The 144,179-nt window shown below is 29.6% G+C and overlaps 8 protein-coding genes and 1 long non-coding RNA gene across 17 annotated transcripts in view; 5 read left to right on the forward strand and 4 right to left on the reverse strand.

Annotated features, from left to right (window-relative positions):
- Positions 1–7,133: 7,133 nt before the first annotated feature.
- On the forward strand, positions 7,134–19,170 carry LOC108320993 (uncharacterized). Its single transcript, XM_052880623.1, has 7 exons — positions 7,134–7,341; positions 15,371–15,465; positions 15,740–15,832; positions 17,571–17,832; positions 18,374–18,461; positions 18,831–18,897; positions 19,004–19,170. Exons 1-7 carry the CDS (start codon positions 7,134–7,136, stop codon positions 19,055–19,057), a joined length of 867 nt encoding a protein of 288 aa, XP_052736583.1. The 3' UTR covers positions 19,058–19,170.
- An 11,437-nt stretch (positions 19,171–30,607) lies between these two features.
- Positions 30,608–33,441, reverse strand: LOC128197933 (uncharacterized). Its single transcript, XR_008250676.1, has 3 exons — positions 33,158–33,441; positions 32,938–33,011; positions 30,608–30,816 (listed from the first exon to the last, which is right to left on the reverse strand). It is a non-coding gene; the product is annotated as an uncharacterized LOC128197933 (long non-coding RNA).
- Positions 33,442–48,532: 15,091 nt separating this feature from the next.
- On the forward strand, positions 48,533–52,267 carry LOC108320995 (EIN3-binding F-box protein 1). The gene is made up of 2 exons (XM_017552609.2): positions 48,533–48,972; positions 49,583–52,267. The coding sequence occupies exons 1-2, from the start codon at positions 48,948–48,950 to the stop codon at positions 51,487–51,489; spliced, it is 1,932 nt and encodes a 643-aa protein (XP_017408098.1). The 5' UTR covers positions 48,533–48,947; the 3' UTR covers positions 51,490–52,267.
- A 4,916-nt stretch (positions 52,268–57,183) lies between these two features.
- Positions 57,184–62,796, reverse strand: LOC108320999 (protein WVD2-like 5). Of its 6 annotated transcripts, none has more exons than XM_052880130.1 (10): positions 62,376–62,790; positions 61,073–61,350; positions 60,740–60,994; positions 60,528–60,568; positions 60,365–60,433; positions 60,138–60,237; positions 59,963–60,034; positions 59,770–59,880; positions 57,629–58,165; positions 57,184–57,424 (listed from the first exon to the last, which is right to left on the reverse strand). In XM_052880130.1, exons 2-9 carry the CDS (start codon positions 61,337–61,339, stop codon positions 57,641–57,643), a joined length of 1,440 nt encoding a protein of 479 aa, XP_052736090.1. In that variant the 5' UTR covers positions 61,340–61,350; positions 62,376–62,790; the 3' UTR covers positions 57,184–57,424; positions 57,629–57,640. The 6 variants fall into 6 exon arrangements, with proteins under 6 accessions (XP_052736090.1, XP_052736091.1, XP_017408103.1 ...); XM_052880131.1 differs by adding an exon at positions 61,637–61,677 and having other exon boundaries at positions 57,184–58,165; positions 59,785–59,880; XM_017552614.2 differs by adding an exon at positions 61,637–61,677 and having other exon boundaries at positions 57,184–58,165.
- A 27,983-nt stretch (positions 62,797–90,779) lies between these two features.
- LOC108323207 (G-type lectin S-receptor-like serine/threonine-protein kinase SD2-5) lies at positions 90,780–94,110 on the reverse strand. The gene has a single exon (XM_017555577.2). It carries the CDS (start codon positions 93,416–93,418, stop codon positions 90,989–90,991), a length of 2,430 nt encoding a protein of 809 aa, XP_017411066.1. The 5' UTR covers positions 93,419–94,110; the 3' UTR covers positions 90,780–90,988.
- Positions 94,111–109,720: 15,610 nt separating this feature from the next.
- LOC108323209 (uncharacterized) lies at positions 109,721–113,431 on the forward strand. 2 transcript variants are annotated; one of them, XM_017555580.2, is made up of 4 exons: positions 109,721–110,121; positions 110,324–110,509; positions 110,914–111,321; positions 111,796–111,934. In XM_017555580.2, the coding sequence occupies exons 1-3, from the start codon at positions 109,780–109,782 to the stop codon at positions 111,235–111,237; spliced, it is 852 nt and encodes a 283-aa protein (XP_017411069.2). In that variant the 5' UTR covers positions 109,721–109,779; the 3' UTR covers positions 111,238–111,321; positions 111,796–111,934. The 2 variants fall into 2 exon arrangements, with proteins under 2 accessions (XP_017411069.2, XP_052737040.1); XM_052881080.1 differs by lacking the exons at positions 109,721–110,121; positions 110,324–110,509 and having other exon boundaries at positions 111,182–111,321; positions 111,796–113,431.
- A 1,689-nt stretch (positions 113,432–115,120) lies between these two features.
- On the forward strand, positions 115,121–127,820 carry LOC108323212 (UDP-N-acetylglucosamine transporter UGNT1). 2 transcript variants are annotated; one of them, XM_017555584.2, is made up of 10 exons: positions 115,131–115,516; positions 115,604–115,680; positions 117,692–117,853; positions 117,948–118,081; positions 119,487–119,617; positions 119,729–119,773; positions 119,874–119,971; positions 120,598–120,705; positions 127,239–127,295; positions 127,389–127,820. In XM_017555584.2, the coding sequence occupies exons 1-10, from the start codon at positions 115,360–115,362 to the stop codon at positions 127,461–127,463; spliced, it is 1,044 nt and encodes a 347-aa protein (XP_017411073.1). In that variant the 5' UTR covers positions 115,131–115,359; the 3' UTR covers positions 127,464–127,820. The 2 variants fall into 2 exon arrangements, with proteins under 2 accessions (XP_052736115.1, XP_017411073.1); XM_052880155.1 differs by having other exon boundaries at positions 115,121–115,680.
- Positions 127,821–132,432: 4,612 nt separating this feature from the next.
- LOC108323208 (uncharacterized) lies at positions 132,433–135,815 on the forward strand. 2 transcript variants are annotated; one of them, XM_017555579.2, is made up of 5 exons: positions 132,433–132,930; positions 133,009–133,108; positions 133,649–133,748; positions 134,422–134,510; positions 135,042–135,815. In XM_017555579.2, exons 1-5 carry the CDS (start codon positions 132,747–132,749, stop codon positions 135,364–135,366), a joined length of 798 nt encoding a protein of 265 aa, XP_017411068.1. In that variant the 5' UTR covers positions 132,433–132,746; the 3' UTR covers positions 135,367–135,815. The 2 variants fall into 2 exon arrangements, with proteins under 2 accessions (XP_017411068.1, XP_017411067.1); XM_017555578.2 differs by having other exon boundaries at positions 132,437–132,930; positions 135,036–135,815.
- A 7,366-nt stretch (positions 135,816–143,181) lies between these two features.
- The window catches only part of LOC128197817 (uncharacterized), a 5,651-nt gene continuing 4,653 nt past the window's right edge, over positions 143,182–144,179 (reverse strand). The window contains exon 4 of the mRNA XM_052880624.1: positions 143,182–143,494. Within this exon, the coding sequence (XP_052736584.1) occupies positions 143,465–143,494 (30 nt within the window). The 3' untranslated portion in view covers positions 143,182–143,464. The remainder of the gene's footprint in view (positions 143,495–144,179) is intronic.

Consider the following 144,179-nt stretch of genomic DNA (forward strand, 5'->3'; position numbering starts at 1 on the left):
CAAACATGTGTACCTTGTACGTCACGACATAATTATCAGACAATTAGAACTAACAATAAAAATTTCAAGATAAGAAAGAAAAGTAAAGGAGAAAGAAATAGAACTAATAAAGATGGATACCAAACACGAATTGTTTAGATTGAAAAGGTCAAAACGTGGCAATGCAAATTTAGGTAACAACTACTCATGTTTTCTTCTGTCTGTAACAGATTTTCTCACGTCTTTTGACTGACTGACCTGTGACTCATAAAGAATTATTATTTTTAAATATTAATTAAATTATAATTAATATTTAATAATTAATTTATGGAATTAACTTATGTAATCTTTTAAAATATAATAAATTTTAGTTGACAAAAATACTATAATATATTATAGATTTTAAATTATAAGATTAAGAACATTTAAATAATTTCTGATTTTTTTATTTTAAATTAAAAATAAAAGTTATTAAAATAATTATATATTTAAAATATGTATTTCTTTTTATAAATATAGATATTTTTGTGAACTAAAATTTAGTACACATCACATAAGTTAGCAAACCTCTTTATTTATAAGTGATAATCAAATTTTGTATTTACTATTCTTCTATAAAAAGAAAATATAAAAATTACTATAATTATTAAAATAAAAAATATTATTAATTTTTTTAATAAAATTCATAAAATAATTATAAAATAAATAAATTTTATAATAGATAGTTTTATTTATTAAGTAGCTAATTGAGTTTAAAAGGAAGTTATAAAATCTAAAGAAATTAACTACTAAATGAGATAAATTGAAAAGGGTAATATATTATATACACTAAAATGGTGATGATAATAAAATTATAAATGGAAGTCCTCTTTATTAATAATTAGCGTAAATACAGAAATCGTCGTGATTGTGTGTACGTATTTTGAAATATTTTATTATTGTAATTTTTTAAATTCAATTAATTTATTTATAAACGATAAAATTATATGTAAAAAATGTTAAAAATAATAAATGATAATTATTTTTAGTTAGAAAAATTGTTAAGTTCAAAAACAGTGAATGGAAAAACAGTTTAATTTAAAAGAAACATTCACTTAAAATATAATATTGATAAAATAATTATTTAAAAGGTAAAATTGAAAAACAAATATGAAAAAAAAATCATCTTTATATATAAATATAGATTAACATTAAATTATTCATTAAATTATTAACATTACAAAAATTTAAAAATTATATTTTAGTTTAACATTTTCTTCACTAATTAATTATTAATTATAATTGAGTTTTGAAGAAGAATTTATATCTTTATCCATAGTTATATACAATTCTTAATATTTACATTATTTTAAAAATTTAGTTACACTTCTTTAAATTTTATATGAACTAAATATTATCAATACATAATATAATATATTATACATATTTAAAAAATGTACATACACAAACATGGTGACTTATGACATGTTTTAGATATCTAAAAAAATACAGATACAACGCATGTGTTTTCGTAGTATATAAGGAAAACTCGTAAATTCATTCATCTTTAGATTTTGAAAAGATAATATTGCATTATAAATATAAATTAATTCAAAATTTATTAGTAGTGATTGAATTCATTTTTAAATCTGGAACAGAAATAACCAATGGTGATGATTAAGTTGAAGAAATACGTTTGTGAAGAGCCGACATTGACAATTTTTGAGAAAATAAATCTGATATATAAATTATGTGTTTTATTAATATGTGAACAGAAGTATTAACTACCATTAGAAAAAAAGAAGCCAATAATAAATAATGAACTGACCCCAGTTACACGTTAACTGTTAATTGGTTGACCAAGACTTGGTATGGGTCGTCGTTGACTTTTTGCTTACAAAATCTATGCATAACTTTTGTCCTTTACTTGTGAGATGCAAAGGCCTTTTTTTACAAAACGGGTTTTTCACACACTCTAACTATCCATCTTTCGTGCAACATAGTGTATGCACACTTATTATGTAAGACAAAATCTTACAAACACTTTTCTTCTTTCGTGTTAAAATGCTACCATTAGAATGAAACACAAATGAAAAATAATTTATACTAATTGTTTAATTAAATATATTTATGTAAATAATTACAAGTTTTTTTTAATCAGGAATAACTAATATATAAATAAAAGAAGGTTTAATAATTCAAATAATTTATATTTTATGTGACTTTTCTCAAATAAGTTTCTCATTTTTCTTTTGTCTAGGTCTCTATTTTTGAAAAGTGGAATAATTAGGTCTTTACCGTTAGTTTCGTACTAACATCGTTAAACAGGGTGTTACGTGTCAGCTCGTGTTTTTTTATACATATTTTTAATTATTATTTAAAAATGATAGTGTGATGTGGCACAAAGAGTACCATGTGTCACTATCAGGCCACATTTCATTGCATTTGTCTCAATTTTATGCATATATTTTGTTTTGTCTCAATTTGGTCCCTATATTTTTATTTTGTCTCAATTTAGTTCTACTTATTTTAAAAATTAAATTTTTTTATTCCTCTCCAAATTCAAACCAAATTTAATGTGTATATAAATCTTTACAATTTTTTTTATACAAATTGATATTTTATATTAGAAAAATAAAAAAAATTACGAATTAACATATGATACATTTTTATTTATGTAGTACTAACAAAAATAACTTCATTGCATTAAAGTTTTCAAAACAAAAACTAAATTGAGACAAATAAAAATAAAGAAACTAATTTAAAATTCTTCTACAAAATTAAACAACAAATAAAATCATTTAACCTAAATAATATGAATGAACAAATTATAAAAGTTAACATTTCAATAATAAATGTTTGTGTGAAAGTGATATACACAAAAATAGTATCAATACTTCCTCAACAATTAAGAAAAAGGTTCTAGAGTTAAATATTAAGGCATGAAATACATCACCACTAAAAATTCATTTAACAGAAACATATTTAAAGACAAATATTTAGAAAACGTAAATACCTGTTATTTCATTTAGTTAAATCTTGTAAAATTATTCGTACATCAACTTTCTCGAAATCTTTCGAGCAAAAAAACTATATTTAATTTAATCTTTTAATCATTTAACTTTTAAGGTAAAACTATATTTCATATATCAACAATGTAAAAGCTTAAACAGTCAATTTTGTTAAAAATATTTGTATATATTTATATACAAATTATATTGGTTTAAACTTTCGGATTGTTCTCGTATTTGTTGAAGAATCTCAAGTAGGTCCTCGTTTTTTAAACTGTCAAAATTGGGTCCATATATTTGTAAAATTGAGCCAATTGGGTCCAAATATTTTTAAAATTGAGCGAATTGGATCCTCTCCGTTAAGTTTTCACAAACGGCGTTAAATAGATGCTGAGTTGTATTTTTTTTAAATGGTGTGACATTGTGTATTAAATTGAATGGGTTATGGGTTGTAGAATCAATAATTCCACGTGGGAAAGTAAATTCTTACCATCGGAAATTTTGATTCACAAAAAAAAAGGTCTCCCACCCATTAACTTTGTCTTCTCCATAAAAACCCTAGTTGTCGTTAGCCATGCGCCGCCACCATCCTCGTCAGAACCACCACCGTGCTACACGACCATCAACATCGTTAAGCCACAACCTTCCACTATCAACCTCGCCGGATCCACCATCTTCTTCTGACCCAACCAGAAAACGCGCCACCAAAAATAGAACCCACCAGGGAACCTTCTTCTCCATCTTCGTCAACCTGCAAACTCAAACCAAAGCCAGAAAAACCTTAAATCCCAAGTCGCGCCTCAATGATCGCTACGCGAAGCCTCCATCGTCTTCCTCGCGAGAACGTGAAACCACGAACCACTAATTCGCCTTCATCGTACAGATCGCGCAAAAGCCTCGCGCCTCCATCAACAATTCACAACATCGCAACCTGCAAACCCAAAAGAAAAATCGCCTTCACACCTTCTTCATTGATCCAACCTGCAAATAAGAAATTACAGAACCAGACAAAAGGAAAACCCTTGAATCGTGAGTCCACTGTAAGACCCATAAAAAATATATATATATTTCTAATAGTAATTTTTAGCATTTTATTAGTAATAATAATTTTAATGGATAGAAAAATGTAAATTTTTGGATATAAAATTATAGTAATTCTAGAGGGAGAGCTTCAAAATTTTGATAACTTATTTAGGATTTTTTTTAGAAAAGTGAATAGTGAATAGTGAATAGTAAATAGTAAATAGTGAATAGTGAATGGTTAAAAAAAAATATTAAAATAAATTGTGGAAGAGAACACTCCACGTAGAATTAATCATTCAGAGATAAGAATGGTGAATAAAAAAATAATTTTTGAATAGTAAAAATGAATAGTAAAAGTGAATAGTAAAAATGAATAGTAAAAGTGAATAGTAAAAATGAATAGTAAAAATGAATAGTAAAATTTTTGGCTATAAATAGCCAAGGGGGGAGGCTGAAGATTTACACCAAAATTCTAGAGAAATTGTGAGAGAAGAGAGTTGGAGGAAATTCTAGTTGAAGAGGGGAAATTCTGGAAGTTTCCGGAGAACGGTTTGAGAAGAGGAAACTAAGTTTGGAATAGAGGTAAGGGGAGCTAACTTTGAGTAATTCCTTTTATATTATCTTGAGTCTTGAATATGCTATATTTTGCTTTTGTTTGATCTTAAATCTTGAATATGGAATATTTTGTTTATGTATGATCTTGAATTTAAATGAGAGTATGCTTTTGTGTTGATATCCGAGTGTGATAGTTGTAAATTGTGATGTTGAATATGTTATGCCATTTGTATGTTATTAGTTGTTTATTTTTGTAATTTGGAAGGATTAGAAATTGTCTAACCGGCTCTGCCAGATTCAATTTCTTGTTTCTCCAAACATTTTATTGTTTTCCTTATTTATTTTTATTGTAGTTTGGAAGGATTAGAAATTATCTAACCGGCTCTGCCAGATTCAATTTCTTGATTCCCCAAATTTTTTTATTTCTTTCCTTACTTATTTTATTACATTTTTGGAAGGATTAGAAGTTGTCTAACCGGCTCTGCCAGATTCAACTTCTCATTTCCCCAGACATGTATTGTTATTGTTATTTAATTATATCGTATTGTTGGATGGATTAGAAGTTGTCTAACCGGCTCTGCCAGATTCAACTTCTTATTTCCCCAAACATGTATTGTTCTTGTTATTTAATTATATTGTATTGTTGGATGGATTAGAAGTTGTCTAACCGGCTTTGCCAGATTCAACTTCTTGTTTCCCCATAAAATTTTATACTAAGATTATTTTTATGATTGTCAAATATTGTATTCTTCTATGACCATTTATAGTAATATTTTATTATTGTTAATTATTTATAATTATCTTGTATGAATTCTATTATGGATGTTTATTGTGATGAATTTATTGAATGAGTTTGTTGGCTGAAATTGATCTTGTTGGAAGGTTTGGAGAAAGGGTTTTGTAATAACTTGTATATGGGTATTAAATATACAGATACTGTTTGAGGTTGTTGTGAGAGGAAGTAAAATATTAAAATTAGGTATTTTAGATTTAGAGCATAAGAGAACAAGGTAGATAAATTAAATAAATAAATTGTAAATTATTAAGGGCCTCCCTTTGTTGGTAGGATAGAGGAACCTTAAAAACCTGAGTTGGCACATCCCTGATCATAGAGCAGCCCTGGCCTGGTCCAGTCAGTTGTGACTAGTCATATGTGCTGGCGTCGAAGGTGAGTTTGATGCGTTCAGACATCTGGGTCCTCTCCGGTGACCAATTGGGGTAAAGAAAGATCTCTAATAGGATGAAAATAAAATAAAATAAGTTAATTGTAGATGCATAACGTTATTATGGTAAAAACTTCATATATATTTTATTTGTTATTACATTGAGCCCAGACTTTATTATGTAGTTCCTAAGATATGTTGATATATTTTTGTTGATCCATAATCTTTGTTTGGTGAAAATATGTTGAGTTATACTCGTTATGGGCAAAATGAGTTTATAATATGAAGCATGATATTTGGCAATATGTTTAATTTATTGATACCAAAACGGGTTATTATGAATTCATGATTAAAGAATGAACATGATTGAGTTAGGTGGATAAGAGGGTATGAATTGTTGGTTTTATGAAATGTTGGGGTGGATATGAGAAATTCATTACTTATGAAATGATGTTACTACCGGGAGTAGTATGATCGAGTTATACCATGAGAGTTTGGTATGAACAAAGTAACATTGAGGTTTATAGAAGCAGGCAAAGAGGGGTCTGACCATAAGGCTTCAGAAAGTAAGACATAGTATATAAGTGAGGCTTAAGGAAGCAGGCAGAGAGCGGTCTGACCATAAGACTTCATGAGTAAGCATGGTACACTTGTAAGATTTATGGGAATGAGGAAGATGATTTTGATAATGATGAATTAATGACATCGGAATAATGATATTTTATCAATTGCAAAAATACATGATTATAATATCTTTATTACAAGTTTAATGATTTTATGATATGGTTGGCTTACCCTTATTTGTTTGTACTATGATCATATAACTCATGTTATATGTGATTAGATAATGTTGCAGATGCGGTTGAAAAAGCTTAGAGATGAGAGAGATGCGGGGAAAAACTTTCAGGAATTTTTGTAAAAAGAATAAATTTGTATTGGGAAGATTATGTTGTGTAAAACTTATAAGTTGAAATTTCAATGGTGAAGACTATATTGTTTAAAGTTTGTATGTTTGGTATTGTACTTTGGAGTAATTGAAATAAAGTTTGATTGTTTATATGAGATATTAAATTAATTTAGTATCTACTATCAGTAATACCCTTTAAAATATTTGGGTGTTACATCCACCGCGGGAGCTTTAGCCGCAAATCGAACCTGCAAATAAACCCTAAAATCCAAAATCGCGAACTTCAAATCAACACCACCACTTCGCGTCTCAAGAGCCACCATGAAAAATCATCACCAATCTTCGAACCTGCTAAGCAGTCCCACTACTCAAATTTCAAAATCCCAAGACTTTACTCATAAAAAAACAAATAGGTTTTTTTATTCTATTCGAGAAGGTTTAAAAATTTGAATTTCGAATTCGGCATTGACATGAGAGTGAGTTCGAGAAGAAGGGTTTTTGAGTGCATGATTTGCAATGTCGGGCCCACCTAGAGTCCGATCCATGAATTTCACGGTTGCCAACCCCGACTCGCGTCCAGTGCTCGTCCCGGCAAGCAATAAAGTTCAACCCGCAGTCGATGGACGCAAGCCGATGAAGAAATTGATGCCAGAGACAGAGAAGAAGTTGGAATACATCTCCGCTTCTCCTCCGTTTATTTTGCGCCAACATGAGCGTCACCAGGGTGTGCTAAAAAACCTGTCTTCGATGAACGGTGGTCAAGCGGCGCGTCGTCAAGCGGGAAGGTGGCTTGTCGGGTTAGTGTGCAGTTGAAGAAAAAGCGCAGTGTGGTCCCAAGACCATAAAGAATTTACTTTTCGACGTGGAATATTTGATTCTATAACACATAACCCATTCAATTTAATACACAATGTCACACAATTTAAAAAAGAATACAGCTCAACATCTGTTTAATGCCGTCCGTGAAAACTTAACGGAGAGGACCCAATTGGCTTAAGTTTACAAATATTTGGACCAAATTGGCTCAATTTTACAAAGATATGGACCCAATTTTGACAGTTTAAAAAATGAGAACCCACTTGAGATTCTCCAACAAATACGAGAACGATTCAAGAATTTAAACTAATTATATTTTGTTTGAATATAGAAAGAAAAAAATTGTTTAATTTAAAAAAAAATTAAGCCTATATTTAGAAAAAAATAAAAATATGAAAACCAAATTAAAACAAAATAAAAATAAAAAAACAATTATTTACGGATTGATACGTAAATAATTATCTATGGATAAATTCATAAGTAACGTTTGCTACAACTAATTTACTTAAGAATTTTTGTTCATAGGCAGTACTCTATTACCTACTGATTTTATAAGTTACTTACGGATTTTTGTTATAGGTAATGAACACAATAAAATTCTACGGTCATGTATACTTCGAATCATAACCACCGAGATTATCTTTCAAATTTTATTGTTTTTATATTCATACCACACGTACCAAATTGATTAAAATGTTCTAAAGTTCGGTTATATTGTGTTGTTTTTACTCTTGTCCAAGATAAGATTTCAAGCAAGGTTAGATGCTGTATATTCAAAAAATAGATGTTGAATTGATTGTTGAGTTACACCACACAAGACGCATAAATTACGCATAAATTACAAGATAGTTGCACCTTTTTTTACCTAATTATTTTTTTGGACTATGCAAATCAAACCCACTTGTCAAACAAAGTGTAAAGCACTAGGAATTACTTTAATTCCCAAATTGTTATAAAAAAGATAAATTTGTTTCCCATTGCAATTATTTTGTATGATGGTTTATGAGATTTCTTTATAATCAATTAACCTGATTTAATTTTCATCTCTAACCATTTTCTTCTCCGTATAAATTTCCATTTTCACATCTTATTATTCCAATTGCTCATCTTTGAGACCAAAACTTGCTTAACCATTGAATATTTTTCGTGCCAAAATTTTATTTTTGCTCTTTTCCTAATATCCATGTTATATTATTGTCAAACCAATCTCGGTATTGTCCTCATTTTTTTATTTTCTTTAAATCTCTCCACCACACTAAATCATTTTTTGTTATAGATTTTCCGTTGCAAAGCATCATTTCCATTTTCTTAAGAGTGCCTCGTTAAATAATTATACGTCTTTTAATCATCGGTCTCTTATATAGTTTTTTGTTTGCAAATGTTTATTCATTTTATCCATACTATTTCTGACCTTATGTCAGGACCATTAAATTCTCCAACATAGTGGAAACCATGTGTTCGTAAAAGGGAAAATGAAACTCAGGAAGTGGAAGACAGGTGGCTGCAGGAGAGTGAACCAATCGGTTTGTACAGGGGTATATAAGCTGAAATTTTAAAATTTGGTGCCACTTTCTGCATGCACCATTCTTCTCCAAACTGTTGAACCTCATTTTCCCCTCCTTCTCTCTAGATTCCTCCATCTTCTCTCTAAGAATTCTCATCTTTTTTTTCTTCCGATCACCATTCAGGCAACGTCTGAGCTCTCTTAGTGTCAAGGACTTTCATTTAGACCGATCAAGTTGCGGTTTTGAAGTGGTAAGTCCAATCTCGTCGTCTTTTATGGTCCATTCATTCCTGTCACATGCAAAGTACTGTTTGGTCTTGCATGTGTTCATCAAACTCTTCTCTCAATCTATTTTCCATCTTTGATTCCATGGTTGGTTCTTCTGCACCAATCAGAATCTTGTAGGAAGTCGTAGGAGTTACTTGGGGGTATAGTCAATATTGTAAAAGCTTAACATTCTCTAGGTTTCGAGGTAAGGGAAGCTTATTTAATTTAATTATGATTTTTTTTTTGTTTTGAATGTTGGCTTGGATGTTTGATGTTCTGTATATATATATATATATATATATATATATATATATATATATATATATATATATATATATATATATATATATATATATATATATATATATATATATATATATATATATATATATATATATATATTTGGTTGAGATGAATTATAAACGTTGTGGTATGATTGTCTTTATGTGAATGACAGTTATACATGGTGAAAACTGGGTATGAATAGAGTCTGAGTTTCAATCTGCAGTATTCCGTAATTGTTCCCGAAAGTCAGTCTTGATCGTTCGGTTTTCCTTTGAGCATTCGGTCTAAACTGGATTCTTTTTTTGTAGAGAATTTCAGTTAATGACCGATCGATTTTTCTCTTAGTATACTGGTAAATAAGCGTTCGGTCTAAGTATAGTTTCCTCTTTATGCTTCCTAATAAGTTTAGTTAATGTATTCTATAATACTTAAAGTCGTAGATGTTATATTTATCCTTCATTGAAAATAAGTGTTGTGTAATTATATATACTCCTTCATTTTTTATATAAGTTCAGTAGGGCTCGATCTTGAACCAAGCGCTCGGTCTCAGTAGTACTCGATTTTGAACCAAGCGCTCGGTCTCAATAATGCTCGGTATTAAACCAAGCTCTCGGTCTCGTTGTAATATTCAATTATGTACTTGTATTTGAAACTAAGAGTGTTAGTCTTAAGCTCGTAGTGTTCGGTCCTAGCTCTTAGGTTTCGGTCAAAAGCTTTTAGTATTAGTTCAGGTCTAAATAAAGGTGTTCTATAGAATTCCCTAAATTCTTGAGTCTTATCTAGTATGAACTGTTCGGTCCTCTTTTGTGGTTAAGTGAAAGACCACTCGGTCTTACACTAAGTGTTAAGTTGTTAGTTTAAAAAGTAGTCTCCTATTCGGTCATGTTTCTAAGGTTGATGTTATATCTTCCATTTATGTTCTAAGATGGGATCTAGTTTAATTGTTCGGTATACTGTATTGATGATGAAATATTATGGTATTTAAAGTGACATATGAATGGAATAGTATGGATATGAAAGAGTATTCCAGGGAGGAATATCTCATGATTGTTTATTGAATGGTAAAGTATGAATGTGGTTATGCTTAGCTGGCGTTTATCCTGATATTCTGTGATTACTCATTCTCAAGTAGAGAGGAGTAAATCATGTGTGAGAATGGCAGGAGGTCCTAGTCCATAAGGTGAACTTTGGCGGAACGGACTAACCTCGGGTGACAGCTATTGAGGGCATCCCAGCTATTACATCACCCGGGTGCGAAAATGTCGTAGCTACACAGAATTCGTACAGTCCGGACAGTCAGAGTAAAGTGGTCGGTCATTACATGCATTGATGTATGATTTTGGTTGGAAATGTATGATTGGTTGTTGTATGATTGACTTGTTGATTTGTATCAGATTTATGTGAAATATATGTTTTACTGAATTAATTAAATTACATAAGCTTACCCTATTTCCTGTCTTGTCTATCCGTTCGATCGTCATTCTTGTTGCAATGATCATCCTGTGGATGTGAGCAGAAGAGGACGAGTGTTTGCTGGAAGAAGCTTTGGAAGAAGCACAGGAAGTTAAGGCTGAACCTTAAGATCGTTTGGCAATTAGACATGTTCATTTTGTATAACCGTTCGGTATAAGCATAGTTTTGGAAACCGTTCGGTCTAGTTCTTCTTTATGTAAAGTTTTAAATTCTATGGTATTTTTGTAACGCCGTTCGGCTATATTCGTACTCCTTCTTTTGCAGAACTGAACTGTAATATTATTAATATGTGATTATTCTATGATATGGTTTTACACTGTATTTTTAGAATGTTACACCTTATCCCTATAAAAATTTTCTATAAATATTTAAGATTTCTATAATCACTAGTTTTGGTGCTTTGAAAAAAGAAAAGTGGGAGTGCTGTGATTACATATTACACCTTGGTAGTCTTTTCTAGATTTTAAGAATAATATTTAATAATTGAATAAATATTTCTCTTAAAAGTGAGAGAATCCTAAATTATGTTCCGAATTTTGTTGTTGCTAACTTTCTTTTCATAAACTTCATTTTGATCAAGCCTGAATTTTCATATTGTGATTTCAAAAGTGTAAGAAAAACATCACGTTATTACAAAACATACAAGGAGATTATTTTGTTTACAACAATTCATATAGTTAGAATTTAGGGTTTGGGAATCCACCTTCTTTACTTTAACTTGTATGAAAGGAAGATGTGAAAAGAAGAAAAATTGGTAACATGAACTTTTTCCTAATGGAAACAAGTGAAATAAAGATAGAGTAAGAAACTCGATTTAAGTCCATTCCCATACCAAATAACGAGAAAAAGGTAAAAAGGCTAAAAGATTTAAGATGGAGAAGATGAAAAATACTCTCTCTCTCATTTTCTCTTAAAGTGTCCGTGACTTTTAAGTGAGAAATGAGAGAAAAAAATTGACTTTGTTATTTATTTAGTCATACAAGTTTATAAAATAAATATGCACTAGTCTTGTAAAGTGAAGAAAAAAAATTCAAATAATCTATTTTTTTTTCATTAAATGACCCTTAGATTGGTGATAGAAATGGAGTGACAGTTTTGCTTCTCAAATGGCAAATTTTAAATCAATGAATAACAATGGTTGAGAGAAATGGTCTTGGCTCATTTCTTTTCATGGTTAAGATTAAATATAAAAGAGTTTAGGGTGATGCTAACTGAAGTTTAAGTTTCAATTAAAATTAATTATGTACATTAAAAATTATTAATAATGAAAAATATTTAAATAATAAATTTTAAATATTGATTAAAATATTTCTTAAATAAATATTAATTTCACAATTAGAATGTTTAATTTAGCACTTTAAATAAGTAAATTAAAAATTTGTAAGAAAATCTAGTTAAATTCATACGTATAAGTAAATTAATTAAATTTACATCTAAAATTAAGAAAACAGATTATATATTTTAGCAAGCTTATAATTATCATTGAAATTTAATAATGTTACAAAAAGTAAAAGAAAAAACAAGATAATTTACAATGCACTGGATACATATACAATGAAATAAATGTATGTCTATTACGTAATAATTTGATTATAATAATGTTTAATATTATATATTTACAAATTATATTATTAATCAAATAAATCTTATTATTAATATTATTTTGTTGAATTATCATATATATATAATAAATTTTTATTTTTTATATTATTTGATATTATTTATTTTTACAAGAAATTTTATAGGACTCGAAATCTTATAAATACATTATAATGTTGATTAGACTAAATATATTTTAAAGATGCCACACGTTATATTCCAGCTAAATATCCAAATTGGTATAATATTAAATCTTTTAAAACAATATAATTTTTAAATAATTATGTATTAAGAATATAATTTATAATTTAATGAATAATATTTTGTTTTACATTATATTATATTTATCCTCTGTAATTAATCTATATATATATATATATATATATATATATATAATTCTAATAAAATAATATTAAACATATTTTTTAGTTTTCGTTTTTTAAAATTTTAATTGATAATGAAATTCTATTGTATAGGACACAAGGAAGGAAAAATAATTAACACATGTGGTTCATTACATGTGATGGAGTGTTGATTCTCGCCTTGAAGTCTTAACTAGAGAGATTAATTTACTTCAAGATGAATTTGTTAAGTTTCAAGCAACAACAATATAAAAATACATAAAAGTACCAAGGCTAATTTGATTTGACATTTGAAGATTTATATCACAAATTTTTGATAAAACAATTTTATTAAGTAATTTTTATAAGGATAAAATTATAAACTTTCTAAAAATACAATCATTCAAGTATTCAATAATATCTAATACCATTAAGTTAGAAAGAAAATATTCAAATCAATCTTTTATTCTTATAATAATTTTCTATTAATATAAGATCATATAGAAAAATTAGACCGTCTATCCATCCAAGTATCCAAGTTTTAAAGTTTAACAATAAATATTAAACGAATATCCTTTTAGAAAGAGAAGTGTCTGCTTAACCTATAATATCTAAGCATTTACTCAAATAAGATAAAAACCTAAAACTTTACATAAAAAGCAACGCAAATCGTCCAAATGCTAATATAAATTTTTTTCAAAATAAGAACATCGACAACAATGTTTTTTTGAAGTCTATATCATCTAACACAATTATTTGCAAGAAACGTATGATAAAAAAAAAGAAAAAACTACATGAAAGTTTTAGAGATAATATACTTAAGGATTTTATACACATAAAGAGATGAAAAGAAAAATATGTGATGAAGAATCCGTTTTACGAATACAAAACTCTCTAATTGAAATATCTTTTCTTAAAAATCATAATAACACTAAAGCTTAAATGTTTTACATAAAAAAGATAGTGTTGTAAACGAAAGTATTTCATAAAGAATATTCTCTAATGAAAAGTTATGTTGAATATCTTTTAACAAATTCTAAAACCATAATGCATCGTTTAACTAACATTTGAGTGATGAACCATTCCTTGAAGAGTCTTATGTGTTTGCACGATTCTCCAATTCTAGAATTCATAAGTAGTGCTATTAGTATTATTTGAGAATATGACATAATATTTGAAAAATTATCTTCTAAAAGAAATTGTCATGGACTTCTCTCTCTCTCGATACCACAAGTTTAAAGTTGTTCTCACTGTTTTTATTTTTATTTTTAAAAGATTGTTTTGTCATGTCAAATATTATCTAGTTCATTAAAGAAGAAATTAATCTTGTTTGTGATAATGTAATTATTTAAACTTTAGAGTTTAGTGTAATTATTGTTAGTTCAATAAATTTTTACAGGATGAGACTTAGATATCTAATTTCCATGTTATGTTATAATTATCAATAATGATATGACTAAAATATATTTGTAATAAAATGAAAAAAGAAATTGTCACTTGTGATGAATGAATTAACGTGTAAAATAATGCTTTTTTAAATAAAAGTTGGCAATGATAGGATTTTAGGAGGAGATAAGAAAACCTAATTGCACTATCTCACTTAGCAAATCAATTTCATTCATTAGAGAAAACAGAACCCATGCTCCCCTACGCAAACACAACTTACTCAAAACAAACGATTATCTTCACATTCTTTTACCCAACCAATTTTATTGCTAAGAGAAATAAACTTACAACCCAATTTCTAAAAAATCTAACATTAGGATTTTAATAAGAATTTATAAAATAAAAAAATAAAAATTGATATATACTGTTATAATTCTTTTATTGGATTCATTAATCACGGCCTTTGACAAAGTTAAAATTGTTTATTCAAAATAGGTTATGTCAAAGCTTTATAAAAATTCACCTAAATTTATAAGAGAACTCATATTTGAAAAATTCAAATATAGATCGAAAGTTTATAGAAAAAAAAATATAAAAATTTAGTAAATTATAAGAGAAAAAACACTAAAAAGTACTTAATTTTAATATTTTAGATTGAAAGGAGTTTCATGTTTTTCCTGAGCAACTCGTTTCATTAATGATGAATTTCTTTAATCTATCTTCATTAAAAAAAATCAACAATTCATATTTATTTCTCTATACTTACATATTTCTTTAATCTCAGTGTTTAACTTCTATTAATCTTCTTGGGAGCTGAGGTGGAGAACGAAGGTTGAAAAATGGCCTAGAAAAGATGATTGAAATTTTGTGATGAGAGTATTGTAAATGGGTATAAAAAATAGTGATTAAAGCTTTAAGATGGAAAAATTGGTAGAGATAGGTGATAAAAAAAGTGGAAATAATCTCCATAAAGACTTTTGGAAGATAAAATTGAAAAAAAAAATGAGCTTTTTCATAAATGAAATTTAATTTCTGAAAACTTTCTCATTAATTTTAATGTATATATTTTTTTCTGGGAAAAGGTTTTTCATCATATCATACCTCTAATGAAGAAGGAGGATTAGAACAATCAAAATGTGACAGCAAGATTCATTCGATTGTGTTTCTGACCAAAAGGGTGAGAATATCATGTTTTAGGTTCACTTACAATTTCTCAGCAACCAAACATGCTCCTCTTTCATTATTTTCAAGAACAAAACATCTCGAATATTTGCTAGCTTTTATGTCTCCCCTCCTTTCTTTTCTTTTACTAAAGTCTAAGAAATTCTCTACTTTTTTTTTTATTTAATGCTATTAATCTGCATGCAGCACTGAATTCTCCCCTCCAAGAATTCACATTTTTTATGTGCAAAATCTTCTCTTCATTGACTTGTGCAAATGCAACTGTGTAGGTACGTTCCACCTTTGGTCTTTGGCGTCCATGGGGTGTGTTCTTTACTGTCTTTGTTGTTTGTCTTGGTTTGGCAGCTGAGAGAAAAAAAAAGGTACTGAATTTTCAACTTTTAATGTCACTTCTACTGCCCCACTTATTACTTAATCTGTAAGAAAATAACTTTTTCAATGTGTTATTTATAACTGTATGATTTTGTTTCACCAAGTGAGTTTTTGAGGTTTTGTCTAACTATGAGTGAAAATGGGTGTGAAAGATCCAAAGTCACTGGTTGCCTTGATCAAGGTGATATTGATTTTTTTTTTTTGTGGCTAATTTCTAGAAAATTGAAATTTTTATTGCTTTGCATCTTTCAATCTTTCTGGGTATGTTAAGGTTCTTCTCTGTAATGTGTAATACTTTTTTAATCACGTTTTGGAATCTTTGCTTGCACTTGCTTAGTTTTTAAGCAAGCATAAGATATGCAACAAGGTAGCCTGATGGGGCTTTTTGTTGTTTGTCATTCTTTCTTTGGATTCTTTGGAAGTTTGTATAAGATACATACAATTTACTTCTATTATAGAGTTTCATCACAGAAATGTGTTCTAGGGGTTGCTTTCAAGCACCGTTGGTTAGATGCGTTGTGAATAAACCCTCATGTTCATTGTTTTGTGGTGCTTGGTTTCGTGTTCTTGTGCTTTCTTTCATGGATAAGTTCAAGCTCAAATGCAAGGGGATTTTCTCTGTAAGAGAGACTTATTTTATGCTTATTTCTATTTTAGGAATTGGTGTTTTTCCTATTTGCTTCCATTGATATCTTGTCAAAATAGTTACTACACATAGATTTGCACTTCCATAGTGATAACATATATCTGTAGCAGTGAGCCTTGTAGCTGTTCTAGGCACAGGGTTGTTTCAATTTTTTCTTGTTCATATGTAAATTCAGGTCATTGAAAATTCAATTGACAGGAAAAAGGATAGACTATATATAGTACTGGTTTGAACTTGATAGCTACATTTAAGTTCTGAGAGCATTTCTCCATAATCTCTCATTTTACAAATAATCATGTACTTTTGTTGTGTAAGACATTGATCGTAAACAAATACACCTAAAAGTTAGTCATATGAGGAAGTTCATATCTGTAATGTGCTTATGATATGAGAAATTCTCTAATACAAATACCAAATGAAATAAAGATAATTAGCAAGTGAACAAAATACGGTTAAGAAGTGAATTTTAAACCTAATTCAATCCTACAAAACCTGTTTGTAAGGTGAGATTTATATCCATTTATATAATGTAAACTAGTCGTTATTTTTAATCGATGTGGGATCTCCAATACATCCTCCTCACACCGAAGCATATACATCTCGAGTGTGGAACTAGACATTAATGGATAGTCTAATAGCTGTCTGATCACGGGTGGAATAATAGACCCAACAAATATCAAATTTCGCTTGAATAAACTTTAATCCATGACTTTGATACTATGTTGAGAAGTGAATTTTAAGCCTAACTCAGTTTTACAAAACCGGTTTGTAAGGTGAGGTTTATACCCACTTATATACTATAAATTTGTCTTATCTCTTGTAGATGTGGAATCTCCAACTACAAAGAGTGTAGACTATTATGTCTCTCTTGATTTGCCATTTATTGTATTGTTCAGGTATGGTGATAAGTTCTATAAACCGAGTGGCACATTCATGCTAGGTTGTGTTGATTAACTAGTGTTATAATTGGTACCAGCAATTTTTCTATATCATTAACACCATCTTTTAATTAAAGCTGGTAGGTTGAATGTTACTAATAGTTGGTGTTGATCATGCTTATGGTTTAACCTGTTCTATAACAGAACATAGGTTGTTTTGGATGCTGCAAAAAAACTCCAGAGATTACTTCAATGGATGAAGCTTCTAAAGGACTAAGAGGTCAAGAACAACCAGTGACTAGAATGGAAGGATCAGATGGCTTCTGGAGCAGCAGCACTTTTGAATTAGACCCCAGTGAAGCTCACTCGCAGAGAAGCATGTCATCAATCGGAATATCAAATAATCCTTCTGATCCTCAAAGTATTGGAGGCAGTCAAAGTGGTCCTCCTGAATTTGTCAACCATGGCAAGTTTGCTATTATATATGTTCATCATCTGTTGGTTCTCTGCTATGGAAACAGTCTTGCTTAATCGTTAATAGAGTTACTCAGGACTTATGTCTTTTCTAACGTTTTAATATTGAGAAATGCTAACTGCATACTTCTATAAAATTTATTGAAAATATAAAATTGTATACCTTTCACATCTTGTTTAATGAGTCTAGCTAATGACTTTGTAATTTTTTAGGAATTTTAACCGATAGTAGAGACTGTGTAAGAAAGAGTTTATTCGAAAATGTGTTGCTAGAATTTCTCTTCAATATTTTCACAAATGCTTGCATCAAACACCTTGAACATCAAGTAACAGTTAAAATTCAACTTCCTGGTATGCAATAACTGAATGTCTTGTTGTAAATTTAATTTCTTTAATCTTGATGGTAAATTTAGTTATGTAAAACTACTGTTTCTGGAACATAAAATTAAATCTAGTTTTCAGGATTTTGGTTTATCTGTATGCATAATTCTTTGTTTTCATTCATCTCTGACAGAAAAGTTTGATCCATGCAGGGCTTCTTCTCTGGAACCAGATAAGGCAACAATGGGTAGGAAAGAAAGGGTCTGAGAGTATCACAGAAATTCAAGAACCAAGAATAAGGTAAACAAATATCTGCATTCTACGGTGAAATCTCAAGTGCTGAGTTAAAATATGTACTCCCTTTTTCTTTCATGAATGCATATAAATTTCTGCACTGAAGAGAGGCAATAGATAATTTTCTGAGTTACAGCAGTACTCTTGCTAATCTCTTATGTAGCATTCATTTATAAGTTATTCTTTATAGCCAAAACATACATGCAGTTTCTTAAGTGCTTTTAGTGGTGCAATCTGATACAAATTATAATTTTACTTTGATAGCTTATGCTGCTCACCTTTGTCATAACTTTTATTATGCAAATATTAGAGTTGAACATCAATGTCTTTTTGAGGTGTTTGTAAACCTCCTTATTCTGAGCTTATGTTCCACAGTTCCAATGCAACCTATGACACCTTACTTGGGAGCAACAAGCCCTTTCCCCAACGCATTCCTTTGAGAGTATGATTTTCTGAACCTTGTTCTTCATCTACTGATATTTTAGTAAGAAAAATACAACCCTTTTCTTGAACATATCACTGATTGTTTATACTATATCTTGTGATAGGAAATGGTTGACTTTCTTGTTGATGTTTGGGATCAAGAGGGTTTGTATGACTGACCAAACAAAAATGTAAGTTTTTGTTTTTCCAAGGATTTTGGAGGAGAGGTTATGTGGAATTTGTTTGTTGTTACAATAGCTGTGAATGGAATAACTTCAAAATTTTCGCTTTCTGTTCTTTTCTTATTCCAAATCCATTTCATTAGTTCATTTGTGTAACTCTTCATTATTGATTTTTTGGTGGAAAGATTCATAGACAAATTATCAGCTGCAAAGGGATCATTTCAAGCTTATGCTGTTGCAAGTTTCTCTGATATGTGTTCTCACTAGCCATTATTATAGAAATTTGTTTGTCCCATGATAAACAATTTGCATGGCAAAAATGTTTTACAAGGACTAAATATTTTATAATTTATTTTAGAAACAAAATTATAAAAAAATTATAAGCTTTTAAGTTTTTAAGAATATTATGCAAAAAAATTTCTTGACTATGCTTTATGGTTATATAATTCACTTTTTATTTTTATAATAACAGTTGCTCAATGGAGATATCTAATGGATGTCTTTGGAATATGTTATCCAAACATGTCTTAATCTTTTCCCATTCACTTTTAAAAGAAAATGTCATTGTCACAGTTTATATGTTTCAAAATATATTTTAAGTATAGTTGTGTTAAACAAATATTCATTCTGTGCATGATTCACTGAAGATAAAAGAAAAAAAGTTAAAAATAAAAACGTACATTAAAAATGACATATCAAGAAGCAAATTGCAACATGAAATGAAATATTAGAATGAGAGTTTTATTTCACGCGTATCCCAATAGTTTAGCTTTTGTCTTATTATTAGCTTGTTCATACTCCCTTTCAAGCTGAAAATTGAATAAAACATTGAGGGGTGTGCAAAGAAATTGAGGGGTGTGAAACGAAATTGAGGGGTGTGAAAAGAAATTGAGCGGTGCAGGAAGTAAAAGCTATCAAAAATCCATATTCAATTAATAATTTTGAGTAGTTATTCTGAAATTTTCATTTCAACGACACCAACCTACTTGACAAAACAAACAAATCATCAAGACTTTTTCGAATTTACTGAACAATCTATTCCTTTTGCGAAGCATTCATTCTTCCAACACACCTTTAAAAATATATATATACAACAAAAAATTATTCTGCCATTGTGCTCATGGTCAAACTACAAGAACTAAAACAAATTACTATTTATAATTTATTAATGTTTCAAGGTTGCTAAGTAAAAGGTTGTTGGAAGACCATATCATTGAAAACCCAATTGAAAGCAAGAACCGTTGAAAATGTCAGCAAGAATTAGTGAGAATTAAAGAAAAATAGATATGTATGTGATGTATTTTCTATTTCTTCCATTGTTGTAACTTGGAAAAGTTGAAAATATATACCCTAATATTGCCCTTTCATGTATCTCTAGTAAGGGTAATCACGTCAATGACACGCTAATAAGACAACTTATGTTAAAAATAATGAACAAGCTGCAACACAACAATCATTTGATTAATTAGAAAAGAAATCGAAGTATATTCGGAAAGAATTTTGTTTATTTTAACGGAGAGAAAAAAATTAACTTACTACTTCGTAGAATTTGTTTTCTAATAACTTCTCAATAATTTGATTTTCAATCTTTACATAGGTTGATTTTAATTTGAAAAAAAAAACTTATATCTTTTTCTGATACTGCTTATGAATAAACTTTTTTTTGACATATACATAAATTAATGCAAACTTTATTCTTTTATATATTTTTCCTTTTTTTTCAAATATTTATGATGAATGAGTTCATGTCCTTGTATTATTCACCACTAGAAAATAAATAAATTTTTAAATGGATAAAATTGTCAACAATCATCAAAATTTATTGGTAAATAAAAATTATTATTAATATTTAAAAATTGACTAGTAAAATGTCTAACAATAAAATTTTTGAACGAATACGAAAGTAATTTGATGGTAAATATTTATTGATAATTATTAATGGATTTTAGTTGTTCATAACTATTTGTTAGTAAATATCGTGATTTAATTTTTCTCTTCTTTCTCCTCCCCTTCTTCTTCTTTTTTATATTTTTTTTTTCTTCCTCCTCCTCCTTCTCCTCTTATTATTTCTTTATTATTATTATTGATATTGTCTTTGCTTCCATCATTGTTATTGTTGCCTATACAATTGTCGTTGTTGTTGTCACCTTCTTTTTTTTCTCCTCCTTCTCTCATTTATCTTTATTTATCTCTTTATCTTCCACCTATCTTAATTAATTCATAACATATTTGTTACACTTGACAGAAAAATTAACATACATTCTATCGATAAATTTATTGACAGAATTATCAACAAATTTTAAAAGATAAAATTGTTATTGAATTTACAAACAAATTTCTAAAAAAATTATCAAAGATTTATCAACAGATTTACAAAATTTCATTTACCAACTATTTTTTTTAAATCATTACCAATAGATTCATCAATAAATTAAAAAAATTAATGACAAATTTCAACAAATTTTAAAAGAATTTGTTATCAATAAATTTATTGATAAATTTTTAAAAAATTTAATAATCAATTGATTTACTAACGAATTTTATAACATCTAAAACGAAAGTTTTATTATTCATTTTATTGATAGAATTTATCAACCTAAATATTTATCGATAATAAATATAAAAAATTACTAATGAATTTTATTAAATAAATGTTATTAATGAACCCATTAATGAAAAAATATTCATTAGTTAAAATTTTAAAATTCGTTCTTTATTAGTATATATTTTTAATAAAATTCTATAAACAATTTAATATTTTATTACAGTGATTTCAGAAGTTATAAAAAATATAGCATTACTACAGTGTTATTATATAGTCATCCATCGTCTTTTGTATTAGGTAAAATAATTATAATTATTATTAATATAGCAACGTGGAGTTTGGGTCATGAGGAAAATGATGGAAATGACGTTAATGTTGGGATAAGAACGGGTAATGTTGGTTCCCTTCTAAGGCAGCAAGAGTCAAACGCGTTAAGAGAAAAGTAAGACAAAATAAATTGTGGCAAGTGGCACATCACTTATCTCAAATAAGGTGTGAATGAATGAAAATTGAAGAAATGTATGGCCTCCAAATTGGACCATATAATACAGACTACGATACGTGCAATTTTCCAAAATATATTACTCCATAGATAGGGTTCTTCTAACTATGCAGCATAAATCATGGTGAATCTTATGCATATTACATAAACAATAAGTAAGAAATGAATTTCAAATTTAATTCAATCTTACGAAATTATCTTGTAAGGTGAGATTTATATCAATTCGACAGTGGTAGTTATGATACCAGGTTATGAAATAGATTTTAAGTTTGACTTAATCCCAATAAATCAATTTGTAAAATGAGATTTACAATCATAAATTAGTGTTATCTCTAGTCGATGTGAGACTTTCAATAATAATTATTAGTTTTAATTCATATATGTTTCGGGTGTAAACATGTTATGCCAATTCTTAGATTGTTTGTTCTATTTCGCTCATCTCTCTTGTCCTTTAGGTCTCTAAATATTCTCTTTTGTCCATAACCGTTCAAATGTTAACGTACTTCGATGCTAAAGTAAATAAATGACCTATTGATAGTATTAATGCAATGGTGCATTTGTTCTCAAAGTCAAACTGTCAGACCTCGTAAATTTCAATCCAAAAACCCCTCTTGTCAGTCATTTAAAACGCACCCAAATCCTTTGTGCGGACGCCAGGTGTCAATCACCGAAATTTCTGAAATCAGATAGTGGAAGGCAGGTGTCGGCAGGAGAGCGGACGCTCGTTTGGACGTGGGAAGAAAATGATTGTTTCTGAAACTTCCGTCCCACTCTCCTCTGCATGCACCCTCCTTCCCAAACTTTGAACTTTCATTTTCTCCCCCTTCTCACTAGAAACCCTACCTTCTCTCTAAGAAAACTCACCCTTCTTCTTCTCCGATCATCATTCAGGCACCGTAGAAGCATCACCGGCGTCCTGAGCTTTATTTTAAATCGAACAAATTCTGAATTCTGAAACTGGTAAGTTTCTCATCTCTAGCTGTTCGTTCGTATGAAAATACAAGCCAAGCTCTGGTTGCATGTTGTCTTCTTGTCTAAACAAATTTTGGGTTTCTGTTTATGTTTTAGTTTGAGGAGTTTGGTTGAGCATTGAGGGTAGAAGGAATCGTAGTTTTTGCAAACTGAGTTTAAGTCGGAAGGACGTACGTTCACACTAGAGGTAAGGGAAGCTTATTTAATTTAATTTGATTTGTTTGCTGTTGAACTGTCTTAATGTTCGTTTAGTTTATTGAATGCGTTTGATGCATGATGGTTGAAATGATTGTATGGAATGAATGTTCGTTTATTGGATGAGATGAAATGAAATATGAATGGATTAGGTTATAATGTATGAAATATATGAAACTTATATGATATGTGCTGTATGAGATATGAAAATTGATTATGATAGGAATTTTATAAAGTTCTGAAGTTATAAGTTAAGAAAAATGAGTTTGAATGTAAAAGATTCTGTATATGAGATATCACTATGATAAAGTACGTTCGTCACTGAATGGTCATTGACCGTTCGGTTTTCCTAGTAGACCTAATTGAAACAGAATTCTTTCATTTGGAGAGAATCCTAGTGTAGGACGAGCGCCTTCGTGTGGTAATACTATGCTTGAACGTTCGGCCAAGCATAGTAGGGCCTGAATCTAATGTGATAAACCTAATATATGTATATGTACTTGTATATTCTCGTTGTTCGTAAACACCACTTCAATAGTAACTTAATATAATTATCAACCCTTTTATTTTAAGTTTTTTAGTGCTCGGTCTTACACCTAGCGCTCGTAAGGAGTAGTGCTCGGTCTTATACCAAGCGCTCGTACCCCTTTCTTGTATAATCAATCTTGATGAAATAGCGTTCGTCCAAATTTTCAGTAACATATTCTTACCATGCTCGGTTACTGACTGGCATTCAGTTTCTGTATATGAATGATTTTAAATATGGTCATTTAACGTTCTGACGTGTCTACCTTCATTGGATCCGGCCTTGAGCCCCTGTACTTAAATTATTGCTTGAGTATGGGTTTGAATTCACGAGAGTCAGTTCATTTAACTGATTCACTATGTAAATAGCGTTCGTCATATATGGTATATTATTGTACTCGAGATATTCTCAAATCTAAAAGTAAATCTCTTGGTCTTATTTCATTCTGGAACGAGAGATTTTATCGGTCTCGTTTCCATCGTTCGTTCTCGTTATGAAGAGGGCGGAACGTTCGTTATTTTATATGTTTAGAAAGGATGATGAAAATGACACATAAGTGAAAGGTTATAAAGGATGAAGAATATATGAGATGAATGTAAGATTATGGATTTGAACGAGCGTTCCGGGGAGGAACGACTCTTGGATGAATATTGGAATTGGTAAAGTATGAATTTGGAAATGCTTAGCTGGCGGTTCATCCTGATGTTCCGTGAGTACTCGTCCTCACGTAGAGGAGGGTAGATCATGTGTGGGAACGGCAGGAGGTCCTAGTCCTTAGGGGTACTTTGGACGAAACGGACTAACCTCGGGTGGCAGCTGATGAGAATTCCAATTACTACATCACCCGGGTGCACGAACGTCGTAGCTACACAGAATTCATACAGTCCGGACGGTCAGTCTAGTAGTAGGCACTGTTTGTATAAGTATGTTGAAATGTACTTGATGTGTTTGAATTGATAAACGTATGTTATTTTCTTGAATTAAATTACATAAGCTTACCCTGCGTTTTCCTTGTGTTGTCTTGTTGTACGTCCGTCTTGTTTTGCAATGATCATCCGTGTGGATGTGAGCAGATGGAAGCGCGCTACTTGAAGAGGCGCTGGAAGAATAAGTTTTGGAAGACGCGAACCTCATAGAAGTGGAAGTAAAGGCCGAACAGTAGGACGTTCGGTTGTAGTTAGTAGTTTAGCATGAAGTGATCGTTCGGTCACTTCCTTTCCCTTTTGTTATTTGACCGATCGGTAATTTGACTTTTGTAAGCCGTTCGGTCATGTTTCCCTTGAATCTTGTACAATTTACTTTTGGCAAAGCTATGTAAGGCCGTTCGGCCAAAACCGTGCCCTTGTTTAGTATAAGACTGAATTGATATATTATTAAATGTAATTAATTCTATTATATGGTTTTTACTGTATTTTTGGGATGTTACACAAACCTTAGAATTGTATTTATAGTAGTTAGGGTTAAATATGTTTTTGGTCCCTTAACTTTCAGCGAAAATTGGAATTAGTCCCTCTTCAAAACTTTGGACTAATTTAGTCCCCAAACTTTAGAAATGTGTGAATTTAGTCCTTTTAACCAAATTTTGTTAACTTTATTTGATGTTTCAAACGCATTTATCAGTAAACATTGAAGCAAAAATGTGTCAAACGGGATAAACAACTCATATGCTATCATGAAACGCACTTAAAACATCAAATAAACCTAACAAAATTTAGTTAAAAGGACTAAATTCACACATTTTTAAAGTTTGGGGACTAAATTAGGCCAAAGTTTTAAAGAGGGACTAATTCCAATTTTCGCTGAAAGTTAAGGGACCAAAAACATATTTAACCCTAGTAGTTATTATGGGTTTTTACCTTTTTACTAGCTTAATCATGACCCACATACATTGATCAACATTAGCACATTGATTTATGATTATCATTTGTGTTAATCTGACCTTCATTTTTTAATAGGTCGGTTTTACCATTTGGTCTGGCTGTCGGTCAAAGGATAGTCAACCAAGGATAATCGATCATCGAGGTGATCGGTCCAAGAGTAGTAAGCCAAATGTGATTGACCAAGAGTAGTCAACCAAATGTGATTGACCAAGAGTAGTCAACCAAATGTGATTAGTCAAGAGTAGTCAGAGATGGGTGGTTAGTCATGGATGGTCAATCAATAATATGATCGGTCTTGAAGTTAGACAATTTGATTGATAGTTGAGTTTTTTGGATTGAAAGAACAAACCTACAATATAATATTTAATCTTTTAATTTACAAATAGCATGTATATAAGTTATATTTTTTTGTTATAAGATTTAATCTATATTGTATATGAATTTTGTTTATATAATATTGTAATTATAACTTATATAATGACTTTTTTGAATTCATATAAAATTATCATCAGTTTTAATTATTCCATTGAAGTAGTACTTATTTGAACATGTGTGAGGTATATGTAATAACAATAAGGTATTGAAGTGCATATTAGGCTTTATTAGGGTAGAGTTGTGACCAAAGTTATGGGAAAATTCTAAATATTTTAAATGTCTTATAATATTTTTAGGAAACCTGTTTTATTATTTGAAAGATATTTTGATAATGTATTTTTAGATTTTTAAATAACCTTTTCTTTGTTCATTGATTTTGCATTGGTGGAGTAGGTGGTGGATGATATAAATTTGGTGAGAATTGATCTGTAATTCATAAGTTACGCCAAGTTCAAAAAGAATTTATCTGCAATTCATCTACCATAGATCCTTTTTTCTGAGGTAACTTAAAAGAATGGGTTAACTTAAGTAAGTGGTTGTTTTGTGTTCTTTTACTTTAAACTTTAATGGTGGTTGAGTAAATGTAACGGTGAAAAAGTCCCATCGTGCTTCTTCAATAATCCAATCCAAATGACTTGGACCACTACCATCTTAAAGTCAAATTAAAAAAAGTAAAAAAAAAATGTTTTTTTATTCTTATCGCCTTTTTCTTCTTCATAAACACTTTAAAATAAATAGGAAAATAAAACTAAACCAAACTTTTCCATATAAAAGAAATTTCGAGTTCAAACGCATCTCTAATCAACTATCACAATTGATCTTTCAATCAAAACAATTATGAAATAATTACAAAGTTTATAAGAAGACGTTATTAAAAAATGTAATTAAATCGTTGTAATAATTTGTATTCACTTCGGGAAGCTTCTCATGTGAGACAAGCTTCATATGAAGCTACCTCTAAACTTTTTGAAGTCAACAATGTCTTTAAGGTTTTGAAATAACATGTGTTAGTAATGGTTTTAGTTTTTATAACCGATAGAACGATCCTTTATATTAAAAAATACTTAGATACAAGCTTTCATTTAAGATGAAAATGTTATTAAGATTTTCAATGGTGAAGATCAAATATCAATAATATCATGGTGAAAATCAAATATTAAGATGTAAAGTTCTAATGAAAGTTATATAGTAATTATTAGAAAGTGATATGTAGTTAGATTTCGTTCTTTATAAATATGAGGTTTATTGAAATAAAAATCACTTACATAAATACTAAATCAGAGTGATATCCATAATTGTAAGATGTTCTGATCACAAGTTTATTGAAATAACACAGTAAAAATTAATCATTGTATGTGAAGTGTAATGTACATATGCAACATTATCTCGATCACCCAATCCAAAATTATGTCAACATACATTTGTTTGGATAACACGATATCATGTCGATCAAGATATAATAACAATAGTAACTATGACTAAATTAAGATAATGACTAAAACGTATATTAGCATGACATTAGACAAATTAATTAAGATAATTATCCACATGAACCAAACTCATCTAGATAAAAGCCCAATAAACACATATAAACAACACATAATACAAGGTAAATTAATTGTGTTCATTATTAAGCATTGATTACCATATAACACATTGTACTGACCTGACTTAAGCATCATAGTATCTTCTGAAAATTAACCTCTTGTCGTTCTTGAAGAAACTTGAACCTAAGACATCTCGGCTTGAAGGTGTAAAGTTGAAGTACGTTTGAAAATTTCTTCATAGAGGTCTTTGCAGGATATATTCAATTTTGTAAAAACATGAAATATGTATGTTTTCAAACTCAGAACTTCGTCATAACTTAATTCTTAAAAGACACCTCAAAAGATTCAATGGAGAAATATGTATTTAAATTTTTCTTTACATTTACTTATAAATGATATAGAATTATTAAGTATACTGAAATACTAGACAAAATATATTTACACACGATAAAGTTATTTCTCAAAAATTAAGCCTAAAAATAAAGGATTTGTAATTTATTGTTAAAAAAAGTTTAATATCCTCAAAAGTTGGAAGAAATTAATAAACCTACTACCATATCCGGTCAACTTACCAAATCACATGTGTACTATGTGTACAATAACTCAGCAAAGGCTTTACCACACTTAATTAATCGTGTTCTTGAAGCAATTATCGTGCGGGAACAAATATTATATACTTAATTAAAGTTGCATGTCTCCATGTTTCCGAGGCTATAAAGCAGAGAATAATCAATAAAAAAATTGATTCGAATACATAAACATTGGCATGGAGAATAAAAATGTAGATTGAGAAACATGCATGATGATGATTCGTCATAGATATACAACATAGTCAAAACACAACAATCCACAAACTTCCAAAATTTGGCTGAGTTGGCATACAACATATGAAACATAAGAAAAGTATATTGAATCCTTGTTCCTAGTTGTAAGGCTGCAAAAAACAACCTAAAACCATGAATTGAACCAAGAATTATGAATGTATATTGTAAGTTAACACAAGTGGATGACATGCATGCTTCTAGGAAAAGGGAATATCTTTTTCTCCATACGTTAATCATCATCATTAATCCAAATACAATGCATGTTTAGGGGTAAGAGAAAAGCATTATTGATAATTATAGAAAGCCTTGGTCATGGTCAAAAGTAGTTGGATTCATAGCCTTTCTATTCAAACAAAACAAAAGATGGTCACAATCTTTAGCAACCAATATCAAATTGCAAAAAATAAAAAATAATTAACACTTGCAATATTATTACATCACCTTCTTTTGCTAGGATACCACAATTCATCCCACGTTCTTCATACACAACTATACATTTAATTAATATAAACACAGCCAAAATTCATTGGATATATAAAAGCTTGCATATTTTATCAATCTATCGTGAAGATTGTTGTAAGTTGGCATTTTAGTTATTGCCAATCCTATTTACATATTCTCTAGTACATTTTTTTTTCTTATCAAATTTAGAAACGGATATTTTTTTATGATTATGCTAAGAGTCAAATTACACTCTTGTTAATGGAAAGATTCATGTGTTGCAATATATCTTTAGGTTAAACTTTTCATTTTCTTTTACGCGTTAGAGTGTATGACACTTATATATAATTTGTAAGGCCTAATAGGTTTCTTTTTTAATAAATAAACTAAATGAATATTAAATACGAAACCTATAAATGGGTTATTATATATGTTCATTCTTTATTTTCATTGAAAAATTTAGTTAATTTGAACTCTTTTAAGATTATAAAATAATCAAGGTTTTGTAATGTCCAAATACATAACTAATAAGGTAACAATGATGGAAATTATAGCTGATCAAATACATAACTAATAATGTCTAAATACATTACTAATAAGGTAAAAAGATGAAAATTCTTGATCAAATAGATAGTATTTCATCTTTTACTAAGGATTTTATATATTTTTCTTCTTCTTTGTAAATAGGCAATATTACTAATATATAAGTGTCAAAATTTTTATATAGATGTATAAATATTTTTGAAGATGTCAAATAAATAACGTATATTAAAATTTAAAAAACTAATTTAAATTATATATTAATTTATATAAATATAAAACAAAATTAAATAAGAAGGTCCGCCTTTTGTAAGATGAGTAATTGATAATAGTTTATTCAATTAGATAGTGTATACATGTGTTAAGGATATACGTATACACATATAAATATAAAATATGATTTCTGGGTGTATATATTTATGTGTATGTGATATTTTAAGTGAAATAAAAAAAAAAAACTAGGTTTCTTTAAATTTTATAATACAGCAAAATATAAGTCGATTATCAAAAGTCACATATTAAATTCTATTCCATCTTTTTTATTTTTCTTGTAAAAATAAGATTGAGAGTAGGGATTTAAACACAGTAAGAGTAAATTGGGAAGCAAAATTATTTATTAAAATTAAAATCAATAATAACCATAATAGATTAATCTATAAACTCAAATAACCAAACAATTTGAAAATTATAGTTCTCTAAATGGTATTCAAGTTTGAGTAATCTATCGATTTAATCAATCGAATAAACTAATTTATAGAAATTAAATTTCAATATCATTTAATCTAATTCATTCAATTATCAAGTTAAAATTCAATATTTTTTAATTTGAATTATAATTTCACAAATGCAAATTAATATCATAAAGATCAAAACCGAAATTAGGAAAGAGAATAACAAACTCAAATTAATGAATATGTGGTTCGAAACTTAATTAATTAGTGTTGTTTGATGTTGATTTGGCCAATTATGTTTACATATATGATTCAAATAGTAGGTAAATGTGAGATAAGCTAAAAATACAAAATTAAAATATTTATTACAAATGAATCCAATTTATTATTAATAAAAGAATATAAACTAAAATTTTAAAATAAAACAAATGAAAAGTACAATTAATGTATGATAAAACTATAAATATGTGTTATCAGTATGTAGGCTGTAACATCCCAATTATATAGGAATTATATAATATAAGACGTCATCAAGTATAATACGATAAAGCAGTTAGGACAAGTGATTAGGGTAATAGGATTACATTTATCCTTCCAAAAGAGCTAGGAAATTAAAACTTGAATTACAAAAGAGTAGAGTATTTCAAAAGAATAGAAGTAGGTAAATCTATAAGCTCCTAGGCTACTCAACAGCATTGGCACCCTCTAGCTCCTACTCCACAGATGCCTCATCTCCCTCTACTCACATCCAAGTGGATGATCATCGCAAAAGAAAACACAGACAAAGAAGGCACAAACACAAACAAGCAAGGGTAAGCTAGTTATATAAAAATCATACAACCCATATCAATTTAACATTTATATAAGCATGTAACAATCAAGTATTTCAAGCATGCAAGGATCATAACACAATACAAACTAGGACCGAATGCATTATCCTGATACCAATGACCGACCACGTGATTTGACCATCCGGACTAGTATGAAATGTCAAGTTCCAGGGGTTTGTGCACCTGGGTGATGTAGTAATTGGAAAACCATCAGCTACCACCTGAGGTTAGTCCGTTATAACTCACCCAAGAACCTATGGGCTAGGACCTCCTGCTATTTTCACCACATGACTCATCACTCTCTACTTGAGCATGGATGATCATTAGAATGTCAGGATAAACCCCATAAGGACACTCCGCCCATTCATACGATCAATCACAACAACCATAGGGCACCACCATGTAACCTCCCTTGAGGATCATGGAATTACGTCCATCAACCATACTTATAACCAACCGTGACCCATATGAAACCATATACATATAACCTTTCACTTTTACATTGCATACAAACATATACATAATCTCAACAATGTACATTAACTCAATCATCACAAGTTATAAAAGTAATAGCTCCATAAATTTAATCTAAATTTCTCAATACCAAAATCTTTATAATTTATTTCCAATGCCTAAACTCCTATATATGTTATAATAATATTAAGTGACGTAATACCCTTCAAACATTTATAAAACACCAAAAATTAATTTAATATTACGTATATATAATATGTATATATATAGCCACTGCATGCACCAATTTACATATATAATATAATATATAATATGTTACGTATATAATATGTTACATATATTTAATATAGGCTTAATACCCTATTTTGTCCCAAGTTTCGCTCGCAAATGTCAAATTAGTCCATCCTTTAAAAAATGCGTCAATTACGTCCTCACTTAATAAAATTTGCATCAATGAAATCCCTTCCGTTAAATCCGTACAAACGGCGTTAATTATTTTGCATCAAGATAATTAACGCCGTTTGTACGGATTTAACGGAAGGGATTTAATTGATGCAAATTTTATTAAGTGAGGACGTAATTGACGCATTTTTTAAAGGATGGACTAATTTGATATTTTCGAGCGAAACTGGGGACAAAATAGGGTATTAAGCCTTTAATATATATACTATGTTACATATATAATATATATATATATATATATATATATTAATAATATAATATATTATGATACGTATTACCTCCGAATAACTTACCATGCTCCCTTAATTATGAAAGGGCCTGTTAAATTATTCATTACCATAGAATGTTTGCTCCCAACCTCCCCTCACTACCCAATTGGTTACCAGAGAGGGTTCAGATGGCACATATAACTTGTCACAACTGACTGGACCAGGCCAGGACTGCTCTATGATCAGAGATGTGTCAACTCAAGTTTTTAAGTCCCCTCTATCCTACCAACAAGGAAAGACTCTCAACCAGTTTTAATTAATTAATTTAAGTTACCTAAACTAGTTTGTTGTGCTTTAAACCTCAAACGCCCAATTTTTATATTTTACCCCCATCTCACAGTACTCTGAAATAATACTCATGCATCCAAGTACTACCCAAACAATGTTAATTAAAGTCTCACCCAAAGCCTTTCCAAAACATCATCAATCACAGTCAATAACTCATTCAAAAACAATTAGATTCATCAAACAATGCACAGGAAATAAATCACAGGTTCCCCTTTACGCAATCAAGCTCATACCAAGATCAATTACATAAGACAGCAACAAACAGTCCCAACAGTGCATCCATTTATCAATTAACATGCATATATTTTATAAAATAAATTTACACAAAATAATTAGCTCCCCTTACATCAAACAGTTCCAATTATAGCAATCAGTTCATCAAACATTCCACAAGCCATCAATCACAGTTTTATAATTTCAACAACACCCAATATTTCTTAATCGTAACAGAAAATTCCAAACAACATGCCAATCAAATTATCATACATACAAAGCATATAATATTAAATCAAATAAACATAACCAGCTCCCCTTACCTTAAAGTTGAGCAGTCTAGCACACAACACAACTTTCAACAGTATCCTACCCCGGGAAGAACTTAAGCAGTGCCCTACAACCATCACATTGGTGATGAGAACAACCCTTAGAGCTCAAACTTGACAGGAATTGGAAAGAGGACAGTTCTAATTGCACAAAAGCAGTAGAACCATAAGCCCTAGATTTCGAAAATAGCGGAGAAAAGAGGAAGCCACTTACCGGCTGAAGAACGTAAAACCAATCGGATGGTTTTGAAGCTCTCTACGAGACGGTCGCTAGGGTACCACCTAACAGAACATGCAATGGCTAAATCAGTGTGGAGGCTAGAGAGAAGGCAGAAAAGAATTTGGGAAAAGGGGTTTTAGAGAGAGAAAGGAGAATTGGCAAATGAACTTCAGCTTTTTCTTTTTAGGAGAGCCCCCTTACCAAGGTCATGAGCCCAAATTGCTAAAGGTCTGGCTGCCACAATTAAGGCCCAATAACCCTGGGTCCAAATTTTTAGGTCCTTACATAGGCTATGGAATTAATGTAATAATGATAAAGTGCATGTTATTTGATTTCATTACTAATATGGGAGTATTTATATATAGCATGAGGGATGAAACATGAGATTGTATGTTTTTTTTTAAATTTGTTAATGAATTATGCTCTTTGATGAGATATCACTAAAACGGTATCATGCTTACATACACCGTTTATCATTGCTCAAGTGGTGGTATGAATGTTCAAGCCAAAGATGGTAGCTAAATGATACGCTCTTGTGTGAGATGATACAATCCTATCCATGAAAAAGTTAAGTAATTTAAAATTTGAATTCTCAAAATACATAACTGAAAATAAATCAAAGAAGAATGTAAAATAAGACATAGATAGAGACATTACAATCTAGTAGATTGATAAGTCAACGAAGATTCGTCGCAAAAATTGTTCTCTTTGATAAAATCCCAAGTTAAATACTCCAAAATATAATAGAATGATAATTCAAGGAATATTTGCCATAAAGAAATTAATATTTGATAATAATCAAAGTTCTAATCTAAGAACCAAGAGAATCATCTCTTAATGAAAAGTCAATTTTCATATAATGAAGGTGTCTTCAAATGTATTTAGTGGCACCTATATATAAGCACAAATGTTTAAGCAACCTAAAACACCTTAAGGTTGTGTTCACTTTAGAGGATGGATTTGTGGGAGAGGGAGTGAATGAATTTAAAAAGATTTGAGAGTAAATTGATTGTTTTTTTTAAGGAATTTGGAAGTGAGTGAGAATGAATTTGGAAGTAAAATTTGTGAAAATTAGTGTAGAAGTTGACCGATGTGACACATAAAAAAATATGATTTAATTGGTATAAATTGAAAATTACCAAAATACCCTTAGTAGTAAAAATAATATAAAATGATAATTGTTAATATTATATATAATTGTAAAAGTTATTATAAGGAGAGAAAAAATAAAAAAATATTTTTTACCATGAAAATATATTGTATTATTATTATATGTATTATTATTATTATTATTATTATGTTTATTATTATTATTATTGTTTATTATTATTATTAATTTTATTATTAATATTATGTTTATTATGTAGCATCATTTGTCTTCAACCCCTTTCATCTTGAATCTTCGTAGATGGAACCAGCAACACGGTTACAAATACAATTATATAAGAGCAGCAATACGGTTACAAATGCAATTATATAAGGGCAACATGGACATTTCATATAAATATTCTCAAATTTGCGCATATAAGTGAAGATTGAAAATGTGATTTATCCCGCAATTATTCGCTTTCCATCCCTCAATCAATCCTTTAAAATGAACATAAAATAAATTAACAATTTGTCTTCGCCAATCAACATTAACAATAATTTCCTTTGAAACAAACACAACCTAAAAGAAATCCCAAAGACATTGGGTCCAAAATAACTTGAAAATTTAAAAACAGACTCGACTCGTCACCCAACATATTCACTCACTCGACGACAATTACAAATAGTTAAAATTAAAAGAAAAATAAAAATATTTTTAATTGCATAAAACTATTTTATAATTGTGCTCCAAGACAAGATCTACATGTTCTTTAATTCCAAGCTTCAATGATTATATTGGAATAAGAAATAGTCATTTATCATACCCTCCTTTTTTAAGATAATTTGTCCTTAAATTCGTGCCACTCGGAGATTTTTGAGATTGTCTTCTATCATATTATTCTTCTTGAATATAATTTATCCTCAAATTCGTACCACTTGAAATTTTCTTTTCCTTAAGATTGGTAATGGTAAAAGTAGCCCATCCCTTCTTAAACTTATCCTTATCCTTTCATAAGGTGAATGATTTCTTGTAGGAGCTCCTTCTCTTGAGTTTTTTTTTCCTCTAGACCTGATCAATTTGTCATTATCTTTCCCTTCTTGGAGAGAATTCAACCATAATTTCTAGAAGATCTTACACACAAACACAAACATAAATCAAATAGATAAATCTAAAATATTTCAAAATAGAAGTTCTACTAAAATGAGATTTGGATCTTGAAAGAAACAAATATTTTATTATTAAAGGGTTGGAGGTATGCCTCCAGGGTCAAATATCCACATGAAAAAACATCAAATAATTCTAAAGTAATGATGTTATCATCAAAGAAAAATAAAAGAATATAGTCCAAACAAAAAACCAAAATACATGTATGACTTTTACTACCGATAGGTTGCTTAAAGATGGAAAAACAAGCTAATGCATATGCATATATTTCCAAGCTTATGTCTAAACTAAAATAATGACTTTAACTATCCAACGTAATTGACAAACAAGCCAACAGAGTATTAAACACAAGTTCATTAAGTTCCAAGTTTGTGTCTTCCTTTTTTTTATCCTTTCTTCCTTCCATTGTTGATATCATTGTTCTTTAATAAACAAATCTTTGCTAGGAAACAAAACAAAAAGAGGAAAGTTAGTGCTTTCAATGACAAATCAAGATACTATCTTTTTTTTCCTTTTCTTTTTCTCTCTTTCTGTTACTTGTTTTACTCTCTAGTTTTTTCTCTCTTTTCTTTCTCTTCTATCTCTTTCTTTTCTTTCTCTTATCTTTATATTATTTCTCTTATTTCTTTTGCTTCCTTCTCTCGTGCTCTCTTTAGCTTCCATTCTTGTATTTCTCTTTTCAAGACATGTAATTCTTGAGGTCTTCATTGGTCATGGAAGTTGCATTTTAATTAGGATATTGATGAGTTTCATGACCATGGCCTTCACATTTAGTGTATCTTAGAGTACTTGTTTGGGTCTTTGGCAATGATTTGTTTCCATGTTTATGCTTTCTTCTAAGCTCACATATTTTTCCACTTTTTGTGACATGATTTCATTGACATCCTCCATCAAGCCCACACAAACACTCGGTGTATCTCTTCCTGCCAATCTCTTGTTACTTTCAAATCCTCTAACTAAATGATCCTTGTGAGGAGTAAGATAGGTTAAACCATATGTAAAACCACTCCTAGAAGAGTGCTTCTGTTGAAACATGTTGCATTTCCCAGTATTGCTAGATCCTGCAAGAAAGGTTAGTAAAACAAAAAAAATAATAAAATATTCAAAAACATAACACTCTTGTAAGTGTTTCACTAAAAAATTCACTCGTACATCACACTCATAAGTTTTTTTTTTCAAAGTACTCTCTTACCTTTTTCAAGTCAAATTCCTTTTAGCGTTTGACAAAGAACTCTAGTAACTGAAGTAAAGAGTGACAAATCAATGTAAAAAACTTTGCAATATCTAAATCCTGACTCAAGAAGTTAGAGGTAAAAACAAAACTTTAAGAAAATTTAAAAGACAGAAAAACAATAAAGTTAGAAAGAAATAAGACTACAAAAAATAGTTAATTAAACAACACAAAGACTCTAATAAAAATACTAATTTCAAATCAATAGATCAATAAACCACAAACAAAAATTGCAACAAAAAATTGTGTTGAACTCTTCAACTTATTTTTTTTCTTGGATCCTTACTTTTTATTTTTCTTTTCTTTCAATATATATTTGTTTCCTTTTTACTTATATCCACTATGCTTTCTTTTCTTTTCAATTTTGTAGTCTAACACACAAACAAGAAAATTAAACAGATTTCATTTTTTAAATATCAAAACTCATGCAAAATCAAAGTAAATTATTAATTGGAACTGCAAGTAACAAAAAAAAATCAAATAATTTCCACTTACCAACTGTAGAAATACACAATTATGAACGAAGAACATGAAAAATTAAAAAATCAACAAAATTGAATAAAACCCCTAAGGTTTTATTCTTTAGAAAATTTTATGGATGATAAACCAAACAAAATTTCAGGCATAAATCACTAACATTAATTTTTTATTTTTGGGTTTTCTTTATATGATAGTAAAATAAGATAAAAGTGGAATCAAACCAGAAACTTTACTCTAGATACTCGATGAAACAATTTGGATATAAATGATAAGCTTTGGTAATAGATGATATGATCCTATCCATGAAAGAGTACGGTCATCCTGAATTTCAATTCTCAAAAGACACAAACAAAAATTAAATTAAAAAAATGTGAAATAAGACAAATATTGAGATGCCACAATATAGTATATTGATAAGTTAATGAAGATTTGCCACGAAGATTATTATCTTTGATAAGAATAAGAGTTTTAATCCAAGAACTAAGATAACCTTCTCTAAATGAAAAATCAATTTTAATATAATGATCATCTAAGGTGTTTACAAATGTATTTAGTACCCATATATATATATATATATCTTTAGAGCATTAACTTTAAGTTACAAATTAATTATAATTTTTGTTAGATTATTTTATATAGTAATAATTTATAATTTTCAAATTATTATCTAATTTAGTTAATATAATAAATAATTACTTTTTATTTGTAAATTTAGCTATTATTTAATAATTTTAGGGTAAGAAGAATAAACAATGTAATAGAAGGTGTAATTTAATTTAATTGTATATTGTGTACTAGATAACTTCACTTTTCAAAATAACACATAAAAAAGTTACTCATTGTGTATTCAGTTTATTATAATTTCTCAAAATATTTAAAAAATAATAATTATATTAGTTTGTGTTAGTGCATGGATCCATTATTGAAACTTGAACCAAATGAAAAAACAAAACAAGTGGGTACTCTTCAGTACTCCAGTTAAATCACTCTGGCTTTAGCTTTGTGCCACCTCACACACATGTTTATGTGCAACTTTACGTTTCCGACAAGGAATTTTCAAATATAAAAAAGAATAATGGATATAGTTTAAATATATGATACGATCTAACATAAAATAATAAATTTTACAAAAATATCAAATACGGCATTAATTATAATATGACATATAAATTATATTGAAATTACCATTTATGAAAAAAATTAAATAACTCAAAAATATATATTAACAAAAATATATGATTAATCTGATTAAATAATGTATTATTATTATCATGCTAATATATCATAAATATTATAGGTTTTTATTTTATTATTATTTTTTGTTTTATAACATATTTTATATAGTTTAGAAACTTTATAATATTCGTGGTATTTTTTTTAAGGAGTTCAATCACATTATCATACTAATGGTTATGTTCTTATAAATATTAAAATTCTCTTATTAATTTGAATGTCAAAAATCTTTTATATGTGACCAAAGAGAAAATTGATTCTAGCCATCATTTAAATATTGTCATATGTCCAAAGATCCAGACTCTCAATCCTAATAACAACAATAATCAATGACAAAAATAATATTTAAAAAATTATTATGATATTTATACATATTTTAATTTGATAAAATTAATATATATATATATATATATATATATATATATATATATATATATATATAATGCAATTAAATATACATACATGTTTATGAAATCTTCACACAAATTTGTGTACACCATAAGTTCTTCAAAAAAAGTTAACATCGTAGTTAGGGTTATTTAAGGATTTGAGTTTGTTTCTCATCATTCCAAGTAGTAAATACTTATATAACACTCCACAACTCATGCACTCAATAACTCAATTATACCACAAAGTTTACAAAAACACAATGGAAACTCTTTTTTATATTTTTATCAAACAATTGATTTGCAACAATAAATTTAACATAAATTATTTACAATTATCAAAATTACATTTCATCCAATTCATATTCATACATTCATAAACATTTCAATTTCATATTTAAGTCAAAATCAACTCACCAACATACTCAAATCTTATTCCTAGAGCCTTTGAGCTTATGATCACTCATCAAGTTTCAATCCCTTGAATCCAACAAGTGAAATCATGCATTTATATCAAGAGTTTAAGATTACTAATGAACCAAGTTTTATTCCTATCCACTAAGCATTCAATTTCAAGTCTAAATTCTAAATCGACACCTCAAGCATCACAAATCAAGCATGAGAACAATCCATGTCAAGCATTGAACATGGAAATCAAAAACTAACTTGAATTGAAAAAACACACACACACACACACACACATATATATATATATATACATATATATATATATATATACATATATATATATATACATATATATATATATATATATATATATATATATATATATATATATATATATTAACACAATTTTACATAAAAGTTTAGTGTCTTACATCTAATCTCAACAAATTGAAATAGCTTACCAAGTAGAGAACCTAGGGTTTAAAAATTAAAGAGATAAAGAAGAAATCGAAATCATAAAGAAGATGAATGTCTTTTCCCAAGGCACCTAGCAACTACTTCAAGCTTTAATTACACTTCTCCTTCACATTTCTACTTCTAATATGCAGTCCATCTTCCCCTTCAACCCTAAAAGAGGGAAAACCATCACGAATGAAGGAGGAAACCCAAGGAGGAGATGTAGAGCTTCCCAACACTCCGAACAACCTTAAAAAATCTCTCCTAAGCACTCTAGGTGATTTTATATTGTGTAAAACAGAAATCCTCGCGAAATGATGATTAAATATCCACTTTCACGTATCAAGCCCAACGGATTCGCCCAACGACTTCATTCTAGCCTAGTAAAGCCTAAAAATTGATGTTGTCTAACTTTTAAATCGTTGTGCAAGCCATATTATGGCCAACGAATCGAATACTACAAGTTTGGGTTGTCATTTCCACCCAATGACCAACTAGCTCGCCCAACACTCAACCTGGAGCCTATTGGTGGTTTTTTGGTTGTTTAGGGTGATCCGTGACAATATAACCCTACAAGTGAATTTTTTTCTTCATGTTTGTAGCTTAGGTGCGATTCTTGTCCCCGAAGTAGGTATTTGTCTAAAAGTCATTCTTTATTGACTAATCATGCTTCCTTGTTGTTTTCCTCCACCACAATTCCTTCATATTGACTTATTTTATACACTAAAAATAGATATTAGAGGTAAACAAGCATAAAACAACTAAAATACAAAACAATTCAAAAACAAGATAAACTTGAGGGTTAAAAAAGATAAAATTTATTGAGAAGTTGATTTTATTCACAAAACCTAACAATAATAAAAGGTAGAAAATAGCGTTATCTTTGGTCACTGGATTTTGGTTTCTATGTAGTGATTATGGTTGATTGAGAAATTGTTGCTTGAACTTGAATATTGTTATAAGTGTTTGTTTAGCATGTTTTGAATTGGATACTTGTTATCTCTCTTTGACAAATGTACCAAATCTTGTAAGTAGTAACTGGTAAGATCATATATTATTTCCTAAGAGACTCATGCAATACCAAATAATCGTACAATTAATGACTAATCTAGAAACAATATTTCCACAATTTGAGTTTTGTGCAATAAATTAAATTTGTGCATAAACAAGTAAAAGTGAAATTTGGTAGTTAAAAACACTTTTATATTATGGAAAAGACGAAAAATGATATGAAATACTATTATTGGGGTTAGATTTCATTGACTTCACTCCCATACATATAAAAGCTCACATAGTCTCCATTAATATACTAATGTTAATCCACAAGTCTACTTAAACTTAATCACTTAATAGAAGTCTACTCAAAACCTCAATCCCTTAATAGAATGATCCTAGGTTTCCTTATTCAGAGTTAATCCCTTGAACCCTTAATAATCGAACCCACATTATGAACTAGGGTTTATGACAACCAATTGGTCAAACTCCATTCCTAGACACAAGCTTCATTAGGTATATCTTGTTTCATTTGTAGGTTTCAAAATATATTTTCCAACACCTAATGAACCAAGTATCAAGTTGTGGATGATCAAACCAAGAAGACATTAAGCAAGGAAACTCAAATATTAGCTTTTAATGGAAGAGACACACACACACACACACACATATATATATATATATATATATATATATATATATATATATATATTTCAAAACATTCAAAGATACATAAGAGTTTAGTGGTACCACCAACAAAATGGCTTTAGCTCTCCATTGTCATGGAGAGCCCATGACTACAAAATGGAAGATGGAGATACAAAAAGGAAGAAGAGATTGCTCCCACAAGCCCTAACAAACCTCTAAGATCTCCAAAGAGTGAAAAATTGTGTCTTCAACCACCAAATCGGTTTCCCTTGAGCAAGAAAGAAGAAATAAGGCAAATTTTTCGACATCAGCATAATTGGCGCCCAACGCAAGTGTTCTATCGTTGAATGCTCACTTTTACGAGTTGAATAACACCCATCACAGTCTTTCTGGCGCTTAGTGCTGATTTTTAAAACTGAATGGTGTTTAACACCATCTTCCTAGTGCTCAATAGAGGATGCACGACTAACGGGTATTGGCTCTATAATGTTGGCACTCAACAGAAAAGAGGTGGCGCTCAACGCTAGATGAACTTCATGATTTCCCATTTTTTTGTTCTTTTTGGTTTTTTGGGTTGCCACTTCTTTGGTTTTAGGCAAAAACTTCATGTCATTGAAATAGACACAAAAAAAAAAGGAGATTAGTGGTATAATTAGATTAATGTAACCCAAAATAAAATTATTTACAAAAGCAAGATAAAATTAAAGATTACAAGGTAAACAGTTAAAGAAAAGTTGATTTTTTTAATGAAATATGACTAAAATAATGGTAAAAATTAACATTATTAATACACTTGTTGATATGTTGATCTAATGATTAGATTATGCATGATAGACATAAAGTTTCATTCTCTTACTCTTTTTCCTCCTCATCTTCGTTATCTTTTTCTTTTCACCCATCTTCCCTTAATAAACTAAGATTAATGATTTAATAATAAGTAGACAAAGAAGATTTCTATTATGATAAAAATGATAATTTTTTTCTATTACCTTAATTTTTAACCTTTTATATGCCATTTTTTTTCTTATGTATATTTATCAACAATTTTATTAAAAATATGAATATTTAAGATATATTCAAATTGAAAAAAAAATCACAAATTAAAATTAGTTTATACAAAAAGTAAATTGTAAGATTTTACTAATATGTTTGTGGGGGAGTTTATATCAAGTAGATATTGAAAAAAAATGAGTAATATATAAAGATTCATAAATTCATTCATAGTTGAGTTAAAAGTGATATTAAGATCTTTTATATATAAAATGTGTTATACTTGAGACATATTGGATCTACAAATCTCAAATCAGATATATGTATTCTTCTAGATATGTTGAATCAAGAAAGCAAACAATGCAAAAAATTATATTTCATATAATATCACTACATTGTTTTGAAATGATGTATAAACTTATTTCACCCATGAATTATTTTATTATTGTATATTGTCCAATAGATGTTTGAAGTTGTGAAGAGAAAGCACTATATATGGTTATGATGAGTATAGTTTGATGAAAAATGTTTGTGGGGAGAATAGTGAGATGAGTCTTGTTTTGACCTAAATAGGGATGCATATATAGATATAGTTGGGTGGCTCGTGGGAAGATTGAAAAGACTTGAAGGAAGAAGAGAGAGGGCATGAACTTGGATGAATAAATTGGCAAATGAGTTTGATTGAAATGAATGATGTTTGTGGTGGTGGGTTGGGTTTGTCTCTTTGTCTCGTGGTAACGCATAAAAGGAGTTGGCTGCGTCCCAAGTTGGGTATCAAACATTGTGGTTCAAATTCAAAGGGATGTTAACGTTGGTGGGGATACATACACACATCAAACATCATTGCAGGTTCATGAACTGCTTTTTTTCTTCATTTTTTCTCAAACACTTTTCATCAACATCACATTTTTTCCTCATAATTTCACCCACCTTTTTTCAATTCTTACAACTATCACCCACACTCACCCCTCATGCTCCACAACAACTTATCATCAACACTTTCCTTCAATTCCTTCAATCAAATTCATTACTGCTTTTATTTACCAATAGTTAGGGTTTGCTTTCTAGGGTTTGCTTTCTAGGGTTTTCTTTCTAGGGTTTTCTTTAGTCTTCTATTCACTCCTTATTTATGTTATCATTCACTTGAAAATTCAAATGCACACTAGTATGATCATAAACATTGAAACACTTATGTAGATCATTTCCTTCAGGAAAAATTAATATTTAGTTTAAAAAAATTATATGTTAGAACAAATGGTAAAGAATCATACAAGATTTCATAAATTTAAATATGTTTTTAGCTCTTTTAAAAAATTACTAAAGTTTTACCTTCAATCATATATTTTTTTTACCTTTAAATTGTGTGAATTTTATCATTAGTGCATAATATATATTTAAATTATGATATTTATTAATTATCTAAGATAAATAGATAACATTTATATTACAAATGTTGAGATTTTTTTGAGATGTGATATTGATAATTATGCGTTGCTTTGACTTTTAATTTATTAGATAAATAATTAATTAAAATATTTAATTTTAATTTTAGAGGATTAAAGATATAAAAAATGTTATTGAAATAAAAATCGGAAGTCATTCATCGTACTATAATTAAAAGTATATTTAAGCCTTAGATAAATTAATTCTTTTAAATAACACTCTTTAAATTTTTAGCCAGTGAGTTAATTGATCTGGCACTATTAAATTTAAATATCAAATTTTGTTTTCCATGATGTGAAACCTACATTCAATTATTTTGATTTCTTAAACTAGTAGCTTTGATTAAATGTATATTTTTCTTAGCTCTTGCAATAAGTTTAACAGTCACATATAAATCTAAATTCACTTGGAGTTAGTTTGATACTAGAGATATTTATAAGAGAGAAAAAATTATTTATCATAGTTTTTTTTTATCTTTCAAGAACCACGAATTTAACACAAATCAATGTTAAAAAACAATTTAATAATACTTCAAATTAGAAACTATTCAAATTACTTTATCGTTAGTGTATTTTAAGTTACATGATAAACATTAGAGGGTGATCGTTTACAATAAAATAAAAATAGAGGATAAACATACCAAATTTCATTTTATAATGGTTTGTTTTAGAAAAAAAAAATTAACTAAATAAGAATTCTTAAACAGAACTCAAACTTTTCATTAGTAATATTGTATAAGAGCGAAATAGATTGTTAAAACATTACAACAAATAACATATCAAGAGAGCAACAATATACGAGAATTAAAATTTATAAATTTAAGTTTGAATGATTTTTTTTTTCAAATTAAGTTTATAAAATCAATCCCCTTTATTCAAAAAATGTGTGTTAAGAAAAAATTAATTTCTAATCGGATACAACTAAAATTATAAACAAAAAGAAAAGTTCAATTTTACTTTTTGAATGGGCATAATTCTCAACTCCATCCATTAATTCATATTTGATTTGCTTATTTAAACATAAAAGTTAAACAAAAGTACCAGTCTTAAATAATTTATTTAAATACCCACGTCACAAAACTTAAATCGATTTAAACTATAAAATACCTAAAATTAGTTATTGCTTAAAATTGATAAGATCCATGTTTAAATATTGTTTAGTAAAACTTAAGAAAGATACAAAAAAAAATACTAATAAAGTTTTAAATTGACTTGATATTTATTAGGAAAAAGGTTAAATAAATGGTAACAATAATAGAAAGTTAAATAAATGGTTAGAATAATAAAAAGTTAAATGATGAAAATGAATTATTTGTAGAATAGAGAATTAGAAACGGTTCAAAGACTGTTGATATTGGATAAAATAAAGATTTCAGAATTAGAATATAATATAAGATTTTTACATTAAATTTTTATATCTTTTATATACAACTATTAATGATCAATTCAACTTTATGGACCAATCCAAGCCGTTAGATGTCCTTTCAGTTGAGTAAAAGTTGGCACAAAATCATTTTCAGACTTTACTTTATTTACTAATTTTTGTTGTATTTAATCAGTTCATTTAAATTTAATTATTGAATGAATTTATTTCAAAAATTTGTAATATATTTTTAATAATAATAATTATTATTAAAATAAACAATATATATTAAAATTTTAAATATTATTAACATTTAATTGCAAACTATGGTTATGTTCAATAAAAAGTTACGGCGCATAATAAATTTATAATGAATACAGTAAATTGTATATCAATAGTTGTTCTCATTTAATTGACAGATAATCTCTTTTAGATTATTCATTCACTTGTCTATGGTATTATTTAATCAGCATCCTCCAGATTAATATGGATATACCTCTTTAATATATTTATAATTGTAGAACATTTGAAATTATTATTATAATATCTTTAAAGATAACATGTTTATTTCCTTTTCGAATTTTATCAACTAAATTTTTAGTCTATGCAATGAATAAGATAATAATTTATTTATTTAAATATATATTTTATTTTATTATTAAAATTAAAGTAATAAATATTTTTCAATATATAAATTATATTTCAAATTTATGAAAATTTGCTACAATAGAAGGTTCTTTCTTTAAATATGAAAATTTAATTCAATCCAAAAATAATGAAAAAATAAAAATTATATATTCTGTTATATTAACATAAACATATGTACAAAAGTTTACAAAAACACTTCAAGCCTAGTTCATTTGTTGGTTGTGTTGAGTTGCTTTTAATTATGTGTTTAACGTAGTCAAATCTATTTAATTCAATATTTAACTTGACCTTTGAATCTTTTATGTTAAAAAATAGTTTATTTTCACAATCTTTAGAAAAAAAAAAGAAAAATTATAAAAATATTTATTGAGCTGTCTTAATAAAATTGTAATTCTCGTTTTGTTCACTATTAAATTGGATTAAAATTTGTATACAAGGTTCTAACAAATGATTCTTTATTTTTATCATTGAAATATTTAGTTAGATGTTTGTTATTAAAAAAAATTAGTCTTACATTGTTACTTTATTTTAGGTTTCTCTTTCTTTGTTCTTCATATTTGAAAACATAATTGTTTTAATGTATTGATTCGTTGTAAGCATTTGTTTTACTCTTGATATGATTCTTTGCATTTATATTTGATCTTAGTGGAGCTTGATTTACTAGCTTGTGTCCCTAAATTTGTACTTTTCACATTCATAGTATTTTCCTACATTAAAAATATTGGTGTTTTCTTTTGTGATTATTATTGTTGCTCCTCATATATTCTCTCAATTTTGGGGGAATTATTTCCGTTGCATACTTTGATATTTTTGATCATTATTATTGTTTTTCCATTAGAGTGGCATAAGAGCGAAAAAATGTTTTATAAACTTTAAATAAATGAGTTTCTAAATGCTAAAATTGGTTTATCTTTCATTATTTTGTTATATTTGATTAATATTTAATATTTGAACATTATATTAAGTAATGAAAGATTTATTTTGATTTATTAATAGTGTGTCCTAACTCTATTAGTATCAAACTCACATAAAAAAAGATATCTAAGTGATGAGAGTTGATTAAATCTTGAGATATGTGACTTAAGTACAAAATCCCTGAATTTATTCAATACATAAGTTTTATAAAAGTAGAGTTCAATGTTTATAATGAGATTAAGCTAGATGAGTTATTAATAGATTAAGACAAATGAATTATTATTTTTGAATGAGTCAATGTATACACATTTGGTTTTGATGTTTGTGTATGATATTTCTAAATTAAACAATGATAATGATAAATAAATGTATTATATTTTATAAATCACTAGCTTATATTTTTTAGTATCTATATTGTTTTTAATTGTAATGATAATGTAATAAACATAAACATAGGATGTTATATAAGAAAATAGATTTGAACATATGAAAAAGTTATGTATTTTGTTAGGATTCATATATATATATATGTCACAAATTACATTATTACAGTGCTAACTAAATAACACACCAATACGATTTGATAAGTCATAAACCTATCTATATAAAATACTTTACTTACCTGTAACTCAACTTTAAGATAATAAATTTGTCTAACCTTACTTTTATATATTGTTCATTTCAATCATCTTTGTTTAATTAAAACTTTCAACTTTACATTAAAATTTCTTACAATATATATATTTATTCTAACATAAAATTTAATCCTAAAAACATCACAAGTTTCACCAATTTAAATAATGTAACCGACTAAATAAATGTAATTACTAAGTCTCGTATAGATATAACATGCCTACAAGCTTAAATCTCATTTAATGTTTCTAGAAATTATTCTATCAAGTTATATAAGCTTTCCAAATCATGAAACCTTATTCTACCAACATTACAAACCATCCAAAAACGAAAGAGTCAGTGAAGTCGGTAACTATAATTTGTCATAATAATAATGATGATATTTATATTCTTCTTTATACTCAGATTCTACAAAAATATATTTATGAATAAAATAAAAATATTTAAATTCAAATTATATTATTATTATTTATTCATGTAAAATTTATTTTAAATCTTCAGGGTTTGAAAAATAATTTTTTAACCATACTCCAAATCGATGCAGTATATCTATCTTTTCGTTTTAGAAGTTATTATAAAAAATGCTAATTTTTTTTTTAATTATATAACAATGATAAAAATCTTTTAATTATTCCTGCATGAATATTGCCAACAAAAATAGATAAATGCGAAAGATAATAATTTAATTATTAGTTAAGAATAAAAATGGTTATTTTACGATTGAACAAAGCCCCAATAAACTTTGTTTCGCTTTTTAATTTTGAAGATTCTTATAAAAAAATCACATTATTTAAATACAATTTCTTGAAGATCATCATGTTTTCACTAATTAAAATTATATTTTATTTCTATAATTACATCTCCAATAGAAAAAAAAAAAGAACACCTAAATAACTATTGTAAACTTTACTCAAACAGTTAATGGTAGAAAAGACAAAACCAAAGTAAAGAAAGCGAAAAGAAAAAAATAAGAATTAAATTATTTAATGGAAAAAAAGTAAAGAACTATTTTAGAATTATCTGTGTTCTAATTCTTCTACAATAAGCAATTATTTTCATGTAACAAGAATGAGTTTCTTCTTTAATCCAATAAAAACCTTAACCTTATGCCACATTACATAGACAAGTTCTGAGAAAAGTTGAAAAGTATCTTCCCAATTACTATAATTACCAATAAAACCAAAAACAAAAGCTTTCTTTTCACATTAAATGAAGTATTAATCAGAAAATCAGGTCACCATTTTCAGAAAATGAAATAAAGAAAAGAGGAAAAGCGAAACCCATGAGCCACAGTGGTTTGTGGTTTCTGGTTTTTGGTGGTGGGGGAAAAGAATATTACAAAAAAACCCCACTTTGCTCAGATACATTGCATGTAGGAAACCGTTCAGTGTACGGGAATCTCTTTCCCTTTCCAATAAAAGCCTCCCTTTTCCCAGACACTTACCCTTCATTTTTTCTTCAAACCCCTTTTTTTCTCATCTCTTCTCTCTCTTTTTTTTTGCCCTATCTCATAGGGTTCCTGCGATCTTCACCTTCAGACGACTTCCTTTTTCTCATGCGTTCTTGCTCTGATCAATCACACAACGCCATAGCTCTTCTTCTTGTTGCTGTTTTCTTCTTCGCTCTCCTTTTTGCTCTCGTTCGAGGGTTCTTTCGTTTGGAACGTTGTGGGGTTCTTCACCCGGCTTTTATTCATCCGTACCCATGTCTAAAGTTCTCGGCTTTTCCGGTGAGTTCATTTAATCAGGCTGTTTTTGTCCTCTTTGTGTTATGGGGTTTTGATTTTGCCCCAACTTTTTTGGAGATTAGTTTTTAGGTTGGGATTTTGAGGTGCGTAGAACGTTTCTACTTTGTGTGATTAAGGCTAGTTTTTAATCTTTAGGGGTTAAAATTTAATGGGTTGGTCTTAGTTTTTGTTAATTTGTTATGGGCCATGGATGATCACGTGGTTGCGTTGGGTAAAAGGTGTGGACTTTTGAATTGGGTGATGAAAGTCGTTTTGTATGGCAAAAGTCGTTTTGATTGCTTAGAGAATCTGGTAGGAAACGTAAAAATATTCGTAGTTTAATTGTTAACTAGAGATTGAGGTAATTAATCCAGGTAGGAAATTGTTTGAAGGATTTTTTGTTGGAACTTTGGATCATGTTTTGTAGTATGTTCAACCGATGGTCCTCTTTGTTTTAGTTTGTTTTTATGTTTAAAGTTGATCCGAAACTGGTTTTGTTTTCAAAGGATAAACGGGAACTATGTTGTTGTAGTGGTTGAATCAGCATGTTTAACTTTGTTTATATGGTGAAATTTGTGTTTTTCTGAGTTTGTGCATACATTTGGGTTATCAGGAGGTGATGACTTTTGCTCTGGGGGATCAATCTACGCCAACCCAAAGGAAGCGAGTTTCTTCCTTCCCCTTGGCCCTCAAGTTGATGTATACTTTCCTCCCAGGAAGAGATCGCGCGTCAACGCTCCATTCGTTTTCGATGGAGAATGGTTTGAGCAAAAGCAGAAAACCTCTATTGAAGCCTTACCAGATGAGTGTCTCTTTGAGATCTTCAGAAGGTTGCCCGCTGGCGAGGACAGGAGTGCATGTGCTTGCGTTTCCAAGCGCTGGCTTATGCTTCTGAGCAGTATTTGCAAAGATGAAATCTGTGCCATGAAAAACACCAGCGCAGAAAACATTGAAAAGGATGGTTATGATGTAGAATTTGGAGGTGAGGGATACCTCTCTCGGAGCTTGGAAGGAAAGAAGGCCACGGATGTTAGACTGGCTGCCATAGCTGTTGGAACTGCATCTCGCGGAGGGTTGGGGAAGCTTTCCATCCGAGGAAGCAACATGTGTCGTGGGGTTACTAGTCTTGGTCTCAGGGCAGTTGCTCATGGATGCCCTTCTTTGAAGTCTTTTTCTCTATGGAATGTTTCTACTGTTGGTGACGAGGGCCTAATCGAGATCGCTAACGGTTGTCACCAGCTAGAAAAGCTCGACCTTTGCAAGTGCCCTGCTGTTACTGATAAGGCTTTGGCTGCAATTGCAAAGAACTGCCAGAATCTGACCGAGCTTTCGTTGGAATCGTGCCCTAATGTTGGTAATGAAGGTCTGCGAGCTATTGGGAAGTTCTGCCCCAACCTAAGATCCGTAACCATCAAGGACTGCACAGGTGTTAGCGATCAGGGAATTGCTGGATTGTTTTCAACTTCTTTGGTTCTGACGAAGGTGAAGCTCCAAGCACTGTCTGTGTCAGATCTCTCTCTAGCCGTTATTGGACATTATGGGAAGTCTGTTACTGATCTTGTCCTTAATTGCCTCCCAAATGTCAGCGAGAAGGGGTTCTGGGTAATGGGAAATGGTAGTGGGTTGAAGAAGCTGAAGTCACTCACAGTTGCATCATGCAGGGGAGTAACCGACATTGGACTTGAAGCTGTAGGAAAGGGTTGCCCAAATCTGAAAATTGCACACCTTCACAAGTGTGCCTTTTTGTCAGACAATGGGTTGATATCGTTTGCCAAGGCTGCTTCATCACTCGAGAGCCTTCGATTGGAAGAGTGCCACAGAATCACCCAATTTGGGTTTTTTGGTGTCCTTTTTAACTGTGGTGCAAAATTGAAGTCCATCTCTTTGGTGAGGTGCTACGGAATCAAAGACCTGAATTTGGTGTTGCCGACCATTTCTCCTTGTGAATCCCTTAGATCATTGACCATCTGCAACTGCCCTGGATTTGGCAACGCCTCACTCTCTGTACTGGGAAAGCTGTGCCCTAAGCTTCAGCATGTTGAACTAAGTGGACTCGATGGAGTGACTGATGCCGGGGTTCTTCCACTGCTAGAGAGTTCTGAGGCTGGTTTGGTTAAAGTGAACCTCAGTGGCTGCACAAATGTCACAGACAAAGTAGTTTCATCCTTGGCCAACCTTCATGGTTGGACTCTTGAGAACCTAAACCTTGATGGTTGTAGAAACATCAGTGATGCTAGCTTGATGGCAATTGCTGAAAACTGTGCATTGCTATGCGATCTTGATGTCTCCAAGTGCTCAATCACAGATGCTGGGATAGCAGCCCTGGCACATGCCCAACAGATTAATCTGCAAATTCTCTCTTTGTCAGGTTGCGCTTTGGTCTCAGACAGGAGCTTGCCCGCCTTGAGAAAATTGGGCCGGACCCTTTTGGGACTGAACATCCAGCACTGCAATGCAATTAACAGTGGCACCGTTGACATGCTTGTAGAGCTTCTCTGGAGGTGTGACATCCTCTCGTAAAGATGGAAGAATTAACCTCACAGCAATTTAGGCCAGGATCACATCATACAGGAAGCTTGTTATGCTTAGTGTTGCACAGTAGTCTTTTCTAGGTTCCATTAACAGGTCTTCATCATCATCATCATATCCATCATCCAGCTACTCGGTTCCCTTTTTCCGGAGTGTGCAGTCATTTAACCCCCATTTTTGCAGGTTCCTTCAACGGCCCCTGTTCTTTTTTGGCATCCATTGCCACCTTTTAAATGGCTGCATGTCTCTGAGAACATAGCTACCGGGTTCTGGAGTTAGCAATCTTTGTTACTGGTGTTGGCACCTGATGTTTCAACCTCAGCTTTGCATCGGTTTTGCCACCATGTGTGTCCTAGTTTTTTTTCTAAGTTTTTACGGCCACTTGTATCACTCTCCCAGTCCTTGTTTACCAAATGTTTCTGTGTTTGAACTATGTTCTTCACACGATGTTTGGGTATCATCAGTTTCATTCGAAGGGCAGGTTAGAAGCTCCTAGACTATATAGTTGCAGTTGTCAAGTTTGTTGTTATGAAGTCTTTTCTTAAGGGCTTGGCTGTGGCAGCAAGTAATACAGGTCTGCCATAACCACAACCTTTTTTCCCTCTGGGAAGGGTTGTTTTTTACCAAGTCCTAGTTTTTTAAGGCTTTATTTTTTTTGAACCTGGCACTGCAGCTACTACTTTAGTCAATGGTGTTCGTGTCTGCCCTTTTTGCTGTATGTTATGAAATGTAATAAAATAAAAATCAGTCTCATTTTGAGGCAAAAAAATCATGTGTTGATGTCTCTCAGCCCTTTGATCATATCCTTTTTACCAGTTCATGAAGTCATCTTTATTCTAGCGGACAAGCAACCTTTGATACATCTAGATCTCATGAATAGATTTAGCAACCTGTGAACGAGATTCCTGCATAGTTAGACTGTGAAAGGATAAATGCCATGAACTTCTGTGATAACACTGGGGATGAGATTCCTTTTTGTGCAGTGTTTGGAGAATGCAAGTGAAATGAAAGGAGACATAAAATATAAAATAAAGCAAAAGAGAAGAGATAAAGGAAGGGATATTTTTGATTGATAAAAAGGAAAATGGCAAAAGAATAATATAAAAAAGAATATCTTTAATATTAATGATACAGATATTTTGAAATGTTAGATGAAACTACTCTTGCTGCTTTACAACTGTGAAGTAATTTCAGTTGAGAAATTTGAAGGAGTTGAGAGTTTGGGTGAGATATGTTAAAATATAAAAAATAGAGAAATAAAGGAAAGAGATATGAGAAAAATATAAAAAGAATAGAAAGAGTAGTTAGGAAAAGAGATGTGGATGAAATTGAAAGGTGAGAAAGATGATGAAAGAGGCACATGCAAGTTCACATGCATTGTTTGTGCAAAGCGATGAATGATTCATGCACCTGAAAATCCGAAGCTTCCCTTTGCGTTTGTGCCACTCAGCTCTGCAACAACAAGACAGGAACAGCAACTTAGAGCCTGGAAAACGCACCCACCAAACCCCACCTCTGCCCCCACTCCTTTCATTTCTCTTAGATTCTCAAAACCATAAAATCCAATTATCTAATCACACTCACTTCAAATACTGTTCTTATTACTATTACTGATTCATGATCGACAAAAAATATCAAGCATTTCTGATTTTATTCAAATATGTAATTCATGAGGTTTCTTAGTGGTATCATAATCAATTTATCGTCAACTCTTGTATGAATATGCTGTCTTAGGACTTTTTCTCCATTAACATCAATTTTTCGATTGTTTACAGAGAACATAGACACAATATTTCTCTCAAACTTGTAATCCTTATTATGTCAAACGCTGCTTCTCATTCATGCTCCTTTCTGGTTTCAAATTAAAGAAAAACATAAAGATATTGTTTGATGCTTGTTCTAAGTGTTGCATCACATAAAGAATATCATTTGAATATTCTATTTATCTTATCTTTCATTTTCTTTTTAACCCATTAACCAGTTTTCCATTTTTCAACTATGGATAAACATTCTGAGTCAGTTGTTTAAATAATATTGAAAGATACACGAAAAAAATACAAGGGAATATTTTGAAAGAAAAGTCATGTTATCATATACTTGAATGATATGATAAATATATCTTTATAACAAAAAATAAAATAAATTAGTGATATAAGTAATAGTATAACAGTAGAAGAATGAAAGTGTGTGGCAGAAACTGTAGTGTGAATGAAAAGTTGGAGAAATGCATCGTATTTGTCAGTCTGACAATGAAATTGTAGTTTTTCAAAACTCTGAAATAATATATAATATCTGAATTAAAAAAATTAATATAAATTTATAATATATAAATAAAATATTATTTAGTTACTAAGTTAATTTTGTAAGATATTTCAAATTTAAATTTATTTATTTTATACAGCATAAGAATTTATTTTAATAAATTTATTGTATCAAACGTAGTCTGATTATTTATAAATATTTAGTGACATATATAATATAATATTATATATATATATATATATTTTAATTTATATATATATATATATATATATATATATATATATATATGTTTAATTTTCTTTCGCTGAGGTGATACTTGTAAACATGACTTTATTTTTTTAGAAATTGTTCTTACGTTATTTTTTTTCTATTTATTGTCTTTTGTATAAATTTATTTAATTTAACTGATTATATAAATGGAATTGATAGATTGTTATGACATGATTTTGTAGATGTTTATTTAGGAGATTTGATGAAAATATTAAAATTTATGTTAACCTAATGAAAATTGAGAAAATTGAAAAAGTAAGCAAATAAATTTGTAAATTAAATCAAACACAAATTAATAAAGAAATAAATATTATAATATATCATGTTTATTGATATATAATATACAATCATTAGTGTAATATTACAAAAAAATTATAATATTTTCCAATGTCGAGTATATTAGAATTATGTTATTTATGAATTATATAAATATTTTGCCATTTTAATATAAAATAAAAAATGACTTAAAACAATTGGTTAATCGTGAAGAAATAAACACTATTTAATTTTTATTTGCTTACAATTATTACAAGTATTTAAATTAAATAAAAATATATATATAAGTTTATCATATGTGTGTGTGTAATGGTGGAGTAGAAGAAAAAAAAAATTGTGTAATGGTGGACTAGAAGAAAAAAAAAATTAGAGGAAGAAGAGAGGAAAGAGAAAGAGGAGGAAAGAGGCAATGAAAAGTAGTGACAAATTCATTTATTTATGCTATTTAAGAAGAAGGAAATTGATAAATAAATATCTAATTTCGTCCCATTTATTTATTTATCTAGATTTATGTTCTGTTATGTACTATTTTATTTATTTATTTATATTTATATTTAATTATATTTTTTTATTTATATTTCTTGATTTTAATATTTATTATTTTATTTTTCTTGTAATAAATAAATATGATAAGAATAATCTAAAAAATTTTCTTAAAGAATAATAATGTTATAATAGATAAATATAGAATGATATTGTAGTTGGACGTGTAACTCTTCGGGTATGAATTTAAAAATATTTTATTATAGAAGTAATTTTAATAACATACACTTTATTATTTTATTAGTAAAATATTTAAATTCTACATACAAATTTATCAAGTTTTACTTCATAAAAAATAAAGTATTCTATTTTCTTTCTCTACACCTTCTCTGATTCTAAATCTTCATTTTTAAATCTTCATGTATTTATTTAAATATCAAAGTACATCATACGACCCTAACAACAAGGTATACAACTATATTTGATCAATTTCTGAATAGAGTAAGTTCATATTTTGTCTTCTTTAGAGTTTTTTGAGTAATACGTTACATGGTGTTGAGAGTTTGTCTGTATCTTCTAAGGGATTTAGATGAATGTCTCTTTGGTTAGAATTATTAGAGTATGATCAAATCTTTGAAGTGAACTTTTTATGTTCAAATATTGTTTCTTATGTGAGTAGGAGTCTCTAGAGGTCGTGAAACTTATGGTCTTTGTAGCTTATAATCCAAGTAAGAGGAGTTAATTTATTTTAAAATTGAAACAATTGTTTGTATGATAAGTTGCTTTGGATGAGATATTGGAACTCATTGTTGTGTTATGAGCAACCCTTGTGATTCTGTATTGTATTTGGGAGATCTATTGAAATTGTTTAGATAAATCAAGTTGCACACTTTGTCCTATCTAAGGTATATTTTATACTAAACAAAGGTACTTTTGTTCTAAAAAGAAAGAGGAATGACCTAGATAGTTCAAGCAAAGAGTTTGATGTAGTTATACTAGTTTTTGTTTTCTGCTATACCATTGGGCGAGACCTTGGATAACGTTGGGTGTCAGTGAAAACATTTTTGAGTGAGATGTAGTTCTCATTTCTCGTTGGGTGAACTCAGCAAAATAAGCTTCTAGTGATTTGGGGCTATGAAAAAGAATTGTTGAGTGCTAGAGAAATCTATTTTGCAATGAGCATCAAGGGTCCTACTCTTGGAGCACTAAAGAAAACTATTTTTCAATAAATGCAATAATGTGAGATTGTTAGGTAGTGTATTGAATAAATGATCCTTGAAAAGATTATTATGACTTTACTAGATAATCTAATTCACATAAAGGATCATTGGTAAGAGTTGATGGAGATTCCTACAGCGGGATTTGGTGTGAAAGATAACACTTTGATAAGTTACATTGAACTAACCATGTCATGTGGAGAGGACTTAGGTCCTAATATATTTGGAGAGAGTAAAGCTAGAGTGATAATTGTCAAAATCTACTAAGTGTCCACATGATAAGTGTAAAATTTTTAATGATTAATTCAACACAATTCTTTCGAAGAAGTCATATGATGTGAGTCATTGGTAGTTGTATGATTTGAATGTAAATGATGAAGTTAAATTGTGCATATGAAATATGTTGTTTACTATTTTAAATATATTAACTTACCTTAGTCTTGTTGATGCTTCTATATGTTATAATCGTGTATTACATGGAAACAAATGATCCTATAAGTGGGAGTTCTAGCAATGAACGGCTGAGAGGGTATGGATGAATGCAAATAACTATTGTATATGTATATATATCTAAGAATTATATTCCTTAAAATGAAATTTTGGTTCATATTATAAAGAATGTATGTGTTTCAATATTAATAACTCATTCTCATTAACATTAATGTTTCTTCTGCGTATGACATGTTTGGAATTGCATCGATATGATTTTATCATCTGAAAACGTGTTTTCAAACATCTATTTGCCTTATCTTGGTTTTTAAAATATAAAAATGGTCACAGTATTCGTCTTACAAATAAAGGAAAGATTTTAAAATAAGAAATACATCAATAATTTCAACTCTTTCATTTAGTGCATTTTGAGGAGGGAAATGGCGGAAGAGAGAAGATTATGAAAATTTCATCATTACCTTAACATAAGAAAATGAGTCCAATTTGTCTGCCGACTTTTATATAGTACTTTTGATATACTAAAAAGATTTTTAATATATTTTAAAACATCAAAATTAGTTCTTATAATTGTATTTTAAAGACATAAGACACATCAGAGGACAATAAAAAAACTCAGGAGAGAATCAATTGCATGGTGGATGTCCATGTGTAAAAAAAATAAGAAAGGGTTAAAAGCAAAAATCATAGCGAAAATGTAGTACAGAATGGGAGGAAGAACTGGATTGTTAGTGACAGAAGAATTTGATCTGTATGATTCAGCTAGAAGGGTGTCCACAACACAAAAGCTTGTACATGAGACAATGTCAAATTGTTTAACAAAGCAAATGCCTGAACAACTTGAACCATCACCAGATAGCAAACTTTTTCAAAATTTTCCTCCAAATAAATTTCCACTAAACAGACAAGTGCTGCTGCATATACCAAAAATAACATCAACTAGAACAACCTGCCAAATATTACATGCATTGCTGCAAGTGAGAAAGAGAACAATGAGAACCAAACTGCCAACCTTGGGAGTCAGTAAACACAAAGAAACAATGCTGCTTGGACATCATCATCACAACTGACAACACAAACCATAATGCAAATTTCCAACCCTTCATTGTCAAATAATTTGAATCATATGCTTCTATAACATCTCACCAGATGAATCATCATTCTTGGAAACTAACCTGCTGTTTTGCTCATTGCTCTGTGGCAACAGGTTCTTGTGCCAATGGGGGCAGAGGATTCTCTTCAACTGCTATATCAACATTCACATGAGAGTCTTCTTCACTTGGCTTATTATCTGAAGGAACCACATTCAGAGGCACAGCATCATCTGTTTCACTGGACAAGATATTTTTCTCCTCGGTCGCTGCAATCGTCTCGGTTTTCTCTTCTCCTGTAGCATTGGATATTTTGATATTCTTTTTAGCAGCACGAGATAAGGAAGACTTTTCATCTTTGGTGGCCTTGGATGATGTAAGTGCAGTTGCTGATTTCGATACATTGTTCTTTTCAGAGGTCAGACGAGAAGGAAGAGATCTTCGAAGCGGTTTCTTTTGAAGGACAGGATTAGGTCCCTTGCTGGGGTTACTCTCTGACACTTTCTCATCCAGACTTAAGCGAGCTAATCTTGAACTGCTGCTAGTGTTTCCATCTGACTCTGAATTAGCAGAAGTCTTCTTACGACCAAACTTGGGAGACTTTGGCCTTGTAGTTGGTATCTACATTAGTAACACCCTTAAGCCAAAGATGCTTAATTTTCTAAATGCCAAGAACAAAATTGCATCCTCAAATATACTATAAATTTTTAAAAATGTCAGTGTAAGTGTATAAGTGTTGTTTGATGAGTGTTAATAAAACTAAATTTGAATGGAAGTGATTTATGCTTTCAGATGTTTTTACTATAAACACTAGTATAATTTTTCTTATCCAGTGCAAATTTAATTTTGGACTAAGAACCAATTCCTCAATGTGATATCAAGTGTGTTAACGTTATTTAAGTTGGTTGTTGAACATGACTTAGGATGATCCAACCTAAATCCAAACATACGCTAATAATGGTATCCTACAATTGTGAAAATTTCTATATAGGTCTTTACTGATGACTTATGGTTAACTATGTCAATGAATACTCAGTCGTTTGCAAGTCATTCTATACTGGTCTTACAACTTGTAGGGACTTCGTTATAATTTTTTTTAATTAGTACGGAACTAATAAAAAATAGTAAAAATTAAAGTAACTCCTTCAAAAGTTTAGAAGCATACAGATCCTGTTAAGAACTTTTAGACTGGAGGGACCTATGTGAAATCTCGGTGAAGCTACAGGGATCGGAGTAATTTAGCTTTATAAGAACAAGATCAAGAATAACAAAATTTCAAAAAATGATTAAAACCACAGTTGCTCACAATACGTTTTGTCAGCAAAGCAAGGAATACAAACAATTCAGGGCAGGGGTAACAGAAAACTGAGGTTTTGCCATTTCACCTTGTAGTTAAAATGCTACTAAAAAACCTTCCTCGTTTTACATATGCAAACTATGGAATAACATTCAAATATTCACTGATACAAAGCAGATATGTAAAACATGCATACTTGTGGTCAACAAATTTAGCTACTACACTGAGAGCCATCTGCTTGTAGTTATAAAAAAACTCTCCAAGCGAACATTAACCAGCTTTGGATACACTCAAGCGATTTATTTACCAGTGGTTATAGACGACTAGAAATCATCCAGGAAACCAAAGTATGCAATGATGTGATGTATGTAGTATCTACAATGTGATAAAATGATATGATATATGTATTATTTACTGTGATCTCCCCACAAATAATGGCCCAACAATCTTACAAAAGAGAATTTTTATTAGCAAAGCTGAAATTACATACCAAATCTCCATTTCAAAATGGAAGTATTATTTTATTTTATATCCAATACAATTAATAAATGAATCTACATAATGATTCAAGATCAAGCAATTCATAACGACAGGATATTACAGAACAAGCAAGAAACTTAACAAAACAAAGAGCGAGAAATGGGAAAAGTGAGGATAAAGCTTCCATCTGCAAACAATGCTCTTTACTAATTATTTTTTAGAAGAATATTGCATGCCGTCTCTATCAAACTCCAAGTAGTATGTACGCTTTCATCTTTGCTTTTGTCTATTTACATGGCGGCACATGCATACAAACACACATGTGAAAATAATTAGTGCAGGCTGAAGGGTACACATGCAAGCAAGTACAAAGAGACACATGTGCACACACACATGTGTACGTGCACGTGAGCAAACACAACCACAGAGAAAGAGAGAGAAAAAGGACCTTCTTTAGCTCAACCTTAGGAGGAGCAGGCTCCTGATAAAAACTTGGCATTGGAGTTGCTTTAAAATTTAGACTCTTCCTAAGCTTCTTAATCTCGGCATCTTGGGTCTCCTATAAAAGGGATTAAAAGATTGGCATGATTAAAAGATAAATTTTCAATCAACATTTTAGCCCAGATATCAAGTAGTCTAACCTTGGTTTTTGCTTGCAAGTTACTCTTCTCCACCTCCTTTGCCTGAATCCTTTCCTCAAGCTTATTATAGAACTGCTCACCAAAAAATCAATCAAATTTTAAAACTACAAGCTTATTCAAAAGAAACCTTGACATCAACAATGTACAAGGAAATTAGTATGCAATAATTATTCACCTCTTTTCTTCTCTCAGCTCGTTCGCCACACTTAAAACTGAATCCATAATTTGGAAGTGTCCCCACCCTATGAGGTTTGGCATCTTCATTGTTGGTACTTCTAAGTGGATTAAGGTTAAAACAAAATATACACAGCACCATACTCAATAATCAACTTCATTAAAAGAGACCTAGCAGTTCCAGATTTTCACTCACTATGAGAAATACACAAACCCAAAAAAGGATACAGGGAAGAATCTTCTTCTCCTTGATCTTTAACAGGTCCTTTTCTCAATGATTTTGATTTTGTCTTCTCCCTGTATCCAAAACATCCAGAACTCCAGTTAAATAATAACAATAATCTATCTTTCCAGAGGTGAAACATTGACAAGAAATGCAAGCATTACATACATTGACACTTCAGAAGATGCTTCATCAGACTTCAAAGGGTGCTGAGAAAAACAAAGTGAATCAGGAAATACCTAAACAAACTTTATTACCATAAACGGATAAAGATTAAAAGAAGCAAATTATATTCATCCAAGTTACTAAATACAAATTTGGGAAAGCAGGTGCAGGTAATAATAGAGTTTAGTTTGGCACCCACAGAAAAGAGAGTTTACCTTGGGCTTGGACAATTGAGTCTGCCGATCATTGAATAATTTGCTGCTTTTAATAGACTGTTTTGGGCGAGAGTCTAAAGCTAAAGTACCATTTGAAACAGATGAAGATGCTTCTTTATCTTTTCCAATTTTGCTCTTATTTACCAAACTTGCATGAACTCCACTGGAACTTGGAGCCTTTGCATTCTTATTCTTGACAAGACCCTTTGTTGCCCTTGATTGTTTTGTTTGGTCTGATATTTTTGAATCCTCTTCCTAGAATTGAGTAAATATATGAGATTCAGATACTATAAACTTACTGAAAGCAACTCAAGGGACACAAAATCCTCTAACCTTAGTAATGATCACGTTATTGCCATCGACAATGTCATTTGATTCTTTGATTTCTGCCACAAATGAGTTATCAATTGCAGCACTATCTGACTGATGGAAATCATCAAAATTTCCATTTGAAGCAACAGTTTCTGCAGTTTCAGTGACACTGGGGTCTAAATCATATGGAGCACCACCATCCTCCCCAGAATTTGAAGGTTCATCATGGACACCATTTTGGTGGACCACTTCAACCCCATCAGCAGGTAAAAGGTTACTTGGATCCATCACTCACTAGCCTACAGGTTACATAGGAACAAAGAATCAAGGCTTAGAGATGCTTGTACACAAGAAACAAATACATCATGAACACTAACATGAACAGTTTTAATCATTCATCTAGTGTTTAAATAAAAATTTAGCATGCTGCAATGCTACCCTATAGCAGGCCAGCTTTCAAAAATATATAACCAGCAAATTTCCAAACATTTCGTTTGCTTTCCCGTCGGCCAAAAAAACAAATAGAGATTCCAATATTACAAAACACAGTTCACCGGGCAGACTATGGTTGTAATGGCAACTTACCCACTTGAAGAAATTAGGAGTGAGATGACAAAATGGAAGACCTGTCAGTTTGTGTCATGAGTTATTTTCCATTCAAACAGTATTAAGTAACACAACACAATGCAACCATCATAATTCCAAAGTATCAGTTAAACTTTTCCTTTTACCTTAGGTAACAAACATATAAACAGCCCCTTTTCAAAGACATGGACACTAATCAATAACCAATAACCATAATGTACAACGGTTCTGCTTTATAATCCAGTCTCCTGGTTTTCTAGTACATGAAGAATAATCGGGGCAAGATTTTTATTTTCAATTAAGACAAAAGAAAAAGGGGGGAAAGGCAATACAATAAAGGTATACATAATAGAGCGTGAGAGTCCCATATTCAAAACTTCTGCCGCATTTGCCTAGCAGTTACAACAAGTTCTTAGTACATCAAGATATAATTAGAGACTAAACCTGCAACAACTAGAGATTCATACAAATCATCATGATGATAGACAATGCTCAGATTCTCAATCCCCCTCTCCACAATCTTCCAATTCACACTGATCTCACACCAAATTCACAATCCAATGAGAACCCAAGTTCTGTTTTTCAATACAGAACATCCCCAACAAACAAACAACCACAACAATCTTACTTCGGATTTCACAACAAACAAGAAGCCAAAAGCAGAACCCCAGAAGCAAAAAATGAGATTTTTATTTTTTTTAGTCCAGAAAAGTCAAGATTCCGCATCAAAAAGACTCACCTGATAATAGGGTATTCAAAACGCCATCAAAAGGTAGACAGTAACCACCACTGATGCAAGCAGTGAGTTGAAGCGTAGTGGGTGGTTGGCAGAAGAAAGAGATCTAACCCCGAGAAAGAAAAGGAACCCAAAATGAGGATTGAGTAGAGGATCAGGATCCAAGGATCCAGACAGAGAAAGAGACAACAATAGCAACAAGATCCGAAAGATTGGAAGTGTAGTAGATGGTGATGAGTAAAGGATTGTGGTGATCACATGTTAGAAAGAAAGAGAAGGCAAAGAAGAGAGAGAAGTTTGATAGGAAGGAGAAGGAGAAGGAGCGGTTTGGAAATGGGATTGAAAGAGAGGTCGCTCTCCGTTACTGGAAATGGCGAGTGAGTGAGAGACTGAATGGGTCACACAGACATAGAGACACAGAGACAGGGTCAGAGTATACGGTTTTGAAGATAAATAATTAATTAATAATAATAACAATTATTATTATTATTTTATTTTATTATACAAAATCATTTAATGTACAGTTTTTCTTTTTTAAAAATTCTTTAACTGCCTTTTCTTTTCGAAAATTACCCGGTAAGAATTTAAAAATGAAAAGTGTTTCAACTTTCTTTTATAATAATAATATATATATATATATATATATATATATATATATATATATATATATATATATATATATATATATATATATATATATATCAATCAATTAATATATAAGGAGGTAAAAAGATTGTGAACTCAAATTTCCTATGATACATAGAAGAAAAATCAAATTACTAAAAAGATTGTGATGAATTCTCATATTAATTTTTCTTTAAATTTAAAATTATAAAGAATAACAAAAATACAAAAACACCAAATAAAAAAAATACACAGTTTTTGTAGACATAAACAGATATTTAAGGATTAGATATTATTTACAGATTGAATATACAAATATTTAAGACTATAAAATTTAAATTTATACAATTATTTAAGCTTTGAATATTTGTTTGTGTATAAACAAAAAATTACTTTCTTTTTCTAAGCTATTGGGAAAATAGAAGTTTTTAAGTCTTTGGGTAATTTTATATTTGGCCCTGGCATTTTTTTTTTACACAAGTTTAAAATTAATTTTTTTGTCTTTTGATATATTTAAATTTTCAAATTTTCAAATTAAAGGATATAGTTCTTTTAACTTAATTATGTTAATCTAATACTTTTATGTATTAAATTATATTTCAAGTTAACATTTGAATTAGAATGTGTCAAATTGTATAAATGACTCAAACATAAGCCTAAAATGTCTTTATACATAAAAAAAGTTTAATACATTTGGATTAAAATGACTATATATATTTATTTGTATAGTTTGAAGACTAAATTGTATTAAAGTTTGAAACATAGACGAATTTTGATAGGTTCCTCCTCAAGCTAGGTTGGGTCAAAGCATGAAGATAAGAACATGAAGACGAGGTTAGCACGGAAGCTAGGGATAGATGGAGAGGATGCTCTCGATTTATGAGTGTTTGTGGTGGGATATAGGTGTCTGATGGTTCTCTTAAGAGGTTGAGCCAATTCTAGAGAAGGATGACTAGAAGAAATCACATGAGATGCTCTCTTGACTTGATACAAGATATGATTGCACAAATATTTTGGCAGCATAACATTATAATTATCAAAGTGAGTTTAGAAGGGGAAAACACCTCTATTTATAAATGAATGTCTCTCTAAAGTAGACTCAAACCCTAAAATGTTATCTTGTACCAAACTCTAAAAATCTTATGTTGGTGAATGAGAACTTGACATATAACACTCTAACTTTTGGAAAAAAATCTCTATCCTAGAGTACCACATGAAAAGTCACTTTAGCAAAAGTTTCCTACTAGAAAAATGACATATGACCATTACCTTGGTAAGAAAATCCTTCATTAAGAGCTTGCCATGTGGCCACCATGTCTCATGTGAGACACCCTCCACCAAGCTAGGGTTACAAAACTAATAATCCAATATTAGCTTAAGTTAGGCACAAATATTGCCTTACAACTTAAGCAAGATTGTTCAAAAATCCTACACTACTTGGTCATTAATACAAGACCTAACAAGAAGTTTTACACTATTTAACTTTTAATACAATGTCTAAATACTCCTAATCGACTATATGTTCTCCATGATGACCTAAGAGAAAGAGCTTTGTTTCACCTTGTACAGATGACTCTAGCTCTTCTTGAATGTGCTTGAGCTATGACTAAGAAATATGCCATCAAATTTTAATTTTACATTAAAATTTAGAGATTAAAAACATTTTTAACTCTTAAAAATATAACAAAAAATATTATCTTATAGTTTTTTTTTATCAATTTTTCTTCATAAACATGCAAACGAGAGGTGAAAATATACATAAAATTCAATTTATTTAGAGTAATAAATATGATTTTAAATTAAATCAAGAATAATTATATTTTTAACAAATATTTATAAATAAAATTACAATAATTTATTATATATTTATTATAAGATTTTATCTTTCTAAGTTTAGTTATTCTTTGTTCCAAAATTAATGGTGCATTCATGATATGTTATTTTTAAGTAAGGGGAGTTACTTACTCATATTTGTTTATTTTTTTTTCAGTTTAGATGTCTCGGAAATAAGTTAAATGTTCTGAATTGGAGTTGATATTTCTTTGAACTTGAAGTCATGTTATTAGTAATATAATTCAGATATATGTATTCGTATTTTAACTTAAGGTGTCATTAGTTACTTTTAATACGAGTTAGTTCTTAGTCTTGGTTATGTAGGAACAATTAGATTTGAGTGTGCTGTGTTGCAATTTTTCTATATTTTTGCATATTCATTCTTAGTATCAAATTGTCACTTATTAATGCATAAACAATTCAAGTTTGATACATAAACTATTCAATTTCTCGCCATTTGACTTATTAATTATGTGACAGATCATTACTGAATTTAGAAGATTTCTTTTACTTAATAAACTAATATACTTGATATGTATTTTACTTATTCAATATTTAATAATATGATGGTTTTTATTATGATCTTTATTTTTTAATAAAATATTTATTTAATAAATATTTGGAATAGTAAAAAAAGAATTATGAATAATGATACAAGTATATTTGTTTTGGAATAAAGATGAAACAAAAATTTCATATCCTTAATACGAATGAGAATGAATTTTTAATTTATACTTTCATTGTTTTGAACCATTTGTTTAAATCACACTTCAAATCAATCCATCAATATACTACAAAAAATAGTGCCACTTTTTTCCAAAGATAAAAAAAAAACATAAAACTTAAGTAATTCTAAATAAAATAAAAACTAAACATCTATCTTTTATTTATAATTTTTTTTATCATAAAAGTATAATAATTTATTTTATCAGATAAAAGTTAATCATTTAGAATAAACTCACTGTTAATGTCTTTTTACACATGACTTTATCTTTAATAATTTTAGTAATGAACTTTAATGATATGAATAAAGAATTAATTACTTAAAAATATTGTAAATTTAAATATAAATTGAAATTTTTTCAACAACTAAAAACGAAAAGACACTTTGATTACAAGAACTAACATATTATTTATGTTTTCTTTTCCTTAATTATAAGAAACATAACTCTATTAACTTTTTTAATTTATTGTAAAATTTAGTTGGGTAAACTCCCTCCTTATTAATGTAAATAGATACTTTTATAAGTAATCTATAATTATATATATATCTGTAACTTCTATAAGTATATCTAAAGAAGATACATTTTTTTAGTGTCCTCTTTTATTTTTCTAATTTTATTGTCTTAATTACTATTTTTAAAATTTAGATAATAATTTATAATAAAAATATTTTTCAGTTTTATTATTTTAATAATTATTTTTAATTCAATTAATTACTCATTTAAAAAATTATTTATTCTTTTATCAATCATTTTTTCAATTTAAATAATTACTTATAATAAAAAATTTATTTACACAATATTATTCATAATATTTTTTATTTTAATAACTAAAATTTATTTCATCTGTAGCTATATCTATAACAATATACACAAATTTGTTTTTTCAATTTTACATTTTTAATTAGTGTTTTTAAAATTTAAATAAATTTTAGACATTTAAAAAAATATATATACACACGTGATTTGAAACACTCTAAATTTATAATTTTAAAACTATCAGGAATCATCACATTTTTAATAAACAATATCAGTTCATTAAAGAAGACATATAAAATATGATTACATTTATTCAAAATATAATTATAAATCAAAATTTTATATACTAGATATCTTATACTACTAGTAATATCTACAAAGTAACTAAGATTCTTCAAAAACATTAAAAATAAATCAAATGACTCTATCTAAGTGTCAACACTTGCATCACCCAACACCTATTCCACTAAAATATCTTCCTATATGTAAATGTGATCATTACACACACATATATATATATATATATATATATATATATATATATATATATATATATATATATATATATATATATATATATATATATATATATATATATATACTCTATACTTGACCATCTAAATATATGCATTAGTGTCGAACTCTTAGGGGACATGCACATGTGTGATGAAACAACAAACCACCCAAGGTTAATCCATCAAACACCTATGGTCAAAATGACCCTAGGCTAAGGATCTTTTATTGTTCCTCACAACATAACCATCCTTCTCGACTTGAGCTTGGATGGCTATTGGACTGTTAGAAATAGTCCCCCATTTTGGAGCCCTTACAACAATACATTACAATAAGCACGACATCAAGATTTTTCCTCATGAAATTCCTTTTACTACATACTTAAATTGAATACACATCCACTATTACCATTCACAAGGCATTCGTAATTTATCATAAACTATACGTAACATTCTAAACAAACATACATTAAAGAATGTATCTAAATCATTTACAATAAGCTTATGTGCCAAATCAAATATTAGAAAACCATAGAACCAAGAAAGATTGCAAGAAGAGAAGTTTGGCAAAGGCTCTTAACGTTGAGCGACACATCCTTGCTGTTGAGCACCATTCTTCACACAAAACCAATGTTTGAGCGTCGGCTTTGTGCCACTGAGCACCAAACCTCTCGACTTTCTGCTGGTTAGGCATCGCTTGGCTATTGTTGAACACCTACCAAAAAATGAACAACTTTAATTTCTGATTTGGTTGCAATACCATACCTATCCAAATGACCAAATTGGTATCATTGACACTATAATTTATTAAAAAAACATGTTTTTAACTAAAATTAAGTACCAATTTGTTTTTAACTATAATTTTATTATTTTAGTAACTATTTTTTAATTCAAATAATTACTCATTATAAAATAACTATTTATTCTTTTATCATTTTAGTAACTATTTTTTCAAATTTAAATAATTATTCATAATATTATTTATAAAATATTACTTATAATATTTTTATTTTAATGATTAATTTATAAGCTAATAAGAGTAACATTGATACCATTTTATTTACAATTTTCTTTATTTCATATGGTAACTACCTTAAAATTCAAATTTAACCACATTTTTATTATAACTTTTGAAAATACGATGTTAATAAAACCGGATATTATTTTCTCTCTCATCTCTGTCAGGCTTACATTTATGAATTTTCTTTTTCTCTTTCCTTAATGTTATCCTATTCTCATATTTATTTTTCTTTGTTAATTTTTCTTTATTTGGGTGTATACCAAGTGAAAGTTTGCTACTTAATTTTTGTCGTTGTTTAATTATTCAAATTTTCTTTCCTTAACTAATCCATATTTTTTATTCCATAGTCTGTCCAATTATGAACATTCAGAAAATGATATCCATGCACAGAGATATAAATTTTGTAGAAAGGAATGAGAAGTCATAATATTCTATATTAGTAGTAGTTGTGTGAGACTTTTTATTATTATATTTTTATTTTAAAAACCAAATTTAAGGATGTCTAAATTTGAGGGGATTATTATAAAAAAACAAAATTAAATTTGCTTTTTTGTATTAGAAATTTTCAATTTTAAGGATACTTTTTATATATTGAATTTATATTAATATTATTTAATTATTTAAACGTCAAACAATCTTAACCAATGTTAGCTGAAAAATTTTCGATTAAATATTTCAATAAAATTCAAACACTATTGATAAAATTTAATATTTGTGTCAATAATAAAGAAATCAGTATGAACATTAATAAAAATAAAAATACTAATAATTATCATTATTATAATAATAATAATAAATAATGTCAATAATAAAATTTAGTTCATATTTATCAAACGATAATATTTCTGACATTAGTGGATAAAAATCTAGTTAGTATAAAGCAAACAATAAAATTTATATATAATAGCAAAAAAATATAAAAATAAAAACAAATTTAAAAATATAAAGAATTTTATAGTTGGGATTTAAAATTATTTATTTTAAAGGTATTCAACGACTTTTACAAATTCTAAAATTTTAGTTTGTTTTAAAATTTCTTACTCAAACAATTTATTTATATTGTGAAATGTAACATCCTTATTTTATATTTATATTTTACTAATATTTTTCTAAACATCTCAAAACAAAGAGATAATTATATAAATATAATTATATTTACTAATATTTTATAATTATATTTATACATTATAAATTTATACTTATCTAAAATTTCAAATAATCTTCTTTAAATAAATTTTTATAATGAGTAAGTACTGTAAAATAAATAAACACATAAATATATATATGCATCCTATATACAATATCACAAGCTCGTTATCGATTGATCCTTACTGTTTTATGTGAAATGTTTATTCTCGTACATATAAACATAGGTATATAATCATTGTCAATCTCACAAAATATGGAAGGATAAACAATTAACATTAAATCATAATACATATAATTTTATTATCACTAATTTAATTTAAACAATTTATCTCATATCAAAACAATATGTCAAAAATTCTAGATAAATTTATTCATTTCACTTTATAGTATTTCTTTTATAAAGATTCAAATAAATTTTCTCATAGTACTGGTGAGGATAAATAAGCCAATAATCTATTATTTAAATCCCTAATATTACACGTCCAACTACAATAAGTCAAATTATTTAATAGTGACTAGTTGTAACATCTCGTAATTTCACACTTGATAATTCATAATTGATATATTATAACATTACATTTAAGGTAACATCCTTTAATCTCACACTTCATAATTCATAGTTGATATATATATATATATATATATATATATATATATATATATATATATATATATATATATATATATATATATATATATATATATATTTTAAACTTAGATCTCAACTATAAACTCATAAATATAATTCGAATTCTTCTATCTTTTTCTTTATTGACACTGAATCAGACGACATTCCTCCATCTGCTCCCGTATAACGAATTATATGATCATCGCACATACACAAACACAAACAAGTAGGGTGAGCTAACATGCAACCAATCATTTATAAAACATGCATAATTACTTTGATACACTCAACAAACCTCATATAACAATTATGTCAGACACCATCATACCATCATACAACAATCGCATCATAGATACTCATCCATTACTTTGATACACTCAACAAACCTCAAATAATAATTATTTCAGACACCCTCATACCATCATACAACAATCGCATCATAGATACTCATACCATCATACAACAATCGCATCATAGATACTCATTCCACAATACCACAATTACTAATAGACACTCATCCCAGAATACTTAATAGACACTCGTTCCACAATACTCAATAGACACTCATTCCACAATACCCAATAGACACTCATTCCACAATACCCAATAGACACTCATTCCGATGATATGTTGATGAGTGGTCGCGGGAGGTTATGCACTTGTGATGACTTCTACTTCTTCTTACAAATACACTTCCAAAATACTCCATATCATCCACAAGGTTAGTCCTCAACACTATGTCCAAAACCGGCACATAGACCAGGACCTCCTGCCCCTCTCACCACATAATTCATCCTTCTCTACTTGAGACTGAATGATTATTAGAGTATCAGCATAACCTCCAACTACAGGACCCTCAACATCAACATATACACAAATACCATATCATTACTGAATCTCTCCACGAGACTCATACCATGCTCATATTCCTCAACTCACATTATACCCTTATAAAATCTCCCCATAATACTCATATCATGTTAAGATGCATAAATTCAAATCCAATAAAATCCAATCATCGCAAAAATCATACAAAATGAATATATCACAAAATAAATTAACAATACTAAAATATCACCATAAATGATCACCGGAGAAGAATCAAATGTTTGATGAATCAAACTCACCATAAACGCTAGTACATATGACTAGTCACAACTTACTGGATTTGACTAGGGCTGCTCTATGATCAGGGATGTAGCAACTCCGGTTTTTAAGATTCCTATATCCTACCATCACAATTATAATTCATAATTTCATATCTACCACAATAACTTGAATTCATCAGAAATTTTCATTCCAACAAGATATATTGCACAATAATTTAACAATACATAATTTGTTCAATAAGATTTAAGTTAAAAACTTGTCGAGTAGACTTCCAGGAAAGAGAGGTGCGTCACAATGGATAACTTAAGTACCAAGTTTTTCCTTAGCCAAAGTGTTCCTCAACTAGTTTTAACAAATTTCTTATTTACAGATTCAAAACAACAACATATAATATTAACACAGAAATTCAATATAGATAGATATATAACAAGCACCTATGTTTTTCATTAACAGTATTCACACAGAATTTCAAGACATGAATAATAATAAAACAATACTAAATCATAATATAAAAGCTTAGAAAGGTTAGCTACCCTACCTCTATTCCAGACTTAATCTCTTGCTCAGAATTTGTTTCCCCGAAAACCCTCCAGAACTTCTACTCTTCTTGCAACTAAACATTTCTTCCTAACTCTTTCTTCTCTATTTCTCAAGATTTCTCACTTGATTCTTTCTCTCTTTGTGCAGAATAACCTCCCCTCTCATGGCTATTTATAGTCCAAAAATTTTACTATTCACCAATTTTTTTATATTAATATTTTAATCACCACTTGACATATCTAATCCCTCAATAATGCATTCAAACCTGGAGTGCTTTATCCACTATCAATATTTTAATTTTTTTTATTTTTTATTTTTTTTAAAGAAAAAGGTAGAAAAGAGTTTGAACTCATGTTCTTGAAATCCCCACAATTTTCTACCATTTAAGCTAACAAAATTTCTTATTTAGCTTTCCACATTTTATAAACTTATTATATTTTCCATTCACAAAGAAATTTATTACTACTAGTAATAAAATTGTTACTATTAAGGTAAATATTTTTCATGGGTCTTACACTAGTCAGCATAAATGAGTTAATATCTACTTATTCAAATCCCCAACATATACCACAAACTATAATAAATCAAATATTTATTTATCATGGTATATATATATAATTATTAAATATTAAAATCAAACAATATAAATAAATAGCTTAAACCATCATATGGTTGAAGGTATAAAAAAAATATGGTGAGGGTTACCTCACTAAATCAATTAAATAAAAATAAGATTTAATAAATTTTATAAATGAAACTTGATTAACTGCTCTCTTTTTTTTCTATTTATAGTTTGATGATTTAATAATAAAATAGTTGAGTTTCATTTATAAAAATTACTTCTACTCTTATCATTTCTAAGTCTTTACATAAAATATTTTAAATTCGAATTGGCCTCTTAACAAACACATAAAACATGATAAGTTAGTATAAATTTAAATCATATTCTTAATTTTAAACAATGACTTTGTAACAAAAAAAAAATACAGAGTAAGATAGAGTTAATTATAGCTTTCACAAATCATAAATTTTGCATCCAAACATAAAGTCTCTCATAGCTCATTCATATACCAATAATCACAAACACAACCTTTAGAGGACTAGTGTATTGACTAACACCTTGAGACCCTACACTTATCATTACTCAATCACTCTTGCATCTTAAGAGCTAACTATACTGTATATGAGTCACTCCCTAATCCACAAAGCATGATATAATAAGTTTTATATCTCACGAGTTCGACCACTACCAACACTTTAGATATGAATCTCTCTTGACTTTCACAACTAATTATTTTCATCTATATGAATCTAATTACTAATAGGTAAGGATGATCTAATTTCATTTCCTATCAATTCACTCCATACAAAAACCAACTCACGATAGTATCCCTATCATAAGAGTCACTACTTTTACTTTTCAAACACTTCATATCCATCATAACATATATACCAAAGTTAAACTAATTATACTATTTAGATAAGCAAGTCTCATATAGCAAAATCATGTCTCACCTAGCGAGAATCCATTGGGAGGAAACTCACCCAAATACCACAATACTCACTCACACTCTTACTTATCGAACAACTTTATAATGTTAAATCAAGTCACACAACCAATTCACAACTATTCTTAGTGCATTCAAATTCAAGTTCATAGGCTAAGCATCAATTCAACCAATTGCCTCAAACATGTACAATTACATTCTAAAACATATTTCATCCAATAATTCACCATCAATCATATCATAAAATTCACAATTTATAAATTAATAGTAAGAAATAAATTTAAAACTAGTTTCCCTTATGTCAAATTTGCTTCTAGAGCTCTAGTTCTCACAAATACTCTAACTACATACACAAATATCAGATGACAAATCTAAGTATATCATTGCAATCACAATTAAAAAATATTTACTGAGTTATTTTGAGTCACATGCATGGATCATAGAATCACATGTGCCTTAAAATACTAAACTACCTCAAAAATAGAGCAAAATTGAAACTCTATTTGAGATTTTGATTGATCAGAAGTGTTGGTCTCTCTGCCGTGAATTCATTAGTGGTCTCTGATCATCAAACAAATGAGAAACAAAATTAAAAAGTTAAAGAAAAGACAAAAAAAGTTCTATAAAAAGTTTATAGAAATATTTTGGTTATTACAAATTAAAACTCTATTAACCTCGAATTTATTTATAGTTAAATTTTTTATGAATAAAATAATCAAATATTATTATCAAAACCATTACTATGGATAAACATTTATATAATATTTTTAAAAGTTGTAACATAAAAAAATTATAAATGAAATTCAAAATAAAGAGGTATTGTGTCTTTTTTTTAAAATAGACCAAGATAAATATGTCTTAAAAAGTAGTATTTATTTATATATTCGTAGTAAAAATACATGTTGTAACATGATAAGGTGTCGATATATATATATATAATTAAAATAAAGTAATAAAGTATTACATGATTTGAAGAAAAAACCTATAAAGAATAAAAGTTAAAAAAAATTAGAAATTGATCTGTTTAAATAAAAGTTCAAGAGTAATAAAAGTAATTATATAAATAATAATGTAAAATGAATATAACAATTATATTATTCGAGCATTTTTGCAACACTTTTGGATAATGAAACACGAAGGAGATTTTTTCTTATAGTAATAGTTATAAAATATAGATAGATTATAGATGCATAAAATGAAAATAATAATGTATTTCAGTAATAGTTAGACTTATACTGAAAATTGGGTCTTTGGTTTCCATACTTCGTTTAACTTTTCCCATGATTACGAAATACAAATACTAGTATAATTTATATGCTGGTATTTTTGTTAAAATTTATAACATGAAATTAATGCTTACCTACTTTTCTTCACAACTTTTGTGTTTATTAAAAAGTGATTAATGTTATTTTGAAAATTTATAATTATGCATAAAACCCATTTCAAAAGCAATGATTAGAAATAAATAAATAGTATCTACATATTAATTATTCTACTAAAAAAATAATTTATTTTATATTTTTACTAAAAAGTGAAAAATTTCTCATCTAAATTTAGAATAGGGTTAATTATCTCCATCATTTTATTCTGTTTCTCCTTTTGTTCTCTAATAAAAATTTGATTGATGATGGTAAAAGAAATACTGTAATTTAGTAATGTATTAAATGCTGCAACATTCTACATCATAAAATAAGTAGATATGTTATTAAATTTAAAAATGGATGCCTCATGACATCCATTTTTCAAACCGTAATGAATTTGAATTCTGATTTTTGTATTTTGTCTGATCTTTTATTCTAATTTCAATTTTCTTTTTACCTTTTTATACTTTATATGTACCATAGATGAAGAAGATTACTTTTTACAATTATTTTATATCTGATTCTAGTGTGTGTAATATATATATATATATATATACTTTTATATTTATTAATATAATATTTTATTATTTTATATTTATTTTTCAAATTTAATAAACTATCTACAGTAAAAGAGTTACTAAATGACCAAAATTATAAAAAAACTATTTATTTTATTTGTTATATTTTAATAATTATGATACGACTTTTTTTTTTCCATTACTTTGTATAATATTTTATAATGATAACTTGAATATAGGATGACAATGGGTATAAGGGTGATGTTTGATTATCTCATCTTCTAAAAATTGCAGTCTATTCTTAATTTTAAATTTAACAAGGACAAAAATTATATACCTTTTTCATAGAAAAAGCTTAAAGAAATAGATAGCTCATGTGATCAATCATTTACATTTATTGGATTCAAAGGAGTGCATAAAAACTGAAGTTAAGACCATTTATTTTATAAAAGGTTAAACCTATTAACTGAACTTTATGTGAAGTTATTGATCAACTTTGGGTAATATTTATGAAAATTAATTTCTTCAATGTTAAAAACACCATTTAAGAAACATTCCATACCTAAACAATTATGTTAAAATTACCCAGATACGATTTTATTTTTTTACTCTTTCTGTTTTTTCTTTTCCAAGAAGAGTACGTAAGTTTTGTCATTTTTGTTTTTTAATTTTCATAAATTTCAATTAATCCCATTAACAATATTTGTACAAAATAAAAACTATAAATAATTGCGATACGATCACATACACTTTTCACAAGTAATTTCTATGAAAATGGAAATATTTATCCTCATCTTAAATTGTTGCACCTTGTTACAAGCTTTAACGTAAGGTGCAAGATTTCCTATTTTGTATTTTTATTTGAAAGAAACTTACTCAAATAAATAAAATTTGTGTCCGAAATTAAATCCCAAATAAGTTAACTAATAAATCTATTGGATTATAGTTAATTCTAACATGAATAAATGAATAAAATCTATAAGGAAAATAGTACCATACGTAGACATGACATGAATAGAATGATTATAATAATGTATTATCAAAAACTAAGTCTAAAAAGAAGAACAATACGAATGCAACAAGGAATATTGTAGTTAAACTTTTAATTAATATGATCAATTATATTTAATAAGTCTTATTTTTGTCTATTGTATTACACTTGTCAATAACATTTAAATTCAAGATTTTGTTTAAGAAAATCAAACCCAATATTAATCTGAGCAATGTTTCCATATATATGTTTTTTTATTAAAAAATAATGATGAAGCAATAATCTACCCATTCAAAAAAAGGAAAAATAAATGAAAAAAAACCTAAGTACAAAAAGTAAAACGAAACAAAAAGTAAAACAAATAAATAAATTTAGATTTTTTATGGAGTTTTTGGTGCTATTTTTTTAAGTATATCTTAAAAATATATTTATTTTAATACATTGAATATTTTTAATATATCAAAATTAATATATTGTAAAAATATATTATATTTAGAGAAACAATGAAAAAATTTAATAGGGAATCTGAATTTTAAATAAAAATGTTGGAAATGAACCCAGTTTCTACATTCGATTAAAAAAAACTTTTTCATTAATTACAACCTTTTTGTGGTGGAAAAAAATAATGCAAATTTGCTTTTTTTGTACATTCAATAAAAAAAAATCGAAATTGAAATAGAAAATAACGATAATTGAAAGATGAATAGGATGTGGGGTTATCCATATTGATTAGATAGGGCCAGTTGGGTCAGACAATGTTTTAGTTTAATTTAATTTAACCAAATTGTTTTCTATGTAATAGGAACATGATTAGACACATACTTTTTTTAGCCAACTTGGTACCTCAAATCAAAGATAAGGATTCATATTGCCACCAACACTTCTCTGTCACCAAATTTACATGTTAAGAGTTACTTTCACAGTACCTACACTTCAAATTTAACAGAATTTTTTTTATCATGTTAGCAAGTAATAAATTTTTTTGATGAAAGTAGTACATGAACACTATCTACAATAGTCTTTATTAATATTATGGTTAAAAAAATTACTGGCTAGAATTAATCATACTTAGTTTTACAAATTACTATTTAATATTCTTTAGATATATTTAATAATAACCTATTAACATTGATTCAAGTTCAGACCTTTGCCACTAATGTCCAAACTATAACACTATGTTAACAATCAGATTAATCTAGAAGAGATATTAATCAAGCCATTATCTGGATAATATAATGCAAATTAAAATCTTCCACAAATATATATAAATTGTACGTACATAATTATCCTGAATTGGAGCAAGTTTAAAGGAAGTTTAAAATACTCCATCACTACACAATCCAATCATAACACTTTTTCGTATCTTCAGAACCTTTATTATTGAGTCTCCACTATTTCTTGCATTGTCTTCGGCTCATTATAATAAGTGGATAAATAACCACAAACAAAATAGAAGAGTAAGTACAATTAATATTATAAAGTTCTATCATACATTTTATACATATAATTCATGTTTCAAAAACACATTACTAATTCAACTCATTTACACAAATCAACTTATAAGATTCTAGTTTTGTAAAGTCCTGAACATGTCATGATAGTTCTCTACATTAGATTTGTGCAAAAATAACTCTTATGATTCCACTTTGCCCAAATCTACCATAAGGTTAATTCCTAAAAATTCTCTAGGTAATGGTACTATTTTATATTGATCCCATAGATAAAATTCTCTTTCAAATCTCATCATCTAAACATCATTCTCATTCTCTATGTAAGTCTCTAAGTATATTAGAGTTAGAATGACTTCATGCCCAATCCCTGCAATAATGTATACACAACACTATAGAATATGACACTTCTTCCTAGAAATGACCATATTCTTATAATTTAGACAATTATAAGACCCATGAAAAATATTTACCTTAATAGTAACAATTTTATTACTAGTAGTAATAAATTTCTTTGTGAATGGAAAATATAATTAATAAGTTTATGTAAGAATAAAATGTGGAAAGCTAAATAACAAATTTTGGTAGCTTAAATGGTAGAAAATTGTGGTGATTTCAAGAACATGGGTTCAAACTCTTTTCTACCTTTTTGTTTAAAAAAAAAATTAAAATAATGATAGTGGATAAGCACACCACGTTTGAAGTCATTATTGAGGAATCAGATATGTCAAGTGGTGATTAAAATATTAAAATAATAAATAATATTAAAAAATTATTAAATAGTAAAATTTTTGGACTATAAATAGCCATGAGAGGGAAGGTTATTCTGCACAAAGAGAGAAAGAATCAAGTGAGAAATCTTGAGAAATAGAGAAGAAAGAGTTAGGAAGAAATGTTTAGTTGCAAGAAGAGTAGAAGTTCTGGAGGGTTTTCGGGGAAACAAATTTTGAGTAAGAGATTAAGTTTGTAATAGAGGTAGGGTAGCTAACCTTTCTAAGCTTTTATATTATGATTTAGTATTGTTTTATTATTATTCATGTCTTGAAATTCTGTGTGAATATTGTTAATGAAAAACATAGGTGCTTGTTATATATCTATCTATATTGAATTTCTGTGTTAATATTATATGTAGTTGTTTTGAATCTGTAAATAAGAAATTTGTTAAAACTAGTTGAGGAACACTTTGGCTAAGGAAAAACTTGGTACTTAAGTTGTCCATTGTGACGCACCTCTCTTTCCTGGAAGTCTACTCGACAAGTTTTTAACTTAAATCTTGTTGAATAGATTATGTACTGTTAAATTATTGTGCAATATATCTTGTTGGAATGAAAATTTCTGATGAATTCATGTTATTGTGGTAGATATGGAATTATGAATTATAATTGTGATGGTAGGATAGAGGAATCTTAAAAACCGGAGTTGGTACATCCCTGATCATGGAGCAGCCCTAGTCAAATCCAGTAAGTTGTGACTAGTCATATGTACTGGCGTTTATGGTGAGTTTGATTCGTCAAACATTTGATTCTTCTCTGGTGACCATTTATGGTGATATTTTAGTATTTTTAATTTATTTTGTGATATATTCATTTTTGTATGATTTCTGTGATGATTGTATTTTATTATATTGGATTTGAATTTATGCATCTGAACATGATATGAGTATTATGGGGAGATTTTGTAATGGTATAATATGAGTTGAGGAATATGAGCATGGTATGAGTCTCGTGGAGAGATTATGTAATGATATGGTATTTGTGTATATGTTGATGTTGAGGGTCCTGTTGTTGGAGGTTATCCTAATACTCTAATAATCATTCAGTCTCAAGTAGAGAAGGATGAATTAGGTGGTGAAAGGGGAAGGAGGTCCTGGTCTATGTGCCGGTTTTGGACATAGTGTTGAGGACTAACCTTGTGGATGGTATGTAGTATTTTGGAAGTGTATTTGTAAGAAGAAGTAGAAGTCATCACAAGTGCATAACCTTCCGTGACCGCTCATCAACGTATCATCCGAATGAGTGTCTATTGGGTATTGTGGAATGAGTGTCTATTGAGTATTGTGGGATGAGTGTCTATTGGGTATTGTGGAATGAGTGTCTATTGAGTATTGTGGGATAAATGTCTATTGGGTATTGTGGGATGAGTGTCTATTGGATATTGTGGGATGAATGTCTATTAGGGATTGTAGTATGATGAGATGAGTATCTATGGTGTGATTGTTGTATGATGGTATGAGGGTGTCTGACATAATTATTATGAGGTTTGTTGAGTGTATCAAAGTAATTATGCATGTTTTATAAATGATTTGTTGCATGTTAGCTCACCCTACTTGTTTGTGTTTGTGTATGTGCGATGATCGTATAATTCGTTATACGGGAGCAAATAAAGAAATGTCGTCTGATTCAGTGCCAATGAAGAAAGAGATAGAAGAATAAATTAGAAGAATTCGAGTTATATTTATGAGTTTGTAGTTGAAATCTGAGTTTAAAACATATATATATATATATCAACTATGAATTATCAAGTGTGAGATTATGAGATGTTACCTTAAATGTAATGCTACAATATATAAATTATGAATTATCAAGTGTGAAATTATGGGATGTTACAACAATCATAGTATCTTTACACCTCATTCCACAAAAAAAAAAATTGGCTTTCAAACCCAAGCTTTAATTCAACTTAATGTACACTATCACCACAAACCTCTTATTTATATATATATATATATATATATATATATATATATATATATATATATATATATATATATATATATATATATATATATATATATATATATATATATATATATATATATAATCAATAAACTTTTATAAAGGCCTCATACCAGTTTGTACTCAACATAAACCTTTTTTCTTCCAACGAGCCACTATAGGATCAAAGGTTGTCCAACTGAAAAAAAGTGTGCCTAATGAAAACAAGCCAGAGACCTCCTTGTAGCCAAAATTTTAGGTTGTTCCTAGTGGACCAATATTCTTGCCCAACAAAAATCATAGTGCCTAGTTGGTCTAGTTGACACCCAATGCTCATGCTCCCAAAGCTCTCTAGAATTAAAATTCCAAGTAGTGCCAATGTTACCTATACAATGCCCAATGCGGTAAACCTCTAAAAAACACTAGAACCAATTTCTTCTTTGACATCTAACAATATTGATGTACCTCCCAATGGTAAAGCAAAACTCAGATTTTGATATGCGTAGCAGATTAATCGCATGAATCTATATGAGGCTTTTACCTTTATGTAGTATAAAAACTAATCTAATTTAGTTACAACTTTCCTCAAGTAGTGCCAGATTATCAATTTGAGGCATTATAATTAAATTTAGAGTGTTACCAAACAAATTTGCATCAAAAAACCAAATCAAACACAAACAAGTAATTTCATAATCAGGTTTTATTTCTCAAATAGATTCCATACACCATTTATCAGTCACAACAAGCCATTTGCATCAACAATTCACAAAAACAACTAAGTGATAATTCAATTAAACCAACTCAAATTCATCAAACAAATTGAAACTATAGATTTTAGAAATAAAAAGCTTCCATTACTTGGAATAAGATCGTGACTAGAAAGCTTAAGTAATTTACATTATTTCCTATACATTGTAGTTCTTTACAAGATGCTCTAACTACCTACATAGACATTAGATCATAGAACTGAGCACATTAACACGATCACAACTATACAAAGATTCACTTTAAGCTATTTTAAGACACATGCATGGATCCTAGAGTCACATATACATCAAAACATTAAAATGATTCTAAAATAGAGAAAATGTGAACTTACTTTGTTTTCATTCTGATTGGTCAGATTTGTAGAATTCTCTATTGTTATTTCATAAGTACTTCTTAATTATTAAACAAATGAGAGGTGGAGTTAGAAGTTTAGAAGGAAGATAGAGAAAAGTTTTAGAAAAGAGTTCTGGAGAGATAAAAGTTTTTATAAAATAAAACTCAATTAATAAAAATTCTATTTGTGATATGATTTTTTATTAATAAAATAATCAAATATTATTTTCAAAAATATTTTGAGGTCTTCTCTCGTACAATCAAAATTTCACAATTCCATTCTATCATTACCAATAATTGATATCATGTACAAATTTTACATTTTTTTTATTGATCTTCTTTATATCTACACATTTCAAAAATAATATTACCTCTAAATAAAAAAATAAACAAGAGTTATCTAACTTTAGTTCTTTAAAAAATATACCTTTTTCATAATTGCAAGCAAATATTTTGATATTCACAAATAAGATAACATCTTATTATGTAAACACATAGTCAAGATGTATATCACAAAAATTTAGTGAATAAATTTTTTTTTCCAAATGATTATGGTGGTGATCCTACATTACATGAATAATTAACTATCATTTTGTTTCTTCCAGATCAACAAGAATAACCAATCAATTTCAAGAACAACACAAAAAGGAACAAAAAAAGTGCACATATATTTGTATCTTGGCCTAGAAAGGCTATAACAACAGAAATCTTGGCATCACTATTTGAGTAAAACTTTGAACCAAGAACAGAACAACTAGTGGCTCAGGAACATTTACTATATCCTCTACCCTCTAGCATTTGAACAACTTTTCTCATAGAAAACCTCAAAGACATGTCTTCTTGTATGCACCACAATGCAACTTTCACAACATTTTTAACCCTTTCACCATTTTCATCAATTTCCAACTTTGAGTCAACAATCTTTCTTATCCCCCTCCTTCCATCATCTTAAAAGAAAAAGATGGGAGGTGGAATTTCTCTTAAGTTTCCCTTGGATAATAGTTTTTCCTCCCACCAATGATCTCTAGTAACACCATGCCATAACTATAAACATCTCTTTTCTTCGATATGGCATAATTTTTATCCATTCAGGTGCAAGATACCTTTTTGTTCCTAAAGTGTTATGAAAACAAGGCTTCATTCCCATGTCATGAGCTTAGTTTAGCTAAAATTAGAAACCTTGGCCAATAATTTATCATCCAAAAGCACATTTTCTGGTTTGATGTCACAATAGATAATTTTTTTGTTAATGTAATTGATTATGTCTTTATTAGATTATTATTTTCTACCTTTAATAGATTGTTATTATGATTTATTTGCATTTACTCCTAGTAAATAGAAAATCTCTTATAATTTTTCCCTTTATTGTGTATGGCAATCTGTAATATTAATGTAAAAATATTTTATGTTGCCTATTTATGAACAGAGGGACAGAGGGTTTCAGAATACAAGCAAGCATTTGTAAGCAAAGAAATCTCTCATATGCTCTCTCTTGTCTTGATTTTTTGACATGGTATTAGAGTCAGGTTGAAGCTCGGTCTATCAAGTTGAAACTTGACTTGTCGGGGTAAAAGCTTGGCCTGCCGAGTAGGATCATAGTCTTCCTTGAAGGAGCTCGGCCATATGGGTAGACAACACCAACCTCACAAATCTGTATGTTGCATACAACAAACTCATGAAACTTTCGTATCAAGAAAAAAAGAAGATGACGAACGGGTAGGCAACACCAACCTAACGAACTTATGTGATGTGTACAAAGTCGACGTACCAAACTCATGAAACTTTTCAGATGAAGACAAGAAAAGATCTTAATCATTCAGAAGAGGTGTTTACTCCAACCCCAAAATACCCACAAGAAACATTATTAGATCCCAAGAAAAGACCATGATTCAATTTAAGCTCTTTATCAAAGGAAAATAATTACTGGGTCATATTGATGGTCGAGTTCCAACACCTATTGGTGTAACAGATTTGGCGAAATAGGAAAAAAAGATGCCTAGAGTATGTCATGGATTCTTACCTTGGTTAAGCCACAATTTATTCTTAATATTAGGCCTTACAACACTGCTAAGGACATGTGTGATTATTTGAAAAAAGTTTATATAAAGTAATGTCGCTCAAAGGTTTCAATTGGAGTATGAGATGACCAATTTCATGTAAGGGAATCTATCGGTAGAGGAATATTATTCTGGTTTTCAAAATCTTTGGGCTAGATATTCTAATATTATTTATATATTGGTTTTTCTATTGAAGTTTTAACTGTTGTTCAAATTGTGCACTGATTAATTTTTGATGAAGCTACGGTTTGACTTTGAAGTTACTCGTTCCAATCTGGTGAACTGTGACCTTGTGCTTGATTTGGATGCTTAGTTGAGCTATTTTCTCTGAGAGGAACAACAAATCACAACGCATGCAGCGAGGAAATAACATATCAATTCTATTTCTCCTATTGTAGTGGCCTATGCCACTCAAGGAAAGAATAAGACTAGAGTTATTAATTTTGTCCTATGCTATAGTTGTAAAGGATTTGGTCATCTTGCAAAGGATTATCCACAAAATTCTATAACTATTGGAAGCAACAAGGGCATATTATCATAGCTTGTCCCACTCGTCTTGAAAAAGAAGCAACAACGTGCTTATCATGCCTTTGTTGGTGACTCATCTTTACAACTTGTGGCATACAATGTTGCTAATTGGGTTGGATGCCCATATATATACTCGTCTATCTGCTACAGGTTGGTGTATGTTTCTTGGTGGTGCCTTAAATTCTTGGAAATGCAACAAGCAAGACCATGTTTCTAAATCTTCTACGAAGGTTGAATATCGTTCAATGTCATCTACTTATGTTGTTGTGTGGTTACATGGTATTTTAAAGCATCTTGGGTTTTCTCAATCTAGATCTACACATATTCATGCCAATAATACGAGTGATATTCAAAATGTTGTAAATCCAGTATTTCATGAATGAACCAATCATATTGAAGTATATTGTCGTTATATTCGGGAAGCATTGACCAACATTGTCATCTCTCTACCTTACATCTCCAGTGATCTTCAAGTTGCTGATATATTTACCAAAGTCTTGTCTCAACAGCGTCATTAGTTTCTTGTTGGCAAATTATTGCTAATTGACTTACCAACATCAATTTGAAGGAGAATGTTAATGTATTTGATTATGTATTTATTAGATTATTAGTTTCTACCTTAAATAGATTTTTGTTAAGATTTATTCACGTTTACTATCTAAAAATAGGAAATTCCCTATATTCCTTCTTTTTATTGGATATCTCTTACAATCTTCAGTATTATATAAAAATATTTTATGTTGCCTATTTAAGAAAAGAGAATTGCATAATACAAGCAAGCAATTCAAATAAAAGAAATCTCTCATATGCTTTCTCTTGTATTGAATTTTTGACATCTTTGAGTCACAATCTCCATAGAAGCAAGCAAGTCCTTTTATTGTTTCAATGTTATACCTTGTATCCCAATCCAACACAAATTCCTCTCTATGCATGTTGAATATCCAATTATCCATTGGCCATGTACTCATAAGCAAGAAGTCCATAAGACCCTTCAACACAAAACCCTTTGAGCTTTACTAAATTATGATGATGAATGCTCCCTATAATGTTAACTTCAACCTTGAACTCTTTCTTCCGTTGGCTAGTTTCTTCAAACTTTTTTATTCATAGTTGAACACGATATGATACCTATAATATTTTATTTAATCATTTTATGCTATTAAATTAGATGTTATAATAATAAATTGTATAAAAAAATTTAAAAAAAAGAATAAACAAAAATTTTGTTGAGACTAAGTTTCAACCATGTTGTTATTTAGTTAGCTTCCAACCAAATACCCCATATTTGATCGCAACAAAGAATCTATATGAACGCTAAGTTTTGATTTCACATTTAAAAAGAAAATTTTCAATTTTTAAATGAAAATTATTAGTTATAGCATACACATTCCAAATTTAATTTATGGCGTAAATCTACATTGTCTTGCTACAATTTCTATCTTAAAATAATAATAATAATAACATCACATTTTAGCCATCAAGTATTTAAAATTAAACAATTTTACGTCGACATTAATATAACATCTAATTACTAACAATAAAAACAATTATTAAATTTTTAAAATATTACTATTAATATTTTACGTATATAAAATAATTAATACTATGACCACAAATCACAAATACTTTTAGAAAAAATAATTAAATGTATAAATAAGTTTTAAAAAAATTAAATTAGACATTAAAAATTTTGTGAAAATAAAAATGGTTTGGTAAATTTTCATTCTTTTTTAAGTTTTTGGTGTTGATTTTATTGTATTTTCAAAATAAATTAATTTTGATATATTAAAATATATTTAAAAGTTTTAAAAATATCATTGTATTTTGATGAGACATGAGAAGAAAAACACCAAAATTAAAAATTGGATTGGTCTTTCCTAAATTGCGAGAAAAGTGTTTAATTGTCTTCTTTCTTTGTGTCAATGTTTTATGTTGTTTTGTTGCTTTCTTATATCTGGTGTCTTTCATGCTTACTTCTTCAAAGCTTTCTATTTTTCTATAAATTTATAAATAATTTAAAAGCTTAAATTAAACACACTTTTAATATATAATAATGAATTTTTTAGTTCTTAAAACAAAGTATGTAAAAATTAGTCTAAAAAAGCAATGTCAATCATTTTGTTTCCACTTGCTTAGTACCATTGTTCAAATAATAAATGAAGGATACATCAATAACTTTCGCATATTAAATATAAGTAATCAATCGCTACATAGAATAACACATACACAATTGGACATGTCAACTTTTTATCTTCTGATTATTTTTATATTTTTTATTAAATCATTAAAGACCACAATTTACCTTTTTTTTAGAATAAAATTGATTGGACGAATGATAAAATATAAAATCATATTATAAGTGTTAAAATGGGTCATGCGATCCCATTTAACCCGACTCATTATAAGTTAGTCACTTAATAAGTTAATCTAAGCTAAAAAAGTTTGAACCCAACTTGGCTCACCACGAGTCGGTAGGTTAAACGGGTTGGCTCAGTGACTCACTTTAACAAATTTTGTTTTCAATTCCAAAAAAAAAATTTAAACTAAAATCTAAATAAATTTCAATACAAAATAATGTTAAATTTCAAAGACAACTCAAAATGAAAAAAAATATATAATACAATCCAAAATCATCTTTAACTCCAAATATAATCCACAAATAAGCACAAAAAACAAAATTAGATGGGTCGGCGAGCTAACCCGTTTGATCACAGATTCAATTCAGATGAGTTGGGTTTTTAGTGGTTTGAGCTCAAAATTGGCTCGTATCATTTTTTTTAACCTAACACAGCTCGAACTCATGATGGGTCGGATTCGCTCACAAGTTCCAACCCTTTTTCACAATACTAATTATAAGTTGGCTAAGTTATGTTTGTGCAAGGAAAAATAAATAAAAAAACTAATTTCTACTAATCTTGTTTTTAAGGGAAAAGAACGATTACATTTAAACTAAGGAACTAAAGTATTCTCGTCAAATTAATAGGAATAATATCATTTATTAGTAGTAATTGAGTCAGACCTAATACTAAGCTCAATGTAATATTTATAAATATATGTCTGATGAAAAAGAGAGGTAATTTAGTTATGATTACTCATTCTTATTATAGAATTTATTGAGTAAATCACCGACTTGAGGGTCGAAGTCTTCTGCAGACACCTCCCCCACACCTAGGATAAGGAGAAGAGAGAGAATAACGCAATATAAATGATGGAACGAATAACTTCGAATATTTTGAGTTAGGGATCTCAATCCTACCCGAATACTACTAATCCCTGCTTTAATAACATTTTTTAAAAATATTTTATTAAGTTGTTAGGTTTACGGTTTTTATTATACAAGATTTGAACTTTTTAATGCTTTCAAAATTAAAAATATTTATTTTATAAAATCAATAATTAAGATATCTTCAAATCAACTGTAGTCTAACTAAAGCATTAATATACTTTAGATTTTTTAACTAAAGTTAGTAATCTTCAATTTGGATTAATTATACGAAAGAATAATTATTTTTTTTCATTTTCCATTTTTGTTTTCTATCTTTGATATGTCAATATCTGGTTTTTTCCACCTTCTAAATAAGACAAATCAAGATTTTTCGTATTCCTACCTCATTTATTGGGTGAGCCGAAACATTCATAATTGACCATTTTGTCTCTCTAATTCATACAAATTAAAATTGATTTTAATATTTACTTGAAGATCTCATAAGAAAATAAAACAAAATTACAACTCCTCTTATAGAAATGACAGAAAGCAAAGAAAATATATCTTCTAGGATTTTACTTCTGCTCTGCGTTTTTCCAATTTTCAGTTTTCATCTATATTGTTCAGTTTATCAATGTTATATATTTTTTCTAAAGTGATTTTATACTAGCAGATAACATTCTCTAGTGTTGGCAACAATGTCCAAAAGTTTTTGACAATATACTTACCATTTTCTTGTATACAGCTAAACCTTAAAATGAAAATAACTATAAAACTATATAAAAACTAAAAAATGAATTTTAGTCTTTTGATAGATTTAAAAGTCTCAAAAAGTTGATTAAGAGTTTATAAGATTAATAACAGTTAATGTAAGTTATTTTAGTTTTTCATCTTCCTAAATCAGTTCTAGAAAATTATTCTAGGATCTTTAAGATTTATTATTGTCACACAAGTCATAAATCATATACTAACTTGGTTTATTAAATTATTAGATTCATCATTATATTTTAAATTTTCACATGAGTCAGATAATATAATTAATTAATAAATTATTTCTAATAATTAGTTGATATTTATCCCTCTTAAACTACCACAAAAAGTATTTTAAGAACAAATAATAGTTCAATTACATATACTAAAAGAATAATTTAGTAAATGACATAATTTATTTTAATTTGATAGGTTTTTATGAACAATTAATATGATTTTTGATAAAAAAAAAAGTAAAATTAAACAAAGGTTATTTATATCATATATTTGCAACAATTATTCACTCTTGCAAAACACAATTTTTCAAACAAATAATTGTGTTTTTTTAACTAAGCAATATATGTTTTATATCTCTCTTATAATGTTATAAGAATTTTTTTCAATCTGAAAACTCTTTTCCCAATATATTTCTTTTGATAAAAATATTTAATAATTTATTTAAATATTTCTTAATTATCTCAAACTTTTTCAATTTTTATATTTCAAACTTCTTTATTTAATTTAAAATTTTCCTGCTTCAAAATTTTGGATTAAAAATAATATTAATTCCTTACGTCAACTCAAGTTTTATATATATATATATATTGTAAATTGACTTAGTTTTAGTTTATTTCACACTAATATATGTATATCTTGCGTGTAAAACTAAATATTGTAGATGACTTAATAATAATTTAGTATCTACAACAAACTTTTAAATCTAACTCAATATTATGAAATCAAAATATTCAATTTTTAAAATAAAAATTATTTTATTTATATATCATAAATAACTTTATTTTTAATTAAAATATTCAACGTCGACGTTGCATTCTATTTTTAATTTAATTGTTGTTTGACTTCAATTAATAAATCTATAGAAAATAACAACCAAAATATTGCAACCATATTTTGATGTATTAAGGAGATTGTGGTCCTATAGTTCCCACCAATTATCCTAATCTTCGACCAGCACAAACATACATGGTGGTCTCAAATGTAGCTCATAACTTTGATAGCTACTTCATTTATTTTAGATTGTAATAACTACAGAATTTTTATGATTCCATATCCTATACTCGTTTTCATTATTTTATAGTTAAATTTGAACATGATATTTATGGACATTTCAATTTACTTGTCAAACACTCCCCACTTAAATTATAAATTACTTTCTGCGTGTAAGGCTGCTTGTACCTATACTGACTTAAATCTTTTTAGTTAGACTTTAAACTTTAACAATCAACATATATTAAAATTTGTACGCTGACGTTTAAATATTACATGTAATCTTATTGTTAGAAGTAAGTTTATTATAGTAAAATATGAAATTAAATATTATTGATTAAATTAGAACAGTTCGTATTGGTTGGTATATGACTATTAACTTTAGTTTTGACTTTGGTTTTTTTCTTATGTAACTTGTGTGATTGTAAAGCTTATTGTGAGCCTTTTTTTGTGACCTTTTGTTGGAATGTATGCATATTAAGAGTTAATTTGACACGGGTGAATAAAATTCAAACGGTGAAAGATAACGTAAATTAATTTAAATGTATGTTATTTTTTAAATAAATTTATTTTAAATCTAAATCTATATATTTAGATTTTAAGTCAAATAGATTTGGATTGTATTTAGATTAGGTATTTTTTGGACTTTGAAAATATAAAATTAATGTATTTTGAAGTTGAGTTAAGGCAGATGAGGATTAGGTTGAGTTAAGGCAGTCAGAGACTAGATTAAGGCAAGTCAATTCATGTTTAAGGTCGAGTAGATTTGGTTCAAGTCAAATATTGAGTAAAGTCGGTCTATAAGACGAAGGTTGAGTCAAATCGGTCTTGGAAGAGTTAAGTAGGCCCGAATTGAAAACATAATCAAGTTAGTTTAGGATGAACGATTAAGTAAAGTCAACATGAGTCAAAGGACAAGATGAGTCTGTCCAAACTGGAGGTTAAGATGAGATGACTTGGCCAAAGATCTAATCGAGTTAGCCCGCGTTAAAGAGATGAGTTAGCTTGCACCAAAGGTTGTGATGTGCTTTCCTTGGTCAAAAGTTGATGTGAGTTAGCTGGGTTGAAGGTTAAGGTGATTCAGTTTGGGCTAAAGGTCAAAGCGAGTCGGTTAAGGCCAAATTTGGAGTCGAGTCAATCCCCATCGAAGGTCGAGCCAAGTAGGTCTCGACCGAAGGTGGAACTGAGTCGGTCCAGGTCCAAGGTCTTGCCAAGTCATCTCGGGCCATGGTCAAGCTAAAGCAGCACAGTCCCAAGTTAAGCCAAGTCAAACCATGCCCAAGTTGAATCAAGTTGACTCAAGCCTAAGTTGACATGGACCTAAGTTAAGTCAGATCGATTTGGATTTAAGTTAACTCAAGTCAATTTTGGCCAATGTTAAAATGAGACTACCTAAATCCAAGTTAAGTTAGTGAAACAAACCTAAGTCAATAAAAATTGAGTTGGATTTAGGTCGAGTCGAGTTACCTTGACTTTAGGTTGAATCAAGTCGACTGAACCGATATTTAGTACATTTTATATTAAATCAATCTCACAAAATTTAGTATATAGAAAGAGTGAATTTAATATTTCATCCCATTTAAATTGGATTAAAAAAAATCAAATCCAGTTATAATGGATTTGAATTACAGATTCTATTATTTTATTTAATCTAAACCAGATTTAAAAAAATTAAATCCCCAACCACCCTTAAACACTAAGTACACTTCAAATTTAACAGAAAAAAAAAAATTTAGCATCATGTGATAAAAAAAATTTGATGACAATGGAAATATATTAGTTACAGTATATATACTGGATATAAATATATCACTGCATAAAAGACAACTTCAATTATTGTGAAGAATAGCTTTAGGCAGATGTCACCCTTAAGATTTGATGGGTAACCCAATCCATAACTCCCATGCAATTCAATATAGATTGAACTTTCGGATTGGACCAAAAATATATTCTCTTGCACAATCAAAAGTCCACAGTTCCATTATTTCAGTACCAATAATTGATATCATCTACAACTTTTACCTCTTTCTCTATCTTTTTCATATCTACACATTTAACAAATATTACCCCTAGATCAAATACTTCTTAAAAAATATTGGTCTTCACAAACATCCCACTGTACAAACACGTAGTAAAGGTGTATATTACAAAATTTGAGTCACTCAAACAAAATTTCCAAACGATGTATGGAGGTGATCCTGCACAACAAGAATAATTAAATTATTCTTTTTTCTGCAAAATCAACTAGAATAACTAATCAATTTCCTCAAGAACAACCTAAAAAGGAACAAAAAAGGTGCACAGATAATGTTATCTTGGCCCTGAAAGCCTAACAGCAGAAAGATTGGCTTCACTGTTACAATCTGATGGTCCTGAAGAAGTGCCGGCATCACTGTTTGGGTAAAACTGAGAACCAGGGACAGAACAACTTGGTGGCTTAGAAACAGTGCATAGACCCTCTAGCATTTGGACAACTTTGCTCATAGAAGGCCTCAAAGACATGTCTTCTTGTATGCACCACAATGCAACTTTCACAGCAGTTTCAACCCTCTCATCATTTTCATTAGTTTCCAGCTTTGAGTCAACAATCTCTCTTACCCTCCCTTCTTCCATCATCTTAAAAGCAAAAGATGGGAAATGGGATTTCTCAAAAGTTTCCCTTTGATCATAGTTTTTCCTCCCTCCAATGATCTCTAGTAACACCATGCCATAGCTATAAACGTCACTTTTCTCTGATATGGGACAGTTTGTGATCCATTCAGGTGCAAGATACCCTCTTGTGCCTCTAAGTGTTGTGAAAACATGGCTTTGTTCCCGTGTCATGAGCTTAGCTAAGCCAAAATCAGAAACCTTGACCAGGAAGTTATCATCTAGAAGCACATTTTCTGGTTTGATGTCACAATGGATAATCTTTGAGTCACAATCTTCATGGAGGTAAGCAAGTCCTTTTGCTGTTCCAAGTGCTATGTTATACCTTGTATCCCAATCCAACACAAATTCATCTCTGTGATTGTTGAATATCCATTTATCCAATGATCCATTGGCCATGTACTCATAAGCAAGAAGTCTATGAGACCCTTCAGCACAGAACCCTTTGAGCCTTACTAAATGGTGGTGATGAATGCTCCCTATAATGCTAACTTCAACCCTGAACTCTTTCTTCCCTTGGCCAATTCCTTCCAACTTCTTCACTGCTAGTTGAGTACCATCCGGTACAACTCCTTTGTAAACTGATCCAAAACCCCCTTCTCCTAGCTTCACTGAGAAGTTACTTGTTGCAGTTTTTAGATCATTGTAGCTGTAACGGATTGGCATGCCGGTTAAACCCTCCAAGAAATCGTCATCTTCTGAATTCTCTTCAGGAGACTCAGGCAAATCTTCCTTTTTCCTGAAACATCTATGTGCCACAAACAGCATAACAGAAATGATAACCAATGTTGCTATCACAATGATCACAACAACTATTGCCTGCACAGTGCTGCTTCCACTGCGTCCAGTGTCTCCATCACTAGATACCACCTTAATGTAGGACACCAAACCAGAATCTTCGACAGATTTCTCAAAGCTTCCAATCCAGTCCAATAGGAAACAGTTCCCTGAACTAGTGTTGAAGAACATAGCAAGGCATGAGCATTTTGTACTGCAAGAGGTTTTGCACCCAATTAAATCAGTCTTTGAAGAGGGTGGTACAAACCCAAGTGCAAAGTAATTGAGTCGATCATCAGCTTTGAGGAGCTCTATGGTGCCTTTTGAGCTGCAAGGAGAGTCAAACCCGGGTTTGCAATTAGGACTAGAGCTAAGAACAGAAGGGCAGGTGCATTTCTTTTCACCACTGCATATGTAATAGGGATCACAAGGTTCTGGGGTGCTGCAAGAATCTTGTGGTATTCTTCTTGGTGAGGCAAGTCCAGTTTGGAGAATAGAGAATGTGATGATGCCGTCACTCCCCAAAACTAAACTCCAAGTTCCATTTGAATCTGATTCTTCGGAAAAATCAAATTGCCACAATAAGGATTTAGTTTCATCATAAAAGCTCCAGGAGCTTGCATTAAGGGTAGCTGAAGCCACCACATCACCACTTTTGTGGATGATTTTTTTGCGGCTATCCTCCTTCATAGACCAATAAGGCTGTGGAGTTTGTAAACCAGTGGAGAGAATGGCATTGCCAGATTCAATCCGAAGAACATAGGTCAAGTTGTTAGGACCAGGTTCACTGATAAGCTTCATTCCCTCAATGAAGTACTGCATTGGCAACAAGGTATCTGTTGGGTGGCTGAAACTCTGCCAAATCACGCTACTATCCTTCCCTAGCAAAACCAAGTTTCCAGTGTCTTTCAATTCCATTGAAGAAACCCTCTTGCCTTCTGTACCTGGAGACCACACCACTGTTGATCCTTTAAGCAAGTAGATATTTCCCTTCTCATCAAACACAAATTTATCAGAGTTGGAAACAGGAAGATCCCTATTTGCTACCCAAACCACTGTCTTTGAGCCCATGTGGACAATTGCCAGTCGAAACAATGTGATGTCATTTGAAGTGGTGACAAAGCCAAATCCAAATTCTCCTTTGTATGAAACGAGCAAAATGCCGTTCTTGTCAATCCAAATCATTTGAGAACCTTCAATCGGCGGATGGGTTTTGCCAAACCTAGGAGTACTAGTCAAAACTACTTCAGACGAAAGAAGGACACACAACAAAAGGGTATCCATAACACTGAAGAGATACCACAGTTTTCCCATGGTTTTCCTTCAACACCCTTTTACCCTTTGGGGAAATTAAATCTCATGAAGGAAAAAAAGAAAAGCAAGAAACTAGGAATCCATTAACAAGAGAGAAGAGGGTTGAAAGAGTCCACAACAATAACATCCTTACAATCACACAAGTTTATACAATGAAAGGAACTTTCTAAGTATCTACGCTGATTTTTCTTCTTTGACTGCATGGTGAAAAAGAAATATGGCACAGAAAAAGATGCAAATAAAAAGTATCTGAACAAAGAGAAGGCAAAAAATTCCTCTGTTCACACTTGACCGACTCAGCCACCCTTCAGGCAGCTGAATTCCGTTCTTTATTAAAACCTTGTGGAATGGAAGAAGAATAAACAGAAGCTAGAAGATGGGATGAAAGACCTCTTTGAAGGAAGACCAATAAGAAGAGTGTAAATGGGTGATAAAAAGTAGTTGGCAGTGCATTTATTTGGTTTGATTGTGATAAGTTAAAGAAGAGAAATAGCAGAAGGTGGTAGGGAAGTAGGAAATGAATTAGAAAGAAATCATAATCAATGCTAAACTGTGCATCAGTTGAAGCAAAATGAATGGAGAAGTACAATATATTATGAATAAAATGATATAATGTGTCTGCTATGAGTTCATTATGACTGTGGCTTTGCATACAGCTGATAAACTTTGCCACTTGGGGAAGCTTTTTGTGAATTGAGTCAAATCAATTCGATGGATCGATCTGTGTTTTGCTTTTAACCTGTTTGTGGAGAAAAAATGGGTGGACCAAATTGATCAACCTTAAATACGATATATACGTGTAAAAGGTGTTGTAGACTTTTGATACAGACCAAGTTATTCCATGTCTTTACCTTACTAGTTTACTGGTGTTGCCATGTGCAAAAGTTTTTATCTTTGGCCGATACAACCTTCTGATTTTAATTAAGAGTATTTTAATCTTAAAATAATTAACACTATGTATTAAGTTTTATACAAGGGAACAAGTTAACTAGTCTTGAGGTTTAGAAGAGTTAATTGGTCCTCTTAGTTCGTATATATGATAGTATATTTACAATTCAAATTGAAATTTAGTGCTTAAATTAATTAATAAATAGTTACATATACTCACGAATTTTAAATTAAAGTAAGAATGTTTCTTGGTGAGGATTTTTGTTTGGATATGGCAATGAGTAACTATAAACATGAATTACAGAATTATATATAAATAATTAGCGTGAAAAATTGGTGATGGTGAATTCATTTTAAATGGTTCTGATATATATATTTTTATTATTTAAATGTAATCGATAAGACCCATTTTATTTAGGATGAAAGATTTCAATTTATATGAAATGAGAAATGAATATACCATTTTAAAAACGTCTATAAACAAATTTAAAATAATACATCATTCATTTATTTTAAAATCTTATGTTTCTAAACTTATTTATCACTTGACTTCTCTAAGATTTAAAATTGATTGTTTATTTTTTGTGATCATGTTTTATATATGAGCGGATAGTAAAAAGTAAATTAAGATAGTTCAATTAAAATCTATAAATCTTGATATAGGTAAGTTCTTCTTTATCTAATAGTTGGTCATGTTTCTTTTCTTCATGTTTGAGTTTATGGGGTTTTATATTCTATTTGTCTAAATCAACTTTCAAATAAGAATGTAATAGTAATATGATAAAGTAAAGATGTTGACCGTTGAGGTTGAAGCTTTACTTTGAAACCTTTTGTTGGGTGTTAAGTTGTTTTACTTGGTTAAGCATGTTATCTTTAGGTAAGAGAAGTAGGTTAATTACATATGATTGTTTTGAGTCAAATATACTGGAATTATAGCAAATATTTTGAAATTGAATATCTATTCATTGAGAATGAAATGTACAGGAGGTTAGGTTAGAAATGTATACATTTTTTGTTACCTTGACTTTTTTTTTTGGCTAAATTATGAGTTTGGATTCTCCTATTAGTTTGATATGTTATCTAAGAAGGTTGAAGTTCAAAATGAATTTATTATAATGTTTTAAATTAGGTAAAATGGAGAATTAGGAAGAGAAATGTGTTGTTAGATTATAATTTTATTTTACTTTTTGCATATCTTGTTTGAACACTGAATAGCTTCCATAAAAGCACTTAAGTGGTGATTATTATTGCTTGCATTGAGTATTGTTAATTAAACTTATATTATCTCAAGTGACAATTTCTCTCAAGCTATGCTTTGAGATTTGAGTAAGAGAGATGCCAAAATATTTCTCTTTTCTCTTGAACTTTCATTGCTCATGTTTTAAACAATGATATAACATTTAGAGTTGTATTTTGGAAATTAGAATCTCAATGCAATAAATTACAATGATTAAACAATGATATAACATTTGAGTGAGGGAGAATCAATATTCATTTCTTCTATTAACGAGTATCGGTCACTTAAGCGATAAGTAAATGGTCAAACAATGAGTAGACACTCAAACGAGAGATATTGTAGTCATACTTTCTACTATAAAGCAAGTGTTGCTTAAGCACTATGAGTTTGTTCAATTGATATGTTTTTTTGTTCAAATGATGTATATGCCATTCGAGTAAAGGATCTTCCATTGTTTATGTTGTGAAGATAGACCACTTAAACAATGTTGTTTTCTTTAAGTGATAAATCTTTATTTGTTATCAAATTTGTATTTGAAATGTGTGCTTTATATATAATTGATTAAAAAATTGATTAAAAAAAGATAGAAAATCTTGACAAACTTGATAGATGATAGTCTTTAAATCTAAATTTGATATCAATTTTTCAAAAAATTCTAACTATTATATATCTAATTTTTTTATGAGATGTAACCTTTAATAAAATAAATGTGCGGTTATTAATATATTAATATTTATTTTGTTTATAAAATTAAATAATTACTTCATCATATGGTGATTTTGGCATAATTATGTATTAATACATAAATAAATAAATTTACATCAGTACATTCTAGAAAGGGTATTTAGAGTAGTAAATAGCCGTCTTCTTCTTTTTATATTAGGATTTTACGTTAATTATTTATGTTTGGACTATGTAATATAAACTATTATCTCATTATAAGAACAATTTTATTTAAGAAAGACAGATATAAAAAAATTTCTTTTATTAAAAATTGTATAATGAAATTATATTAGTGTAACTTTTAGCGAATATTAAATAATGAAAAAAAAAATGAATTTCATTGATCCAACCTTTAAAGTATAATTTCATATCATCGTACGCTCATTTCATAAAAACAATAATAAAGTGATTAAATTATTCATATTTTAATATATTTTAAAAAATGTATATTATATTGATTTTTATATAAATAAATGAGACATAAATAAGTTTATGTTAATATAAATATTTTATGTATTTTTATATCAATTCAACGTAGATTTTGAATATTGAATAATCTAATTGAAATATGTTAAATGATTTATCATTTACTAAAATTTATATTAATGTAATTTGATCGCGAACATCTTTAAACCGTTTTTTTTTACACTTTTTCAAAGTTTTTTTTTTTAAATAAATGTTATTTTAAACTAGAATATTACATTTCCAGTTTTATCATTTTCATTTGTATCCTTTAAATAATCGTTAATTTTAATTTTAATTATGTGAAGTCTTGTAGGTGAACCAAACTCAAGTATATCTAATGGCAGCTCCTCTTTGTTAATTTGAACAACACAAAGCAATTAAAAACTAAGTCATAAAGTCAAGCAAAAAGTCTTTATTTAATTCATAACCATTTAAGTGAGAATTTTACTCATACAAGCAAACTCAAATAAAACATACACTTGTGTAATTCCTTATCAAGGTGTAAGAAGATGATGAGATTCAATTAAACTAATTTTAATTAATTTTCTTAAGAAGTCACCTATCCTACTTTAAAAGCCATATATGTTGGGCCAAGATCTTTTTTATTCTAAGATATTTAAGTTTCAAACCAAAGAAAATGTGATCCCTTTCTTTTTCATTCTATTGTAATTTGTAAAATTATTTTCAAAATATTCTTAGTCTAAAAATAAAGAAACATTATACAAATCAATCATCTTTTCCTATATTCTCTTAAATAGAAAGGAAACATACTCAGCTAATCTCGTCACGTAATAACATGATGAATCAACCAATTATGTTTAACTATGTGTATTTTCAAGCTTTTAACAATTACTTTATCGAAAATAATTTTGTATAAATTGAACCATAACCAACTCACAAAGATAAGCCTAAAAATATATTATTTAGCAAATGGAAAACTAGTAAAAAAGAGAAAAAATATTTAAATAAATTAGGTTTTTTTTTTAATATTTGAGTTGTGTAGCACTCCAAAAATAATAGTCTCAGGCTTAATAAATAGTACAAAACTATAGCTATTATAATATCAAACATATATATATATATATATATATATATATATAGTATACTATTTTTAATTTGTAAAATATAATCATAAAAAAGTTAAAAAAGAAATAAAAGAAAGTTAAGATGGTAATATTCATTAAAGGATGACACGAATAATTAATTCTAATTTAAGAAAAGAACTCCTAATGCCATTATAAAATAGTGAAAAATTAAAAATTTTATTTATTATTGTAAAAATAATTAAAATTAAAGTAAAATAACAAATAATCGAATTACATCTGTTAAAAAATTTCTAAATTAAGTTATATTAATTGTTGTCTCAAATCTACTTTGAAAACTTCCAATGTCTCTTCACTTTAAATATTATCAAGAACATTTGTAATATCATTTACTCTCGTATAAAAACATGAATTATACAATTATAACACAAACATAAGCAAACAAATTTGAACTATTAGAAAATAATACAAGATAAAACACAATAATTGCACTTACCCACATTATTCAAATAACCAAACAATTTGTTACAAACCATGAATATCAACCACATTCATGAAAATAACAAGTTGTATTACCGCAACTTGCACATAAAATAAATAATAAAAACAATAAACATATATTATGCATACAACAAGAATCAAACATATAATCATCGACCCATAACAAGGACTCTAATAATCTGTGTCACACTTCACTTCTATAATACTTATCTTTTATTATTTTAATTCATAATATTTGTGCCACCACTTTTCTAGATAATTAATTTTCTTGGGTCTTACATCCTCCCCAACCCAAAAATTTTCGTCCTAAAAAATTGTGCTTAGTAGAAAACATGTACAAATTTGTCTCCCTCATGTTATCCCAAGTCCCAAGTTGTTTCCTAAGTTCCTTCGTCCCATAGCACTTTCACCGTACGAATGTTTTTTCCATAAAACTTCTTAGTCTGAAGATCCAACACTCGTATCGATCCAACCTCCACAAATAAGTCTTCTCTAACCTGAATTTCATCCACTTCCAACATATGAACAGGACTTGATGCATACTTCTTCAACTGTGATACATGAAAATTGGTATGTAAGTTCACCAACTGTGGTGGTAACTTCATGTTATATACTACAAGTCCAATCTTTCTTATGATGGTCCAAGAAACTTGGGAGACAACTTTTTAATTTGATAGCTCTCCCAACTCCCGTTCTTAGTGTCACTTGAAGAAACACACAATCTCTCACCTCAAACTCAAGTGATTTTCGCCTTTTGTCCAAATAAGATTTTGAATTGGTCGCATGTGTTCCTGAATCATCTTAACTTTCTCCATAGTTTGTTACAACAAATCAAGACCTATAGTAACTGTTAGTCATACTCAACCCTTCACATTATTCAAAGCGAATACCTAAACATTAATTATCTAAATATTAAAAAGTTAAAACAATGATATGAATTTATTTTATTACTCAATGAACTTAGAAATATAAGTGTTAAAGCATGAGTAGATCTTAATAGAAATAAGATAATCTTGGCCTCGAACCCATATTCGGATTCACAACTTTTGAAAAATAAAACACAAGTGTTTTTAAAGATTTAGAAAGGTATAATTTTCCAGTATTATTTATTTACGTGTAAAGTGGAGATAATACAGTATCTATGAGAAGGAGAGAATATTGTTCACACTATTTTATATAGAAAAATGAACTTTACTAATTTTATATAAATAGTAAAGATTAAAATTACTCTCAATTTAAAAATATTATTTTATTCCAAAGTTATTTTCTAATATTAACTTGCTTCAAAAATATTTAGGTCCTTCACTTAACCATGTCACTGTCACGGTTATGCATGAAGGAGGCTTCATAGAAGAAAATGAATTACAATAATTGGTTTGAAATAACCACGAAACAATTATTTACTAAATATTTTAATAAAATAAGAAACATTGTCAGAGTTGAATGTTCAAATATATCTAATAATACATTTTCAGAGTTGAATATTCAAATATATCTCATTATACATTATTGAAAAATTAATTTCCCAACCACTTATCATAATGTTGGAATGTGAATGGCGAAATCGAAGGGGATATAACAACATAAAAAGATGTTTAAAATAGTATTTCAGATCTTCATGTTCTTAAATAAAACTACTAAGTTTCAGTTCGAGACATGTGTCTTGTAATATCTACTTTTTCTGATTTCACGTTAAGTACTACAACTCGTGGATACTTATTAAATTTAAGTTCAAACATTTTTTTAATGTGGTGAAGAAATTATTTTAAAGAGGTAGTTAATAATAATAGTAATAAAAAAAATCTAAGTTGAGTTTTATTTTATGTCTCTCTCCATAGCTTTTCATCAAAATAATAATAACATGCTTAATTTAATTAATTATTATTTTGTAATACTTTTATTAAACCATGAAATCACATAATATATTTATATGTGTTATAAAAGATTTAGGCTTAATTAGTAATTTAGTTTTTATATTTAAGTTTTTTATTTGTTTTGACTTTTAGATTTATTTTTTATATAATTAAATTTTAATATTTGTCAAATAAAGTTAAGAGAATTTATTAGCATTAAAATTGTTTGAAAAATGACCACGTTAAATTTAATAATAAATTTAATTATTAATTTGATTTCCATATTTTTATAGACCTAAATGTATAAATAAATTATTAGTTAAGTTATTTACTCCAGTCACATATGATCACTTTCAAACCACTAATGCAATTTAATGTAAGAAAGAACAGATATTGAGATTCAACTAAAAAAACAAATATAGAAACCACAAAAGATTAAAAAAAATTCTAAATATAAAAATCAAATTACTAATTAAACCAAAAAATTATATATATCATTAACCTATTAATGGATTACTTGACAATTTTATTAGGTCGATCAACTTCTTAAAAAAATGCTTTGTAGTTTTTTTAAGCATGCTCTTATTTTGGTCTAATTGGAAAAAATATATAAATATATAGAAATATAAAAAATAAATAAATAAAAATAAATTATGTATCTTTAAAATTTATGTGAATGAAATATTTTTAATTTAATTATTAACATTTGATAAATTATAATATATGCGTTTGTTTTGAAAAATAACATTATTTTTTTTAATTTTTAAATATAATCAATATTTTATAAAATGGACTGAGTCATAATTTTGTCAATTAGATAATCTAAGTTCATTTAGGCTGCAAGTAAAATGACTTAGGTAAGTTTTTACTATATTAGTTTTGAATGAATATTTGTGTTTTATCTTTTAAATTTAAAATTAATTTTGATTTTTATAACTAGAAAGCACTTGTTTTCTTCTATTTATCTTAACCTTCAACTATGTTTCCACATGTTAGGTTATGCAACTATGCTTACTGAAGAAATATAACAAAAAGATACGCAGAAAACAAAAGAAAACAGAAATTAGAGCCATTGTTGATTACAGCTAGTAAGATCATAGCTGAGTTGTAGACACCAGTTTAACAAAGTCTTTCTATCAGTGTCTTATACACAACTAAATGCAATAAAAAATATATTTTCGTTAACGTGTATTTTAAAATAATAATAAAAATCTATCCTAATCTTATCCACAGTATTCAATAATGTCATTTTAATATTTAAGATTTAATTATGAAAATTAGACTATATTATTGTTTCCATTTATTTAATCATATTAATAACTTTTACTGATTATGTTTAAAAAAAGTGAAGTTTTAAGATTTTAATTTTTGTGAATTTTAATTTTTTTTTTATATATTACTTAATTTTTTTATATTTTTGTGTGTAAAACTTTCAATTTATATTTGAATTTATAATGGTCTTTTTTTCATAAATGAGTTAGGTTTTATTTGAAATTTATAACCATATTTAAATAATTAGGTAAACACTTTGATTCTAGTAGTATAAAAGAATAAGTCAAATTAATCTATTTTTATTGTACTATAATAAAAATATAAAATAAATTATAAAATTTAAACATTCGTAAATGAGTGGAGAAGTTTATTTATTAAACTTCAATTATTAAGACACATGCATGTATCAAGTTATCTGATTGACCCAATTAACATTTGAAAGATTATAATTACACCATTAATAGACATGCGATTAACTCTAAAATATTAACCATTATAAATTTAAATAAAGTATAACATGATGATAAAGAAATGCATATATTAAATAATGGAAAAAACAGGTGCATGTGTTTATGGGACACCTTGGCTAGGAAATAATATCACACCCTAACCACGCCATTTATTGAAGTAATAAGAGCGAGCATAAATCAAAATAAAAAAGTTGTAAATAGGATTTTGATGTTACATATGAGGATGCATGAAATGGAAACTTCAAGATTTTGTTGGATTGAACAATGAGATTAAGTGTAGAAATTGCTACCATGTGCCAATAAATTAGGTCAATGATTGAGTGAAGGATTTCTACACGTTTGGATTCAAAGTTTAAAATGCTTTTGAAAGTTCTTAAAGCTATGTTTTCAATACAAAATTTCTCAAAAACATATTTCCAAAGGTTGTTTTTGCTTGTTAAATAACTCAAGAGAAAAAAAAATAAAATGTAATATAATATAAGATCCATCAAAATCTTGGAATTAGAACCTAAAATCTTGAAATCTTTTTAATTTGTATAGGATCATGAAGGTTAACCTGTGATTGTTTTTCATATTCTTGTGTTGTTTTAAAACTCTTCGTCAAAGGTATATTTTAGAAGTCCTGGGATATTCTGTCAGAAGTGTTGGTTGGTTCTTTTTTTTTTGTTTCTGTTTGCGTACAGCACAAAAGAATACTGAAAAAAAAAAGTACAAAAAAAAATAGTAAATTAATATTTTGAATAAAAAATAAATATTTTATACGTCTAGCACATTAGAGCAATATTATGATTGTCAGAAATGTTATGATGAGTGACAACTAATTCATGAACAATTCTTTAATGAAGAAGGTGTAATTAGTAGTTTGAGATTTTTTTTATTAGGGTTTTAGATTCATAAAAGATGTAATTAATAGCCTGAGTTTTTTTTTTCTATTAGAGCTTGAAATTATTCATAATGAGCCGTTTTTTTTAATGAAAAAACATGCTAATTAATAGCTTGCATTCTTCACTATTTTACTAAACTTGTTTTTTTAGATAGATTTACATTGTCTTAATTTTGAGATTTAAAATAAGATTTTTTATAATTTAAAATTATTTTATATATAAATTAATTATTTGCTTGACTTGCAAATGAACTAATTTTAACTTAGAAAATTTTATTTTATCTTTTTTGTGTATTTTTAAAAAACATAAAAAAGTATTCAAACGTATCCTTATTATCCTATCACGTTGGAAATAAAGTTAATTGTTTAATTAAATCAAAATAGTATGAAAATAACGCAAAAAAAAAATATTTTAGAAAGATTTTAAAATAGTGAGTTTTAATATAAATAATTTTTGTTATAAACGAAGTTTATTTTTTTTAAACACATAATCTTTTTAGAAATCATTTTTTTAGAAATCATTTTTCTAGAGTTCTTGTTTGATTGAAAATTGAGACCATATGATTGATTCTTGGGAGAAGTTCTTCAATTTAGATCAATTAGTTTCTTTCTTTGCATAAGTTAAGTTTTGACCCTTTTTCTTGGTCTTTTCTGTTATATGTTGCATGTAAGTCTTCTACCACTTGTATATGTCTTTTTAATAATTTATATGAGTCTTTGTTAATCAAATATCATAACGGTATGTTCTGATCGTTTTTGTGATGTTTCTATGTGTAGATAGAACATCCTACAAGTTGGGAACCTCGCTGATTAAGGTCTTGTGAGTAGTTGGGTTAAGTAAGGGAACATAGTTGTTTTGTGTGTGTGTGTGTGAGCTCAATAAATTTGATGATATGTGTATGTTGTTGCTCTAATGCAATTGGAAATGAATTTTGATTGTTTTTGGTGTTTTGGTTGATTTAAAGGAATTATAATATGAGCAATTGAGCCAATTGTTAAGTGTCCTAATATTAAAAATTGTTTTGACCAAAGTACTAAGAAGGGAATACCAAATTGATCAATTAAACATGTTTCATTTCCCCTAAATCACATAATTTCATCTACGAGTGTTTAGTATAACATTGAACGATTACAAATTGGCGCTGAGTATCAGCCTCGTTGTGCAGGTCTGGGAGAATTTTAGCTCCAGGTCACTAAACGCAAGTTTATATTGTGGAGCATCGTATTTTGCAAATGCCTTAACACTGGACGACAATAGGACACTTGACAACAACATATAACCTTCCTGAGGTAGATCAATTCCTATTATCTCATCTGCTCACACCAGTAAAGGTGATCATTGCAAAAATAAAAATAACACAAACAAAACAACATAGAAGAAAGGGTAAGCTAATGTGTAAAAGAGTTTTCTTAAACAAACATATGAATAATCATCATACATCACTCATTCATAAAACAACCTTATCACATATAATGACTCATTTTAGACTCAAATATCTGGATAAAACATTAATGTGAAATCTTGGGGGATCATGCACTTGTGGTAACATTTACTGATTTATAGAGCCATTACATATGTGTTTCACCCTACTACACACAAGATTAATCTCTTAACACCTTTTGCCAAGGTAAAGCCCCTAGACTAAGACCTCTTGCATCTCTCACCAGATACCCCATTATACTTTACCTAAGCTTGAATGGTTATTAGAGCAACAAGATAACCTCTAATGTCTGGACTCCCACATCAATGCTTACACTACTAAAATGCCACCATAGAATCTCCCACGAGATCCATGAAATTACGCCAAACATATATACCATACTCATAACCAATAACAAACTCATCATCATCATAATATCAAACATAAATACCTACCATAAACTCATAGACATGCATAAAATACATTACAATTTATATATCAAGCAACCATGGAATAAGAAAACTTAAACATGTACATTGGCGCTCAGAAGTGGTGCCCAACGCTAGGCTTTTCTTAGAAGGTGATGCTTAGTTACAGTCCTGACACTCAACGCCAAACCTTTCATAAAAGATGACGCTCAAGGATAGTCCTAACGCTTAGCGACACACTCTTGTCGCTTAATGTCCTGGAACAAAATTCTTTAGACCTATAGTGAAACATGGTGCTCAACAGTGTCCTGCTATCGCTTAACGCCAAAGCATTCGCATTTATGCGAGTTCAAAAGTACAAGACTGCTGCTCAACGGTCTGGAAATGAAATGCTCCCAGACCTGCACAAAGAACTGACGCTCAATACCAGCTTACCACCGCTCAGTGTTGCATCAGATATCACCAGAATCACAACTATGATTTAGGGAAAAAGAAACATGTTCAAATGGTTAAATTGGTATTCCCTACTTGGTACTTTGGTCATAAACATGTTCAACATATCAAGACTCATAATTTCACTCAATCATGCAAAACATACAATTCAATATATCTACAACCTAAAAACAAAACAATTAGCTTCTCATACCTGAGAGATAGGCAAACTTGCTCAAAAGAAACTCAAACCCCTTTCAAGCTCATAGGATGTCCTATCTACACCTAGGAACAACACAAACATGATTAGGGCACACCATTAGAACCACTGATAAACAAAGCCTCATATGAATGACTAAAAAGACACATGCAATTAAAAGACGATGCACATGCAACAAATAACAAAAAAAGACCAAGAAAAAGAGCTTAACTCAACTTATGCAAACGGAGGAACTGATTAGTCTAAATTGAAAAGCTTGCCACAAAAACTAATCTTATAGTCTTGATTTTTCAATCAAATGAGTAGAGATGAAGAATCCTTAGAGAGAAGTCATATAACTCTAGAAAAGTCTCAATTTTTCAATCAGACGAGTATAGATGGAGAATCAAAGGTATTATTCACTTCTCATAAAGGTAAGTAGGTCAAGTTATCCTTGGATGTTCATTCCTCTACACTATAAAGCACTTAACACACCATAAAGGCAAAAACATGACAACAATTGTTATAAAGAACCAAACTTAAACCACAATTATTTCTTCCTCTAACAAACCTAACTCTTTCTTTCCCTAAACCTTCAGAATTAAGAAAGAAAATCATATTTGATATAGTCATGAATGTGCATCTTCATTACCCTTATCAAAACATTTTATGTTCTTAATACTTTCAATTACATACACAAATTCTACAATCTAAGCTCAAACTCTTAAACTAGAAAGACACGACAAACCCGCAACTCTCAGGTCATCCTAAGAACGAAATACCATTAATGCAACATCTCATTTTAGTAACATAAATTAATAAAATGAGACATTTATTAATAATATCCGAAACAAAAAAATCCATAATCTAAAAAATTATTAGTACAATTATCACAAGATATAACTATAATAACATAAAATATAATAATATATTTTTTTTTGAACTATAGTTTGTTTGAAGCTATATCTTTTCTCCACTAATTTATAAACATTTTTTCTATTAATTAAAAATATATAATTAAATTCTAAAATGAACAATACCTTAAATATAAATATAATGTCAATTAACTTAACATTCCTATGGTTAATGAAATCAATTCTCTAGTAGTTGTGGATATTAATAAGTGTTCTCACCATTGAAATAAAAGTCCACCTATAAATATCACACTAAAATTTAAGATTTAAATAAATAAAAGAATAATAAGAAAATAATTATAAATATAGAGAGGTTGAGATAAGATGAGTCTTCATTTTAAAAGTATTCTTATACAAATTTTGATTATCTTATCTTTTGAATTAATGACAAGAACATGTAAAATCTTTATATAATCAAATATCATATTTAATATATAATAAAATAATAAAATTATTAGGCCTTTAATTGATTACAAACTATAATAATAAAATTTTACAAGATATCCAAAATATATTTCGAAATATTATATTCATAATAATAATAATAATAAATTATTATTATTATTATTATTATTATTATAATAGTTTATGATAAGGGTTAAATATGTTTTTAGTCCCTAAACTATCAAGCGAATTTGTTTTTAGTCCCTCTTTCAAAGTAAGGTACACTTTGATCATTCTCCTTAAAAAAACTATAATTTTTGGTCCTTCAAAACCAACGGCGTTAAAAATCCGCTGAGGTGGCTAACGGTGATACCACGTCATTTTCTTTTTTCTGACACGAAAACTTTTCCCAGCTTTTTTCCCTTCCTCTCCCTCCCTCTTCCTCAATCTTCTCCTTAAACTCCTTCTCAGAAATCGTCACATCCTTCAACCTTTTCATCGCCATCACCGGCCCTGCCTCAAGCACTGCCTTCCTCCACGTCGTCACGAAGAACCCTCCGCAAGGAGAGAATGGAGAAGAGGTCACTAGAGAAAGAGAACAAGAGAGAAAGTTAATGGTGCGGTTATTGATTCTTAACGAATCATTGATCTGTTAATGGTGCGGTTATTGAATTTGCAAGTTATGTATTGTTATGCTGTGAATGGAAGGTGCGCTTCTCCTGCGCATCTATGGCTCACTGGCTACGACGGGGAAATGGATAATGCTTAGTTCCTGAAAGCTTTTTTCTGTTTTGGTTTTGTGATACAGCTTGAGATTTTGAGATGGATTTTGTTCAGGAACTTTTCTATTTTTGTTCTGTTTTACTGAAGGTTGGAGCTTTTAAGGAAAGATGGGATTTTTAATGGACTAACTGTTCTTCTGTTTACAATTTTTACAATTTGTTTTTGGTCATGAACAGGTGCTCTTTACTGTGTATGTAAAGATGGTGTGAGTAATCAAGCTCTTCAGAAAGCTATAGATTATGCATGTGGTGCAGGAGTTGATTGTTCCCCTATTCTTCAAAATTCCATTTCTTCTAATTCTTCTCTGTTTGTTGTTGTCCCTACCTCTTTGATCTGCAGCTTCAGCATCCACATGGGTTTACCCCCAAGCCCTAGGTATGTTCTTGATCATGGATCTTGCTGATTTGTTTAAATTAATACGCAATCATTCATTTATTTCTCTGAATTTCAAGTTCAATTTTTTATTTATTTTTTTCCTAATGGCAAGATGTTGGTTGCTTGCGTGTTGTATTAAACCAGTTTTTTCTTCCACTTACAAAACATGAAGGATGTTAAGGAGAAGATCAAGGGAGAAGGAGGGAGAGGAAGGGAAAAAAGTTGGGAAAAGTTGATTCCTGTCAGAAAAAAAGAAAATGGCGTGGTACCACCGTTAGCCACCTCAGCGGATTTTTAACACCGTTGGTTTTGAATGACTAAAAATTATAGTTTCTTTAAAGAGAATGATCAAAGTGTACCTTACTTTGAAAGAGGGACTAAAAACAAATTCGTTTGATAGTTTAAGGACTAAAAACATATTTAACCCTTATGATAATAACATTTTTTTGGTATATACATTTTTTTATTTTTTTTTATTTTCTCAATATTTTGATAATTTTTTTATGAGGATGATTGAATTAACTATAATTTTTCTGGTCCTAATATATTTTAGTATATAATAAAAATATAAATGTACATGTACCATCATGTTTGCACTCAAAATATAATTACTATTATATTGATTATAATTATAATCATTATCATTATTACTAAATTATTAAATGAAATAATCTTTAAGGTTAATTTTGACTCTATTTTTCTTCTATTTATTTTCAAATGAACATCCTCTTCTTTTCTTACTCACCTATTTTCGCTATTTCTATTTCTCTTCTTTCTACTAATTCCCTTGGACAAAAGTCCGTGTTGTTGAGAAAGTTTATGGATTATAGAAGACAGATGGATAACTTTGCTTGAGATGAAGAGTTATAACGTATATTTATTTTATTTTTAGTAATATTTTAATTTTTTTTTTACAACAACAACTTTTTTTATTATTGTTTCTTTTATATTAAAATTATATGCGATTAAAAATGGTGGTGCGATTAGTAATATTTTTCAAAAATAATTGAATGGAATTGGTCTAATATAAGAGCCCAAAAGAGACCAAACAAAGGAACTCTGATTTCGAATTGCTTCTTGCACCCATAAATATGAAAACCTTCACTTTCTCTTTTTGTGTGTGTTTATATATATAATGTAGGCATAGAGTTAGTTTATTATTTGTTCTTCTAAATACTCTCTTTTTTTATTATTAAAGTAGGATATATAATTGTTTAACATTTTTGATAATTTTCTCCTAGAATAGTAACACATGTAAGTTTGTTCATTTCATTTTTTATTCTTTCAATATACTAATTACTAAAATAATATTGAGAATCTTATGCGTAATTTTTTAATGTCAATGTAAATTTGCTAATTCTTTGGGTGAATTATTAAAAAAAGGCAATTCAAAAGAATACCATCATTCACCTTTTGAATCTTAAATTATTATTTTTTTACTAAATTTTAATTATAGTTTTTATTTAATTCATTTACAATTTCGTGCCCTCTATTTTCTTACCAATATGAGTACCATTGAAACCACAACATAGTGATGTTTTAATATAAATTTGTTAATACTTATACAACATTTTTTAGAGAAGACAGCCTCTCTTCTTTCTTTCTTTACTTTTACATTAAAAAAGAAAAATGTTTTTTTAATAATTTTTTTTTGATAAATAGCTTATAATTAGTGCGTTTCAAATATATTGACACATGATTTATTATAAAAAAATTGTTAAAAAACATATATCATGGTATTAAAAAAAAAGTTTCAAAATCGAATAACATATATAACACAAGAACCAAATTTCTTGGTGTGAAGTGTTCTTTCTTCCGTGTTGCCAATCATAACAACTAACCCACATTTCTTCACGTTGTTTAAATGAACAACGTTTCTTGGATTCCATTCCTCGTAACGACAAAACACAAACCGAAAGTAAAATTTAAACAAAACTATTAACAAACACGTGACTAAAATCTCATACACATATAAAGTAGTTGATAGAAATATGCTGTAATAATAATAATAATAATAATAAAAATGCAACCTTTTCTTTCTCTGATTTTGTTTTTCATATCTCAATGTTGATTAGCGCTTCACGAACAACATGGTGATGGAAAATTGGAGACCATGGTTTTGGGGGCACGTCGAGAAACACTACGTTGTTAAGGTCACCCTGTTGAGGTTGGAATTTGGGGCAACAATGGTGGGTGCTTTGGATGAGGACATAATTGCCCTTCAGATTACTGGAACAGCTACCAAAAAAGGGAAACTTTCTTCTTCTTCTTCTTCTTCAAATTGTGCCCTCAAACTAGCATCCACTCACACTACTTTGACTCCAAGAGTCATCAATTCTAAGGCACCTATCCTGTGGGACGCACGTGACCTCTCTGCCTTTCATCTCGTCCTCAACAATGGCACCTTACACATGATATTTCTAGTTTTACATGTAAGGTTTTCTGCAATGAATAGTTATGTTATTTTATTTTATTTTACTTTATATTGATCGTATGACAGTTTTTAAATCTCAGTTTATGCACTGTTTAATTTTAAGACATGATTAGTACTTATCATTTAGTGTTTGTGTGTTTGAATTAAATTCTGATCTTGTTATGTGTATGATGAGAAATTTGTCCAAATATGAAATGCAGGGGGAGGGTGATGTAGGAGAATATGAACCTGAAATGGTGGTGGTTGGAGAAGTTTCCATGAGCATAACTATGGCTGAGTTAACGCTGAGCGAAGAAATGGAAAATGAGACAAATTCTTGTGAGGTTCAAAGAACAGTTCCAACTCAATTGAAGGTGCATGGTTTGTTCTTGGAAGCTTCACTTTCGGTATGCTCCAACTACAGGAATTTGTTTTTTAACTTATATATGTTCATAAAATTTTTGCCCCCACAAAGTAATGAATGTTGCTCCATTATATTTTTTGTCTTAAATGAATGTAAAAAGCTAAAAAATCTTGGTGTTAATTAAGTTGATCATTTTATCCTTCTAACTTGTATTCTTTATGGTATTTTAACCTATATCAGTTCGCATAGTTAAGTTCCACTTTAATTAGTTATGTTAATGTTTCTATTAGTGTTTGTAAATGCCAGTGCTTCTTTATTCATGGGCAAATTGTGAAGAAAATAGATAATGATTTCTCAGATGTTTGTTAATTTCTTTTAATTTTATGTATCTGAAATGGATGAAAGTTCAGAAAAACAATTCTTATTGTAGTTAATTGACCTGACCAGGTTTCACTGAGTTTATTGAAACTCAAAAATTTTGATGATGACTTGCCATTGCCAAGAACATTTGTAAACAGAGAGACAAACATTGGGAAAAATAATGGGAAGTTTGATGAAGTTGAGGAACTGAGTTCCTATGAATCAGACGAGTTACCTGTGTTTAATTCGGATGACTCGTCTGATGAGTCCACCACAACCTCTAGCAGTGGCAGTAGCATTGAAAATCAGTGTGCAGTATCAAGAGTTTCAAACGAGTCAGAGAGGCTTATGGACTCAGATACAGAGACCCTTTTGGACACAATGCAGAAGAGTTGGTCCATGTTGCCATGAAATAGAAGCTTCAAGGGATGGAGTTTTAGAAGAACCACCTCAAGGAATCAAGAGCCTTTAACCTCACATTCAACTCATTGCACGGTAACAATAACATTAACATCATCTACTTTTCCTTTTGAGTCATAATAATCCTGGTATTGAATTTAGATTCCTACTTTCAACTAATTAGAGTATGAGTTTAATGTAATCAGAACAAAATCATCAGTTTTACCAAAACCATAATCTATGATTGGTTAAATGACAAGAGATATTTCATGAACCACAAATATTATAATCTTGGACAATCTTTATTTGAGACATAATTGAACTGTAAAATGGAATATTATGCTGCATAGAACTTTCAGAATCATAAAAACGTGATTATCTTAGAAATGTAATAATCTCTCTAAATAGTATGATTTTTTTTTTCAATTTTATATCTGAAGGTGGTTCATTTTAAGTAATTTTTTTATCTAACAGCTTCTGGGATCATTTGAATAGTTAACATTTTTCTATGTGCATAAAATGCTTACTTTAGTATACTTATTACCAATTGGTTTCATCCATTTCTTGCAGAAAATGGATGAACTTTCTACACAAGCATACTTTCATCACACCACAAGTGGTTGGGAAAATAAGGAATTTTGGAGCAGAGATGGGCAAGCAAAGCTGAAAACCAATGTGTTTTTTGCTTCATTTGACCAAAGGAGCAAACAAGCTTGTGGTGAGAGTGCATGTACAACACTAGCAGTGTTAATAGCACACTGGCTTCATTCAAACCATAACATGCCAACACGGACTCAATTTGATAGCCTCATCAAAAGGGGTTCCTCAGAATGGATAAGGCTGAGCCACAATGATCACTACCTAAAGCTCTTCCCAGATAAGCATTTTGATCTAGAGACAGTCTTGAAAGCCAACATCAGGCCTGTGGTTGTTCTCCCTCAAAATTCCTACACAGGATTTTTCTCCCCTGAGAAGTTTCAGTGCTTGGAAGGAGCCATGTCCTTTGATGACATTTGGGATGAGATAACTAGAAAAGATGAAGAGGTTGATCAAGAGCCAAGAATATACATAGTGGGTTGGAATGATCATTTCTTTGTTCTGAAGGTGGATGTTGACGCTTGTTATGTGATTGACACTTTGGGGGAGAGGCTTTACGAGGGATGCCAAAAGGCTTTCATAATGAAGTTTGATGGTTCAAGTTCTATCCATGAAAAGAGAAGTAAGAAACAAAGAGGTGAGATAGTTTGCAGAGGAAAAGAGTGTTGTAAAGAGTTCATCAAACGCTTTCTTGCTGCTATACCACTTAGACAACTAGAAGAGGAGATGATAAGTAAAGGGATTGTTTATAATCCTTATTTGCACAGACAATTGCAGATTGACTTCCATTATAGCTTGTTATCATCCTTCCTTTCACCTTCTTCTATGGGTGAACCTTTGCAACCTACTTAGATAACAAGACAGTAGAGTATCTAACTCAACTCATACCTTGTGAGTCTTGAGAAATTGATACAGTTACAAATCCCAAAAGCACGATTCTTTGTGTGAATACAAAAAGTTTAGGTAAATTAGGTCTTGGGGTTCATCAGGATTAAGACAGATCTCAAGGCTAAGAGTTTTTTGAGTTACTTACAAAAAGAAATTCACATTGGAAACTTTCTACTAATCTTCTCTCAACGGAACGATAAATGAATGGCTCGCAAAATCTACACCAACCACCACTAGCGACCAACAATGAACACAAATAGCAGCACCAACCAACAATTGGAAACTGCAACTTTCACTCAATGTTCTCAACGAGACAAATGTGCGACTTTCTGCGGGTGAACACTCACTCAAATGCGAGATATTGGGAAGGAGATAGATTTGGGAACGAATGTGTTGGGAGCGCGAACTTGTTGAGAGGTGAAAAGTTTAAACTCTGTAAGTTTGAATTGAAGAATGGAGGCTTATGATTCCCCCAAACTACACTCATCAAAGAAAATCCCAAAATAAAATAAAAAAATTGCATGTACGCTTCCACGTCTGTTTGTAAAAATGGGGAGCAGGAAGCAACCTTAGTCAAAACATCATTGTATTATATACTGGTATTAAAAGACAATTTTGGGTATGTGGGCAAGAGCAGAAAAGTTAAAATTTGGATTTTGAAAATCGTGATTGTGATTTGTTTGATAATGTTAAGAGGTTAAATATATTTTTAATTTTTAAATTTTAAGATAAAATTAGAATTTGTTTCAGTTTAAATATTTGATATAATTTGATTTTCAAACTTTAAAAATAAATTTTCAAATTTTAAAAACAAATTAATATAGTCTGTAATTTTGTTAAATTATTGATATGTAAAATGTTAAGCTAAAATCTCATTTAACATAAAAAAAGTTAATACATAAGAGAATATCTATTCAATTTTAAAGTTGAAGAATAAAATATATTAAAATATTTAAAAAAAAATTCTAAATTCACGTCAACTAAAAGTATATTTAATTCATATTATAATATATTTAATTCAGTTATGTCCAATTTCCTTCGCAGAAGGTTCCAGTATAATCATTACAAGATTATAAATGAGTATTAGTATCACTCCTGATACTCAAGCACGCTGTCGAGATTTTCTTTGAGTATTCGTACCACTCTTAGTACTTAGCTCTCCATCGATATTTCCTTTGAGCATTCAAACCACTATTGGTACTAGATTACCGCGCTTAGATTCCTCAACTCAAAAGAGTTCAGTTGTAAGTATTTTAATTCTCTTCAGAATTGCAATCAACGATTGTTTACAAGTAGTTCAGACTAAATCTTTCTATGAGAGAATTTGATTACAATACAATGTAGTTTAAACACTCACATGTGTTTCTCTCTTACAGTAGTAAGAAATTTGATGATTAAGCTCGAGAGTATCTCTTTCTCTTTTTCTCTTTTCTTCTCTTTTCTTCAGCTCAAATGTATTATTTTCTTTGAGCTCTTTTCTCTCTTTTTCTCTTTAGGATGTATCTTTTAGTGCTTAAATTCTTTCATTTGGAGGAAAGGTTGATGGTCATAATCTTAAGAGTGAAAGGATGGTTTGTTATCGTATGTTTGAGTAGTTTATAGAGATATTCGAACTTCGATGGCATGAAAAATATATATAAGTTGTTTCAGTGTATCAAGATTTTTATTGTTTGCAGTGAGCACTTACGTGGGTTGTTTGGTGTGCTTGGTAAGCTATTTTTAAGTGTTGGCATCATCTTACATATGTTGTGGTATGCAACTTTGTCAACCATCCTCAATATAACATGATGTTGTTGGAGATCGATCAGATGTTGTTCTTAAATAAACTCTTAAGTCTTTTACTAATTACATCTAAATGTTCTTCTACTCTTTTATTACGTAACTGCAAGAAAAAGAAATCTAATACATTTTTATATTCATTTGATATATCTGTTTCACAATAATCTTACAAATAAAAATACGGTGAAGTGAGTGTAGATGTGTCAATTTATTGGTATCTTAGTGTAATTTTGTTTAATAATGTTTTTTCATTCACTTAAAAACTATTCTCAATGTCGTGAAGATATTAAATATAGTTAGGATTTTATCGTGCTATTGAATAAATCAAGAGATCTTATTTTGGGTTCTATAAACACCATACACTTGTATGATCATTATAAAAGAAGTCTTAAGTCGAACTATGAAAAGGAAGAAATCTCCTTCCTAAACTATGAACTCCTAGCATCTTAATTTTGATAATAACATCCTGAGTCTATAATGGAAGTCTACCTAGAAATACCCTTGGTGTTCACGGCCCTAGGAAACCTCATTGATACTTTTGTCACGAGCTACATTTATTTATTTATTGGCCCTTAAATATCCAAAAAATTATATATTTGATAAATAATTTTATTGTAATAATAGTGGTATCAAATTTTTAAGCAAGATTTTTTTATGACGCTTTCCTCTTGGAGTGTGATGGAAACAGTTTGAGAGCTGAGAGTTGAATTGACCAAGTCGTGAAGTCGGGATTCGCTAGTGGCCTTCTAGACTGGGTCTGACTCTAACCCCTCTCTCATTCTTCGCCTTTCACTTCCTCGAATTCTCCTTCAAACTCCAATCCAATCGCAAAACCAAACCAAACCCTTCGCTCTCCAATTCCCTTTCTCTATGTCTCTCAAACCGTCAAATTCCTCGCAGAATCTCATGCTCCCCGTCTCCGATCCTCCCTCCATCCAAGACGATTACGCCGATGACAAGCTCTTCAGAGGCTCCGCCATGACCAAACGCGGAGCCTTCGCCGCCGTCTCTTACATGTCCTGCGCTGGTACCTTTCTTCTTAATTCCGCTCCGTTCTTTCGTCGTCAAATTTTCAAATGCTTCTTAAATCCATCATATCCTCTTTGTTCTGTAGTTTTGCTGGTGATGTTCAATAAAGCAGCGCTTTCGTCTTATAATTTTCCCTCCGCCAATGTTATCACACTTCTTCAGGTTTTATGCTTACATTCTTGTGACTTTCTATCCGCACTGTGATAGTTCATCTGTTGTGTTGATATTTGTTCTCGAATTTAGTGAGACTTTAGGAATTGTGTTGATACATTTATTTATGCCCTAAATTTTTAGTTTATAGGTGAGGTGAATGACATGAACATGCTTACAAGTACCTTTCACTTATAATCTAGTATTGGTTTATTTATGTTACCAACAAGGTACAGTACAGTGGATATATATTTAGATTCCTTCAGCTTGTTGTTAGGGTTTCAATTCTTGGTTATGTGTATGGAGAAGACTTTGTTGGGAGAGACGAATCCATTGGTTCGTGTTTGTGGTATGATGAAACTATAATGTAAGGTACGGGATGATAAATTATATGCAAGGTTTTAAATTAGGTTGCTATAATAGACACTCCAAAATCTCTAGGAGATGTTTACTTTGAGTATTTTATGTTTCCATTTTTTATAGAAAACAGAAAAATTGAGTTAACAATATTGAAGATTAAAAAACATTTTATTTAATTTTCTTTTTTCAAAAGAAGCCGGAATTTGAAAAGGAAAAAATGTTGTTTCACTTTTTCTTTTCTTTATTTGTTTTTTTTCTTATCACAAACAACCGTTAAAGCCTGACATCACTGCTATCAGACTCCCATCAAACCTGCACTTCCTCTCAACCTGTTAACAGTTAAGTCATCGATTTTGGAGCTGTTGGTGACAACGTTTGATATGACACTGATACCATCCAAGCGGCCATAAACTCCTGCCAGAAGTCTAGCTGATGCCATGTCATTTTTCCAATGTCAGATACTTGATGACACCGGTAATCTTGAGGTTGGGAAAGACACTGGACCGGGAGGTGGGCGGTGTGAGGGAGGAGGATGGTGAGTCAAACAAGAGATGAAAATGAAACCATGATGTAAAACCAAAAAATCTTTTCTGATCTTAACAAATTGAAAATGAAAAAGGATATGCAGATAGAAAATGTTTTTGCATAACTAAAATCCTTCCTTAATCTCTGAAATTGCAGTTGCGGGTCATTTTTCAAAATCTTAACAAATAGAAAATGGATACAGTGGAAGTAAATAAGTCTTTACAAATACTCTTCCATAAGGTTTTAACTCCAAGTTTCCAATGAATTTTCATATATCATATGAAGAAAGCAGAAACAGCTTAAGTGAGCACAAAATTTTAAGGAATGTAGTAGCATTTTGTTTGATTGGTTACTGTACCAAAAACTTAGTATTTTAAGCTATAGTATTATAAGTAGCTTGGAGTGGCTAGTATTATAACTTACTGGCTCATCACAATGATTGACTTAACAACGAAATATGCCAACATATTTTGATAGTGAAAAATTGAAAGAAGAGAAAGAGTATCCTGTAAGTACCTTTAATGGATGTATCTAGTACTGTATCCATGATTCTTTTGTGTTGTGATTATTACGAACCAAGACTTAGCAGGCCAATAATTTATGTTCCATTCAAATTTTTTGGCATCCCTTGCAGAAAATTGTATGGAACTCGACTTTACAATTCACCTTTTTTATAAGGAAGAAAATGAACATATTTCTCCTTGAGTTAATCTTGTTGTCATGATTTATCTTAACAATCCTTATTTTCATTGTCATAGAGGATGGAATATTATGCAAAATAGTAGTTCTGCTCCAAACTTGCATTATTGATTTTATGTTTACTTTTCCACTGGTCTACATTATCTTGCCTCTTTGATACTCAAGGACGCTTTGATGCACTGTATGTTAAGCAAGTATTTTAAGAGTTGACTTCTTCGAAATGATTTGTTGGAATTTATAAACTTATTTGAAGCAATAATGCAAAAAGCAATATTTTTTTTTATTCAATGGGGAAGAGGAAGAAGAGAATTATATTGCATCTAGATTTTAGGTGTCATGCAGTGTCTACAGTAGGCATTATAACTGTCAATCTATTGTTGTGAAGATCCACTTTTTTTCATTTCACAATTTAAATACACTTTTCTTTGTTTTTCTGCAGATGGTGTGTTCGTGTTGCTTCCTCTATCTGTTGAGACGATGGAGGATGATATCTTTCTCAGCAAATGAATCCTTACTTATATCAGATACCTCAACAAAATTTGTATCACTGAAGACTTTGAAGCACACTCTTCCTCTGTCAGGAGCATACTTATTTTACATGGTACCCTTTCACCCCTAAAAAAAAAAAAAAGAAGAGAACGAATACTTAGCAAGTATTGTTTATTATTTTTATTTACCCCTATACTTCTCCTTAGCTAGTCACCATGGAGTCTGTTCGTGGAGTAAATGTTCCAATGTACACAACTCTGAGGAGGACCACAGTGGTGTTTACAATGCTTGTTGAGTTTGCTCTGGTGGGGCAGAGGTATACACGTTCGGTCATTTTAAGGTAAAGTGCATTTTCCTCGTTGCATAATCTATTCTACAGTATTTACATTTTGTTCAAATAAATTTTTGATTGACGTGCTTAAAGTTTAGCATCATACGTAAAGTGCGTAGTTTAATGTAGAGGCAGTGGACTGTATTATGGCCAGTTTGGATGAGTTTCTCCATACAGCCTTCAAAGAGAGGAAAATATGAAAAGAAAAAACTAAAAATGACTTCTCCATAATTTAAAACTAGCTTATGTACAAGTTAAAAATAAAAATATGGAGAAGCTATATGAGAGGAGCTTTTACAAATTAACTTGTGCATAGGCTAATTTTAACTTTTAGATTTAGAGTTTAAATTTAACTGACCTTAGAAAACCGGCTTGCAAAGTCATGTTTGCACCCATTTATACATAATTCTAGTCTATGTGGGATCTCCAACATCAACTTATGGATAAGTCAATTTCATTTTTTTCTATGTTTCTTCTAGAAGTTCTTAGGAAGAAGTTTGTCTGAACAGACCCTATTTTTTTATATATATAAATTAACCATAATTTCTTGTGATAGAAATGGTCATTACCAACTTGATGATCACATGCCCTAAACTGATTCTCGAAGCCTAAGTTGTGCTGGGTGAAGACTCATGAAATGCATTATTGCTTCTTTAACATGTCCCCTCATGCAAGGGGCATTTGGATTTGAAGTATGGACAGTGCATTGATCTACTTTTATCACAACTATTAATCGTTAATAGCATTGCAGAATGCGCAATCCAGTGTGATGGCTGCTATTTGAAAATTATAGAAATTAATTAAATGACTTATACTACTCATAAAAGGTTAAGCTAGTAGATTGTTGAAAAGCGTCTCCTATTTTGGGTAGATGTCCCCTATTTAGTGATTGTATAGTTGACTATTTTCTGCAAATACTTAGAATTATTTGACTTATTATCCTACTTTCCTTATGTCAGAGATTATAAATCATGTAGATATAATTAATCTAGCCACCGAATTCATCCTTCGGTAAATGAATGCAAAATTATGTGTGAAATTTTTACACTGTTAAATGAGTATTACTAATTCATGTCCGATTGATGATGTCTCATATTGTCTTTTCTCTTCTTATAATGTTAACATATCTTCATTCAAACTACTTAATAAGATAAAAAAATACCTATGTTCTTGGAGGAAAAGGGAAATGAACCATTCTGATTTTGGAATGTGTTGTACACTACACTTAGACTTGGTATATGCTATCTACATTTGCTATGTTTGAAATTAAGCTATGTGAGATGCTCCGTATGAACTTCTTTTGGTTATATCACCTTTTCAATTTTAACACAATGAAGTTAAAGTTTGAATTGTTATTTGAATGAGCATCTGCCTGATTCCTTCATTTAACTGAAATTTATAAGGCTGTTATCAGTGTTGGCTTGATTGTCTTTGGTGCCTTTGTTGCGGGAGCTCGGGATCTTTCTTTTGATGCTTATGGCTATGCTGTTGTTTTCATGTCAAACATCGCCACAGCAATATATCTCGCAACTATATCCCGCATTGGTTGTATTCCTATACTCTCACTCTATCACATAAAGCAGAAATTTTACAACTTCTTTCTTTAGCCTTCATTTTTTCGTTTATAACTTATAAGGTATCATGTCGTTTTATCAGGGAAAACTAGTGGTCTTAATAGCTTTGGGCTTATGTGGTGCAATGGTAAGCTGATATATTGTGTATGATGGCCTGTTAAACTAACCCTTTCTAGTGTAACTGAATTTCTTATTTGAAAATTGAAATACTTTTCTATTTATTATAGGTATCATATGTGGGCCTGTTTTACTGATCTGGACATTTGTTCGTGGTGATTTGAAGATATCAATCAATTTTCCATATCTCTTCTCACCTGGTTTTATCGTATGTTCTGCTTTACCCATTCTAATTCAATAAGTTGTAATATTCACTAGTCATTGCTGGACCTTCATTGGTTACTTGCCAAAAGAAAAATAATAATATTGATCCAGCTAATCTAGCAGACTAGGATTCATATAACCTAGTGACACTAAGATTTCAGACATACTAAAAAGCTCCAGCAACAATATTCCTAAAGCCTGAGAAAGTGATTTAGTTTTAGGTCTGTGTATCTTGTTAAATAGAGGAAATGATTATTAAGGAGGAATTGTGTGTATACTTTCCACTTTTCTGCTTTTATTGTAGGTTAAAAAATGTCATTATTAGTAGTAGTACTTTGCATTAATATTTGTTTATGTGATGAATTAATTTAATTATGCTAGAAATTCATTTCAAAGTTTTCCCCATGATTTTATTCATATATAAACGCTTGAGGCTGAACCTCAAACCCTAAAATTCTCACCTTATATTGTTTAAGTGATTGGTCCAATTTTGAAATCATTGAATATAATATAAAAAAAAAATGTTTAAGTGATTGGTCTGCATTTTGTTGATATAAAAGCTTTAAACATATTTCCTCAAAATTTTAAATTATGAGAAGTTATAATTTCTGTATTTTTTTTCTTCTGCAGGTTATTTTGCTTTTTTCCTGCATACTGGCATTCTTCTTGAATTACTGTATTTTTCTGAACACAACTCTAAATTCAGCTGTCACACAGACAATTTGTGGTAATCTGAAGGTATCTATGCATGCCTTGCTTGTTGTTTTTTACCTTGCATAAATAGTGCACCTAGATTTACAGGTTGTCAGTGATGATGCTGTAAAGCTTTGCTTTCATAATGATGACATGGTGTAGTATGCCTTTTCTGTTGAAGTACATCTTGTGTGCAATGGAAATTCTACGAATTTGACTAATATAGGGTGAGAAATGGCCTTATTAGTACACATTGGTCTGGCTATTAATTTTGGAATTTGGGGAGATTCTTGTACGTTTTGGTGTTAAGAACGACTAAGTGTAATCAACTGTTAATTTGCTTCTGGATACTGATACGGATAAGAGAGATAAAGGGGGGATTTATTTGAAGTGGCATAAATTTTGCTGGAAAAATTATTTGGAAGTAAAGAAATGTGCATAATCTGAATTTCTTGGGAAATCATCTTGCTTCAAATCATATTTGACTCATGAACAGTGGGGAAAAGAAAATAACTTCCAGATATTGTTTCTGATCAATTAGGCTTAAGATATTTAGTCTATGTTGGAAACCTTTAATGTGGACATCACACTGACTTAGCACAATAAATTGGCTTTAATTGGATAAGAACATAATTTTTCCATATCATGCAATTGAGTCTAATTTGTACTCCTTTAATTGGACTACGGACATACTTTTTCCACATTGGGTACGTCCTTTTAATTTGGACATCATACTCATGATGTTGTTATTACAGATGGTTGATTGGTTGAAATAGTTAGTCAAGATGATGGTTTGATTAGTTAGTCTCTCGTATAGTAGTTTGAATTTGTACTGCATCATTTTGTATCAATAATACATTCTTTCATTCTCATTACTTTCTCTATAATTTGGACTCTGCCATATTTCTCAACATGGTAATAGAGACCCCCATGGTATTACCATGAAAACTGTCTTTTACTGCATAGAGCTCCACGGAGCTCTTTTTCTTCCCTTCCCTCAATTTCTCAGCTCTATTCACCACCCTTTTCTGTATTTCATTCCCATTGATGTTCTTGCCAAATCAATAATTCTTCCTGTCATTTCTCCCATCAAAACTCAGATTCAGGTCCTATCTCTCCATTTTTGTCTGATTCTCAGTCCCTAATCACATTTCAATTCTCCCCTCCTCAACAATGTTGCAATCACTCGCTTCACTATACACACCCAAGAGATCCCAATGGCATTGCTAGCATTGACAGTGGGTGTGGCCTCACAGATCTCCAATTTCATGCATCATGATTTTCACTCATCCAATCAGATTATTTTACTTTTGGTTCCCTATTGAATTGCAAACACAACTATGAATCTTTATGCAGTCACAAGAGTCTTTGAACCAAGAGAAATGGTTTCTATTTTCCCTTCCAATCAAGTTATAGAAGATTGAATTTTCATATCATGAAGCAATCTAAAGGTCTCATTCTGGTTTTTTATTCTGATTGAAGATCTCAACCTATGTGGAACATATTCTTTGTTCTTGATAGTGGCGATCTATCTGAATTTATTGCAGGCGTTCCTGCTATTTAGTTAACTTTGTTGCTATTGCTTTCCTTGTGGCAAATCCTGTACTCTCAATCTGAGCTTGCTTCGTGTTCTTTGATGATCATGGTTACAATTCATTAACTCAAGTTTCACTTGTGAAATTGTTAGGTTCTTTAATCAAGAACCTAATGGAACTCACTTCTCTTCACTCAAACACAACACAAGAATGCTGAAAATATTCTTTATTCACAAAACAATCAGAGATACAATGCAGAGAGCTTAACCTCTCCCGATCAGGATAACACGTTCCTGACAAACAATAGTATTTACTTCGCTAACCCCTCAAACTACCCTCACAGCCCTTATATACAAACCTCCTAACTACCCATTCTAACTGCCTTGGCAGTTAGGTTGTGTACCGGTCTGTGTACCGGTTTTCCTTCTACTATATACAAGTAATGGCCTAACAATACCCCCCTCGCCTAAAACAACCTTGCCCCCAAGGTTGAATTCAGGATACTGTTCCTGAATGGTAGCCACATCTTCCCAGGTCGCTCCCTCACGGCCTCCTTCTTGCCACTCTATCAGAACTTGTAGTACTGCAACTTCACCCAACTGCCTTTGCCTCCTTTCCAAAATCCTCACAGGCCAAAACATGGGCCCCTCGGCCTGCAGCTCCCTCGGCAATTCCTTTTCTACTCTCTGCTCTCCCACCACCTTCTTTAACTGAGACACGTGAAAGATCGGATGAATCCTAGCTGTCTCTGGCAACTGTAGACGAAAAGCAACCTTTCCCACCTGTTGTAACACCTGGAAAGGGCCAAAATAACGTGCTGCGAGTTTTGGATGTAAACGTGTTGGCATGGAAGTCTGCCTGCGGGGCGTGATCCACAAATAAACCCAATCTCCCACCTTGATATCCGCTTCCCTCCTCTTTTTATTTGCCTGGTGCACCATAGCATCCTGCGCTTGTTTAAGATGTTGCTGTAATTGCCTCAGCGCTTCATCACGAGTAATCAAATCCTGCGCCACCGTTTCAACAGCTGTTTCCCCGGGAATAAATCGACTCAAAGCTGGTGGGGAACGTCCATATACGATCTCAAAAGGAGAACATCTCGCTGCAGCCTGATAACTGGTATTGTACCAGTACTCTGCCCAAGGTAAAACCGTCTTCCAGCCCCTAGGTTGTTCGGAACAAAACACCTCAAATACCCCTCAAGAATCCTATTTACCACCTCTGTTTGACCATCCGTTTATGGATGGTAAGCTGTGCTCATTTTGAGCTGGGTACCCTGCAGTTTAAAGAGCTCCCTCCAAAATATACTGAGAAATAGAGGATCCCTATCACTTACGATTGATGTAGGAATCCCGTGTAGTCTGACTACCTCTTGAGTGAACGTCTTTGCCACTGTACGAGCTGAGTAAGGATGTCTCAAAGCGATAAAGTGGCCATACTTACTCAATCTATCCACCACCACCAAAATAGCGTCAAAGCCTTGAGACTTGGGCAGCTTAACAATAAAATCTAGGCTCACCTCCTCCCAAATAGCCTGCGGAATTGGCAGAGGTTGTAATAAACCTTGGGGTGATGCAGCCATATACTTATGCTGTTGACAGATCACCACTTCCCCCAGTTTAGCCAACCAGGCAATTCCTAAGACGACGTCCACACCCCCCAATTCAAACACATACAACTCTTCCTCCACCGTAGTGTCACCCAAGCGTATTCAGACTTTCTCGCATCTTCCCCTCGTCACCTTTTTATGCCCATCACCGAGACTCACAGTATACGACGGCGTAACTATCACGTTCACCGCACCCCTTACCGCGATCATGAAACCTTGGGGATCTTGGATTCGCACTTGCCCTTTAATCTCTTCTCGTAACCCAGCTAGGAAGAATCCCAATATCAACTCCTCCGATAACCCCTGGGTCTGACCCAATAACATCTCAAAACTCCTAATGTATTCCTCCACCGTGCCCCCTTGCCTCAATGTGGCCAATTGTTCGTATACGGTTCCCCTAAACCCACCTCCAAAGCGGTTAATCAGTCCAGCCTTCAGACCCGTCCAAGAACGGTTCTTGGTCTTTTCTCTCCAATATTTGAACCAGTAACTCGCGCTCCCCTCCATACTAATGTAGGCCAGTTCCACCTTATCTTCCTCTGCCACCTTCTGAATATCAAAGAATCGTTCAGCCCGGTTAATCCAACTATGTGGTTCCACTCCTTCAAACGACGATAACTCGACCCTTTTCCGCTAGTTTTGGGGAATTCCCCCGTTGTCGTGCCTTACTTGGTTCTCGTTCACAGAGCTGCTACTTCCATCAGAGCCACCCCCTTGACTATTGTGGCCTCCACCCATCCCTTTTATCAATTGCTGTAGATCGCACCTGATCGTCGCTGTCTCCTCCTTGATTCCCTCCACCGTAATCTCCAAATTGTCCAATCTTCCCTCCGTCTGGCTTCCCATCGCTGATTCCTCTCCTCCTTGGATCCGGTAGGTCGGACCAAATGTTAGGTTCTTTAATCAAGAACCTAATGGAACTCACTTCTCTTCACTCAAACACAACACAAGAATGCTGAAAATATTCTTTATTCACAAAACAATCAGAGATACAATGCAGAGAGCTTAACCTCTCCCGATCAGGATAACACGTTCCTGACAAACAATAGTATTTACTTCGCTAACCCCTCAAACTACCCTCACAGTCCTTATATACAAACCTCCTAACTACCCATTCTAACTGCCTTGGCAGTTAGGTTGTGTACCGGTCTGTGTACCGGTTTTCCTTCTACTATATACAAGTAATGGCCTAACAGAAATGGTACCAAGTTTCTTAATGACTTTTGTATTGGCCAAGGTTGTCATCTGTATTTTGATACTTGAACATTTGTTGGTTCACTGATCATGCTATGGTGGAGTTACCTTGCCTGAAGTTAAAATATTTTCATTGGAGCTAATATGCTTTGGTGATCTTCATTTTTCTTCAGTTACCTTAGGGAGGACTCTAAGTATTTCCAAAGAATGGTATTTATAGCTGCCCAAGCCAAAATTTCATGTTTACCTGATGGAATCTGTCCAGTACGCCCAAAAGTCCTTTATCGTTTAAGTGTTGATATCAAGGATAGATTATATATATATATACACTTTCATCCATTAACCCACCAAAGCATAAAACCATGATGGAAGTATGGAGCTCAAAAGCAGAAAATACTTCTAATGTGGTGATTGCCGCTAATGATGTTAGTGGACTTGAGATGAGAATATTGACATCATCTATGGACGGGAAAAGAAGGGTTCTAGACTAATTTCCCTTGACCCACAACTAGGGGGCTTATTCCACTATGCCTAAAAGTGTCACTTTACTTAGTAGTTGAGACCAAGAGTAGTTTATATACACTTTCCTCCCTTGACACACTGAAGTTCCTTTTAAGGACAACTGTAAAGGAAACATTGAGTTCCAAAGCTGACAATACTTCAATTGTAGTAATTTACTCTAACGATCTATCTTAGAAGACTTGAGGTTAAAACATTTGTTCATGTACATCCAAAAGTCCTATGTCGCTTAGGACTTCACACTAAGCTAGTTTATAAACACCTTTCTCACTTAACCCACCAAAACAACTATAAATAACAAAAACATGACAAAAGTGTTGAGCTCCAAAGTAGACAATATCTCAAGTGTGGTAATTGATCCTTCCAATGTTATCTTAGCAAATTTAAAGTCGAAACATTGGCAATCCATGGGACAAAATGGAGGATTTCAAGCCACTCCTTCAACATAGCCCTTTGATTGGGAGTACATATAAAAGTTTCACATCACTTAAGAGTCAAGGTCAAGAGTAGCTTATATACACTCTCTTCCTTAACCCACCAAGATGCCTTTTAAGAACAAAATTGTTACCAAAGCATCAAATTCCAAAGCGAACAATAATTCAGATGTGGTAACAATGCTATATAGGCAAACTTGAGGTTGAAACATTATGGAACTTACCTAGTGATGTTATCTTAATGGATTTGAGGTCAGAGCATTAGTAGCATCTTGGAGACAAAATGGATGGTTCCAAGCCTTTCTTGTAGTTTAGTCCTTGATTAGGGACTTCTTCCAATTTGTCCAAAACTCTCATATAGCTTAAAAGTCGACGCTAAAGGTAGTATATATACACCATCCTCCCTTAACCCATTGAGATGCTTTTGAAAGACAAAAATCATTACAGATGTTTCGAGTTCTAGAACGAACAATGCCTCGAATGCAATGATTGACTGTGACAATGTTACTTTAGCGGATTTGATGTCGAAACATTATCTAGTTTTCCTTGAGAGTGTAACTTTTATATCTCAATTATGAAGATGAACCTTGGCATTAGAATAGAGTTAGCTTCTTCTTGGAGCATCCATAATGTATGGTTGCTTAAATGAGTTTGTTATAGTTCCACATAAGTTTAAGCACTTTACACAAAATAATTCACTCAACCTAATTTTGTAATTCATATAATTGACTCCATATTAGTAACTCTTAAACCCCATTAATTTCTCTCATTGAAAGCATATTTTGTTTTAAGCAACGGTGCTTATATAAGCAATGTCATGTTATTTGCTCAATGGTATAATTTGTTAACAGACCTTTGTAACCAATTTTATTAGAGATGACCTTATGTGGTTAATCTTTGTTTTATTCACTTCTTCCTAACAGCTAAGCATTGACTGTAACTTTTTTGCATGGGGATTAAGCTTGTTTCCTATTTTGCCATTGCCAATTTCACCAATGTATGGGATCTTTTGACATATTGTATTTTGCCAATGTGCCCATTTTTCTAAGTTGTAAATGTTAGCATTCACCTTCTACCATCTAGAACGGGCGTCAGGGTGTTAGAGATATTAGCTTAAAATTATTTGGTTAAGATATAGTTACATTAGTCAGTCCCTTTTCCACGTATATACAATGCATTCATTCATTCTCGGAACTTATTTCTACTCTCTAATTTGGGCTCTATAATGTTGCCACGATTGTTTTAGGCAGCTTTTACGCTTTCTAATTATTCTTAATCGATGTCTAGGATCTATTTACTATTGGTCTTGGCTGGATAATTTTTGGTGGGCTACCTTTTGATATTGTGAGTATTCTTGTTCTTACTCTGCTGCAGTTCTGGTGTTCCCAATTGAGCATTGTTATAACTGACGATAAATGTGTTTTTATTCAATTTCAGTGGAACATATCCGGGCAATTTCTTGGTTTTGCTGGATCTGGTCTATATGCCTACTACAAGCTCATTGGCAAATAACTGACTCGAGTTCTCTAGATGAAGTTTTTGTTTTTTCAATTTGGGAGTGCCATTTGCTTCAGTTTTCTGCCCATTACTGCATTCCTCGAGAAGGAAGAAGAACCTGAACGAACTCGGGTATTGGAACTTGTGATCGACAGATCGATACTTGTGGGAAATTTTGCTAATTACAACTTGACATACGACTGTTTCTGGGGAACTAGAGGAGAAAGGCTGTCATGGCTATAGTGTATTCAAACATCTAATTTGATTAATGCTATGCATATCTCTCTGGAAGTGTAACTGTTAACAAACATTGTATTTTAATAGAAAATTCATCGTAGACAGAAAATTTAAATCTACCAATTCATTTCATTACCCCCTCTCTGGTTTGAAAATACTGATTTAACATTATAAGAAAAGTGTTTCACGGTTGCTAAACAATTGAAGACAGAAGATTAATTTTCACATGCGCATTTTTGAAAGAGTTGGTAATTAGCAGAGTCGATGCTTGTTTTGGTGGGGACACCCATTGGCTCTGCCAAGTTGAGCCACCTCCTCAAGTTGATGCTTGATCTATGCTTTTAAAATGATCAAAATTTCATTTGTAACGATCCAAATAAACACCAAATATTCATAAAGTTTTTCATTATTTAAACATGCTTAATTTAAAATATACACAATTTTTTTATATTACATATTTACAATATAAAACTCCACATCCTTATTGTCGTTCCTCATTATCAATTACAGTTTCTTTCACTTTATCCTTTATTCAAGTATAATATATATTTGATCATTATATGTGAAAAATCATAAACCAAATATAAAGGTAAGTTTATTTATTTTTATGAAATTCTCTCATGCATATCATATTATATCAATAAAGTTACAATCAAATATAAACCATTCAACCTACATTTAACATTAAACAAAAATAGATTTATAAGACTTTTAGATGTTGATGTTCTTGTAAAATCTTGCACTTCACCAAATAAATAAATATAATTTGTTAAGATGAATAGAAAGTTGAGGTTAAGAATATTTCACTAAATAAAATAAATATGCAAATAACAAATGAAGTAATAAACACCTCATTAAATAAAATAAAAAAATAAAATTAAAAACAGCTCAGTAAATAAAATAAATATAAATAATAAAGATGAATAAATGAAAAAGCAAGATTAAGAACACTTCCTCAATAAAGTAAGTATGCAAATAAATGTAAATAAATTGAGGTTATAAACATTTCACTAAATAAAATAAATATAAATCATAAATACAAATAAATAAATTAAAAAAATAGGTTAAGAAATCTTCACTAAATAAAGTTAAAATGCAAATAAATATAAACAACAAAATGAGGTTATAACCACATCACTAAATAAAATAATTATAAACAACAAATACAAATAAAAAATAAGGTTAATACCTAATTAAATACAAGAAATATAACAAATAAATATAAATATAAATATAAAAAGTGAGGTTATAAACACTCACTTAATAAAATAAGTATCAATAATAATAACAAAATAAATGTTAAGGACATTTCACTAATTAAAACCAATAATAAAAATATAAATGAAAAACATAAAAACAAATAATAATTTGATATATGATTCCCTTATCTTAAAACAACTTGTTAAAGTAAAATCTTATTTTTCAATAGATTAAATAATTTTTATAAACTACTTTAAAATCTTGATCAATAGAGTTTTTTTTTTTAAGAAATGAGAAAGAAAATGGAAATGGAGAAATATGAGGAAGAAAGATTGATGGATGCAATTACCAAAACTCTTTTGTTTAATTTCTCCTCTTAACATTATACACAGAATTTATATTATTATTTTAATATTATTTTTTTTCTATACATTCAAAAACATATAATAGTAAAGTCGTTATTCACTATTTAAATATTATAAAGTTATTTCATATTTCTCCTAAAAAAAAATCGTCATCAAAATTTACAAGTCAAGAAAAAGAAAAAAGTGTGTCTTCTTCATATCTTCTTCTAACTTCTAGGTAGAGTTGTCAGATGGAATATCCCATAACACTTTCACCATTTTGATCTGTTTACCTCTACGTTGTTTCGATTGATGATCCTCAATTTTGACTAGTCTAGTCTCAAACGATAATTTCTCTTTGACTTGTACATCATCCACTTCCAAAACATAATCGGGGTCATGGGTGTACTTCTTCAACTGAGATACATGAAAACACTATGAAAGTTTGCCAACTGTGGAGATAAAGCAATTTCACAAGCAACTAGATCAATCGTCCTAAGAATTTGGTATGATCCAATAAACTTAGGATTCAACTTCTTAGACCGGATAACTCTTCCCACCCTAATGGTAAGGGTTACTTTCAAAAACACATAATCTTCAGCCTCAAACTCTAAGGGTCTCCTCTTCTTATCTGTGTATGACTTTTGACTACTCTATGTGGCTCTCATTTTCTCTTGTATCAGCTTAAACTTCTCGTTGGTTTGTTATAAAAACTATGGTCCCTCCATCATTGATTCTCCATTTTGATACCAACATATAGGATATGCAGTTTTTTGTGTACAAGACTTTATTGGTAGCCATTTCAATGCTGACATGATGGTATTTTTATAGGTAAACTTCGCTAGAGGCAACACCTCATTCCAAGTGCCTAGGTAGTCCAGCACATAAGTTCTTAATAAATCTTCTAGTGTTTGGATTGTTCTTTCAGATGGACCATCCGTTTGACGAAGATAGGCAAAGCTCATCCTTAACCTACTTCCCAAAATCCATGACAATGCTTTCCTCTTTCTATTTAGGTACATCCAATTGTTGTAACAAGCCTATAGGTCTCTTATGTACTACCTTAGCTTTTTGATAAGTCAAATAGGTTGTTATGTACTAAGCTACATCATTCTTCATACTTGAATAAAGAAATGATTCCTTTAGATCCTAGTACATCTTAGTCATGTCAGGGTGTAGACTATATTTCTTTTGTGCCATTCATCAAGAATCATAGCTTCAAGTCATTTTCCTTTCGTACACACACCCTTCCTTTGAACTTCAATACACGATCAGTTCCAATATTAAAATCCTTAGCTTGGTCAATACCTGACAATTTTTTGGTCTTCTTCGAATTATAATCCAACAATTGTTTTACCTTGATTATATCTACGGAATCATTGGTTATAACCAATTGACAACAACTAATGTGATCAACATACATTTTTACCCCCAAATTGAGATATTTGAATTGTTCAATCAACTCCAACTCCTTAATCATCATACTAAATACTTGTATCATTTTCCTACTGAGAAAATCAGTAACCACATTCACCTTTATTGTGTACATTCATCTCTTAAAAATTAAAAAAAAAAACAAAAAATCAAGAACTAACATGTAACAAATATTGTTCATTGTTTGTTAATTATTTAAATAACATTAGCTAAAAGGATCAAATTGAATAAAATTGAAAAAAATTGAGACCAAATTAAAAAAATATATATATTGTGACTAAATTGAATAAACTTTACGAAACCAAATTAGTATTTAGATTATAAAATAAATATAAAAAATAAAGACTAATAAATAAATAAATAAGTAAAGTTAAGAATACCTCACTAAAGTAAAAATGCAAATAAATATAAATAACAGAGAAAAAATAAAATTAAAAAAAACAACTCACTAAATAAAAGAAATATAACAAATAAATATAAAGAAAATAAAATAAGATTTTACTCACTTAATAAGATAAGTATCAATAATAATAACAAAAATACAAACGTTTCAGTAATTAAAATAAATAACAAAATATAAAAAGAATAATAATTGAATATATGTTTTCTTTATTTTAAAATATATTTTTTCAAATAAAACTCTATTTTTCAATAGATTGAGTAATTTTTCTAAATTATTTTAAAATTTTAATAATATAAGTTCTTTTAAATGTGAAAGAAAATAAAAATGGAGAACAGTGAGAAAAAAAATTAATAAATACAATTATCAAAACTTCTTTCTTTCAGTTTTTCTCTTAACATTGAAAATTTATATTATTATTTTAATATTAATTTTTTCTTACATATTTAAAAGCATATAATAATAAAATCATCGTTATTTAAATATTATAATGATATTTCGTAATCATAAGATAGAGTTTCATAACATGGATAATACTCTATTTTCAATGAACATAGTCTCTTCTATAAATAACATTGCATATATTTATGATAAAGGATTTGTTTTTTTAACCAAATTTAGTAACTGTTTTTTCATATACACAATATTTTATCACTTTTACTCTTATCAATATACATTATTTTATTATTTTATCTTTTAGGTTTGTTATTATTTTTTTAATCCAATTAATCCATCTCCAATAAAACATTACCTGTATTAAAATTGTAAAAATAATTTATTTTACAATTATTTTTTTTAATACGCTATTTATAAATTTAATAATATTTTCAATTTTAATAATAATAATAATTAATTTTTATTTTTTATCATAAGATCCACTTGTTTAAAATAAAGCTTAAAAAATCAGAAGCGGAAACACGAGCAATAGAAAGTTGATTCTTTAACTCACCACTTTATGGACTATGTCTCTAGATAATTTTTGTAATATTTGGATTATTGTAAAATGTTTTTCCACATTTTGTTTGTTTTTGTTTTCTTTATGGGTATGTGATTTTGACTTTATAATTTATTTTTAAAACTTGAGAAGAAGAGAAGAATATTTATTCAAGGTTTTTTCTAATTACAAAGAACATTTTTTTTTTCTTTTTCAATGTTTAAAACATTACGGAAACAATCGAATTCTTTCTTTATATTCTTTATTGAGTTAGTAAGTAGAAGAGGATGAAACCTAGGATGTTCCCTGATTTTGTTATTTGTCTTCCATTGACTCCTTCAACTTCTTCTCTTCTTTTCCAAGCTTCAAACTCTCTCAAAGAAGAAAATAAGGGAGTGGAGGAAGAAAAAGCCCATGCCACTTCTACTCCAAAAGCAAGCCCATCAACACGCCAAAGAAAAACCCAAGCCCACCAAAATAGACCGTTGCGGTCGCAGGTAACGGTTTTCTTTTCCCCATCCTCTCTCTCCCACTCTTCCGGGATACAAAAAAGCTACTCTTTTTTTCTCTGTTTTCTGAGTGGAAGAAGAATCAGAATCTCCCCGACAGAAGCAGCAGCAAGCACAGTCCCAAAACCCAAACCCTAACTCAATCCATTTCCTCAATGCGTGTCACACTCCTCCAAGAATCTCTCCCTCTCCCTTCTATAAACTCCTTCCCACGCTTCCTCTCACTCTAACCCCTCCGCCATGTCCCACCACCAAACCACCCTCATGCTGCCCAATCCCACCACCTCTTCCCGCTCCTCCTCCGCCTCCTCCTCCCCTCTCCCACTCATCCACGCCATCTTCGCCAGAAAAAGCCTCTTCTACCACCGCCTTCCCTCCCAACCCCTCCGACTCTCCGTCCTCAAGCTCGATGGCTCCTCCTTCCGTACGCAACTCCCCTTACATTTTTTTTTATCATTCCCATCTCTTCACACACTGCTCAAACTTTTTTCGCCTTTAGCAGATATTCAGGTTTCCAAGACCGCCACTGTTGCCGAACTCAAAGACGCAGTCGAGGCTGTCTTCTCCCACGCGCCTCTCAAGGGTCCCGCCAAAATTTCATGGTACTCACTTCCATTTCGAATTGGATTCACGCTAATTACAAATGCTTTCGAATTTCACTACCGGTTTTAATATTCATTGTATATTTACTTTTTTTTTATGGAGAAAAATGGATTATTACTCTTTCATTACCATCAAATCACACACGGAAAGTGCCCTGTGAACGATACATTTATGACTAAATTACTCTCATTAGGTTTTGCTTAAATTTCGAATTCGTTTTAGAACATCTCCTTTGCATGACACAGAAAACTCTTTCAAAAATATTACATTCTAAAAGAGATTTCTTAGATAGACAACAAATATCACAGAGAAGGATAAATAGTATATACAGTGACAATTTTGTTTGTTTTATAATGATTATATTTAAAGTGATATAATTCTTTTGCTTGAAAGTCGGTGTGGGAAGATTGTAATAATTTTTGTGAAATATATTTGTTGTATGATTATATTTATTTAATGGACTGACAAGATGTGGTAAGTTTGAAATTTATACTGACTTAGGAATAATTTAAATTGATATATTATGTTGGGTTGTGAAGGGCGCATGTTTGGGGGCAGTTTTGCTTATGCTATGATGGACAGAAGCTAGTTACCGAGAATGATTATCTTCGAAACTATGGGATCAAGGATGGTGACCAGGTTAGTTTCTTTCTAAGATTTATTTAATGTCATCTTTTGATTGAAACCTTCATTGTTTAGTGAAATATTTTTCGAAGTGATACTATGTGCTTCTGTGATCCTTTTCTTTTCTATTCGTTTTGGAGTTTTCTAGATAATCCGTCAGTTATATGGGCCTGTAATTGTTTCTTGCATTGATGTTAAGAGAAAATTAACATTTGCCGGGGAAAGAGTTACAGATGGAAGTTCATTGTACAGTGTATGGCTAATTACATGTATTTTATTTATTTATTTAATTATGCAAAAACTGTTGAGTTAGTAGTTAGTTTGTAATCAATGTTTAGGAAAAACAAAGATTTGATTGTAGTTACTATTATATATATTAAATATTGAGTCTCAACAACTTGGTGCTTGATCATATTTGGTATTTGGAGTTTTCTTTTCTCGCATTTTATGGTTTCAGTAGCATTTCGTGGTTGCTTTCTTCAACCGGTAATTGGGAAAAAGGATATTTGAAGCCCGATTTATTTTGTTGTTTGTTCTTGTTCTATTATCTTATCAGGTGTCAAAGTTAAGAAGAATTAAGCATTGTGTCATTGCGAGGATTGCTTCTCTCTTATGATAACTGCTATAGTAGGGGAGAATTTTGTCGCTCATAATATGTATTTTTCTCTTTTTATTGTGGTTTGCATAGCTTCGTTTCATCCGCCATGTTTCAAACAATTGCTGTGTCCAAAGAAAGCGGTTGAAGAAAAGAATTGTCTATTTGAAACAGCAGAGGAGGTAAAAACTCTTCCAGTAGTATCCTGTTTACTCTAGATATATTGAGCTGTGTTCCCTGCATAGTTTTCACTTGTTTAAGTCCTTGGCCTGTGCTGTAGTTTGGTCATGAAAACGTCAAGTTGTCATCATTAGTTAATGGGATTAGCTGTTCCTTGTAAACCTTTATTTATGACTTAATGAAATATGTGAGTTTAAACATGTTAGCTCATTATGTTAACCACTTAGTCATTAATAGACAACGAGTATTTGAATGTGTTACGCTGTCATTTAGCGTCATCTTATCACAGTCTGCAAATTACTTATTTTTCATCTGAAGCAATTAAGTAATATGCAGATGCATCTGTCGGACACTGAATCAGTTTAATCCATATTGTACATCTTGAAATAAAAGAGTATTTTATAAATAAACACCTGCTCAACAAAACATATCCGAATAAATTCATTTCCTACTATTTGACGTTTCCACTTAAAAAAAAAAAAAAGTGTTCTGAAACAAAGTCCTCACACAAACTGGTTATACGCTAGGTGCAGGTCTTCCCCAGTGGATAGCTATCAAGACAAAAGAAAGAGTGATAGTGACGAGATTGGTTCTGATGATGAAGCCACGGATAATGAGAAGCATGACACCGAAGAAGTAGAAGAGCGTGTTGTAAAGAACAAATTTGCTGGCTTTGTGGGAGAGTTGTTCTCTTACACTCCACTGGCAGTTGTGAGAAGAACTACAACTAAAAGCAGGATTTGGCCATCAACTATTCCCAGATGTTTGGTGGGTAGTTTTAGAAAGATTAAAAGTATTGTATGCTTTGGCAGGAGAAGGCCCTATTCTCGGAGACTTACATGGAGACATATGGGTTAATATTTGGAAGAAATGTGTCCAGAATACCAATGACACTAGCCAAGCCAAGCCAGATGAAAACTGAGATGTAAAAATTTTGGTTCCTAAGGAATTATGTGCGTCTGAAATTGTATTGCCGGTATTGACCGAGAGATGGCAGCTAGATGTTGATCTTGCATATTTTCAGTTACTTGTGAAGGTTAGAATTTAGAAACATCAATGACTAGATGGGTTAATTTGATCCTTAAATATAGATAGGATCATGCATCCTTCCTCTCTTGGATGGTAATTAAATTTAGACCCATTAGTACTCATGATGTGAAGAGGAGATAGTATTTGAATTTAATTAGCAGTTTTTGTTATTTCATTAAGGTTTCATGCAATTTTAGTCACAAAAATTGATTTTTTTTGTGATGAATGTGAAGAACACCTTGAAAACAGCTTAAAGTAATCAATTTGATTGAATCACAGTGGAACTAGTTACTATTATTTATACCAAAAAGAAGGTATCAAACATTTGCACAATAAAAATATCACACCATATTGATAGCAAGTGAGGTTGACTTTTCACTGTTATTTTCTACTTTAATGTTGTAGTTTTATTTTATGAACCTGGAACTTGTTTAGGTGTTTCTTTGGAATATAGAGAAATAATAAAATATGAGCAAGGAGAGAGATAAAATAAATTGCCCTTTGCCATATTCATTTTATTTTATGTAGTCTATTTGAAGCAATAAATATATTCCTTGAGCAACTTTAAATATCTATTATTCATATGGAATTTTAAAGACCAAGATTAAGATAGAGAGACAAAGCATAAGTTAACGTGAACAAAGGAATATCCGTGACAAAAATAATATAATATTTTAGCTTTTCAGATAAAAAGAATGTCTTTTCCTGTTACGGATTTTTCTTAACCAAGTCACACAGATCCAAAGTAGGTTTGATTTTAAATACTTTTATTTCAAAGAACCACTGATAAGTAAATAACACAATAATGTTTAAGATACCATATTTCATTAAAAAAAATACTTTTGAATGAATTTAATTAAAAAAATATTTTTTACCCTTGAAAAATTTAGTATCTCAATTTTTTTGAGAAAAATATTTTATAAATAAATCAGTGAAATTAATTGAACTTAATCTATTAGAGTATTGTATCAATAATATTTTAAAATTAGTCTACTACAACATATATAAGTAAATAAATGTGTCTCAAATGCAAAATGAAAACAACGTATACTAGTGACATTTAATACTAATTGAATATTACTCTTTTTTAATAGCTTTTAGTCTCTATTGTTTAAACGAAGATGAAAGATATTAAAAGTAATGTTATAAAGATTGAAAAAAAAAAAAAAATTTAAGTGTAAAACATGATAGAGAATTTTAGAAGACCATTACATCTCTTGAACTAATGTTTTATCTGTTGAAAGAATAGTTCATCTTTCATAAATAATAAAAAAAAATGCATGTTTTTGGATGTTATGGGTAGTTAGTTGTAACTTGTAAATCAAGTAGACCTCTGATGTTGTCAACTATGGAAAAAGACAACCAACTTAATCTTCTTCACCATTTTTATCCTTTTCTCTTTACCAATACTTCACACAATCAAACCTATTTCCAATCATAAATAACACTAATCTAATCATAAATCACTTTTTCTCTCATAATATGTATATTGATTAGCAGATTAATATATATAGAAGAAGAAATAAAAATACACTCATATAACTTTTAATACATATTACACCATTAACAAATTTATATAAAAATTATATTTTATTATTCCAATTCTTAAAATTGCTATTTCATATAACTATTCATGCTAAAATTTGTTAAAAACTAAAAACAACAAGGTAATAAAATTATTTGATTTATATATTTTTAAAATATATATTACATTGATTTGAATATATAGGCATAAATGTTTTTAAGAAAATATACGTATATATGTTTTATGTAAATGAAATTGATTTTGAAAAATATATCTAATAAAAAATATATGCCATTGACAATAATATTTGGTAAAAAATATATCCTTATAATTTAATTCTCTATTTTGCTTCTATACCTTAATAAAGAATTATCTTGTATACACGGATTTTTCTAATTTTACCCTTAAGTGATCATTTTCTCAAATTAAAATAATCATTTTATCATTTTTAATTTTTTTAAGAGATGATTTATTTAAATTTAACCAGTTTTTAAATTAAAATAATTATTTTACCAATTTATCATTATTTATTTAAATTAATATTTTTAAAAATTAAATTAATTATTTATAATAAGAAAAAGGAGACACATGTTTCTACTAGCTTATATAATATAATATGTATAGTGTTTATGTTGATAATGATAATAAGTATTTTAAAAAGATAATATTAATTTGGATTTTTCAATAGGATTTGGTTTTGAAATTTTGCTTTCTCATCGCTGTCAACTTTTCTCAATCACACATTCCATTTCAATTCTCTACGCCAAATATTTTACAATAACTATGAAGTTTATTTTTTATACATAAAACAATGAAGGTTTTATTTTCAATTTAATTATTTGGAGTTTAGTTCACATCTTGCCCTCTTTTTTCAATTATGATGTGAAGATTGCTATATTAATTTATTATAAGCAAGTATAATTATTTGAGTTTTACTTATATCTATTTAGTTAAATACTTAAGTAAATATTGTTAAATGGAGAGGATAAGTAATAATATTTTAAGAACTTAAAAAAAAGGGAAAAAAATTGCAATTAAATGAAATAGATAATGTGGAATTTTAAAACTAACTCAACATGTAAATATGTAAATTATCCCATTTATTTCCCATTTGTTAAGTGTCTTAATTTTAAGTCACTAATATGGAATTTGACTTTTTATAATCGATAAAATTGATCTATTATCACACGTGGATAAAAGAATATATCATAATAGTTTCAGTTATAATATGTTGAATCTATTATAACAAACTTTCGATTATCAATCAAAATGACTTATTTACTATAACTTATATGTCAGATTTTATGACATAGTTGTAAATATTTTAAATAAATGCACGTGTTAATAATACAGTGTATACTATAAATATACTTTAAAACAATTTATAAATAATATTAACATAGTTAAATATATTATATTGTATATGATATTAAAGTTTGATTGTGTTTGACTTTATCATAAATTTGATGACTTTTTAATTGAATTTATGTTAATGTTTTTGTCTATATATTAAGTACTATGATTATTTTTTAATTAACATTTAATTTTTGTTTAATTAAGTGAATTATTGTTATATTTTTGCATCATCTTACTTAATTATCTTTAAATGTTAATAAAAGTAAATCGTATCACTATTTTATTGCATTATCTTATTTAATTATCTTTAAATATTAATAAATGTAGTTTACATGGTTAATATTAAATATAAATGACTTTTATTGTTCTCATTAAAATTATGTTATATAACATGGATGGTCTCATGCAATGCGAATCTTTAATAAATATATTAAGAGGGTTAAATATATAAAATATATTAAAACTAGTTTAAATTATATAATAATTTATATAAATATAAAAAAAATAAGGGCCAAGGTTTTTATGTCACAATGAAGATTTATCACAGTCTCATTGATAAGGATAAGTGATGGCATGAAAGAGGTAGAAGAATATAACAATTTCCTTATCCAATACATCTTTATATAGTAATATTAACTATAATATTATTTTATATTAATTATAAAAGTTCGTATTTATCTAATACATTTTTAAATAATACAATAAAAATTATTGTTATACATTTAACTATAATCATTTTATATTAATTATAAAAATTCACATTTTTTAATACGTGGACATATGTAACTAAAATATATCATTCACCTAAAGAAAACTCAAATAACATGGACTCAATTAAAAAACTAAAAACTTTAACCAAAAACAAAAAAACAATCTAATAGAAAATTAATTAAAAATACTTAAATTTATTGAGATTTAAAACTTAATTACGTCTATATAAACACTTATTCCATACCTTTATAATTTAATTATATAATATTTTCTCTCTTTCAATGTTTTTTTTAAAATCTACGTAAAGCTCTTTTCTTACTATTTCTCTAATATGTGTCTCTATTTTTGCATTTGTATTTTTGTTGTAGTTTTAATTTGAGTCAGAAGCTTACTCGGAAATCACTTCCAATAATGATTTTTTTTTTAATTTTTACACAGTTTAACATATGTTAATTTTAATAGAGAGCGAAAAGAAATTAAATAAGATTAAAATGATGTTGTTTTATCATAACTAATAACACAACTATGTGGTGGTTTTATCCCATTTCCTCTATACCATAAACATTTAGTTTGTAATTTTCACACTCAAAAATTACAAAAAGTAATTATATTAGGAATGTTTCATTACTTGCTGAAAATACTTGTAGTAAATAATGAAAAGTCAATAAATCTTTTAAAAATATAATTACTTTGATTATATATAAAACAATATATATATATATATATATATATATATATATATATATATATATATATATATATATATATATATATATATATATACACGTGTGTGTTTTAAACTCAGATTTCAACTATAAACTCATAAATATAACTCGAATTCTTCTAATTTATTCTTCTATCTCTTTTTTCATTGGCACTGAATCAGACAACATTCCTCCATCTGCTCCCGTATAACGAATTATACGATCATTGCACATACACAAACACAAACAAGTAGGGTGAGCTAACATGCAACCAATCATTTATAAAACATGCATAATTACTTTGATACACTCAACAAACCTCATATAATAATTATGTCAGACACCCTCATACCATCATACAACAATCGCATCATAGATACTCATCCATTACTTGATACACTCAACAAATCCCATATAATAATTATGTCAAACACCCTCATACCATCATACAACAATCGCATAATAGATACTCATCCCACAATACCACAATTACTAATAGACACTCATCCCACAATACTTAATAGACATTCGTTCCACAATACTCAATAGACACTCATTCCACAATACCCAATAGACACTCATTCCACAATACCCAATAGACACTCATTTCGATGATATGTTGATGAGCGGTCACGGGAGGTTATGCACTTGTGATGACTTCTACTTCCTCTTACAAATACACTTCCAAAATACTCCATACCATCCACAAGGTTAGTCCTCAACACCATGTCCAAAATCGGCACATAGACTAGGATCTCCTGCCCCTCTCACCACATAATTCATCCTTCTCTACTTGAGACTGGATGATTATTAGAGTATCAGGATAACCTCCAACTACATGACCCTCAACATCAACATATACACAAATACCAAATCATTACTGAATCTCTCCACGAGACTCATACCATGCTCATATTCCTCAACTCACATTATACCCTTACAAAATCTCCTCATAATACTCATATCATGTTCAGATGCATAAATTCAAATCTAATAAAATCCAATCATCGCATAAATCATACAAAATGAATATATCACAAAATAAATTAACAATACTAAAATATCACCATAAATGGTCACCGGAGAAGAATCAAATGTTTGACGAATCAAACTCACCATAAACGCCAGTACATATGACTAGTCACAACTTACTAGATTTACCAGGACTGCTCTATGATCAGGGATGTACCAACTCCGGTTTTTAAGATTCCTCTATCCTACCATCACAATTATAATTCATAATTCCATATCTACCACAATAACATGAACTCATCAGAAATTTTCATTCTAACAAGATATTTTGCACTATAATTTAACCGTATGTAATTTGTTCAACAAGATATAAGTTAAAAACTTGTCGAGTAGACTTCCAGGAAAGAGAGGTGCGTCACAATGGACAACTTAAGTACCAAGTCTTTCCTTAGCCAAAGTGTTCCTCAACTAGTTTTAACAAATTTCTTGTTTACAGATTCAAAACAATTACATATAATATTAACACAGAAATTCAATATAGATAGATATATAACAAGCACCTATGTTTTTCATTAACAGTATTCACACAAAATTTCAAGGCATGAATAGTAATAAAAAAATACTAAATCATAATATAAAAGCTTAGAAAGGTTAGCTCCCCTACCTCTATTCAACTTAATCTCTTCCTCATAATTTGTTTCCTTGAAAACCCTCAAGAACCTCTACTCTTCTTGCAACTAAAAATTTCTTTCTAACTCTTTCTTCTCTATTTCTAGAGCTTTCTCACTTGATTCTTCCTCTCTTTGTGCATACTGGATCCCTCAATAATGCCTTCAAACCTGGAGTGCTTTATTCACTATCAATATTTTAAATTTTTTTTAATTTTTTTTAAAGAAAAAGGTAGAAAAGAGTTTGAACTCATGCTCTTGAAATCTCCACAATTTTCTACCATTTAAGCTACCAAAATTTCTTATTTAGCTTTTCATATTTTATAAACTTATTATATTTTTCATTCAAAAAAAAATTTATTACTACTAGTAATAAAATTGTTACTATTAAGGTAAATATTTTTCATGGGTCTTACAAGAAAAATAATCATTTTAATTTGTTTCATTACATATTCAAATTATATTATTTTGGATATTTTGTTTTAAGTTCTTATATTTTAAAATAATGCTCCAAGTTTTGATTATGTATATTGTCTTTTTTTTATATATAAAACTGAATCTTAGAATAAATGATTTGAAAATGAAGGTAACATGACAGAATTTTTATTTCTATGCAATGTTTCATTAAGAAACTGTTAAGTAGTTTGAAATTAATTTCTATTTGAGATATAATTAATAAATTATAGTTATATTTTTAATTAAACAATTTTACTATAATTTTCATTTGTATTAGTTAATGAATTTAATGTGAATGAACATTGAATTTAAATGATTCATATTAAATTGAGATGAATATTGAGTAAATTAAGATTTGGATTAATCACTTAAATTGTTTAAAAGTTATATTATTAAAATACTTTTGTATCATCTTGAAGTATAGTTTGATTACGTTGTTAATGTTTATTTTATAATATTTTTTTCAAACAAAACAAACATAAAACAAAGATTCAAATCTTATACTTTACTTTATTTTTGTTTAAGTGAAAGATTTTTTCCCAAAACAAAAAAAAATTGCCTACTGAAGTAATATAGAGCTGAAAATAAGCTTGGTTTTTGTCATACTTTCACTAAAGCAAAATAATACTAGAACTTAATCTCTACAATGTTTGTATAAACGTAAATTGAGTATTAATTATGACAAGTATATTTTAGGAGATATTATCAAGGAGATATTGTATAAGTGTGATGTAAGTCCAATCCAAATAAGAAATTGACACCCAAACTTTAAGTGGTGAATTTATATTGTTTTAATGATTGTGTTGATGTCACGATCGTACAAGTCGATCGTCAAAATGAATCATCAATTTTTATACTACTGATTAAGAATTGACATAACTTTTAATTCAAAATCTTAAGATAACGAGTTTATAAATTTGTTATTATTTTTGTTATTGTTATGTTGTTATATTTGTTTTTATCCATGATCTTAAAACAATGAGTTTGAATTTTATTTTTTATATATTTATTTAATTTTGTTATTTTCATCTAATGTGAAACTAAGATTCATGCTGGGATCATTCACAACAAATTTTTTTATATGATTGATTTAAGGTTTTAATTAAATGAGTTACGATACGATATGCTTCATACAAGTTTTTTAGAAAAAGTGTTAATTCAATCAAATATTTTAGAAAAAGTGTTAATTCATATTTTGGTTATTGGATATCTTGATTCATAAATCCTGCATGATCTATATGATTATTGTAACATCCCAAAATATAGTAATTACCATAATCAGAATTAATTACATTAAGCTAATAAAACAGTGCAGTCTTACAAAAACCGAACGAGCGTTAAAAGCCGAACGGCATAAGGATACAGAAATAACGAACGCTTAAACAGACAAGAGTTCAGGGACGAACGGCTTTACAAAACTATAACCGAACGTCCAGAAAGTAAGCGTAACAAAACTAAAACACCCGAGCGAGCGCTCTAAGGCTCGGCTTTAACTTCAACGTCCACCAGATTTGCGTCCTCCAAATTTTCTTCTTCTAGCATCTCTTCAAGTGACGCACCACCATCTGCTCACATCCACACGGATGATCATTGCAAGGACAGGACGAACGTACACATACAAGATGACAACACAAGGAAAACGAAGGGTAAGCTTAAGTAATTTACATTCATACTTCAACATTTCTATTTAAACAAACACATAACTTCAATATATATATATATATATATATATATATATATATATATATATATATATATATATATATATATATATAACATCATCCAAACGTAAGTATACAACACTAGACCGACCGTCCGGATTGTATGAATCTGTGTAGTTACAAGCGTCCTTGCACCCGAGTGGTGTAGTAACTGGGATACACCAAACAACTGTCACTCGAGGTCAGTCCGTTCTTACGTCGCCCATGTTAACTTATGGACTAAGGACCTCCTGCCGTTCCCACACATGACATACTTCCTCTACATGAAGATAGTATTCACGGAACATCAGGATGGACAGCGAGTCTTAACTTATCCACAGTCATACTTTACCAAATTCAATAATCAATATACATCAGAGTCGTTCCTCCATGGAACGCTCGTTCAAATACCAAAATCATAATTTCACTTCTTATAGTGTTCGCACACCTTAATACTTCCATTTATTTACATTTTCATTCTATGTTCCACTTCCATAAAAAGACGAGCGTTCAATCCTCTACGAGGACGAACGTCAGGAGTGAGACCGGG

Source organism: Vigna angularis, chromosome 7 (genome assembly GCF_016808095.1).
Source record: "Vigna angularis cultivar LongXiaoDou No.4 chromosome 7, ASM1680809v1, whole genome shotgun sequence".
Taxonomy (NCBI): Eukaryota; Viridiplantae; Streptophyta; class Magnoliopsida; order Fabales; family Fabaceae; genus Vigna; species Vigna angularis.

What these genes read in the sequence shown, in the direction of transcription:
- LOC108323212 (XM_052880155.1), top strand. Translation starts at nt 115,360, where the DNA reads ATGTCTCTCAAACCGTCAAATTCCTCGCAGAATCTCATGCTCCCCGTC. An exon ending in TGGGCTTATGTGGTGCAATG is followed by an intron (nt 119,774 to 119,873) that starts GTAAGCTGATAT and finishes TATTTATTATAG; the next exon opens with GTATCATATGTGGGCCTGTT. An exon ending in GTGGGCTACCTTTTGATATT is followed by an intron (nt 127,296 to 127,388) that starts GTGAGTATTCTT and finishes ATTCAATTTCAG; the next exon opens with TGGAACATATCCGGGCAATT.
- LOC108323208 (XM_017555578.2), top strand. Translation starts at nt 132,747, where the DNA reads ATGTCCCACCACCAAACCACCCTCATGCTGCCCAATCCCACCACCTCT. An exon ending in GCTCGATGGCTCCTCCTTCC is followed by an intron (nt 132,931 to 133,008) that starts GTACGCAACTCC and finishes CGCCTTTAGCAG; the next exon opens with ATATTCAGGTTTCCAAGACC. An exon ending in GGTCCCGCCAAAATTTCATG is followed by an intron (nt 133,109 to 133,648) that starts GTACTCACTTCC and finishes TGGGTTGTGAAG; the next exon opens with GGCGCATGTTTGGGGGCAGT.
- LOC108320995 (XM_017552609.2), top strand. Translation starts at nt 48,948, where the DNA reads ATGTCTAAAGTTCTCGGCTTTTCCG. An exon ending in TAAAGTTCTCGGCTTTTCCG is followed by an intron (nt 48,973 to 49,582) that starts GTGAGTTCATTT and finishes TTGGGTTATCAG; the next exon opens with GAGGTGATGACTTTTGCTCT.
- LOC108320999 (XM_017552613.2), bottom strand. Translation starts at nt 61,339, where the DNA reads ATGGATCCAAGTAACCTTTTACCTGCTGATGGGGTTGAAGTGGTCCAC. An exon ending in ATAACGTGATCATTACTAAG is followed by an intron (nt 60,995 to 61,072) that starts GTTAGAGGATTT and finishes ACTCAATTCTAG; the next exon opens with GAAGAGGATTCAAAAATATC. An exon ending in CTCAATTGTCCAAGCCCAAG is followed by an intron (nt 60,569 to 60,739) that starts GTAAACTCTCTT and finishes TGTTTTTCTCAG; the next exon opens with CACCCTTTGAAGTCTGATGA.
- LOC108323209 (XM_052881080.1), top strand. Translation starts at nt 111,799, where the DNA reads ATGGATGAACTTTCTACACAAGCATACTTTCATCACACCACAAGTGGT.
- LOC108320993 (XM_052880623.1), top strand. Translation starts at nt 7,134, where the DNA reads ATGTCGGGCCCACCTAGAGTCCGATCCATGAATTTCACGGTTGCCAAC. An exon ending in TTGTGTTTCTGACCAAAAGG is followed by an intron (nt 15,466 to 15,739) that starts GTGAGAATATCA and finishes GCAACTGTGTAG; the next exon opens with GTACGTTCCACCTTTGGTCT. An exon ending in ATTCAAGAACCAAGAATAAG is followed by an intron (nt 18,462 to 18,830) that starts GTAAACAAATAT and finishes TATGTTCCACAG; the next exon opens with TTCCAATGCAACCTATGACA.
- LOC108323207 (XM_017555577.2), bottom strand. Translation starts at nt 93,418, where the DNA reads ATGGGAAAACTGTGGTATCTCTTCAGTGTTATGGATACCCTTTTGTTG.